Source organism: Monodon monoceros, unplaced genomic scaffold, assembly GCF_005190385.1.
Source record: "Monodon monoceros isolate NGI ecotype Baffin Bay Population unplaced genomic scaffold, NGI_Narwhal_1 Super_Scaffold_3, whole genome shotgun sequence".
Lineage (NCBI taxonomy): Eukaryota > Metazoa > Chordata > Mammalia > Artiodactyla > Monodontidae > Monodon > Monodon monoceros.
The window spans coordinates 55,850,510-55,994,432 of NW_021703780.1; the positions used below are offsets into that span (position 1 = coordinate 55,850,510).

A 143,923-nucleotide genomic window follows, 5' to 3' on the forward strand; every position below is an offset into this window, starting at 1 on the left:
TTCACAAAGGAAGTCATGATCTATGTTAATAAAGCACCTTATAACTGAATCAACAGATCAGAATTTTTTGTTTATTGTGTGTCAATGTGTGCGTGTTATAAATTGTGGTTCCAGAGTTTGTTCTCTCCACCCATCCCCTTTACATATTTATACTTTCTCAAATCTTTAAAGTGCATTGATTAAGGTAAAAATTAGAGAAAAGCATATCCATTTTTTCAAATATTCTTTGAGAATATTGAAGCTTTTTTAAATTTATTTAAAAATTTAAAATTTTTTATACAATTTTTAAAGGTTACTTTCCATTTACAGTTACTGTAAAATATTGGCTATTTTCCCCGGGTTGTACAATACATCTCTGAGCCTATCTTACACCCAATAGTTTGTACCTCCCACCTCAACACTGGTCACCACTAGTTTGTTCTCTGTGAGTTTGTTTCTTCTTTGTTGTATTCACTCATCTGTTGTATTTTTTAGATTCCACATAAGTGATATCATACAGTATTTTCCTTTCTCTGTGACTTATTTCACCTAGCATAATACCCTCCAAGTCCATCCATGTTGCTGCAAATCACATTTTTTCATGGTTGAGTAGTATTGTGTTGTACATATATACCACATCTTCTTTATCCATCTGTTGATGGACACTTAGGTTACAATCTTGGCAATTGTAAATAGTGCTGCTATGAACACTGGGGTGCATGTAACTTTTTGAAATAGTGTTTTTGGGTGTTTTTTTTTTTTTGTATATACACCCAGGAATAGAATCGCTGGGTCACATGGTAGTTCTATTTTTAGTTTTTTGCATCTTTCAGTATGTCCCAATAAGTGTTTCATGCTCCACATACCAGTGTATTTGAACTTTTAAGTGATTTTTAAAAGAGGCTTTTTTTTTCCTTTGGCCATGCGGCTTGTGGTATATTAGTTCCCCAGCCAGGGATTGAACCCAGGTCACAGCAGTGAAAGCGCCAAGTCCTAACCACTGGACCATCAGGGAACTCCCAAATAAATTAGACTTTAAAATAAGGACCATTAAAAGAGACAAAGGAGGACACTACATAATGATCAAGGGATCAATCCAAGAAGATATAACAATTTTAAGTATTTATGCACCCAACATAGGAGCACCTAAATACATAAAGCAAATATTAACTGACATAAAGGGAGAAATTGACAGTAACACAATAAAAGTAGGGAACTTTAAAACCCCACTTATAACAATGGACACGTCATCCAGACAGAAAATCAATAAGGAAACACTGGCCTTAAATGACACATTAGACCAGATGGATGTATATAGCACATTACATCCCAAAGCGACAGAATACACTTCCTTTTCAACTGCACATGGAACTTTCTCCAGGATAGATCACATGCGAGACCTCAAAACAACCCCCAGTAAATTTAAGAAAATTGAAGTCATATCAAGTACCTTTTCCAAACACAATGCTGTGAGACTACAAATGCTGTGAGATTTTGATCACTGAAGAAATCAAACAGGAGATTAAAAAATACCTAGAAACAAATGAAAATGAAAACACAACAATCCAACTCCACGGGACACAGCAAAAGCACTTCTAAACGGGAAGTTTACAGTGACACAAGTTACCAGGAAACAAGAAAAATCTCAAATGTACCACCTAACCTTACACCCAAAGGAGTGAGAAAAGGAACAAAGCTCCAAGTTTGTAAAATAAAATTTAAAAAACCATAAAGATTAGAGCAGAAATAAATAAAATAGAGATTAAAAATCAATAGAAAAGATCAATGAAACTAAGAGCTGGCTCTTTGAAAAGATAAACAAAATTTAGCCAGACTCATCAAGAAAAAGAAAAGAGAGGACCCAAACTGGTAAGATCACATATGAAAAAGGGGATGGTACCACTGACACTACAGAAACACCAATGAGCATGAGACTACCATGAACAATTATATGCTAATAAAATGGACAACCTAGAAGAAATGGAGAAATTCCTAGAAATGTACAATCTACCAAGACTGAATGAGGAAGAAATAGAACATATAATCAAATCACCAGTAATGAAATTGAATCGGTTATTAAAAAACAAAAAGACCTTTCAACAAACGAAAGTCCAGGCAGATGGCTTCACAAGTGAATTCTACCAAACATTTAGAGAACAGTTAACACCTATTCTCCAACTATTCAAAAAAGTGGCAGAGGAAATTGCAGAGTCAGGAATTATAGGGTTGGGGGAAATGGGTGCAGGGTCGTGAGGAAACTAAGGACACTAGATAACTGACGACTACAACGTTTGAGGGCATTAGACATACAGGACACGAGACATGGGCTGAAGTCACTGGAAGGAGAGGAGGATAAAGGGCAAGAGAGAAGGAGGGTACGAAGGATAAAAGGCTTGAGAGCAGTAGAAGGGGAGGAGGTTGGGCTGAGAGCTCTGGAATCTGGGGGATAGAGGTTTCATGGGGATGGAGGTCTAAAATGCACAGGATGGACATGGGAGAGCAATAAAGAAGCCTAGAAGGGGAAGAATTCCTTATAGAGATATCTAAAGGTCACAGAGGCAGAGAGACTGAGGTCACAACGAGGAATAGAGGATGGTGGACTTGAGGGATGGAGGAGGGTAATGGTAGTTGCAGCAGGTGGATTAAGGGTCACTAACTTTTTCTACTATTCACTAATTCCATGATTTGCATTCAAATCATAACCTAACTGTGAATAGTTTCTAGTTTGAGACCTTGAGGTAATAACCTTGCTTACATAAAATACTTGTGATAATCCCTTCAAATGAATACACACTAAAGGATTAGAGAAAAAAAATTGAGTGAACAATGACACAGTGTTTCTTCTTTCCTTTAGGGACACCGGATGCAAGGTGTGACCATGGAGGGCTCACATGGAAACCACCAGAATGAAATGGATTCTGCCTAGCACCTGAATGGTCCTGGAAGTGGAATCTCCCCCTGGAAGCTGCAGATAAGAACCTATGCCTCATGAGACCCTGATTTTTGACCTTGTAAGACCCTAAACAGAAAGCCCAGCCAAGACCACTGGATTTCTAACTTACGAAATGTAGAATGTTTTTTAAACTGCTAAGTGTGTGGTCATACGTTACGGCAGCGATAGAAAACTATTACACATAAGGACACATTTAGTTATAAAATAATAAACATTACAAAATATGAAATTATAAAATATTTAAACAAAATCAAGTAAAAATGCACATTAATTAACCACCCCCAGAAGCAATAAAATTTTATCTCCATGTAACATCATCAGTTCCAAATATATCCTCCTTGCTATGCAATTTCCATGTGTAACAAACTACATTTGAATTTGTATAATATCCATCCATACAAACACTAAAACATTATGTACATGGTTCAATACTGACATACATATTGTCAAATCAAACTTTCTATCAAACTGCTTTCCTTAACTAATGGTATATGAAGGTGATATTTTCTCACCAGTAGAAATGGATTTCCTGCATTCCCAAAAACACAGCATCGTATTCCATGGTAATTATGAATAATAAGCCTTTACTGAAACCCTCCCTAGTTATGCATTTACATAGACGCATCTGTTTTTGTCCTGCTATCACAGAATGTGGATCTCCGATTTCTACACATGTGGCTTATCTGGGTGGTTCTGGGACATGAAACTGTTGCACCAACGTGACTGTGCATTTCTACGTTAGGTGGACAACTGCTAAATCACCTTGCAAATGGATGAAAAGTGTAATATCCCACCTACTGCGCTTCCAGTGTTAAAGTAATTAAACAAGGAGGCCATTAGGCTGAGGTGACTCATACTTTGGTAGTCTATTTAAGCAAACAAAACTTAATTCAGAGTCAAGGCACGTTAATCTGAGAAAATAAATTAAGAACAACCAATCACACACAGCCAGCGAGGCTTTCCCAAACCGAGGTGACTGGTTAAGATACAATCAATTATTATCCTTGCTTTGATGTGGTGTCTTCTTTAGAAAAACCCCTCTCCGAGTTCCTGCAGATAAAGTGCTCCTAACCACCTTTGATTTGAGGCTGCTGGAACTGAATAGAGGTCGGCTCAAATGAACTCTTGAAAATTGGAATGTGCATAAATTAACATTTTACCACACAGGGCCGCATTTCTTTTTGAGCACTAGCACCTCGTCTGGTCCCTAAACACCTTGCTCAGGTGCAGCGTGGCCTGAGGACTCAGGGTGAAGTCTCTCCCCGCTTCTCCCTGCCCCCACTCACTCACGCCAACAACACACCAGCACAGCTGTGCCCTCACTTGACCAGACTGCACCCTTGATAGTAACACCACACTGCCTGCACCGGCAGAGTCTCCCACCACGTGCTGAGCAGTGCACAGAGGACTTCTGGCACACACCCGCCCCTCCCAGGGCCAAAACATCCTTCACCAGCCCGGGGCTCAAGATCGCCAGCCTTGAACTCCATTTTAATGGAGCCCACACACCTGAGTTCGCAGTTCAGGCAAGCTGGTACCACAATCTGTAGCACAGGCCAGTTCTCCCTCTGACCCGTGTTGTTCCCCCTGGGGTTTTTAGCCTCTTCTTTAGCCCAAACCTTCACACAGGCACACACAGGGAATGCAGGTGAAACTCATAAGGACTTGAATCTAGTACCTCTAACAATGCATATGACCCAAGAGCAGACTGGAATCAGGGATTGGCCACCCAGAATCACCCTGAGTAATACAAACGCATAAGGCACCGGCCAGTCCCACCTCTAGAGCAGCCCATCTGATGCCACAGATTCCTGTTTCATACTTCAGGCTTAACACTGTGGGAACAGCTCTGCTGCTTCAGAATTCCCACCCAAAATATAGTCCCTCTTTCAAAATCAGACTTGCAGAGCATAATAGTGAATGTCAGTTCGTTCTGTTTAAAATGACCACTTAGGGAATTCCCTGGCAGTCCAGTGGTTAGGACTCCGAGCTCTCACTGCCAGGGCCCAGGTTCAATCCTTGGTTGGGGAACTAAGATCCCACAAGCCATGTGGCCAAAAAACTCCCCCAAAACAAAAATAAATAAATAAATTAAATGTCCACTTAAGCAACCAAAAAAAAAAAGTCCTGCCATGGCTCTGCCCCATTCTTTGGTCATGCTTTTTAGAGCAGCTCAGAGACCAGAGTTCCTGAAAACTCTGCCACCTTTGTGAATGGATCTGGCATTCACAATTTTTGGTACTCAGACTCAGATAAAGGAGAGCAAAAGACTTAAAATTTGGTGGGTAGATTTTATCTTTATCATCAGTGATAATGAATGAAAAGAGAAAAAGATCATCTCCACTCCCAGAAAGGCAAGCCTGACATCTAAATCCTCCTGGGAAAGATGAACATAGAATACCCACTTCCCAGCAGATTACGACAGCCAACTCTCACAATGTGAGGATGTTAGCACAGTGTCTTGAACACAGCGCATCCCCACATACCTGTGAGCATACGGTAGGTCCTCATGAAACATTCCTTTCATGAATGAATAAATGTTGTTTCTCCATAACAGTCTTACTCAGACCCCACTGCTTTCTCTAGTCCCCGCTCAATTTGGAAGTGGTGAGCAGAGAATGTCATCTTTTCAGAAGTTGTGAGTGGTCTTCACTGGGAACAAGCTGTATTTGTGTTCAGATAGGGTGGTTGGGTGTAAGGCACTCAGGTGCTTCCTTGATTTCTCTAGATTAATGCTGGGGGAAATGAGGTCTGGGAGAAGCAACTTCAGTGGTCGCTCAAAGTGCAAATTAATGACCTTCATCCCAGACTTGGAAAGTCATAACCTCTGAGTGTGGGCCCCAGTATCTGTTTTTAATGGGATCCGTAAGTGATTCGTATAGACGTGAAATTCCGATGAGCAATGTTCCCCAAAGTCATTTTCAGCCTGACTCCCCATTGGGATCATTTGTGTATTTTCTTAGAACTACCACCCCCTGTGTCCTACCCCCATAGCTTCTGTCAATTAGTCTTTGGCAGGGCCCAGGATCTTAATGAAGTGGCCCAGGTTAAACCATGAGACTGGGTAAACACTGTGAGGCTCCCAGGTTCATTTCTGATGACCTAGCACAGGGTCTAGTCCATGGGGAAGCCTTCTCTACATAGACTTGAATGGGGGACGGTCAGTCTATCTCATGTTCCCAGGGTTGTAGTGGAATGTGTACGTGTCTCTAGGAGACAAGTACCTCCAAAGACAAGGGAGGAGAAACTCACATAAACTCCATAAAAGAACCTTGTTATGTGCACAAATTTTCCCAGGTCCCCAAAAGCAATGGAATTTTTAGTCAGAACATGCTGACCCTCAGAGGCCATGGCTCTGATTGGCTCTCACTCTGACTGCCATGGAAGGTCACTGAAGAAAAAGGAAAACCCTTAGAGGATTTAGGAGCAGGATACGAGTGGAGCAGGATAAGTACCTCTGTGACAGCAAGAGACACACACCTGGGCTTCTCAAAATAATTTCCACTGAAGAAGCTTCCTCCTTCATCTTTGGACATCACCCCTGTGCTCTCTGCTTTATTCATTCCCACCTACCTGGGTGTATGACTGCTGTCTCCTTTTCTTCACATCCCAGGGCTCTTTCCTTTGCTCAAAAAAGGTGACCAGGTTCAGCTTAGAGACAGCAAGACCTGTTTATTAAAAAAAGGAACATGACTCATCCCAGGAATTCTACACTTTCCAGTCCAGTATTGTGTTCAATAGAGAAGAGAGGACACTGTAAGTTACAGAAAAGTACTTCACCAAATGGTATTTCCTGACAGCCCCTTTAAAACACTTAGGAAGCATTTCTAATTTGCAGATCCTTAACTCTACTTCCAAGTACTACTCAATCAAAAATAAGGAATGGATAGCCGATTTTACGATGTGGGCAACAACATCTTGTTTCATTTTATAAACATCTAGAATGATAACTGATCTAGAGTGAAAGATGCAGATCAACTCAAGAAACGAGAATGACAGGTGAAACATCGTGAAGACCTTCTTTGCATCAACAAATCCCTATTTCCTTGAAATGATTTATTTGTGCTGATTATATTATAGCATTTTAGGATACTTGAACATATACTATAGGACTCTTGTGTTCTTTTCCTGAAGATACAATAAGTAATAAATAAGAGAATTACTGTGAAATGACAGTGGAATAAAAAGGAAATTTACAGAACATTTACTACCAAAAGCCTGAACAAAAATGAGAGGCTTCATTTTCCAAAGCAATCTACAAGTAAAGGGAAATGAAGTAGACAGGGGGAGCATTCGCATGAAATGCAATGCTTTATACACATCTCTCAGTAAATCCCTCCAAGACCCTATTAACGATAATTGGAAAATTATTAGCTTTCCAGTTGAATCTGGCAGACAGCCCCTGAATCAAGTGAACAAAATTAACATCAGTTTTAATGGGACAAATTGCTATCAGCTGACCAATGCACATGGGCTTCATCATCATTGCTGGGATAGTTTTGCAAAAAAGCAAACCGAAAAACATTAATCATACAAACAGGGTTAAGCAAGTTTAAAACCACATATAACTCTCATGTCCTGTACTCTTGTGTATTTTAAATAGTAAGTCTTTCCTTGAGGCAACTGGGAGCTCTGTTTCTTTATCAGAACTTTGGGTTACGCTGGGCCCTATAGCAATCAGCTTTACTGGTGCATTTTCATTATCCTTGTCTACACAGACTGATGCTGCATCCAGACAGGACATATACATTACATATTCTCCTTCTTCACTCATATCCCCGGACCCAACCTCATATTCAGCGGGCATCTTGTGTATCAACACATCCCCAAGTTGATATGACAAAAAGGGAACATTTTCAACATTTGCACATCAGTAATACGTGGTAGGAATTCTTTATGCTCTAAAGGGAGCCTGGATGGAGAAAAGGAGAGAAGGCGATAGGATGTAAGAGAGGAATATCCTAAAAATCTAACCTTGGCTATCATTAGGAAGAAAAGAAAAGTATTGAAAACAAATTTGTTAGGCAGGACCATCAGAGGCAGAGAAGTAAATGTTTGCAAGTTCTAAATACATGGGATTTCAGCAAGAAAAGGGGACACAGCCGCTGACCTGGGTCACAGATTTTACATGAGAACCTGCCATTTCTTCCTCTTCCTCCTCCACTTCTAGGTTCCTTTCTCAGGCAATATTATGTAGATATATGGCACCTGTACGTCTTTGAGGGCATCAGCACAGCGCCTTCACCTGCTACCTCCACTCTCAGAAACAGAAGGCCCCTGAAATGCAGAAAGACCACGTTCCCCTCTCCCTTAATACGTGACAGATTCAGGAAGAAATGCGCTCCTACATGGAGACCAAGGATATTCTCCTTCCCTGTTTTCATATGCCCTTCTGTCTCACAGTCAGCCACAAATGTTGCTACAGCAATGGGGTATGTGGGATGCACGGCCCTGACGCACCCACACAGACTCCATTACATTTCCTTGAACCACAGGCTGGACTCAACTCTCAGTATCTCTACTCAACACAGTTGAGAGTTCATATTTCAAAACCAATGACAAGCAAAGGGAAACTAAAAAGAAATGGCATTACCGCATTAACTGAGTGGGTTATGCTCATCCTTCACTATTTCTAAGACCTTTATTAAAGATAAATGGAAAAAACATGAACTTCTCCACGATGGAATCTCAAAGAAAGCACCTGAACCAGTAAAGGTCAGATGTTATAGGATACACGGATAGCAGATGGCTGAAGCACAAAGGACACAATATCACTGCTTGGGCATTTTGGGCAAAAATAAGGAAGTCATAACCTGAATCGATCATGAAAAATGTCAGTTTTATGCAAATTTCAATCCATATAAACCTCCCATATGCTCTAGTCCTAAAAGTTCATGTAAATAGCAAGCCTTTCTTAACAACATATAAATTGCCTCTCCTACTTTTTTTTTCAAAACTTTATGAGGGATTCAAGATTACTACGGTCATCCTGTTTATATGTGCAATTTCTCAATCCTGTTTCAAATAGAATATTTTATCCAGATGTAAAGTAATCACTACATTTTCACCTACTTCCCTAAAATCCCAACACCTAACTCCATCCCAGTGGGAATCTTGGATACCAATACTTTCCCTTGTTGATGTCTCACTAAGGGAATATTTTCAATACTTGAAAGTTATTAATTCATGGTGATAATTCTTCATGCTCTCTAGGGAGACTGGATGCAGACAGAGGAGAAAAGGCTCTGGGACAAAAGAGAGTATTTTAAAGAGCTGATCGTGACTATCAGAATAAACAAAAAACATAAGTAGTTGAAAACCACCTCACTAGGCAAGAAGTCAGTAGAGACTTAATGATTTGTATGTTCCCAATCCATGGCGTTTCAGGAGGAAAAGAGGACACAGCCTCTGACCCAGGACAGGACGTTTACCTGAGAAGCTGCCATTTTCTCCTCTTCTTCCGCCTGCTCTGGGCCGTTTTCTCATCAATATTATGTTGAGGAATCAGGTCAGCACCTTGAGAATATGCCTTCTGTGGTGTCAGCACAGCTCCTTCATCTGTTCCCACCACATCCACAGGCCAAACTTTCAAAGCCGACTTTGAAATCCTGAAAAGGCCAGTCTCTCCTGTCCTTTGTCTCAGGAGAGAGTCAGGAACAAACAGATCCTACATGGAGACCAGCTGTGAATTTGTTCTTTGTTGTCAACACATGTTGTCTCCTCATAAATGTCCCAAAATACTGCTAACACAGGGTATGTGGGCTACACTAACGTTCCCCTTCCAAATCCACGTAGAGCAGACTGTTGCCTCTTCTCAGACTAAAGCCTTGCCTCAGCTCTCACAAGAGTACCCAGAAGACCATGTGCTTAACCCTCCTTGGAATCACCTGGAGCACTTAATTAAAGCAACACTGAAGCTCCCACAGGACCAATAGACAGATTCTCTGGGGAGCACACACGTGATGCTAGTTCTTAATACTGATCATGTGATCCTAATGGGAATTCAGTTATATACTGAAAATATATATAATCCCTATATATATTTATATATTTATTTTTATTCTTGGCTGCATTGGGTCTTTGTTGCTACACACGGGCTTTCTCTAGTTGCGGTGAGCAGGGGCCACTCTTCGTTGCAGTGCACGGGCTTCTCATTGCGGTGGCTTCTCGTTGCAGAGCTCGGGCTCTAGGCGCGCAGGCTTCAGTAGTTGTGGCTCGTGGGCTCAGCAGTTGTGGCTCGCAGGCTCTAGAGTGCAGGCTCAGTAGTTGTGGCGCACGGGCTTAGTTGCTCCGCAGCATGTGGGATCTTCCCGGACCAGGGCTCAAACCGGTGTCCCCTGCATTGGCAGGCGAATTCTTAACCACTGCACCACCAGGGAAGCCCAATCCCTGTATATTTTGAATGGCCATCTCACATGCTGTTTCATTTCATGCAGCTTTTCCTACAATTCGGGGCGAGTTTATTTCTAGGAAAATGTATTATTTCAGATAGATAATTGCATAGTCAAGACTCCTCTCTAATCCCCAGATTATTTAAGAGACTTCTGCTTAACACTGCCTAGATTCTGAAGTTCCACTACAAGCATTAATAAAGTGATATTAACATAGGTATTTATATGTTAATCACACGATAATGCATTTACAGTTGTATTATGATTTATTGCTTCTTTTGGAGCATAAAATTGCCTTATATGCCACTCTCTTGTAAATGACGGTTTAATAATTATACTTAGGAATTACAGAGGAATGAATAAATTAAAAACTGACCAATGTGCAAATACAATCAATTTATATATATCTCACAAGATTAGGAAATTCCCTAATTATTATAAAAAAAAAATAAAGGGAGTTCCCTGGTGGGCTAGTGGTTAGGATTTGGAGCTTTCACTGCCACGGCCCAGATTCAACCCCTGGTCATCAGGGAACTAAGATCCCGCAAGCTGTGTGGCATGGCCAAAAAAAAAAAAAGTCTGGATTCTCTGAAGTTATGAATCAAGAGAATGAAGGAGATTAGAGTTAAGAAACAGACAGTAATCAACCAAGCAGATTTCACCATCCCCCAGCTGGGATTATTAAAAGGAGCCAGAGAAACGTGAAATAGGGAAGAGAGGGTTGCAAAGACACAAAAGAGCTCATCAAGACAGGAATGCTTTGGGTGGCTCTAGATTCAGGGCAGGGAGGAATCTAAGGGAGATGTTAGTCCTCTGGATGTGTTGAACCTGCTGCCTGTGCCTATTCAAGATGAAAACCATAGAAACATGGATCAGATCATGAGCACCTAACGTGAAACATCAGGGAATAATAACAGTCCTACAGCCAATAAGGTGGCGATTCTGTTATGAAATAAAGCATAAAAGAATCCCAAATCCTTTTTCTGGTAACAAACCTAGCATAGTTAACCACTATGATGTACTTACAAATCTAGTTAGCTGTGTTCTTCCAATAGCTTATGTATATATTTATCTGGTACCCTAACTTGCCATCATAGTTTAAGTTGGTGGTAATTTATTTTATTGAGTACTGATGAGTTTCCATTTAGGTATAAAGATTTATTTCATAGCCCAATATCAATTATGCAGAAGACTTAGAGATTAACTTAATATAGATGCTCTCATTGCAATACTACAGAAACCTGCCACATGACCAAGTTGGACTTAGTGCACGCAAGACGGGCTTAATATTAGGGCTGTTACAGAAAGACTCCTTTGCTTCTGTGCCTGAACAAAATGTAATCCCACCTAACAGGAATTGTTGAATGTCACAGTGTGCCTTAAAGTAGTTATGAATCACTAATATTAATAAAATTGTGTAGGGTAGAAAAATATCACTAATTTTACATCATATGCTTATCAATTTATTAATGCATGAGTGAAGTAAAACTATTAGCAATGAGGAGAGATTTGCCTTTTATTTTATTTTAACATACATGATAGTTATGCAAAAATGGAACCTCTCGTGTAAAGTCGGGTGCATTTTATTAAACTGGAGTCATATATTTTTGTTGATAGACTTTTTAAAACGGAGCAAATATCACAAGATACGTTTGAGCCTGACTTCTGTTCTCTGAAACTCATTATTATATATTTATGCTTCCTTAAGGCTTGACTCCTTTTCTTCAAGAGGGAAGACCATCTCATCAAAATGAACAGACCATTGACATTTGCAGTAGAAAAAATTCACTGTCTCCATTAAAGCACTTCATACACCCTGAGTTAGAGAACACATTTCTGTTCCAGCAACCACCATTTGGATACATCATTTCTGCACAGGACATAATGGTTTACGTACATTCATCTTACTCTTTATTATAAGCACGTGGTGTTACAGGCACATACCTGCAGTAATCCTGAAAATTTAGTCTCTGATTCCAGTAATTAATATGAACAATAGATTCGTTTCAATCTGTTGGAACCAATTAAAAGTATATTAAAGAGTACGTTAAAAAGTATATTAAAAGAGTATATTAAAAGATTATATTAAAAGTCAGGTTGAAGTGTTACTTGGATTCAACACCAAGAATCCCCTGTGATTTACGGCGAGCGTCATCGCGAATTACACTTAATTACATTCGAAGCATAATGGATTGATGTAGGAACTATAATCTCAATCTCTCTTTGCTAGTTCAGCTCAAGCTTCAGAATTATTTCATCTTCCTGTGTGGCTTTGGCACTGGACCGGAATGAAATCCTGAAGAATCACTTTTTCTGACATGAGCACGTACCTAAATTCCTGATAAGCTTCCTTCCATGGAGAGTCATCCTTTCAGACTGAAAGAAAAAATTGTCACCGGACTCCTTTCTGTGCCAGAATGGTGGGCTCAGTGTGGTCAAGACAGCCAGTACTTATGTTGGAAGGAGGCAGTCATAAACCTAGGTGCGGTTTTGTGATTGTGGGACCTCATCTCCCTGCAGTACGGCAAGTATGCAATGAGAGAACAGTTCTGGGGAACGGAGGGTATTTGTGAAAAACTTTACCCTCGTCGTTAATTACCAAAAACAACTACAACCTACTAGTCTAGTTATTTCCAGGGAGATTATTGAAGAGTTTTGAGAGACTCCTTTTTTTTTTTTTTTACTTTATCCCAAAAGTAAAAGTCAGAGTCTCATGTGAAGGAAGCAGGAATTACTGAGTTGACTGTGGAAACTGGAAATACACAGGAGCCTGGAAGATCTTATAGAGGCAATAAATAAGGCTCAAATCAAAAGTCTGGTGGCACATCAAGGGGAAGGAGAGCTAAACTGAAAGAGCTCCCAAATGGCCAAATGTAGATCAACTTGAACAACAAAATAAATGGTAATAAATGTACCGAATGGTAATATAAAATATTCAATAAATACATAGGATTCCATATCAACGTTAGAAAAATAAGTATAGAAATGAATGGAGAAAAGAAATATATTCCTTACCTAAAAATGATGACTAATATATGGAGTTATTCCTCTTTTATAATAGGGAAGCTTATTTTACTCCCCTTGCCCCAGCCCCACGTTGAGTATGAAAAACACTTAGTAATTTCCTGGCAAAGAGGAGAACATGGAAAAGAAAACCACAGTCACTTCACATTGGAGAAACTTGGCAAATACTTTACACAAGTGATTCACCACCTTAATGATAAATCAAGTCAATTATCAAATGATATGACATGATGAGCTATTCTGGAGAAAGGTTCCACATCTCACTTATTCTAATCATGAGGAAAACTTATCACAATCTCAACTTTAGGGATATTCTAAGCAGGACCTCATCAGTATTCCTCACACTTGCCAAGGTCATGAAAAACAAGGAAAGACTGAAAGAGTGTTAATAGAGCAGAAGAGACAGAGAACATGTGACAACTACACGTACTGTAGTGTTCTGCACTGGGTCCTGGAAGAGAAGAACGACACAGGGTCAAAACTGGTGAGATCATATATGGAATCCATAAAAACGGTACTGGGGCTTCCCTGGTGGCACAGTGGTTAAGAATCCACCTGCCAATGCAGGGGACGCGGGTTCGATCCCTGGTCTGGGAAGACCCCACATGCCGCGGAGCAACTAAGCCCGTGTGCCACAACTACTGAGCCTGAGGGCCACAACCATTGAGGCCACGTCCCACAACTACTGAAGCCCGTGCGCCTAGAGCCCATGCTCTGCAACAAGAGAAGCCACCACAATAGGAAGCCCGTGCACCGCAACGAAGAATAGCCCCCCCTTGCCGCAACTAGAGGAAGCCCATGCACAGCAACGAAGGCCCAACGCAGCCAAAAATAAATAAATAAATTAATTAATTTATATATATTAAAAAAACAGTACTGATCAACCTAGTGGCAGGGCAGGAATAAAGACGCAGACGTAGAGAACGGAATTGAGGACACAGGCAGGGGTGCGGGGCGGGAGAAGGGTAAGCTGGGACAAGTGAGAGAGTAGCACTGACATATATACACTACCAAATGTAAAATAGATAGCTAGTGGGAAGCAGCTGCATAGCACAGGGAGATCAGCTCAGTGCTTTGTGATGGCCTAGAGGGGTGGGATCGGGAGGGTGGGAGGAAGGCTCAAGACGGAGGGGATATGGGGATATATGTATACATATAGCTGATTCACTTTGTTATACAGCAGAAACTAACACAACATTGTAAAGCAATTATACTCCAATAAAGATATAAAAAAAAACTGGTGAGATGCAAATAAAATCTGGAGTACAGTAATAGTAAAGTAACTAGTTTCCTAGTTTTCACAAATGCAGCATGGTAATATACAATGGTAACTATAGAGAAAACGGAATGAAAACATATTTGAGACCTCTCTGTTATCTATGCAGCTTTTCTACAATTCTAAAATTATTTCAAAATAAAATATTTACTTAAAATTTTGTAAAAGTTTATAATTTAATTACAAATAGTTATATTAACTGATTACCTGTTTGAGTTTATTTATTTCCTTTTTTACTTTCTCTGGAAGGCACTTAAACCATTTTCTTGATTTTCAAAAATAATCAGACTCTTTATTAAACAAAATAGATTCATCTATTCTGCCTTCTATGTTGTTCCAAATGTAATGAAAAGCTCCTCTATAACTATTTTCCAGGGACTTCCCTGGTGGCGCAATGGGTAAGACTCCATGCTCCCAATTCAGGGGGGCCCAGGTTCAATCCCTGGTCAGGGAACTAGATCCCACATGCATGCCACAACCAAGAGTCCGCATGCCACAACTAAGGAGCCCACAAGCCGCAACTAAGACCCAGGCAACCAAATAAATAAATAAATACTAAAATAAAAGAAATGTATATTCCAGTTCAGGAGTCCATCTTGAAACCTCTTTCTTGTCAACAAAGGGGATAACACAGGAAAATCTTCCTTCTACAAATTATAAAAGGCCATTTTCCCATACAACAAATCTCTAATGAATTGTGGCCTCCCATGTGCTGTTTTCTTGAAATTCAGCAGAAACATCTTGTGTTCTTTGTAGTGACCCTACCGCTCATTCTTCCACTGTTTACTGAAAAGATTTCAGTAAGTTAATCTATCTCAATAAGCATGATATTTCAAAGGTCCACCATTTATGACAGCAAGACACATAAACCTAGGCTTCTCAAAATAATTTCCATTGAAGCAAAGCTTCCTAAATAACATTTTAAAGCCTAGCTTCCTCCTTCATCTTTGGACATCATACCTGTGCTCTCTGCTTTATTCATTCCCAACTACCTGGGTGTAGGAACTGCTGTCTCCTTTCCTTCACATCCCAGGGCTCTTTCCTTTGCTCAAAAAAGGTGACCAGGTTCAGCTTAGAGACAGCAAGAACTGTTTATTAAAAAAAAAGGAACATGACTCATCCCAGGAATTCTACACTTTCCAATACAGGACTGTGTTCAGTAGAGAAGAGAGGACACTATAAGTTATAGAAAATTACTTCACCAAATAGCATTTCCTGACAGCCCCTTTAAAACACATAGGAAGCATTTCTAATTTGCAGATCCTTAACTCTACTTCCAAGTACTACTCAATCAAAAATAAGGAATGGATAGCCGATTTTACGATGTGGGCAACAATATCTTACTTCATTTTATAAATATCTAAAATGATCACTGATCTAGAGTGAAAGATGCAGATCAACTCAAGAAATGAGAACAAGATGAAACATCGTGAAGATTTTCTTTGCATCAACAAATCCCTATTTCCTTGAAAAGATTTCATTTCTCATTTGTGCTGACTATATAATAGCTTTTTTTTTTTTTTTCCGGTACACGGGCCTCTCACTGTTGCGGCCTCTCCCGTTGCGGAGCACAGGCTCCAGACGCGCAGGCTCAGCGGCCATGGCCCACGGGCCCAGCCACTCCGCGGCATGTGGGATCTTCCCGGACCGGGGCACGAACCCGCGTCCCCTGCATCGGCAGGCGGACTCTCAACCACTGCGCCACCAGGGAAGCCCTATAATAGCATTTTAGGATACTTGAATGTATACTGTAGGACTCGTTTTCTTTTCCTGAAGATACAGAAAGTAATAAAGAAGAGAAAAAAAGTGACATGACTGTGGAATAAAATGGAAATTTACAGAACCGTTACTAACAAAAGCCTATATCTCCACAGAACAAAGGTGAGAGTCATCCTTTTCCAAAGCAATCTACAAGTAAAGGGAAATGAAGTAGACAGGGGGAGTTTCAGGTGAAATGTGATGGTTTATGCACATCTCTCAGTAAATCCCTGTAAGACCCTTATTAATGATAATCAGAAAATTATTAGCTTTTCAGTTGAGGAATCTGGCAGACAGCCCCTAAACCAAGTGAACAAAATTAACATCAGCTATACTGGGACAAATTTACATCAGCTGCCCCACGCATATAGAACTCATCATCATTGCCGTGATACTTTATAAAATAAAATGAATAAAATAAAATAGAATAAAATGAAAATCTAATCATGAGAAAAGTGTTAAGCAAATTTAAAGCCACATACAACTCTCATATTCTGTACTCTTGTGTATTTTAAATGGTAAGTCTTTCCTTGAGGTAATCGAGAGCTCTCTTTTTCGGAACTTTGGGTTATTCTGAACCATATAACCATCTGCTTTATTGGTGCATATTCATAACCTCTGGCTACACAGACTGATGCTGCATCCAGACAGGACCTAGACATTACATATTCTCCGTCTTCACTGATATCCCAGGACCCAACCCCATATTCAGTGGGAATCTTGTGTATAAAGACATCCCCACGTTGATTTGACAAAAAGGGAACATTTTCAACATTTGCACATCAGTAATTCATGGTAGGAATTCTTCATGCTGTAAAGGGAGCCTGGACAGAGAGAATGAAAGAAGGATCTGGGCTATAAGAGAGGAATATTCTAAAGATCTAACCTTGGCTATCATTAGGAAAATAAAGTAGCTGAAACACAAGTTTGTTAGGCAGGACCATCAGAGTTAGAGAAATAAATGTTTACAAGTTCTAAATACATGGGATTCCAGCAAGAAAAGGGGACACAGCCACTGACCTGGGTCACAATATTTACCTGAGAACCTTCCTCTTCCTCCTCCATTTCTAGATTTTTCTCAGGCGATGTTATGTAGAGAAATCACACCTGTACCTCTTTTTTTTTTTTTTTTTTTTTTTTGCGGTACGCGGGCCTCTCACTGTTGTGGCCTCTCCCGTTGGCGGAGCACAGGCTCCGGACGCGCAGGCTCAGCGGCCATGGCTCACGGGCCCAGCCGCTCCGCGGCATGTGGGATCTTCCCGGACCGGGGCACGAACCCATGTCCCCTGCATCGGCAGGCGGACTTTCAACCACTGCGCCACCAGGGAAGCCCACCTGTACCTCTTTGAGGACATCAACACAGCCCCTTCATCTGCTATCCCCACTCTCAGAGGCAGGATGACCTTGAAATGCAGAAAAGCCCACACTCTCCTATCCTTTGTCACCTGAGAGATTCAGAAAAAAATGAGTTCCTACGTGGAGACCAAAACATGCTTTTCTCCTGTCCTGTTTCCACAGTCAGCCACTAATTCTGCAGCAGCAATGGGGAACGTGGATTGCAGACACCTGACGCACCACACAGGCTCTATTACCTTTCCTTGAACTGAAGGCTCACCTCAACTCTCACACCACAAAAATATCTGAGAGCCCTCTTGCATAACCTTGGTTTCACCCTGGAATTGCCTGGAACATGTAATGAAAACAAATTTATTTGTAATCTATATAAATTATGTTGTTCACCTGAAACTATGTTGTACACCTGAATCAAATATAATATTGTAAGTCATGTACATTTCATAGTCTTAAACGTGTGCTCTCAGGCAGAATCTGTGAAGGAGGTCACAGGTAATAGTAGTAACTGAAACTCGCCACGTCATCTTTATTGTAAGTCTAGAGTGATAAGCACTTATGTAAATCTTGCCTCTCAAACTTTAATATGCATACAAAGCATTCTAGCACCCACGGAAGAAACTGATTCTGCAGGCTTGAAGTGGGGCCCGTGAATTGGCAGTTCTAACAAGCTTCTTCCTCGTGCTGGTGCTGCTCCCCAGACCCATTTTTAGTAGCACTAGAGAAAGCAGGCACACCACACCTCAGCCCCTTCCACCAACCACCTTATCTCAAGACAGCTACTGTTGGTTTCACTAAAACCCACCATCATGGTCTTAAAGGATCCCATGTTTGGCTGGCACTTTAAGGTTTACAGAAGGCTAATAAAGGCTATAACATCTGAAAAAGTCTCTATTTGGAAAACAACATGTATATAGTCATTAGTGCAATGACTACTGAGCATCTACTCTGTGTTTACAAGTAGTTTATGGTGCACCGTTTTGGAAACCTCACAGCTCTTATGGGAGTTCATCTCCACAATACCCTGGGAATTTGGCACTAAGAGGCTCATAATAACCATGAGGGTGTAGATACTGGGACTCACCATTTTGTCTCTTCTTCTGTTTCCCTATCATTGATTTTAAAAAAACTCTGCATACAATAGAAGCTACCTATAGGACTTCCCTGGTGGCGCAGTGGTTAAGAATCCACCTGCCAGTGCAGGGGGCACGGCTTTGAGCCCTGGTCCGGGAAGATCCCACATGCCGTGGAGCAACTAAGACCGTGCGCCACAACTACTGAGGCTGTGCTTTAGAGCCTGTGAGCCACAACTACTGAGCCCACATGCCACAACTACTGAAGCCCACACGCCTAGAGCCCATGCTACACAACAGTGAGAAGCCCTCACACCACAACAAAGAGTAGTCCCCACTCGCCACAACTAGAGAAAACCCCGTGCACAGCAGCGAAGACCCAACGCAGTCAAGATAAATAAATTAAATAAATAAATAAAAAAATTTTTTTTAAAAAGAAGCTACCTATAGGTGGCTGGAGGAATACAGAAAAGGAAGGGTGTCTTAGAAGTTCAGAGAGCTTTCATTGTTTTATGTATACTTTTATTTTTTTCTAATATGGTAAAGTTTTAAGTTTATAAGTAAAAGCCAATCAGTTTTCCTAACTGGCTGTATTTTTATACTTCCATCAGCAATACATGGTAATCTTAACTCCTCCCCATTCTCAGATATATGTCTACGTATAGCTGATTCACTTTGCTTTACAGTAGAAACACAACATTGTAAAGCAACTATATTCCAATAAAAATTTTTAAAAAATTCCTCCCCATTCTCAGTAAAATTTGATGTTACCAACTTTTGTTTTATTTTTGTATTTAATTTAGGCATCCAGAAATTTGACGTGCTGTCCTATTATTGTTTCCCTGGTGTCTAGCACAAATAGATAAAAAATGTGATATAGAGAATGAATATTATTCAGCCTGGAAAAAAAAAGGACATCCTTCCATTTGAGACAACATGAATGGACCTGAAAGACATTATGCTAAGTGGAATAAGCCAACACAGAAAGGAAAATACTGTATTATCTCAATTATATGTGGAATTATACTGAAGACCAACTCATAAAACAGCAGAATCTTGACTGTCTGGAACTTGCTATGGGGGAGACAGGAGATGCTGCTCAAATGGTACCAAAATTCAGTTATGCAGGATGAATGAATTCTGGAAATCTAAGTACAGCCTGGTGAAACAATTATAGGGTATATTATACTTGAGATTTGCTAGGAGAGTGTATTCAAGTGTTCTCACCAGCAAAAAATGCAAGTAAGTGAGATGACAGGTATGTTAATTAGCTTGAATGTGGTAATCATTTCACAACATACATGTTTATTTACATTTTTGAACTTGTACAAATACTGGATCTGCAGAAATGGAAAGCAGGGTGCCAGATGGCATGGCTTATGAAGTGCAGGATTTAATGAGAAATTACGACTCCAAGCAGAAATTAACACAACATTGTAAATCAACTACACTTCTATTAAAAAAAAACAAAACAGACTCGGGGAATTCCCTGGAGGTCCAGTGGGTAAGACTCTGTGCTCCCAGTGCAGGTGGCCCGGGTTTGATCCCCGCTCAGGGAACTAGATCTCACATGCATGCTGCAACTAAGAGTCCACGTGTCGCAACTATGAGCCGCAACTGAGACCCAGCACAGCCAAAATTAAAAAAAAAAAAAAAAAAAAAAAGACTCCAAAACATAGAGGTCTTTGCTCCCGCACATCTGCTTTTGGGTTTCAGCAAAATGTGACCATCTGCCGCTGAGGTGTGGGAGGAGCAGCCAGCCCAACACTGATCTCCCGTAACCTGTGCAGGGAGGGGAGGACCCAGGGTAGGACAGACCTGGACACAGCCTCCTGAGGGCGTAGATCTGGGCGGGGCTGGGGAAGGAGCCCCCTGTGTGCACTGCTCTCCCTGTCTCTGGGGTATTTCCCCTCACTGTCTTTCCTAAACCTGCCCCACAGAAACTTAACCTTCAGAGTTCATATTCTTTTAACCCATTTAGTCCCTTCCCTGCCTGTTTTAAAAAATAAAATAAAAAGCACTTTAACAGAAACACAATTTTCTGGGACAATTATACTAGAAGCTATTTTATTCTTAACAAGTTCAAAGAAATGCAAGCCATCATCATCGATAACACCATCACCTCTCCTGTCAGGTGACGGCCCCTTCAAGGGGTGACATCAGGACTCACACACAACAGAGGAAGGGAACTGGCCCAAGTGAAGCCAAAGTCCCCTACAAAGCACTCCTTTGGGTACCAGCCACACAATCCTGAATTCAAACATTTAACCATTTGTAATATCCTTTGGGTCAGGCTCTGTGAAAGAGTTCAGGTAACATCAGCCATTCACAAATACCTCCTCACATGTGGGCCTGTGCTACAGAACGTGTTTCTTCTTAGAGGGGCCATGTGATAGAATTCTGACCAATGATATGGAAAGAGAAGATCGGGGGAGCGTTATGTCTCCCAAGTCGAAAAGGAGTGGCTTCAAATCAAAACCTCTATTATGTCCTATGAGATTCACACATGCTCCTTCTTGCTGCACGGAACATGGTTCGATGCTTGATAGTTGGGCAACCACACTGGAATTATGAGAGAACAAAAATGTGCACAATGCCTGCAAGTAGACAATGCCAGAGAGTAGTGAAAAATGAAAAGGCACCTTATAAGTTTTCACAGCCATTTTATCAGCTATGAGCATCTACCTATTCCCTGTGTACATAGCACCAAATGTACATCTTCTTTTTTATACATATGCATTAGTCCATTCTTGGTATAGCTGAAAACAAACTACCAGCTACAGAAAATGACACATTATTATATTTCATTTATACCAACGTTAAATGTGAGCATAACCTGCTACCCAACTCCACTGTATCAATTACCATAACTGAAAAAAAATCCTCCTTCCACTCCAGTCAAGATAAGTACAAAGACAACGTGGGTTGTGAAAAACTTGGGAACTTCTAGTCTAGAAACTAAATAAGCTGTTTAAAAAAGAAAGGCTCAGGCTTCCCTGGTGGCGCAGTAGTTGAGAGTCCGCCTGCCAATGCAGGGGACACGGGTTCGTGCCCCGGTCCGGGAAGATCCCACGTGCCGCGGAGCGGCTGGGCCCGTGAGCCATGGCCGCTGAGCCTGCGCATCCGGAGCCTGTGCTCCGCAACGGGAGAGGCCACAGCAGTGAGAGGCCCGCGTACCACAAAAAAAAAAAGAAAGGCTCACTGCCTCTGACTGGTGAACTTCTCACACAACTAAGTGACGCCTCACGCAGAACCCAGAACTCTTTTTATTTATTTATATCTGGCTGCGTTGGGCCTTCGTTGCTGTGTGTGGGTTTTCTCTAGTTGCAGCGGGCGGGTTGCGGTGCGTGGGCTTCTCATTGCGGTGTCTTCTCTTGTTGCAGAGCACGAGCTATAGGCGTGTGGGCTTCAGTAGTTGTGGCACGTGGTCTCAGTAGTTGTGGCTCGCGGGCTCTAGAGCACAGGCTCAGTAGTTGTGGCGCATGGGCTTAGCTGCTCTGCGGTATGTGGGATCTTCCAGGACCAGGGCTCGAACCTGTGTCCCCTGCATTGGTAGGTGGATTCTTAACCACTGCGCCAGCAGGGAAGTCCCCGGAACCCAGAACTCTTGATAAGACTATCACTCTGTTAAGAGAAAGGTCCCTGCCACGTGTGGGTGGAAGGTCGCTTATTTAAAGTGGACATAATCTATGTTGCAGTTATGTTCCTGGCACCTCGTTTTCTGTGAACCACAGCACATGCCTTGCTGACCTGCCTATTGCAGTGTCCAGAAGGCTTCCTCATCTCCAACATCTAGGTTGCCGTGTGATATTTTAAAGCTATATTCACAAAGTTTGTTTCATTCAACACCCCCTCTCCGTCAAACTGCCACCAATCTAAGCCTGGGAAAACGTAATAATCTCTGTATACTAACAGCATCTAGTCTTCAGTCTTTCTGCCTAGAAATTTGTTTAAATCACAAGGACAGAATCTGATTTCCCAGATTCTCAGAAACCCAGCACATTTGCCAAGTCTCCATCTCCATCGTTTGTACATCAGAACACACCACCACTAGGTGCCTAAGACCTTGGAGTGATTAAAGGGAGCTTCCTTGCAGTTTCCTCCCTCCATTTCCAAAGAGCTCTCCATAGTTACTTTCAACAAGTCTTACGCATCTCTCTAAGAAAAACACCATCATCCTATTTTATCAGTCTTCACACATCTCCTAGCGCTAACTGCCTGAGTTAAGACTCTGGTCCATTGAAGCTGCTCCACTCTTACCACAATTAAGTGATCACAATGTTGCACGTGAACCTTAATTCGTCACTTAAATTTCTCATTGTTTTAGAAAAATACTGAAAGCACACATCAGAAACTACCAGGGCCTGCATGGATGACTGGGGGTGAGGAGAGCAATGAGAACCCTGTGTCCTTAACAAAAGGCAAAGAAGGACAATGACTGGCATTCATATGTAGCAAGGATGACAATGAGGTTACACAGAAGAACTGGAGATAATTAGGAAGTGAAACAAGTCGATTTTTCTCCTAAATTCAGAGTGTCGGTTGTGCAACCAGAGAACAGCGATCCTCTCTCCACTTGCAGAGTTTATGCAATTCTACATTTAATACATTTTCTGTCTCTTACCTCATGCTGAAGCATTACTCAATTGGAATATTTTTCTCCTAACTATACAGTATCTACTATACACCCATCACCGTCATGTGTGTTTGTTCACTCCATGTAAATGCCTAAACAACCTCATGACTTAGGAATTCTGCAGGTTTTCACCTGGTCAAATTGTCACAGTAAAGTGAATAACTTTGATAATGTCACTTGTAAGAACTGGAAGAAACAATAACTGAAGAAAAGTTGTCTTACCGTTCCTCTCTAATTAAGAAGAAAAAGGGACTTCCCTGGTGGTCCAGTGGCTAAGACTCCGTGCTCCCAACGCAGGGGGCCCAGGTTCGATCCCTGGTCAGGGAACTAGATCCCGCATGCCACAACAAAAGATCCTGCATGCCGCAACTAAGACCAAGTGCAGCCAAATAAATAATAAAAGAAATATTTAAAAAAAAGAAGAAGAAAGGAATCACAAAGAATCCCAAACAGGTCAGACAGAAAGTGAGAAATGTCCACTGCAAAAATTAAATCTCTCTTCCACCCCAGTGATCCTCTCTCGAGGCAATCAATATGAAGCATCTAAGTATCTTTCCAGTTTTCTCTGCCATAAACAAATATATATTTATTCAAGTGGGAGCTTTCTCAACATCTGTATCTGGCTTTTCTTCTTCCTCTAAATTCTACCTTGGAATTTATTTCCTAACCACCCTAGTAGATCCCGTAGTTTCTGGAAGCTACTATTGCATCTGGGTGGGTGTTTAGATTGTTTCCACTCTTCTTATATGCTATAACTTTCTTGGACATGTGTCTTTGCACTTATTTGTAACAAATCTTCCGAAGTGGAACAGCTGTGTCACATGATATGTGCATCTTTACCTTCAGTAAATGTTGCCAAAGAGCCTTCCAGAGACTTCATTGTGACACTCCCATAAAAAGATGGGAAGATGCCTTAAAAACAAAAAATGAAAACCCTGTTTACTACTAAACTTTTAATCTTGGCCAATCTGATGGGTGAAAAAATAAAATCTCATAGCTGTTTCAGTTTGGTTTCATGATCACCCTCATTACTACTCACATTGAAGACCTTTTCATATATTATGATACTTTGAAGTACCTAGTACTATTCTTAGTCCATTTAACTTTTGGAATGTTGGTCATTTTTAAAATAGATCTATAAGAGCTCTTTTTATACTACAGAATAGCTTTTGCTTATTAGGTGTATTGGAAGTACTTTTCATTACCTTCTGACTCTGTAGGCTTTGCCACACGTATATTTTAACTTCTATGAAGTCAGTTTTATTTACCTTTTTCTTTCTGTTCCTAGGTTTCCTGTTTCCTGTGAAACACCTTCACTCTAAGATAATTTTTCATATTGTCTTTGTCTCCTTCTTCAATGTCACTCCAAGAAAGAAGCAGCTGGAAGCCCGGAGGGTCTGAGTTTGTCTCTCTGCAGCTTTTCAGAGCAGCCTTCCTTGCCTTTGGAGATGCTTCTCAAACAAGAGTGGAGTCTGCAGAACACAGCCTGCCAGGAGCTTGGAGGGGCTTGGAGTCGGGGGAGTCACAAGCATGGCATCATTTGGGGAATCTGGGTGACAGTTATATGGGGAATCTGGGTGACGGTTATATGGGAAATTTTCTTACTATGCTGACTAGATTTCTGTGCATCTGAAATTATGCTGAAATAGGAAGATTTTTTAGAGGGATAAAACAGGGAGCAGCGCAGGGCCACACATCCACAAGTTGGGGTGAGAGGGTGGAGGCCCTGCATACCCTCCACATGAAAGACAAGGGTTTGAAGGTGGTTGGCCAAGGCAAGATTTCACCCACTCACTGCTGGATGTGCCCACAAGCCCTTCAGCTTCTTTCCTGCATTCTCCGGGGGAGACTCCAGCCCTGATGTCCGGAGCTTCCTCGGAGTCCGTCCTCCGGGGAGGAAATGAGCCCTAAATATGCCGTCCTGGGTTAGTCGTGATCCTGCCCTGGCTGCCATGGGTGGGGTTTGGGAAAGGGGCATTGATTACGAATAATAAAACCTTGGAACCTTACATGTCAGACCTAGGAACCAGGAGCCAAGATGAGCCAATTTAAAAGTGAAAGAAAATGGAGAATGACACCCGTTTGTCTCATATGTGACCCCAAAATAGGGCTAGGCCCCGTGACCTCACCTGCATGTGTCTAGCCATTCCAGCTACCGTCAAGATCAACTCTAGAAGAGCTGGACTAACCTTGACTAACTTTCTAGTTTTCTTTGTTTTTTTCATTTCAAGTTGAAAAAGTTAGAGATGCTTGTGATTTTTAAAATTTTGTCCTGTATTTTGAACAAATAATGCCTCCACATGGTTCAAAATTTTAAAAGCACCCCTAGCCACTTTAATGCATCCTAGTTGCTAGTTTCTTTTAGAGCTTTCCAGAGATGTTATATGCACTGAGAAGCAAATATGTTTATGCATAATTTCCCTTTTAATTCATACAAAGGGGAGCAATGTGTTCTGCGCTCTGAGTCTTTGCATGGAAACTGTATCTTGGAAACACTGGAGATCTTTCCATCAGCATGTGGAGACCTGGCTCATTCTTTTTCATGGCTGCATAGGCATTTAGGTTGCTTTCAACATCTCCCTAGTACAATCAGCACTGCAAAGAATAAGCTTGTACAGAGATCATTTTACCTGTATATGTGTATTATCTATAGGAAGGATTTAATGCATTGAAGTGGAAATGTTGGGCCAAAGAGCTTAAACATTTGTAATATTGATAGACATTAATGCTCTGCTGTCCACAGGGGCACTTGTCATTTTCTTAAGTGATGTTAATTCTACTGAAAGGAGCCAGCCTGGTGTGGCAGCAGAAGTCCCAGACCAGGGGAGAGGGGATCTGAGACGGAGCCCCAACCCTGCAGTAACGCGTTGCATGTCCCTGGGAAGGTCGGCTTTGTTTGATTCCTCGCCTGAGAAGTGAAGGGACTGAGTAAGGTGCCCAGGGACTTCCCTGGCGGTCCAGTGGTTAAGACTCTGTGCTTCCAATGCAGGGGGCGTGGGTTCGATCCCTGGTTGGGGAACTAAGATCCCACACGTCCTGTGACGCAGCTGAAACAAAAACGAGTAAGGTACCCAGGACCCGACAGTCACCTTTGCTGCCATTAGGAGAGGCAGAGGTACCCCGGTCACTTGGAATAATGAGAACCGGGTCAGCAGCTTTCTGCCATCCTCCGAATAAAAGAAACCAAGCCCTAGTGCACACAGCACTTACAAAAACCTGGGGCTGGGCTCTGTCTGCAGGGAGGCCCTGGTCCTGCTCTGGGGGCTCAGGGATGGGAGGGGGATGCTTACTTTTCTCTGTATTTCCTTTTCCATCATCAGAATTTAGCACCATGTGCATGAATTACCTATTCAAAAGTTAAATCCACTATTTAGAACAGAAACAAAGAGAAACCTTCTGGAAAGCATCCTGGCCTGGGAGGGAGGAGGTCTGGGTTTTAGCTGCTTCACTTCTCTGGGCCTCCTTCATCTCCTTTGACCAGTGAGGGGCTTGAACAAGATGAACTTTCTCTGGTTCCAAGCCAGAGTGAGTGTAAAAGCATCCAAGGGGAACAGACTTTGGGGTCAGACAGAACTGGTCCTGAGTCCTGGTTCCCTCAACAGACCTGCTGTGTGACCTTGGGCAAGTTACTCAATCTCTCTGTGCCTCCATCACCTCATCTGGAAGATGGAGATAAGAACACCCATGTCACAGGTCTGTTGGGGGAGTAGGAGGTCATGTGTCTAAAGCAGGTTCTATGGTGCCAGGCTCAGTAAAGGGTGCTGTAATCAGGTGAGGGCAATTCCAAATACTCTACAGAAAATGAGCTCTATGGGGAACCTTAGAGAGAGTGTCCATTCTGACATCCTCAGTTTACAGATGGAAAGTGGCAGTGCAGAGAGGGTGGGATATATTGGGTGTCAGCCGAGGAACCCAGCACGCCTTCCTTCTCTCTTCCTGCCCAGAACTTCTGGGCCTCAGGAGTTGTGGCTCTAACTCAGTTCCTTGTGTGATGGCGTTTTATCCATCAGCTGGTCCCAAAGAGTCATCTATTTTCACGTTCCCTGCCTGGCACAGGTGACACCAGGGTCTGGTCACAGGCCACTGGGACTCTGAGGCCCCAGTATTGCAGCTCCCAAACCACGCCACGGTCTGGGCTTCCCAAGTGATGGATCTCAGCCAACTCCTGGGATATTGGGGTCAGGGACATCCCACTTAAGACCCTCTGCTCTCTACTCACAGAGAGGACAGGCTTCAGGCCCTACCATGGGACAGGAAGTTCAAAATGCAAACTCTCCTAGAAAGATAGGCATGGACCGAATTTCACATTAACCCAGAGATGACGGGATGAAGAGAAGGGAGAAGAGAGAAAGGCAGGGAAGGGCCTGAAAACAACAGGAGGGGTGAGAGACGGGTATACATTTCAAAATGAAACTCACAGGGGACTGATTTTATAGCCAGGAATGGAATCTTCTCATTTCTGTGTCCCCAGCCCATGGCCTGGCACACGGTCAGTGCTCAACAGATGAATGAATGCACGCGTCAACGAACGGGTGAGCAGCTCAGAGAGCTGTTGTTTAACTGGGATAATGTGTGAGGAAAGGCTCTGCACCACGAATCTCTCAGTGCCGCCAGCGCCTGGCACACAGTAGGGCCTAAGTCGCTGTGTGCTTATGGCACGGGCGCGCCTCCCAGAGGTGGGGGAAAACTATGTCCTCTTCTTCCAAAGGAAGCTGGTAGTCTCTTTTGGAAGGAGAGCCTCGTCAGCATTGCTTTGGGGATTCAAACCTGCCCCCGACCGAGCTCTGTGAGCATCTCCCGGTTCTGAGGAAGAAGGGAGGCGAGGCCCTGTCTAAATCATAAAGATGTTGCATCCTGATACATTTTCCTCCCTTTCTTGTGGAGACAAGGAGGAGTTAGTAAATTCACATCCACAGATCTGCAGGAGCAAAATCTTGTCTTCTTGTATCAGAAGCTATAAGCTTATTTCTAATCTGACAAGTCCACACAAAAACTTGTACACAAATATTCTTATCAGCATTACTCACAATAGCCACAAAGTGGACACAACCCATATGTCCATCACGAGGTGAATGGCTAAACAAAATGTGGTACGTGCACACAATGGAATAATATTCAGTCATAAAAAGAAATAAAGTACTGATACATGTTACAACATGGATGCGCCTTTAAAATATTAGGCTAAATGAAAGAAGCCAGACACAAAAGGCCATATACTGTATGATTCTATGCCTATGAAATGTCCGGAATAGGCAAATCCATAGAGACAGAAAGCAGATTTGATTGCCAGGGGGCTGGGGTACCATGGCATGGAGAGTGACTGCTAATGGGTGTGGGAGTTTCTTTTTGTGGTGGTAAGATGTTCTGGAATTACACAGTGGTGATGGTTGAAAACTTTGTGAATATAGTAACAAAATACTGAATTATACACATTAAAAAAAGAAATAAGTAAAATTTTAAAACCAGAAAAAAAAAATAGTAACACTGACCTATCAGGCCATTGGCTGTTGAACCTGGACGTCAAACTGTCAGCTCCAGAGCAAACAAACTCCAACCCATCATCCAGGGTGCACACCAGAGAGACAAATACAGATACACAGTTCATTCTCGTATCAAGATACAATACCTCTAGGACTTCCCTGGTGGTGCAGTGCTTGAGAGTCCGCCTGCCGATGCAGGGGACACGGGTTCGTGCCCCGGTCCGGGAAGATCCCACGTGCCGCGGAGCGGCTGGGCCCGTGAGCCATGGCCGCTGAGCCTGCGCGTCCGGAGCCTGTGCTCCGCAAGGGGAGAGGCCACAACAGTGAGAGGCCCGCGTACCGCAAAAAAAAAAAAAAAAAGATACGATACCTCTGAAATGAGTAAAGAGACACAGTGAACACTTCCTCATCTTCTTAGGTGGAGACACGTGTCTCTCTGCGTTTTGAAAAATGACAAACCTTCCTCTTAGACAAACATCTCATTGTGTCCCGTGGTCTCCTGCAGGCACATCTGTTGAGAGTGAGAGGGTCTGGGTCAGCACCAAGCATCTTTATGTATCCAGCAGGCGTCTGGATGGGAGGCTGGGTCCCCTCAGGACAACGTCTGCTTTGAGATGGACCTCTTCTTGCCCTATTCGTGAACTGCTCAGGGAGGCCCGGCCACCAGCTCTCAGCAGCCTTCACGTCTGGCCTTGGCAGGGTGCCTGACTCACATATGTGAACACACCCTGCAGAGCCTTGAATGGTCTTCATCTTCCTCACAGGTAGAATAATGGGGTCAGATTTGATCATGGAGTTGTGAAGAGTGTTCCAGGGAGCATCACCTTCAGAGGGGTAGGAGGTGAGACTTGGGGAGTGCTATTAGACACTGGAAAACAGGCTCCTTGTCCACAGGACCTCTCCGGGGCTTTAACGTGCTGAAGGGGGAGGCAGGATGCTTATATGGATTAAGAGCTGAACCCTGGAGTCACACAGTGATTTAGGCATTCATTAGCTGTGTGACGTTGGGCAAATGACCCAACCTCTCTGATCCTTAGTTTCCTCACCTCTAAAATGAGAGTAACAAGAGTATCTCCCTTCCCAGTGAGGCTGGGACGCTTCAATGTGTCAAAGTGGGGCTAGTCAATTACCATTCTGTGACTCACAGCTTGGCCTTGGCCCCTGTGGGAGCTCAGAAAGCACAGCAAATTGTGCCCTGTTGGATATGAAGGAGGAGTTTTTCAGGGACAGGGGAAGGAGGAGGGAATCCAAGGCAAAGGGAAAAGCAGGCACAAAAGCATGGAGGCACGACTGGCTGTGGTGGCCTCGAGAACTGCTGAGATGCAGACCTGTGGGTGACTCAGGCACGGTGAGTGGGGGAGGGAAGGAGGCAGCAAGGGAGCAGCTGGAGAGGGGGCTGGGCCACAGCAAAGTCACTGGGAGTCACAGAACAGCTCTGGAGAGCATCCGGCCACTGCCACGAGTAATGGAGGAGAGCAATGAAGGTGCTATGTGCGTGGGGAGGAGGGGCCAGCTGGACACGACCCTTCTCTCCCCCAGCCTCGTGGCTAAGAAGGCCCTCCCTCCTGCAGGGGATGTGAAAGGAGACCTCCTGGGGCCGGCAGTCAGGCTCAGGAGAGCTGGGAGGGCTGTCAGACAGCCAGGGGAGCCCCGGGGAACTGGAGCAGGTGAGCATCGCACTTGAAGCTATGCACGGGGAGAGGGTGCAGGCAGCAAACAGACTGTTTTGAACTAGGAATTAGATTCACGTGGCATAAGATACAAAAAAGTCATGGGGCCAAAAGGCAGAAGAGGTAACATGAGGGGGTGGGAGCAACCTCTGGGCCAGTTTCCTTTCCTAATAAGTAAAATAAAACTAGGCCCCCAAAGTGAGGTCAAGCCTTTCTCCTTGGTACCAAGAGAATGGACAGATGCTCCTGAATTTGAAGAGCACCAGCCTGCGTGAAGTCAGGAAGGAACCACGCAGGAAGAGAGCAGTCAGGCCCCAGGTCTGGAAGCGGCGGGAGGAGTTTCAACTCCCCCTCCGGGAATTGCAGCTCACCCTGGTTGCTCTTACTCCAAAAACTTAGGAAAGGAAAAAAAGTAGGAAAGAATTAAGATTCCACACCTGGCAGTTTTAACTTACAAAAAAAGTATTTATTAATCTAATTTTCCTTCTCTTGCCATAATCCAGAAGCATGACGCTGACGGCCTGATATATCAGTGTGAAGTTGTCGAAAGCCCCACCAGTCACTGATTCCAAAATTCCATGACTGGCCTTTGTTAGGCAACAGGACTGCAGTTACAGCATGGTTTCAAGTCCATACAGGAAGCCCACCAACCCCAGGGTCTCCCACACCTGCCATGGCTCACTGGGTGGGTTGTGGAGCGTGAGAATCAACAGCACCGAGCAGACGGACCGAGAAGGCTTCGGGCAGAACACTGCTGCGGTGTACTTCCCCTGACAGAAGCCAGAGCTGTCCACCCGCAAGGCTGCTCGGTCACAGGCCTGGTTCCCTGGGAAGCATCTCTCTTTGGCTGAGGGTCAGAAGGCTGCACACCCAGATCGCCCTGAGAAGCAGTCCCCACACGCCAACCCGAGCCTGAGCCGCCATCGCTGTCTTTCCAGCGGGTCCGCCCAGCCCGCTGATGCTACTGCTGCTTGTGTGGAAGAGCCTTCCTGGGTGGTGGGAGCTCCCTGTGGATCAGGGTGAGTCCGCAGAGGATAAGGAAGACTCCTCCCCACCACAAGACCTCCTGGCACTCTCCATACAACACAAAACCCAGGAAGGCCTGCAGGACAGAGAGAGCTGTGAGGCTGGGCAGGCACGTGCCCGCAGGATGCGACCACGGTGGGTGGGCACCACCTGACTCCCTTGTGGCTGAGTGCCCTCCTAGGGTGGGAGGAAAGGTCTGGAGCTGGAAGTCTTGGGCCTGAAACCCATCTGTTACCTTCAGCGTATCTCACCTGGAGAAGTGGGGAGGGTACCTCCTCACAGCATCGAACCCAGCAAAGTGCACAAGAAAGCCCAGCAGAGGCCGGCAGCCAGGCCCAGCACACAGCTGGTCCACCAAGTCCTCCCTGCCTGGACTGCAGGGCTGAATGGCTCAGCCCCACCTGGGAGAGAAGAACCTCGACCCTCCACATCTCCTGCCTGAGTTCACAGACCCCTGAGGAGCAGCAAGCAAGTAGGCTTTTGACAGTTGGACTTCATCCCCATCTAGCTTGAGAATTCCTCCAAGTTAGAGATTAGAGGAGCAGCCACCGGGAGTCAAGACACAGCCCAACCTCTGCTTCAGTTCCTGGCCCTTCTCCTATGTAGAAGCAGGGGTTGCCCAAGGACAACCCACCCGGAACCCTCCCAGAGCCCAGGTTTGGGACAGAGAAACTGTACGCTCAGGCTACTCACCGAGCTGAGGGTATTTGAAAAAGTCACTGTGACAGATGCAATGGCTGAAGACATGGAGAAACTGAGGCCCCGGCTAAAGAACGTCCACATCAGAGAATTGGTGGTAGCCATCACAATAATGCCTAAGACGCAGAAGCCCACGTTCACCTGCAGGAGAAAGTGTCACTGCAGCCACGGCCAGCCCTGGGCAGCATGACCGGCAGACCCCCTCACAGCAGCCAGGGTCATGGTTACTGCTGGCAGCTGGGCCACCACAGCCTGGGGGTCCTCAGAGCTTTCCTGCACAGGGCTTCACTTAACCCTCAGCAGGGCGCACACCCACTTTACACCTGAAACAACCTCAGAGAAGACCCATATTTGGCCATCTTGCCAGCCATGTGACCTTGGGCCGAGGTCAAATGCGAATTCCTATCCAGTTATTTTCTATTGAACACCAGTCTCTTACTGCCCCCATAGTGACCAAGGCTTGAAGTTCAATCCCAGAGGGCCAAGTACTTATTACTCGATATGAGGGATGAGTAAATCAGGGGCAGAGTCCTCACTTCCCGGGAGCAGGTAAAGCATGTATAAGTCCTGTCTCCCCGCCATGCTGTGAAGGCTACATCCCACTCGGGCCGGTCCCATTGGGCATTCTTGAGCTTTTACTGTGTGCCAGGCCCTCTGCTAATTGTTTTAAGTACATTTGCATTTGTTCCTTAACTTCATTTTACAGATAAAAATCCTGAGGCATTAAGTAACTTGCCTAAAGTGCCACAGCTGGGGGGAGCCGCCAGGATTCAAGCCCAGGCAGCGTGGCTCCTTGCTCTGAACCAGGACACAGCCATTCCTGGGGAAACCACACCTGGGACTATTTGAATGGCGATCCCAAGCATCACTTGGAGAACTTGCAGATTTCTTTCTTTTTTAAAGGAGAGCCTTGAGAGAAGAGAGGACCTTCAAGAAGCCTCCTACACAAAGGATATGCAGACCGCTTGCTTGGTTTTGAGTTTTAAACCTGCCTGCAGACAGAGCTGCTTCCTCTGGGGGGATGGTGTCCATCTAAACCTAATACTCTCATTTCTCATTAACAGTTTCCCAGCAACTGAATATATAGTGTCTTGAGGAAGGAGTGTCTCTGCATGATTTACACAGAAGCACTGTATATGCCAGTGCCAGCCTGCTTACGTAAAGGACCTTATGAAGGTCCGCTGCACAACTGAGAAGACAAGAAAAACCTCATGGCTCACAGTCACTCATCTTACTTTGGACCACTTACTCCAAGAATTACAGCCAGCAGGATACCAACCGCAAGCATGGCAGCTCCCACTGGGTTAGCCCTAAGCAGGTTTACACCTAAAGAATCAGCCTGTCTACTGATTCTTAGGTCAGGGCCTAACCCTGGGTTGCAGATGCAATGAAACCTCTTTAACAAGCAGAAGCTGGCCTATGACTCGGGATGGAAGCGGCAAAGACGTACACCTTAGCAGACATGGGAAGGTAGTTCAGGAGTTCTCAGCATTGGGGGGAATGTCCAGAATATTTCTCTCAGTCAAAATGAGAGATAGAGGGGCTTCCCTGGGGGCGCAGTGGTTGAGAGTCCGCCTGCCAATGCAGGGGACGCGGGTTCGTGCCCCAGTCCGGGAAGATCCCACATGCCGCGGAGCGGCTGGGCCCGTGAGCCACGGCCGCTGGGCCTGCGCGTCCGCGGCCTGTGCTCCGCAACGGGAGAGGCCACAGCAGTGAGAGGCCCGCGTACCACAAAAAAAAAAAAAAGAGAGAGGGAGAGAGAGAGAGATAGAGAAGACATTTCTGGTGGTCCAGTGGCTAAAACTCTCCCAATGCAGGGGGCCTGGGTTCAATCCCTGGTCCCGGGAACTAGCTCCCACGTGCCCCAACTAAAAAGATCCCACGTACCCCAACTAAGACCCGGCATGGACAAATAAATAAATATATATATATTTAAAAAGGTAGAGAGTGGATGTAGGAGGTGTGCATCTTCCCGAAAAGCGAACTAACCCAATCGGAGAACAGATTTTAGGTGCCCCCAAATGCGGCTCCGCAACGCGTTGGCCCGGAGAGGCGGAGGGAACCCGGCGAAGGCGTCGGTGCAGGCGGCTGCGCACACACTGCCCCTCTCGGCCTGTGACATCCCACCTTGGAGCCCGCTGCGCCAGCCACGGACCCTCGGAGGAGCACACTCCGCGTTGGACTGCGGCCTCACGTGACGCGACGCTCACGTGGGTGCGGTGGCCAATAGAGGCTCCCCGAGGGCCTAGAAGGGCGGGGCCGCCGGCAGAGTCCTAGGCCTCCTTCTCCCGGCGTTGGCTCCTTTCCGCGTTAGGTTTAGCCTTTCCCTGGCGCAGTCCTGGACCGATGTCCAAGGCTGACAGTGGCGGTGGTACTGTGGTTGCTGATGTAGACTAACTCTTCGTGGCCTAGCAGTTTCAATCCTTGTCATTAGGTGTGGTCCAACATCGGGTCCCCTGGGAATCTGTTTAACTCCCAGGTCCCGCCCCACGCCCGTTGAAACAGAATCTACTTTTTAACAAGACCCCCAGGAGATCGACATGCACCTTAGAGATACTTCGGCAGAGGGCGCCAAAGACCTGCAGACTCAGCAAGAAAGTGGGCTAGGGTTAGGGCTTGTGACAATTCAAAAGGCCCTGATGGATATATGCTCATTGTAAGAAATTTAGAAAGTATATTAGAAAATTTCATCCATAATCACTCCACTCAGATAATTGGGATTAACATTACTTCCAATTTCCAATGTACTTAACTTTTAAAATGTTTTCGTTTAAGTAGTACGTTTCTTTGAAAATGAAGTGCTGTTCAAGTGTATAAAGGCTAATTACACTATCCAGGAAAGTCAGTTATTACAGTACTTTTTCTATATGTATAGTTTTATATATAGCACACGTTAAAAAATAGTGCATATACCATGTATGGGACTATTTTTCTAAACATGATTTCATAGTGCACATACTGTCCAGCAGCATTGTTTTTTTCCATTCAGTAAGTTTTCATGTTAGTCCTTACGTGCCATCCTCTCACAACGTGGCTTTGTGGCTCCAATAAAAGCATGGATAACCCTGATAACTCCTATTAAAATTTCAAACTGGCCAATTTTTGTAGTTGTGAAAAGCGAGGCTCTGAGAGGCACTGTGCCACTTTGCAAAGAGCTGTGTGAACCCCAGCGCAAAGATGATCCCATCAGAAAGCTCTTACCTTACTTGGAACCGACAGGAAATTGAGTGGTGCTGTGCTGGATCAACTGTGCCTGCTTTATAAGTTTTCTTAGAACAAGTGATGCCTCTATTAGCATTAGAGGTTGAGCATCTCAGAGCCACCTCCTCTGTAAAGCAGACTCTGCTACTCCCCTACCTTTACACCACGCCTGTGGTTGTCTGTCTGCCTCCCTGCTAGCCTGTGAGCTCCTTGAGGGCAGGGACATGTTTCTTTCTTCTCTAGGTCCCCAGTGCCCAGCACAGGGCCTTGTCCTGGTGATGATGGCTGAATTGATACCATCCTTGGACACCCAGCTAGGAAGTAATTTCTGCCTCCTGGACAAAAGCTCCCATGTGCACACGTATCACCTGCTAGCAATCTTGTTAAAATGAAGATCCTGACTCAGGTCTGGAGCTGGATTAAGATTCTGCATTTCTAACAGGCTCCCAGATGGTGCTAACGCTGCAGGCGGCAGGGGCAGTGGGGGGTGGACGGGGGACACACCACACTGAGTAGCAAGTCTGTGATTAATCGTTGCCCTTAGCACACTCACACGCCTTGCAACATACTTACCTCCCTAACTGGGCTCCGTCAGGCAGATGTTATGCATGTCTTCTCTTTGTTCTGCCACAGTGCCCAATATTGTGACCGGCTCCTGTCCTTGCTATGAAAGTTTGAGTGAACAGACTATGATTTGATTATAAAAGATAAAATTTAAAAACTTACTAACAGCACCATGGTGTTAACTAGAGCACCCTTAACTGGGAGTGTGAAGGGGAAGGAATACCTCATCCCACATTTATTTGATGGTATTTTTTAATTAATTAATTTTGTTTTTGGCTGTATTGGGTCTTCGTTGCTGCACGCAGGCTTTCTCTAGTTGCGGCAAGTGGGGGCTACTCTTCGTTGTGGTGCGCAGGCTTCTTGTTGTGGTGGCTTCTCTTGTTGCGGAACATGGGCTCTAGGCGCCCCGGCTTCAGTAGTTGCGGCTCACAGGCTCTAGAGCACAGGCTCAGTAGTTGTGGCGCACGGGCTTGGTTGCTCTGCAATATGTGGGATCTTCCAGACCAGGGCTCGAACCCGTGTCCCCTGCATTGGCAGGCGGATTCTTAACCATTGGGCCACCAGGGACGTCCCCACATTTATTTAAAAAGCAATGAAAACAGACGTCAAAGATGACTTATGGACAAAAGATGACCTATCGAGTTCTGGGAGACCCATTCAGACTCTGCCTCAAATTTAGGGCCTAAAGTCATAAATTTAAGAGGCCTTAGGGGCCAAGGAGGGAATTTAAATGTGTGAAGTTCCCCACCCCCCTCCCCATGAGACAGGAGGGATGGGTGTGGCCTGTGATGACCTAGGGAGTGAATGTCTGTCTTGTCTCTTTTATGCCCTCTCCAACCTTACCTCAGTCTCTTCCTCCCTTTACTTTGATGGCAAAATATTAGCTCTCTGCACAGACACTCAACAGAAATACAGAGGCAGAGTTTTGGAGGAAAAAGAAAGAGTAGCTTTGTTCTTTTCCAAGCAAAGAGAGAACATAGCAGGCTGGCGCCTCAAGAACTGTGCCCTCCTCTCTGGGGAATCAGGAAATGTCTTATATGTGGGGCTTGCAGTCTGGGGTAGGTGATAAGGATCAAAGTAGTGAAGGTCTTGCATTCTTCTCTCTGCTTTATTTCAAAATGGTCACAACTGGCGTCAGGCAGGGGTAATTGGGTCTGTTCATCTCTGGGTTATTGGCCCAGGACCTTTTTGCTGAAATACAGAACACTCCAAGGGGTTATTTGTTACAAGGGGGTGTAGGGGGTGTATATACCAGGGGCAGGATGTAATTCACAGAGTCAGAGAGTCTTAGAGGTTAGCTTTGTGAAGGACAAAGCTAATTACAGACACTACAGATCAGTAACAGTTAAAATAAAACTAGGATTGATTAACTCTTTCAGGCCAGTTTATGCTGCTTCTCTAGCCTGTTCATTGTTCCTTTATTTTCCTTGTTTGTCAGAAAATAAAAACCTCACTTCAACAAGACAAGGACAGAGGGGCTTCTTTACGCTTCCAACTTGTGTCCGTTCTTTGCCCAGTTAAACAAATGAGCACATACGTACTCAGGATCAGGACTGTTCCAGGCAGCAGAATTGCCAGGATGACTAAGATCCCTGCACTCCTTGGGTTCTGGCTTTTTGCAAAACTTTCAGTTCTAGTTCCCTGTCCTTAGCTGGCCTAAAGCTTTATCTCCTTTTCCTTGCTGTGAGTGACATTATGGGTTGAATTGTGCCCCCTAAAAAGATATTGAAGTCTTAATACCCAGTACTTGTGAATGTGACCTTATATGGAAACGGAGTCATTGCAAATGTAGTCAAATTAAGATGAGATCATTAGGGTGGGCCCTAATCTGACTAGTGTTCTTAGAAAAGACAGACGGGAGAATGCCACGTGACCATGGAAACAGAAATTGGAGTGATGCATCTAAAAACCAAGGAGGGCTTCCCTGGTGGCGCAGTGGTTGAGAGTCCGCCTGCCGATGCAGGGGACACGGGTTCGTGCCCCGGTCCGGGAAGATCCCACGTGCCGCGGAGCGGCTGGGCCCGTGAGCCATGGCCGCTGATCCTGCGCGTCCGGAGCCTGTGCTCCGCAACAGGAGAGGTCACAACAGTGAGAGGCCTGCGTACCGCAAAAAAAAAACAACCAACAACCAAGGAATGCCAAGGGTTGCTGGCAACACCATAAGCTAAGAGAGGCATGAAATAGATTCTCCTCTGGAGCCCTCAGCCTTGCCAACACCTTGATTTTGAACTTCTAGCCTCCAGAACTGTGTGAGAATAAATTTGTTTTAAGCCATCCAGTTTGTGGTAATTTTTTGCAGCAGCCCTGGGGAACTCATACAGGTTGTTGACGAAAAATTAATCAGTCAACCTAAGAAAAATGGAAAATTTTTTTTTTGGCTGTGCGGGATCTTAGTTCCCTGACTAGGGATTGAACCCATGTCCCCTGCAGTGGAAGCTCGGACTCCTAACCACTGGACCATCAAGGAAGTCCCCAAAATGGAAAATTTTATTCAAACCAAATTTGAGGATTATAACCCAGGAAGAGCAACTCAGAAAGCTCTGAGAACTGTTCTGCCTGTTAGAAGTCAAGGCACAGTTATACAAGTTTTTAGAGAAAGAGGGCTGTACATCAAATGACGTACTATTGATAGTTTACATAATCCAGACCTAAGCACCATGTGACCCCTTACGAGATCAAGACAGAATATTATCTTTAAGGAGTTGTGCTACTGATGGTAGGAGAATACTGCTCTTTATGGTTGAGCAGGTAGTTCTGCCAATGGGGGAGCTTTGTTCGATGCATAATGCAGATACAAGATGCAGAGTCAGGGGAGAGAGGAGGCCAAAGGGCACAGAAGATTTTTTTGTTTATATATGTATATCTTTAAAATTTTATTTATTATTTACTTTTGGCTGTGTTGGGTCTTCATTGCTGCACATGGGCTTTCTCTAGTTGTGGCGAGCAGCGGCTACTCTTTGTTGCGGTGGCTTCTCTTTGTTGAGAGCACAGACTCTAGGCACACAGGCTTCAGTAGTTGTGGCACACAGGCTCATAGTTGTGGCTCGTGGACTCGAATGCAGGCTCAGTAGTTGTGGCGCACAGGCTTAGTTGCTCCGCGGCACGTGGGATCTTCCCAGACCAGGGGTCAAACCTGTGTCCCCTGCATTGGCAGGTGGATTTTTAACCACTGTGCCACCAGGAAGTGCTATATTTTTTCTTGTCTTGCCATAAAATATGAATTTTATTTCACGAGGTGATAAGATCCAAGCCTCTTTATTACCAGCTTCACTGCACCACCTTCTCCTACCTCCAAGGCAGTCAGTGTCTCTTCTTTACCTTACGCTGAATTTCAGTTTGTTCTTCATTTCTGGCTCTTAGGGATTTACTATTACTATTCCTTGAAAGTTCAACTATGTATTAATTTTCTAAAATAGTTTTTCTTCAGTATTATTGAAGTATAATTTACAAACCATAAAAGTAACAAAAAATTTTTTTTTCATTTCCTGAATCAGTTCATTAAGAATTTGCCTTTTTTTTTTTTAATTTGGCTGCGTCGGGTCTTAGTTGCGGCACACGGGACCTTCATTGCGGCACGTGGGATCTTTCATTGTGGTGCTTGGGCTCTTCGTTGTGGCATGCAGGCTTCTCTCCAGTTGTGGCTCTTGGGGTCCAGAGCATGTGGGCTCAGTAGTTGCAGCATGTTGGCTTAGTTGCCCCTCACCATGTGGGATCTATAGCTCCCCAACCAGGGATCAAACCCATGTCCCCTACACTGGAAGACGGATTCTTAACCACTGGACCACCAGGGAAGTCCCAAAATTAACCCATTTTGAATGTAGTTTAATTTTTATTAAATTTATAGAGTTGTGCAACCATCACCACAAAACACTTTTAAAACATTTCTGCAACATCAGAAAGTTCTCTTGTGGGAATTCCCTGGCAGTCCAGTGGATAGGACTCCACGCTTTCACTGCTGAGGGCGCGGGTTCAATCCCTGATCGGGGAACTAAGATCCCACAAGCCGTGCAGCACAGCAAAAAAAGAAAAGTTTCCCTTGTGCCCATCCCCAAGCAATCAGTGACTTGCTTTCTATCACCTGGCCTTTTCTGAACATTTCACATAAATGGAATCATACAATATGTGGTCTTTTGGGTCTGGCTTCTTTCACTTAGCATGCTTTCTTCTCACCCCCCACCCCCACGGTTCCTGCATGTTGTAGGAACATGTATCAGTTTCTCTCTTTTTTTATTGCTGACTACTATATGTAAAAAGTGTTCCATGTCATTAGTCGTTAGGAAAATATAAGTGATATGCCACTTCATACCCTCCAAGACGACTACAGGAAAACCTGACGGTAACAAGTGTTGGTGAAGATATGGAAAAACTGGAACACACTGCTGTTGCGAATATAAAATAGTGCAGCCAAATGGTCTGTTTGGAAAAGTTAGACAATATGTTAAAAAGAAGATGAACACATGTTCACCAGATGACCCAGCAATTCTTTTTAACATCTTTATTGGATTATAATTGCTTTACAATGGTGTGTTAGTTTCTGCTTTATAACAAAGTGAATCAGCTATACATATACATACATCCCCATATCTCCTCCCTCTTGTGTCTCCCTCCCACCCATCCCCACCCATTTAGGTGGTCACAAAGCACCCAGCTGATCTCCCTGTGCTATGCAGCTGCTTCCTACTAGCTATCTATTTTACATTTGGTAGTGTATATATGTCCATGCCACTCCCTCACTTTGTTCCAGCTTACCCTGCCCCCTCCCCATGTCCTCAAGTCCATTCTCTTCATCTGTGTCTTTATTCCTGTCCTGCCCCTAGGTTGTTCAGAACTTTTTTTTTTTTTTAGATTCCATATATATGTATTAGCATACGGTATTTGTTTTTCTCTTTCTGACTTACTTCACTCTGTATGACAGACCCTAGGTCCATCCACCTCACTACAAATAACTCAATTTCGTTTCTTTTTATGGCTAATATTCCATTGTATATATGTACCACATCTGCTTTATCCATTCATCTGTTGATGGACACTTAGGTTGCGTTCATGTCCTGGCTATTGTAAATAGAGCTGCAATGAACATTGTGGTGCATGACTCTTTTTGAATTATGGTTTTCTCAGGGTATATGCCCAGTAGTGGGATTGCTGGGTCATATGGTAGTTCTATTTGTAGTTTTCTAAGGAACCTCCATACTGTTCTCCATAGTGGCTGTATCAATTTACATCTCCACCAGTAGTGCAAGAGTGTTCCCTTGTCTCCACACCCTCTCCAGCACTTATTGTTTGTAGATTTTTTGATGATGGCCTTTTTTTTTTTTTTTTTTTTTTTGATGAGCGCCATTCTGACTTGTGTGAGGTGATACCTCATTGTAGTTTTGATTTGCATTTCTCTAACGGTTATTGATGTTGAGCATCCTTTCATGTGTTTGTTGGCAATTTGTATATCTTCTTTGGAGAAATGTCTATTTAGGTCTTCTGCCCATTCTTGGATTGGGTTGTTTGTTTTTTTGATATTGAGCTGCATGAGCTGCTTGTAAATTTTGGAGATTAATCCTTTGTCAGTTGCTTCATTTGCATATATTTTCTCCCATTCCGAGGTTGTCTTTTGTCTTGTTTATGGTTTCCTTTGCTGTGCAAAACCTTTTAAGTTTCATTAGGTCCCATTTGTTTATTTTTGTTTTTATTTCCATTTCTCTAGGAGGTGCGTCAAAAAGGGCCATGGTGTGATGTATTTCATAGAGTGTTCTACCTATGTTTTCCTGTAAGAGTTTTACAGTGTCTGGCCTTACATTTACGTCTTGAATACATTTTGAGTTCATTTTTGTGTATGGTGTTAGGGAGTGTTCTAATTTCATTCTTTTGCATGTAGCTGTCCAGTTTCCCCAGCACCACTTACTGAAGAGACTGTCTTTTCTCCATTGTATATTCTTGCCTTTTCTTTTTTTTGCGGTACGCGGGCCTCTTACTGTTGTGGCCCCTCCCATTGTGGAGCACAGGCTCCGGACGTGCAGGCACAGCAGCCATGGCTCACGGGCCCAGCCGCTCCGCGGTATGTGGATCCTCCTGGACCGGGGCACGAACCCATGTCCTCTGCATCGGCAGGCGGACTCCCAACCACTGCACCACCAGGGAAGCCCCTATCCTTGCCTTCTTAATAAAAAATGAGGTGACCATATGTGCGTGGGCTTACCTCTGGGCTTTCTATCCTGTACCATTGATCTATATTTCTGTTTCTGTGCCATTACCATACTGTCTTCATTACTGTAGCTTTGTAGTACAGTCTGAAGTCTGGGAGCCTGATTCCTCCAGCTCTGTTTTTTTCCTCAAGATTGCTTTGGCTATTTGGGGTCTCTTGTGTTTCCATATAAATGGTGAAATTTTTCATTCTAGTTCTGTGAAAAATGCCATTGGTAGTTTGATAGGGATTTCACTGAATCCGTAGATTGCTTTGGGTACTATAGTCATTTTCACAATGTTGATTCTTCCAATCCAAGAACATGGTATATCTCTCCATCTATTTGTATCATCTTTAATTTCTTTCTTCAGTGTCTTATAATTTTCTGCATAGAGGTCTTTTATCTCCTTAGGTAGGTTGATTCCTAGGTCATTTTATTTTTGTTGCAATAGTAAATGGGAGTGTTTCCTTAATTTTTCTTTCAGATTTTTTCTACCATTAGTGTATAGGAACCCAAGAGATTTCTGTGCATTAATTTTGTATCTTGCTACTTTACCAAATTCACTGATTAGTTCTAGTAGTTTTCTGGTAGCATCTTTAGGATTCTCTATGTATAGTATCATGTCATCTGCAAACAGTGACAGCTTTACTTCTTTTCCGATTTGGATTCTTTGTATTCCTTTTTCTTGTCTGATTGCTGTGGCTAAAACTTCCAAAACTACGTTGAATAATAGTGGTGACAGTGGACAACCTTGTCTTGTTCCTGATCTTAGAGGAAATGGTTTCAGTTTTTCACCATTGAGAATGATGTTGGCTGTGGGTTTTTCATATATGGCCTTTATTATGTTGAGGTAAGTTCCCTCTATGCCTACTTCCTGTAGGGTTTTTATCATAAATGGGTGTTGAATTTTGTTGAAAGCTTTTTCTGCATCTATTGAGATGATCATATGGTTTTTCTTTCAATTTGTTAATATGGTTTATCACATTGATTGATTTGCGTATGCTGAAGAATCACTGTGTTCCTGGGATAAACCCCACTTGCTCATGGTGTATGATCCTTTTAATGTGCTGTTGGATTCTGTTTGCTAGTATTTTGTTGAGGATTTTTGCATCTATGTTCATCAGTGATATTGGCCTGTAGTTTTCTTTCTTTGTGACATCTTTGTCTGGTTTTGGTATCAGGGTGATGGTGGCCTCATAGAATGAGTTTGGAGTGTTCCTCCCTCTGCTACATTTTGGAAGAGTTTGAGAAGGATAGGTGTTATCTCTTCTCTGAATGTTTAATAGAATTTGCCTGTGAAGCCGTCTGGTCCTGGGCTTTTGTTTGTTGGAAGATTTTTAATCACAGTCTCTATTTCAGCGCTTGTGATTGGTCTGTTTATATTTTCTATTTCTTCCTGGTTCAAGTCTCGGAAGGTTGCGCTTTTCTCAGAATTTGTCCATTTCTTCCAGGTTGTCCATTTTATTGGCATAGAGTTGCTTGTAGTAATCTCTCAAGATCCTTTGTATTTCTGCAGTATCAGTTGTTACTGCTTTTTCATTTCTGATTCTAGACTTGAGTCTCCTTCCTTTTTTTCTTGATAAGTCTGGCTAATGGTTTATCAATTTTGTTTATCTTCTCAAAGAACCAGCTTTTAGTTTTATTGATCTTTGCTATTGTTTCCTTCATTTCTTTTTCATTTATTTCTGATCTGATCTTTGATTTCTTTCCTTCTGCTAACTTTGGGTTTTTTTTGTTCTTCTTTCTCTAATCGCTTTAGGTGCAAGGTTAGGTTGTTTATTTGAGATGTTTCCTGTTTCTTAAGGTAGGATTGTATTGCTATAAACTTCCCTCTTAGAACTGCTTTTGCTGCATCCCATAGGTATTGGGTCGTCGTGTCTCCATTGTCATTTGTTTCTAGGTATTTTTTAATTTCCTCTTTGCTTTCTTCAGTGATCACTTCGTTATTAAGTAGTGTATTGTTTGGCCTCCATGTGTTTGTATTTTTTACAAATCTTTTCCTGTAATTGATATCTAGTCTCATAGCGTTGTGGTCGGAAAAGATACTTGATATGATTTCAATTTTCTCAAATTTACTAAGGCTTGATTTGTGACCCAAGACATGATCTTTCCTGGAGAATGTTCCACGAGCACTTGAGAAGAAAGTGTTTATTCTATATTTTCGGATGGAATGTCCTATAAATATCAAAAAAGTCCATCTTGTTTAATGTATCATTTAAAGCTTGTGTCTCCTTATTTATTTTCTGTTTGGATGATCTGTCCATTGGTGAAAGTGGGGTGTTAAAGTTCCCTACTATGATTGTGTTACTGTCGGTTTCTCCTTTTATGGCTGTTAGCATTTGCCTTATGTATTGAGGTGCTCCTATGTTGGGTGCATATATAATTGTTATATCTTCTTCTTGGATTGATCCCTTGATCATTATGTAGTGTCCCTCTTTGTCTCTTGTAGTCGTCTTTATTTTAAAGTCTATTTTGTCTGATATAAGAATTACTACTCCAGCTTTCTTTTGATTTCCGCTTGCATAGAATATCTTTTATCATCCCCTCTCTTTCAGTTTGTATGTGTCCCTAGGTCTGAAGTGGGTCTCTTGTAGACAGTGTATATACAGGTCTTGTTTTTGTATCCATTCAGCCAGTGTATGTCTTTTGGTTGGATCATTTAATCCATTTGCATTTAAGGCAGTTATCGATATGGATGTTCCTATTACCATTTTAAAAATTGTTTTGGGTGTTATTGTAGGTCTTTCCCTTCTCTTGTGTTTCCTGCCTAGAGAAGTTCCTTTACCATTTGTTTTAAAGCTGGCTTGCTGGTGCTGAATTCTCTTAGCTTTTGCTTGTCTGTAAAGGTTTTAATTTCTCTGTCGAATCTGAATGAGATCCTTGCTGAGTAGACTAATCTTGGTTGTAGGTTTTTCCGTTTCATCACTTTAAATATGTCCTGCCACTCCCTTCTGGCTTGCAGAGTTTCTGCTGAAAGATCAGCTGTTAACCTTATGGGGATTCCCTTGTATGTTGTTTGTTGTTTTTCCCTTGTTGCTTTTAAGATTTTTTCTTTGTTTTTAATTTTTGATAGTTTGATTAATATGTGTCTTGGTGTTTCTCCTTGGATTTATCCTGTATGGGACTCTCTGCCCTTCTTGGACTTGATTGACTATTTCCTTTTCCATATTAGGGAAGTTTTCAACTATAATCTCTTCAAATAGTTTCTCAGTCCCTTTCTTTTTCTCTTCTTCTTCTGAGACCCCTATAATTCAAATGTTGGTGTGTTTAATGTTGTCCCAGAGGTCTCTGAGACTGGCCTCAATTCTTTTCGTTCTTTTTTCTTTATTCTGCTCTGTGGTAGTTATTTCCACTATTTTATCTTCCAGGTCACTCATTCGTTCTTCTGACTCAGTTATTCTGCTGTTGATTCCTTCCAGAGAATTTTTAATTTCATTTATTGTGTTGTTCATCATTTGTTTGCTCTTTAGTTCTTCCAGGTCTTTGTTAAACATTTCTTGTATTTTCTCCATTCTATTTCTAAGATTTTAGATCATCTTTACTATCATTACTCTGAATTCTTTTTCAGGTAGACTGCCTATTTCCTCTTCATTTGTTTGGTCTGGTGAGTTTTTACCTTGCTCCTTCATCTGCTGTGTTTCTCTGTCTTCTCATTTTGCTTAACTTACTGTGTTTGGGGTCTCCTTTTCACAGGCTGCAGGTTCATAGTTCCCGTTGTTTTTCATGTCTGCCCCCAGTGGCTAAGGTTGGTTCAGTGGCTTGTGTAGGCTTCTGGTGGAAGGTACTGGTGCTTGTGTTCTGGTGGATGAGGCTGGATCTTGTCTTTCTGGTGGGCAGGACTGCCTCCGGTGGTGTGTTTCGGGGTGTCTGTGACCTTATGATCTTAGGCAGCCTCTCTGCTAATGGGTGGGGTTGTGTTCCTGTCTTGCTAGTTGCTTGGCACAGGGTGTCCAGCACTGTAGCTTGCTGGTCATTGAGTGGAGCTGGGTCTTAGTGTTGAGATGGAGATCTCTGGGACAGCTTTTGCCATTTGATATCGTGTGGAGCCAGGAGGTCTCTGGTAGACTAATGTCCTGAATTCGGCTCTCCCATCTCAGAAGCATAGGCCTGACACCCGGCCAGAGCGCCAAGACCCTGTCAGCTACACAGCTCAGAAGAAAAGGGAACAAAAAAGAAAGAAAGAAAGAAAAATAAAATAAGATAAAATAAATTTATTAAAATTAAAAATTAAAAATTTTTTAAAAAGGAAAGGAAGAAAGAAGAGAGCAACCAAACCAAAAAACAAATCCACCAGTGATAACAAGCGCTAAAAACTATACTAAAAAAAAAGAAACCAGACAGATAGAACCCTAGGAAAAATGGTAAAAGCAAAGCTACACAGACAAAATCACACAAGGAAGTATACACATACACACTCACAAAAAGAGAAAAAGGAAAAAATATATATATTCACGAAGCCCAGGCCTCATTCTATGCAGATAGCTGGGGACCTTGGTTTTAGGTTCATCTCTGATGTGCATTCTCTGAAGCCGAGTCCATTTCTCAGGAGAAAGAATGGTTGTGTGAGGGAACCGTTGACCGAAACTGCCCTTCTTGGCCAGGCACGATGCAAACCACTTGCGTGAGTTGTCTCACAACACAAGGTCCCTTCCCGATAAGGAACATGGTGCTGCTGCCGAAAAGTAACGGGGAGAACTTGGGAGAGGCTGAAAGGACCCAGCAATTTTGAGGCAGGAGATAGATGGGCCCCAGGGTGAGCAGCTGGAGTTTGTCCCCTGTGGACAGATACTCCAAAACAGTAGGAGGGAGGAGAAGCTAAGCCTTGTCCAGATAAGAGACCACATTCTCCAAGTCAAGGAGACCATCCCAACTACACACACACAAACACGTGCGCACGTGCAGAGAAAGGCTCCTTGAAGGTCAAAAAGGGTGGGGGCACCACCCTATAGTATGTGATGTCAAGCTACCCATAGGCCTCTTCACTAGAATCCACCTTGGCTAAGAGATGCATGTGCACACATGGGAGTGAGGCAGGAGATAGTTGGGCTCCAGGCTGGGCATTTACAACTGGCCTCCTGTTTACATTTCCTGAGGAAGGAGGCAGGTGGGTTCTAGGCTAGGTATTTACAACCAGCCTCCTGTTTGCACTAAGAGATAGAAATAACAACAGCAACAGGGTAAATAACGGGACTTTGTCTCCTGAGGACACTTTAAGATAACAGTCACAGTGGAGAAAGAAAGAGGCTAAATAAACCTTGTCTGAGTAAAGGATCGAGAGGTCACATGTTCCCCATCCTTGGGGCAAGGGAGACACTGCACATGCGCAGAAAGGCTCCTTGGGGGTTAAAAAGGAGGGGGCGCCACCCCATAATAGGTGATGCCAAGGCCTCTGGGCTGGAATCCATCTTGGAAAAAAGTTGTGCACACATGTCAGGGAGGGTCCTAGGGGAGGTCAGGTGTGGAAAAAGAAACCAGATAATTGTCCAAAGGTAAACAAAGACCCGGAAGAACTGCCCTATATAAATGACTTAACCGCCTCTTTACTGTGCTCCTCCTCATTAGGGGGGATGCCCACACCCTTTCTCTCCGGGTGTGCATCTGTGCCTTGCTTGTCTTAACTAAACAAACTGTTTCTCTGTGTGCTCTCCCACTTGTTGTGCTGTGTCTCTAATAATAAACTTTGTACCTGTTTTTGCAGTTTTTGCCTCCTTGAGAAATGCATTTTTCAATGGAGGCAAGGGCCAGGGGAATTTAGCTTCCAGCCTCTAGCCCCTGGTAGACTAATGGCTAGGATTCCTGGTTTTCATCCAGGCTACCCAGGTCCAATTCCTGGGCAGAGAACTAAGATCTTGCTTCAAGCCACTGCCCACTGCTGCCTCTCCAAGATGGTGAAGACACTGAGATATACCAAATATGGACTCAGAACCAGGCAAAGCAAGATGACTGGCCAAGGAAAACCAGAAGAAATGCCCCATAAAAGTGATTCAAACTACCATGAGGGCACGACTCTCTCTGAGCCCACCCATGTGTCTATCCACATGTACTCTTTTTCCTCCTAATAAATGCTTTACTTGTTTCACTACTTTCTGACTCTATGTAGAAATTCATTTCTACACTGATGACAGGCCAGGGCCTTGTGACTGGTCACTGGTCCCTGGTGGTCTAATGGCTAGAATTCAGCACTCTCACTGCTGCAGCCTGACTTCAATCTCTGGCTGGGGAACTGAAATCCTGCTTCAAGACGCTACAGGCCGAGGCCACCTGATATCAATTTCACCCCTAGGTATCTACTCAAGAGATGTGAAACGTTTTCGTAGTAAGACTTACACAGGAGTATTTAGAGCACTGTTATCCATAGTAGCCCAAAATTGCCAACAGTTCAAATTGTAACTGAGCAGGGCCCTACAGGGCTTTCCTGGGACAGACCCTTCCTCCACTTCCTCTGCTTTAGCTCCTCTCTAAGCACCTAGATAATAGTATCTGATGGCACATTCCCTGAGTTGTTTTATAGATGCTAAAACCCCCACCGAATGGAAGAAGTTAATTACTTGATGACCCTGAGTGCATAGCTCCCAGACCTACTGGCACCTAAGGACTGATGGTGTTAACCCCTGTGACACTGCCTTGTTACCTCACCATCAACCAGTCAGAGAACTGGGCACGAACTTATCACAAACCCTGAGATGCCTCTCCCACATCTTGCTTTTTTTTTTTAAAGATTTATTATTTATTTTTGGCTGCACCGGGTCCTAGTTGTATCATGCGGGATCTTTTTTTGTGGCGTGTGGGCTTCTCTCTAGTGGTGGCGTGCCGGTTTTTCTCTCTCTACTTGTGGCATGCAGGCTCCAGAGCACATGGGCTCTGTAGTTTTCAGCACGCAGGCTCTAGTTGAGGTGCGTGAGCTCAGTAGTTGTGGTGCACAGGCTTAGTTGCCCCGCGGCATGTGGGATCTTAGTTCCCTGACCAGGGATCGAACCCAGGTCCCCTGCATTGTAAGGCAGATTCTTTACCACTGGACCACCAGGGAAGTACCATCTTGCCTTTAAAAATGCTTTGCTGGACTTCTCTGGTGGTGCAGTGGTTAAGAATCTGCCTGAAAATGCAGGGGACATGGGTTCGAGCCCTGGTTTGGGAAGATCCCACATGCTGCGGAGCAACTAAGCCCGTGTGCCACAACTACTGAGCCTGCGCTCTAGAGCCCACAAGCCACAACTACTGAGCCCATGAGCCACAACTACTGAAGCCCGTGCACCTAGAGCCTGTGCTCCGCAACAAGAGAAGCCACCGCGATGAGAAGCCCATGCACCACGATGAAGAGTAGCCCCCACTCGCCACAACTAGAGAAAGCCTGCACGCAGCAACGAAGACCCAACACAGCCAAAAATAAATAAATACGTAAATAAATTAATTAATTAAAAAAATGCTTTGGTGAGGGACTTCCCTGGCGGTCCAGTAGTTAGGACTTGGCTCTTTCACTGTGGTGGCCTGGGTCGGGGAACTAAGGTTCCAGATGACACACGGCACAGCCAAAACAAAACAAAAAACCCCCACAAACACAGTGTCAGTAGATTGGCTGCACGAGGGTGAATGGACCCAAGTTTGGTTTGGTAACACAATGCCCAACGAATGGTAAGTAAATAAAATGTGGCATGTCCATACAATGGAATATTACTCTCCATAAGAAAGAATGAAGTGCTGATACACAGAAGTTCCTTGAGGACAGGGTTTCTGTTTGCCTTGTTCACTGATGACCAGTGCCTGGCATATAATAGTTGCTCAATAAGCATATGGTGAATGAACAATATAAATCACCTTATTAAACAATTTATTTTTAAAAGATTTTATTACATTTTGAAAAATGGCCATATTAACAGTCATAAAAATGGCCCATGAGAACACTTCAAGTAGGAATACAAAAATAATCTATATTAACAAGTTTGCTATTCATGCACACTGCACCGTCACTAACCTCACTGTAAGTTTTGGAACCTGCATACTGCTGGAGCTTCTGATGCAAGACTCAAAGGAGATTATGGCAGTACTGAAGGAAAAAAATAATCTGGCCGACATCCACTGTAAAACTGCAGCTACGGGCTTTTATTTTAAAAAGACAAAAGGTTTTCTCAATATTTACAGCTTTGAAACAGTAACCTCTAACTGCAGGCTGCGGGCTGCCACAGGTGTGCACAGGTGCAGAGAGTTCATAAGAAACTTGAGCGTCAGCCCCCCCAACCCCCACATACACAGGTAATAGTCGTGGCTCTTAATTCAGTTCTACTAAGTGCGCAAGGAGAGGTCTTACTTCTATAAGAGGGAAAAAAGTCTCCAAACAAGGTAGGTAGTTGATCAGGATCCTTATGATTCATTCATTTCTTTTCTTTTAAAAATAAATTTTCAGCACGCAACTTTTCTGACTCCTGGTCAGTAATTTTTAAGAAAAGGAAAAGAAAAAAAATTAAGGCTCTAATTCTTGCAGGAAGAGTTATTCTTGGCATTCATTAACTTTAAATTTCAAACTACGACTAAAATTTTCCGTTTGTAAACTACTTTAACAGTAAACAAGAATCTCATGTGTATGATAACTGACTGAATTATGCTTACAATAGCAATGGCTGAATTTTTTTTTTTTAAATTCAGGAGGTTCCCTGAAGAAAGCAGTTAAGTGATTCAATAGTTAAATTAAATTTTAACTAAATCATCATTTAAAAACCAGAATGAGTTTATTCGGCACAATTTTCAGGAGTTTTACCTCAGCAAGCCTGATGTTTTCCTTCTTCAGCCGCACAACGTACTGGATCTTCTGATGTAGGTTTTGGTGACCTACCAACTTCCCATTTTCCTCGGCGAGACACTCCACCTGCTTCCTTAACATTTCCATCTCCTGCAGGTAAATCAATCCAGGGAAGGGAAAATGAGCTGCTTTTAATTTTTATTTTAAAATAACATTATTTCGTGCCTTCCAAGAGCACAGGGAGGGAGAGACAGAGCCCAGGTTCCCAGCTTTCGTGACCACACATCTTTGCGTGCACTGGAGCAACTGTAAACCACGGGATGCCCAATCGCAGCCAGGAGACTTATGCTGATCGGCTCTGTTAATAAAAACCAACACACAAATGCACCTGGCACGTTCTCTCCTTTTCTTCATACAATTCTTCCAGCTTTGATCTTAGTTGTTCCTTTTCTTGGAACGCTTTAGACTCCAATATTCTAACTCGTTCAACTTCCTCAGTCATTGTAACGTAGTCGGTCTCTTTGTTCTGAAGGGCACTCTGGAGCTGTTCTAGGCTGTAACAGTAACTATCGCGTTATGGCCTCCCAAAGGCACGTAATTATAAAACAGTACTCAAATCAGACACTTGCCACCCAAGCCCAGAATTTTTATTTGAAAGTATCACTAATATTCAGCCCTCCCCTTTCTGACAGCACAGGAGGACAGCAAGAGGTGCAGATACACTTTTTTTATGGTTGTTTTACCCAAAACTTTCATTTTGGAAAGCTCCACAAACCGTTTTTTACACAACAAAAATTTAGAATGGAAACTTTTAGATCTAGCCCTCAGAGCAAGCTGTTACTTAAGCATTATTACAGTCTGCATGGTTTATTCAGTGCCCCATATCTTAGAGTAATCATTTCTGGTTTCAAAAACTGGTTCTCAGATGGTGGGACACTAGTCATTTCTTCAAGGATGTGCTATTTAGAATTTATACACTTTATGCAACTATCAATTGAAAATAAACATTAAAAAGAAGGGTTACCCATGGATGGACCTAGAAATTGTCACACTGAGTAAAGTTAAGTCGGACAGAGAAAGACAAATATCACATGGTATCACTTATATGCAGAATCTAAAAAAAAATGATACAAATGAACTTATTTACAAAACAGAAACAGACTCATAGATTTAGATTATGAATTTATGGTTACCAGGGGGAAAGGGAGGTGGGGAGGGATAGTTAGGGAGTTTGGGATTGACATGTATACACTGCTATATTTAAAACAGTGTTGGATAACCAACAAGGACCTACTGTATAGCACAGGGAACTCTGCTCAATACTATGTAACAACCTAAATGGGAAAAGAATTTGAAAAAGAATAGATACATGTATATGTATAACTTAACCACTTTGCTGTACACCTGAAACTAAGACAACATTGTTAATCAGCTATGCTCCAATATAAAATGTTAAAAAAAAGAATAGTGTTCAAAAGGGGGAAAAAAAAAGGGTTACCAAACAATTATATAGAATTTCACAAAACTAACTGAATCCTATAAGCTTCCCAAAGAAACAAATGCTTTTTATTTATTTTACAATGCATATGGAATAGAAAGCTGATGATTTAAGTGATGTAATACACAGAATTAAAAATACCACTTAAGGCCAACAATTTCTAGGGCGGTGTTTTCAGACTACATTCTGTGGAACCTCAGGAGGACAGTGTGGGAGTGAGGGCACTGATGTTCTCCCAATTCATCTGGAGCTGTTCTGCATTTGTCTTATGTGTTTTGCTTTCGTTTCATGAAAAGGCTTTGTGGCATGGCAGACGCTGCAGCTGCCTACCCAACAGCCAATCCCTTGCTTTTTATAAAAACTCAGTTTATTCAGAGGACAAGAAAGGGAGAGGAGAAGCACACCCAGTTCCCAAAGATTAGTAAATAATAACTGGTCTGAGCTAAAACCATGGTTATCTCTACCCCACTGCCAGATACTGGTTTTCTCAGGTTGCCCTGCAGGCATGCTAATTCTGGATAAGGAGACACAATGAATCTTGAGGGTTTCTGGGAGTTTTTTTCCCTGAAAACAGAAAGTCCTTTTGAACCCACAACACTGCAAGCTGTGATCCTGCTTATGTTGTTTGGAGCTGCAGCAGCCATCTTGTAGTCAATAGGTCACAAGCAAGAGTACCAAATGCAGAAGAATGGGAAGGGTCTGGGTCAGTGATGGCATCACTGAGTCAATGCACCTCCAGACCTCTTGTTATGTGAAATTAAACATCTGCCTACACCACTGTTGGCTTGGTATTCAGTTCTTTGTAGCTTTTTAAAAGCATTGTCACATACACATGTGGATAACGCAATGTTTAAAATTGTTGCTGTAGGCTGGGACTGATAAAACCATGTGTGCCATTTTCTGGAGGTTGCTTCACTTGCCACTGTGTGGGCTCCTGTAGTCCCAGGGACACTGTAGCACTGGTTACTAGATCATGAAGTAAATTATGTATCAGCTTAGATAGCTTTTATTCTTTTTGCTAGAAGGTCTCAAATGGGTATTATCTATACTTCTACAAACTATACAGGTGGATTCTCATAGATCCTGTAAGTGATCCAGATTTCTGTCCCAGCCCTACAGCTAACTGGCAAGGAGCCAGTGCCCAAACTGCTCAAGTGCAGATGAAAGTGTTGAACAAAGTTCTGTTCCACACCTATACTCTATTAAGTATATGATTCTATGATGCAAATGACTCAATAACTGAGTAACAAATCTTTCACAAGTTGGGTGGTCTTTGTCAGCTGGTCATTAAAAGGATTTTTTTTTTTTTTTTTTTTGGCCACACCATGCAGCATGTGGGATCTTAGTTCCCTGACCAGGGATCGAACCCATGTCCCCTGCAGTGGAAGCACAGAGTCTTAACCACTGGACCACCAGGGAAGTCCCTAAAAATAATTTTTGATGACATATCACTATGTAACTTCTGGCATATTAACCTGGATAGAGTTCAAATAATTGAAGGACAACATTCTAACAAAACTCCTTCCATTGTTATTTACTTAGTATGTGAACAAGATTTCTCAGCCTTTATATCTATAAAAACAAAAAAGTAGGAACAGAATTGATAGTGAATACTGTATGATTCCAGAATTAAGTGCAACAGAATGAGCTAATTAGAGAAAAAGCATTAAGATAAAATGCATTGAGAGGTGCATTTCCAATAAAATTTTACCTGTATAATAATTATTCATAAAAATTTACCATAAATTCAGGATACTTTAATAATTGTAATGAAAACTCAATCCAGAAAAAATATAACACTTAGAGCCATATGAATATAATAAATTTTTACAAATTACTTGTAATTTGCATACATATTTTCATTGCTGGGTTATGATAGGGCAGTCAACAAAAGATTTTCCAAACAATATATTAAATTAGGATATAATTCTGCATGGGTATAGAATGGAAACTTAATTTCAAAGGAAAAAGGAACAGTGTAAAATTTTAGACTTACGAATTTCTTCAAGTATTTTTTAAATGGGTAGAAAGTACCAAATCAGTTGGATAACTTTTAAAAGAACACCACAAAAGCTTTATTTCTAAATGTCACTATTTTCAGTATGTCAAAACTTCTATCCTTTGCAATAATTTAAACTTACAATGAAAATTTTAGACATAGTCAACTCCAAAAATGTACAAGAGGGCATATGGTGTTTCAAAATTCTTCTAGGAGGTAAAACAAGTGAAAATGTTTGAGAATCGCTGTTCCTGATCAGATCTATTCTATTCAGAGAGTAAAATATCTTTCTAACGTTTTATCACTTTGTTAATACCAACCAGTTTACTTATTTTGAACTTGATAGAAAATACAGTGTATCTTGTTTATCGAAGAATGAGGCAGTTTATAAGATTACATAAATTAAAATATAAGAACTATATGAATAAAATAAAATCATGTCCATAGAAAACATATAAAGAGACACAAGGTCAAGACCAGAAGAATTCATAGTATTGATCTATGGGTCTGAGAGGGCCTCAAGGTTTTAAATTAGAGGAAACCAGAAGTGAGAAAGAAACCTGGTCGGTTATATAGTTCTCATTGTCCATGAGGAGAAAACCCATCAATTCCCCCAGGGAAGCTAAGGTTTTCCTGGCACTTATTTCTTTAAGTTTGTTTTTGGAATGGCTTCATGTGAGGAACCCCTTTAGCAAGTGCTATTTAAGAAAAGAATTTTGTAAATATCTATTATGTTCACATACTACTGCAGAAAGGAAAGAATTTACTTACCTTGTGGATATTATAAGCATTTCTTCCTTTAGAGGAATACTGGTTGGTGTTAATAAAGAAACGATCAACAAGAACTTGAATTACAAAAGAGTGTACTTACTCTGCTTTCATTTTTAGCATTTCTTCAACCAATTTATTCTATAAGAAGATTAAAGAAAGAGAAAGAAAAAATGACTTAAGTTCTTAACATTGCTAAACAAAAGACTGAAAGTAATCAGTCTGCTCTCCCTAATGGTAATAAAACCAATTAAAGCAAATTCCTTTACAATACATGCATCTCAATGTTCACAATGGCACTATTTACAACAGCCAAGACATGGAAGCAACCTAAATGTCTATGAACAGATGAATGGATAAAGAAGATGTGGTACATATGGACAATGGAGTATTACTCAGCTATAAAAAAGAATGAAATAATGCCATTTGCAGCAACATGGATGGACCTAGAGATTATCATGTTAAGTAAGTCAGAGAAACATCATATGGTATCACTTATAGGTAGAATCTAAAAATAGATACAAATGAGCTTATTTACGAAACAGAAACAGACTCACAGACATAGAAAACAAACTTACAGTTACCAAAGGGGAAAGGGGGAGAGGGATAAATTTGGAGTTTGGGATTAGCAGATACAAACTACTATACATAAAGTAGATAAACAACAAGGTCCTACTGTATAGTACAGGGAACTATATTCAATATCCTATAATAAAACATAATGGAAAAGAATATGAAAAAGAATACACATATAGGTATAACAATCATTTTGCTGTACACCAGAAACTAACACAATATTGTAAATCAACTATACCTCAATTAAAAAAAAAAAAGGGACATCCTTTTCCACAATCCCAGCTACACACACATAAAGGGGGTACCTATTTACAACCGTTCATGTATTGTGCCCTTTAAGGCCTCAAATAGGCACTCGATACTTGCTTCTAAATGGAGAATTCTGTGTGAGCAGTAGGCTTACCGTCTAGGCATGAAGACTAATTCACTCTTAATTCTCAACTATAGCTAAATACTGATGGTAAATATCAAACTTAACAGGAATACAAAAAAGACAAAATTTCAATAATAAAATGGTTTCTAAAATATATAACCATAAATGCTAACTATAAAAGCATTTTTCACACAAGAAAAAAACTACTATGTAAAAAAAATTCATACTTTAGCAAGTCTTTCTTTGATTTCTTCTTGTTCATTCTTCAGCTGCTGCGTGTCTGAATGATTCTGTTCACTGCGTTAGATTAGGAAGGGAGGATGGGAAAAGTGTCAAATATATTCAAGTATCGATTTTGTATCTATTACATGCAGCAATGCCAAGATGTGCAAAGAAGAGCTAATTCTATGGTGATTAGGTCAAGTTAGCAGAGTCAATAAGCGTGATCAACACATGAGGATGAAATAAGGTACATCCCCAGCATTCGGGATTCCTTCCATACAAAAGTGAGATGAGCAAAGCTGGGAAATCTAATTACAGGGTTTGGTTGAGAATAAAGTATTAACTTAGAGCGGTACCATCTGAAGATCATATGTGAACAAAATGGGGCTGAAAGGACAGTCCAGGTGCCTGGCATGAATGTGATTGGTTGGGTCGGGATGGTGGGGAAACACAGGACACACATGGGGGCAGTGAGGGCCCCTCACACTGGCCTGTCCCGTGGAGCCTCTGATGCCCCCTCTTTGCTTTGGATTTCAGGTCTGGGACTGCTGTAGCCCTTTTTATTTATTATTTTTGGCCACGATAGGCGGCGTGCGGAATCTTAGTTCCCCAACCAGGGATCAAACCCGTGCCCCCGGTCACCAGGGAATTCCTTGCATTGGATATCATAGTCAGCTGGAGATTTTCTGATGCCACTCGGGCTTCCCATACATGCTGACACCAAGAAGGGGATTCTCTGAGCACCGGACATAAATCCCGTCATGGAAAAGAAACACTCCTCTGTACAAAGAAAATTACATTCTGGACTATACATCAGTATCATGTGAATTTGATTAATGTGAGGCCATCTCTGTGAGCCTGACCAGGTTGGATAATAAATTGAGTTTCTGTGGGCAGCGCCTGGATCAGGAGACAACCCCCTAGGAGAACCTGCCTGAAGGCCTCTGGCTTCTCTAGAAATCTCTCTCTCACTGGTGAGTAAAGGATCATTCCTTGAAGGAAAACAGAAGCTACATTAGTTTCTTCCACTTAATGAATCTGACAGCCTAGATTAAAATGGTAGTGAGGAAAACACCCCAAAACATTAGGGCAGATGTGTTTTCTGTTGTCTAATCTGGGGGGGTGGGTAACTTTTTCTGTCAAGAACCAGACATAGGTTTTGGGAGCCATAAAGTCTCCGGCACAGCTATGCAACTGGGCTGCTGTAATGCAAAGGCAGCCACTGTGATATTTATATGAAAGAACCGCACTGCTCCAATGAAACTTCAGTTACCAAACAGGCTGACCCCTGGGCTATAATTTTCTTCTATTCTAATCTTTCATGAAGAAGGTTCTGTATGGCTCCTCACAAATGGGACATAAGGCTATGAAATAAAGTATTTTAAATTGTGGTTTTATACATGATCTGGTAACGTTCTAAGTTCCACGCTCAAACTAACTCTTGATAAAAGGTACAATGCTTTTCTTTAATATGCCTGGACATGGAGGTGGAGCATATGGAAACTAGGTGAGCAGACTGTGGACTACCTGCATCAAAATCACCCAGAAGGGGAAGTGAAATCCCTACAAGAGGATGCTTAATAAAATGAGCACCTCCTATGCTCACTAAAACTTGAAAAGAACCATTTAGGGGAATTCCCTGGCAGTCCAGTTGTTAGGACTCTGAGCTTTCACTGCCGAGCGCTCGAGTTCAGTCCTTGGTCAGGGAACTAAGATCCCCCTGCACCCCACCACCCAGCAAAGAAACATTTAGGAATAGGTTGTTAGCACTGCCACCATCACCAACCTCAAATATCCATTGTCTCACTTAGGTTTGGACAGTGCACGTCAGGGCTGCTTCTGGACAGGGATGGGGAGCGTCGGGAGTGGGAAGCGCCTGTTAAGATCTTCTGACAACAGCAGCAGAAGCAGACACCCCTAACCTGGGATGCTGAATTCACAAAGGGCTTCCATCCCCAATACAGACCCCCTTTGACAAACCTCAACTTCCTGCATAGTCTCATAGACCACCCTCATCTCCAGCCCTCACTCAGGGGTGGGATCATAAATCTACTGTGTCTACTTAACAGCCACCATTTGTTGAGTGGCTCCCCTCTCCTAAGCACTGTAACGAGCACTTTACACACGTTATCTTTGGTCTTTAAAACACCTTGTATAAGAGGTGTCATCTCCCTCACTTTATTGCTAAGGAAACTGAGGCACTAAGAGGTTTAAAGATGTGTCCAAAGTCACACAACTTTCAAGTGTCAGAGACACGATATAACCTGGGTGCGGTTGCCCTTGACAAGACGCTGTGCCGTTATCAGATACAACTAGAAGACTGAGTTGAGGCCAAAACACACACCACACACACACACACACACACACAAACATCCATATCCACACCCACACCCCCCCCCACACACACAGAGACCTAACAGAACGCCCTCCTGTACAGCTTCTCCTAGGAACGTGCCCTTCCCCAGAAGCCAAGAAGCAAAACCAAGAAAATTCTCCCTTTTTCTGCTGGCAGAACCTTGAGCCTTGTCTTGTTGACATATTTGCTCCCGCCTCACCCCTTTCAAATACAAGTAGACAGTTTGGTTCAAGTATTTCACGTGTTTGAAATTCATTTCAATAGCTCTATAGCAAAACAAAAGTTATTAACAGAGTGGGCAAGATGGTGATGACCTTATTTTCCCTCTCTGGTAAAACAACCCCCTCATCAGACCTGATTGAGAAGCAACCCCTGGAGTGGCTCCTGGATCAGCAAGAAACATCACACACGCTGTGAAACCTATGCTGACCTCATTCACTCAACTATACCCAGGCAGGCCAAGATTTAGCTCACAGACTGCTCGTGGCTTTTTCTCACCTGTTGTCCTTTTGTCTTTTAATATCATCCAGCTGACCTTGCAGGAGCCAGTTCTTCTTTCTTAACTGCTCAGCTTCCAGGCGTAGGTTTTCCATTTCACACAACTGCTCCTAATAACATCAAATCAGGTCTTTTCAGAAAACACCTTATAGTAGGCATCATTTTGCTCCCCAGGCCGTGATAAGACAGGTATTCCTCTTTTAAGCTCCCTCCACACACTGAACACTGCTCTGGGTATCACTGGAGAAAAAGTAGACTATGAGAAGCTCTCAGGGGCTCCGAATGTGATTAATTTTCATACCCCCATTGTCTTAAACATAGTCTCTTATCAATATCACATAATTTGGACTTCCCTGGCAGTCCAGCGGTTAAGACTCTGCACTTCCACTGCAGGGGGCATGGGTTCGATCCCTGGTTGGGGAACTAGGATCCCATATGCCAGGCGGCACGGCCAAAAAAACCCCCAAACAAACCTTAATTCATTAAAATTCCTTTATGAGAAAAGATGAACAAAAGCATCTACTACTTTGGTAAATGTTCTATTTGATTCTATTTATTAGATTCTAATTTTTAAAAATTGATGTGCCACAGTCTCAAAATACTTAACTGGATTCTGACTTGAAAATCATGAGCATAACCACCCAGAGGAAATAAATACTCGTCTGCAAGGAGTGAACTTTTTGATTTACTTCTGCTTATCTATTGTTTGATTTCTTTTAACCTGATCCAATTTCTTCTAAGTACCAAGATCATGCCACGTTCCTGAGATAGCAGCATACTGAGAGCCGCCCTGAATGAAAAAGCCAGGAATGATCCCCTCTATGAGAAACAAAGTTTAAGAGTGATACTGTCTTCCTACACAGTAGGCTAATTTTGTTCCTAAACAAAAACTCACTGCAGAGCCATGAGGTCACAGACTATCTTCTATGGGGCATCGCATCCTCCCTACACACCCTTCTGCGCCCACACTACACCTACCCAGGCACTTCTCCACGCACTTCCCACCCCTAACACCACCCTAAATATACTCTCCCACACACAAAAACCATACCCCCCAAGTACGGGGCGAAAAACACTAGAAGGAAGTTTAAAGAAATGGCAAACAAGAGAAACAGACAAAAGCAAATCTCTCTAACATATAAAGAATGCTTGTACCTCATTAAGAACAAGTCCAACAACAGAAAAATGGGTGAAGGATATAGTTCATAGACACAAAAAACCAAAAGATGCTCAATCTGACTCCTAATAAGAAAAATACAAATTTAAAAATACAATGAGATAACGTGCTTCAGCTATTAAACTGGCAAAAATCTAAAAGTTGGACAGCACTGTCATGAGTAGTTAGTGCAGCCTGTATGACATGACACCATAGCATGAAAACCAAATGGGGCAGGGAGACAACGCTTACGTGCCTGGTTATAGGTGTTGCTGAAAAGTTCTCAGAAGATAAATAAGAAACTAGCTACACCTGAAGCCTACAGGGACCGCAAACTAGGCAGCTTGGAGTCAGGGGTGAGAGGAAGACTTTTCTCCATCTACCCTGGAGTTCTGTCCCTTTTGAATTTTGGATCCTCAGTCACCATGAAAGATACTGCTTATTTTGAAACATTAAATTCATTGAAAAAAATTACCCAGTTACCTTTATTCTGAGGATTTCAGCATTTTTGACTTCTCTGTCTTCATTTAGCTTTGTTATAAGGTGTTGCAAAGAAATCTTGGAGGCTCTCCCATCTTCTATCTCTTGTTCTTGCGTTTCCAGGAGTTTCGCCAAATGTGTTTGAAAGTGTGGTGGTGTTTTAGGGCTCTAAAATAAAATCAAATTTCATCCAAATACCTGATTAAGTGGTTATAAAGATTTCATTGTAAATATACTTGCCAAGCACGTAGAAAATACACAGGCTACGTATATAGCTCGCTATTCTAATTCTTGTCCAAGTAAAACAAATAAAACACTGGTACCTTTTTATCAAAAAAAGCAGAAAAGCTGTTAGTGAAAATCTTTTTCTGTAAAGACAAAGCTAGTCTTAGCAATTTCCAACTTGCATCGCTCACAAAATTGCTTATTCCTCCTGAAATGCACTCTTTCTTATGAAAAGTACCTGGGGATACTTGGCAGCAGAATCCATCACATGCTCTAGTTGCCTCATTTTGAAGTTATATTCATTCTTCTTCTGTTCTACTTCCTCTTTCTTTTGGTTTAGCTGGGAAAATTGAACAGATATAAGATTACAAGTTAGAAAATAATACAGGTACATGGTCCAATTAGAACAGACAATCCTCCCAAGGCATGCAGAAATGGACTTCTTCCATTATTTTTTCAGGGCTTGATTGATAACTTGACATTTCTCTCACAAATTTATTTACACTTTAAAAGAAACTTCTTTTTTAAGCTTCACAAGTAATCAAAGGGTCATTTGAGGAAAGTTACAAAATATATTATAAAACTACACTAGCCAAAAAAGAGGACAAAAGTCAGCTATGGGACTTCCCTCGTGGCGCAGTGGTTAAGAATCCGCCTGCCAATGCAGGGTACACGGGTTCAAGTCCTGGTCCAGGAAGATCCCACGTGCCATGGAGCAACTAAGCCTGTGCACCACAACTACTGAGGCTGCACTCTAGAGCCTGCAAGCCACAACTATTGAGCCCGCATGCCCTAGAGCCCACGTGCCGCAACTACTGTGCCCATATGCTTCAACTACTGAAGCCCAAGCGCTTAGAGCCTGTGCTCCGCAACGAAGAGTAGCCCCCACTCGCCGCAACTAGAGAAGCCCATGAGCAGCAACGAAGTCCCAATGCAGCCAAAGATAAAAATTAAAATTAAAAAAAAAAACAAAGTCAGGCATAACCTTTGCCACAGTGGTTAGAACTTGCTGGCACGTGTCAAGGGCAGAGGGTGGGCAGGAGGACAGCCACCAAGTCTGAACATACAGAAGCAACCAGGTTGTTAAGAGTCGACAGCGCTGCTGCCCCACTCCCTACTCACCCTGCTAGCCCACCTTTCTGAATGTAGAGAATTAGCCGAGGCAGGGACCTCATGAGCTCAACCGCCACACAGTCCTGCTCCCCCAACCCCCAAAGCCCATCCTGAGCGACGATCACCCTGCATCTCACCTCATGCTGAAGCTCCTGGATGAGGGCGTCCTTCCTGGTCAGCTCCTCCTGGGCCGACTGCAGAAGCCCCGAGTGCTTTTTCGAGGCCTCGGTGAGCATGTTCAGCTGCTCAGTGGCGTGAGCCAGGTCCTCACAGAGCATGTCCCTCTGTTAGGGGACAATCCCCCCAGGGGAAGACTCTCTTTAATTGTGGTGCTCCAATATCGATTTGAAAATCATTACTATGTATGATTTTTAAAACGTTAAGAAAGTTTTAAGTGAGAATCTTTTTTTTTTTTTGCTTGTATGCTAATCCATTCCAAGACAAACCAAGCAGTTAATACTTAAGTCATGAGGTCCAGAGACAAATACTACAGTAAATTCATATAAGTATCCCAGTTGAGGTCTAACTGCCCTCTGCTCCCCTCTCCCCTCAACCCCAGGTAACCTCTTACAGCTGATCTCTCCTTCCTTGGGAGGACTCCAGGCATGGGTCTCTAGTTTACCTGTTCTCTCACCAATAGATTCTAGTCCATTATACACGGGAAGGTAAACAGTTGTAAGGATGAGTACCCCTCAGCTAATTGGGGAGGGGCTGGCCAGTTCACCAGACTGTGATACAGTGTCATAGGCCATCAAATTTTCAGGGGAGTAGCTTGATGGAAAGTGGCAGAGAGAATTAGAAGTCCTATAGGTTGCATACATAATTCCTATGTACACAGTGTATGTAATCTCTACCAAATTAGAGCAGAATCTATTCCCCCTAACTTTCCAAATGTGCATGTATATGTGCACAGATATATATCATAGTGTACATTACATATACATTAAACATACAGTATTATATATGTCATAGATACAATATGTGTATTGCACACATGTACCTGATAGATCACAAACATCTCCACATATACTTACTCTTTTATTATATCATTTTCATTGAGTGGGCTCTATTTCATCTTATGGATGCACCACCATTTAACCCCTTCACTAAATATTTCAGTTGATTTGAATTTTTCACTATTATATGCATCTAATTCTCATATCTAGATTATTGTTGGGTTGCTCAAAAAGCCAACCACCTCAAGTCAGTCACACCCAACTGTTCCCCTTTATGAGGATGCTCCACAAACATTCACAGGTGCCAGGCTTCCCTCCCTAGCAAAGTCTTATACTAATAATATCTTCTCCGGGAAGCTCTTTGGAATTCTCCAGGCATAACTGCTCCTCTCCCTCCCTTTTCTGTGCTCCCAAGTCATTTGTTACATCATAATACATCTACCTCTTAAGCTAGATTGCATGCCTCAAGGTAAGTAACTGTGTTTCAATCATTCTTCCATTCCCAAATGACAAACAGGTACAGGTTGTACGGCAGGTGGGTTCAATAAATATTTGTTGAATTTGTTTCACGGATAGCAAGAAAACTATTTCTAAAGCAGGTTCAGAGCAGTATACACAGTGGGTTACCATCTGTGTGAAAAAAGGAAAACTCAAGGTATATAGCATTAGCCAAAAATATCTCTGGAAGGATATACAAGAGGGAATGTATATTGCTTTATATATTTTGAATTTTGAACCACACGACAGTACTGCTTAATTTTTTAAAAGATACATTTACATCAACAACAAGATAATTAAAACTTATTTTAGCTAAAACACAAGAAGCAATTTTGTGGTTAACCAGCCCTTTCTTTGCTCCCTGCTGCTACCACTGCATCCAAGTAAATGCAGTTTCCACTCTGCTTCCTTTTCAGAAGAGGGTGAGTTACAGGAACTTAGCATGGTGTTAGCACAAATGAATGAAAATAAATCAACTAAACAAAATATAACAATCTTAGTATTATCTATCAATTGCCTAACTACCTTAGGGAAAGTGGCTCAAATTACGACTTACTCCTTTTTAAAAGTCTTCTATTTATTCATTAATAACACACAGAAACATACTGACAAGTAATAAACCAAAAAGGGTGATGATGTGTTAACATCTACCTCTATGTCCTCGGAGAGTATCCTCAGTCTAAGGGATTCTTTCAGATCCAGAATGTCCACTTCCTGTCTCTTAATCAATGCTTTGCTCTCTTCTTTGTCAACCAAAGCAGAATTATATTTGCCCTACAGAAAAGAAAATGATGATACAAGATCTGTCTGCTTTATTATCAGTTTATTTTTAGATTATAATAACTGAAGAATGAGTCTGAGTTCCAAGGTGATGACCAGATCAACACAAATAAATTCAATAACCACTTGTTGAATGAAGGAGTGGAAGAGCTAATGGATGAATGGCAAGAAGAAGTGGAAAAGTCCCACAGGTATCAGTGAAAAAACATCTGGTTTTGTCATCTTTATCAGAAATCAGTGGAGTGCAGCAAGCTCCCTTTGGAGCACAGGAGTGAGGAACATTAACAAAAAACTACCTTGACCCAAGGGACGGAGGAAGCATTCACCATTTATATGCAGGAAGAGTAAGTAGTTACTTTAGGAAATGATAAAGTCCAATAATGGGGAAACAAACTCACTTTCTAAATCACTGATGTCTGAACTTAACTAAAATGTGCTATTTTTTTTCTTGAAGCAATTAAGGAACACCACATTCCCTTAACCATCAGAGGCAACAGCCAGTCTGTTTCTGATCTGATTTGGATCAGCAATTCCCAAATGTGCACAGAGAGCACTGTTCCCAGGTCAGTGAGACCTGAGAAATGCTGCAGCCAACTCTGCCTTCCCGAGATGCACACAGCACACACGTCAGCATATTAAAGGCCCTGCGGGTTCTGCAGATACCCAAGCCTGCTGAGCTTTCACTACTACATATTTTCAAACGTGGGTGACCACAGAACCCTTTTTTCTGTGGGGCATTGGTTAACCACTTGAGTCTGTGAACTGTGCCTCGTGCTCAAATTTCATATCTTGTTGGAGACAGAACTTACATTGATGTCCTTCAGTTCTTGCCTCAGGGTGTCTATGATTTCTGTTTTCTCAGAGACTGAGGTTCTTAGCTCCTGGATCTGGCTCATGAGGTCAGCTACAACTTCCTGGCAAGGACAGAAACAATATCTTCATACCCAATGACAGCAAGGAGATCTTTCTTTAATGATAAATCATTTATCTTTCCAAATGACAATAGAAGTCAATTTTATTTTAGCAAAATACCATGTGTCGCATTACATTATTAATGTTACCAATTTATATTTTATTGGTTTTCTAATATTTTAATCATTTGCTTTGGTTTCATGAATGAATAAGAGCTAGACATATAAGGAATGTACACCTAATTTTATGTTCAGACATACATATTAATGTTTATTATTCTAGTTAAAGCCAACACCAGGGATTTGAGAATTTGTATCGTGACACTCACAATCAATGAGAAAAGGTCGCACTGACGGCATCCTAGTTAAAGGGGGCAGGGATGTGTTTTAGAAACACTGCCATCAAGAGTGATAGAACAGTTTGGGTTGAAGTTATGAGGAAAATTAACTTAAAGACTTCATTCTCTAGCAACCTTGGAAGATGAGCAAGGCCTAAGTGCATACAGAAATGCTAGCTAACCCTGGGAGCAGGAGACTGGAATGTGAAGGCAGTGTTTATAAGGAAAATGCAGGGGGCTATAGCCTCAACCTCTACCCACCTTGTCAGCATCTCTAGACTTCTCCAGAGAACTGATTACTTTTTCGGTAGCACACAAACTCTCTTCTAGTTTCTGTACTTTTGCCATCTATGGGGAAAAATCAATATTTTTAGAAAAAGAATTAAATCACAAAGTTAACCACACACATGTATTTAAAAAAGCATAAAAGGAGTTGAAATCTGCTTTTCATATTAAACAGTGTATACTAAGGAGTAATATTTGAAAATAAAAAGTTGGGTTAAACGAGAATGATTTTGTGGTCTCTATCAGGAAACCACCAACAAATTATGATTATAGCCATCTGGGAGTTAGAAAAACAAGAGTTGAAAATAATACAACCAACCAAAAATTCCATCTTTTTATTATAAATTTTCAACATCTGAAAGCTGAAACAGTTTTTATAACAAATCTCTTTGGACATCAGGAATAAAAGTTATAAACCTCAAATTTCAGAGTGAGAGTATAGCACATTTTTACCTGCTGCTCACACTTGGCCATCTCCTTCTGTTTCTCCTGACGTACAGCTTCAAGAACTTCTAAGATTTCTCTGGAAAAGAAGAACTATCTTTTACTCATGACTCATTCAATGGAAACAGGAACTGAGTCCATTCGTACAGAAGAGATTCAATGCAATGCAACTGAACTTTATTAGACACATACTTGGTGTTAGGAATTGTATTCCAGTAGGATCAGAAATTTGAACCAGTTTCTTCAACAGTTATTTAACAAAAACCCAGTTTTGTGCCAGGACAGTTTATTTTTCTCCAGAGTACTTAGGACTCTCTAACATAATATATACTATTTACTTATTACCCACCTCTCTGTGCTACAATGTGAACCTCAAAAGGACAGGGCTATTTTGTTCACTGTCTTACCTCTAAATGTCCTGGCATTTACCAGAACAGTGCCTGGCTTGCTGGATATCACTAAGCGTTTGAATGAGCGACTAAATGTTTACTGTCTTTCCCAATTAGATGGAGTCACCAGTATATAGCAGGGACTAGAAGAGAATCTGTCTCATGGTAAGAACTCTACAAGTATCTGCTGAATACACTAATACAAATTCTTCTTATTAGAGTAATAATCCTCCTGTTGGCTGGAACGAAGAGACTGAGAGAGATCACCAAGGAAAAGAATTTGGAGAGAGGAAAAGAAAGACAATGGTGTTCATATAAGGGACCAGAAGAAAAAAAAGAGCAGAGAAATCAAATAGTAGAGATAGAAATAAATCAGTCCCCACCTTTCAATAATAAATACTGTGATTTATTTACAGAAGGTCCCGAGTTCTGATCACCACCAACTGCTATTCATTTAAAAAGTACTGTAGCTAGTTATTAAATGTTTTGAAAAATTAAGTTTCTCTACATAGCCATTTATACAAAAAAATTTGATATTCCTTTTGGAATGCTTTAAAAAAAACTTAACAGGCTATTAGCAATTAAAAAAAAAAAAAGAAAACCCGCAACATAAAGAATGTGGTAGTAAATGATATTCTAGTCAACTACGGAAAAGATAAATAGCACTCACTTAGAACTGTTTTCTTTATCTTCTTCAAATTGTAATAATAATTTGTTATTGCGTTCTTTCTCTGCCTCAAAAAGCTCCATCAAATTCTAAAAGACAATGTTATATTAGATTTTAAGGTGCAGTCAACAAACACATGGAGTACCTTCTTCGTGGCAGGCACAATGGGCCAGTACAGAAGTTAGGAAGAGGTCAAACTGTCACACATCCAGAACAAGTTCATCAATAACCAATATCCTTCTTAACTTACATTCAGATCAGATTTCAGAGTCTCATTTTCTTTTTTGCAGTTTTGGAGGTTTTTTGAAAGTTGGTCAATTTCAAACTTCATTACTTCTTGTAAGTTGTCATAGGAATCCTGTAGGCAGGTTTTGCTCTCAAGAAGCTTTTCATTTTCTAATCTTTAACAGGAAAACATTTTTACAAATGTAAATATAGACATTAAATGTAGTTCTGCTAGTCAGATTTATCTGCAGTTCACTTTATCCCATCTACAGGCCATTTCCAACTTACAGAAGGCTTGACTGATGTAAAGCTCCTCACGGACTTCTGTGAAATGGTCATTATGATGTGATGCACGAATATTAGTGTGATGGGGATGGAAAAGACAGGTTGGGCATGTTAGCCCGCAGCCATTTACTTCTTCATTCTTTCTCCCATGATTTCAACCAGACATGCTTAATTGATTGGCAATTTTGGGTGATGAGACTCATTTAGGGGGTTCCAGACCTAACCCTCATGTAAACTAAAGACTGCCCATTGATTTAATTTTGCTGATAGCTGAACTCTATAGACTCAACACCTCTTCTCCCGACTCTAGGAGGGTTCTTCAAGATGGCAAATATGGCTTTGATCTGAGCAAGAGAATAAACTCCTTTAGGACAGAACTATCTTTTAAGTCACATGATTATTACTTATTGCTTTTTAGGTTTTCACCCTCTTATTCTACTTAGCAACATACTGTGACATGCCCAAACAGAGTTCATCCAAAACCTGGTAAACATGACCTCTGGACCACCCAAAACAGATGTCCCAGCTTGTACACAGAGGCCTGTGAGACCTGGATCTATCTGGCTTCACTAACTCCATGCAGAGCAGAAGGGGCAAATTACGAAGTAAGATAAATCAGTTGCTAAAGATAGATATACAGACAATACATGGTAGGGAGGGAGAACATATGATTTACGATACAAACTGTATATAGAAAGCAGGTAAAATAATTCAAGAAATACACGGCGGTTGGGTGGTTTCACTTAGAGGTCTTAACCTTTGAGAGTCATGACAGTTTAAGCAACCCAGTAAGTGATATACTCAATGTACGTCATGTTGAGTGCAAAAAAAATCACACAAAATTAGTTTACGACAGAGCCAAGATAAGATTTAGTGATTCGGATGTTAAAAACTAATACCAGGTGAAAGAAAAAACAACAGTGCACCTGTGGTGATAAACAGCCATTGACCAGCAGTCTTGGTGCTGGGGAAATGGTGCCGGGGAGTGCAGGCTGTGCTGACTTAGCACAGGCCCCTCTCTAAAGGATGGCTGCCATACAAGACTGTGGGCCCAGTGCCACCAACTTGTCGGATTTTTAAGAGGATGCTGAAATATGGATCTTTATAAGAAAGTTCTCAATTTTAAAAATTTTATGCTAAATTGTTTTCAAAAACCATACTGGGAAGGCCCAACAAAAACATGTCTATGGAGACATGCAGACCTCAAGTTTTCTTCCTCTATTTTTAATTCCTTGTTGCATATTCAAAAAACACTCAAGGCTTACAGGTTTTAGTCTTCGCAATGTCTATAAGAACTAAATTCAAGGTTGTCTATTAGCAGCTTTTCTAGAGTAAGCAGTCACACTCATATCACACTCACTGTATCACAATCAAAATGTCCATTATTAAATTATTGCCATAGACTTGGGAAATAGCATCAAAACCACAAGATGGTTTTAAGTTACGTTTTACAAAAGGTTGAAATTAGTGAGGAAAAAAACCAAACAATTTACATCTTAGATTACTTTGTTTCAAGATTACCAGCACTTGACTAACTAGCCAGCCTCTGGAGTTACTGTGGACAATGGTGGCAACTACAGATTTGGTCTACCTTGTACTGTCCCTTCTAGTAAGAGCACACCTTTCCCGCTGGAGAGGAAACAGACACATCACCTCTGTTGGGCCAACACTTGGCAAGTGATTGATCCAAAAGTAAGCAGATGACTCAAGCAAGAACAATACCAGTTTTCTCTGGGATTGATATACGGCAATGGGGAGAGAGAATTTCTTCGCAGGGATTGTTATGTCAGGAGACAGAAGATGGAGCTGTCTGAGGCAATCTGTTCCCCGTCACATAGAGCAAGGTCCTCAACAGTAGAAGAGAATAAGGGCAATACACAGAGGGAAGAAGAGCAGAGAGAAAGGGAGGGAGGGAGTGAAAGAGGAAGTGAGGGAGAGAAGCTGGGGGGGATGGGGGGATGGGGATGCACACTGACAATATTGTTTGAGATTCAATCTAGTTTGTCCGTGAAACCAAAATCACCTCTGGGGCTTCCCAATGTTGTGAGCCAATAAACTACCTTTTTTTTTTTTTTTTTAAACGGGGGCACAGTGCGGCTTGCCGGATTTTAGTTCCCTGACCAGGGATCAAACCCAGGCCCTCGGCAATGAAAGCACAGAGTCCTAACCACTGGACAGCCAGGGAATTTCCAATAAATTACCTCTTAGTTTTTTAAACTAGTTTGAGTTGGGTTTATAGCACTTGTACTTCAAGTAGTCCTGGGTTACAGGCCAATCAGGCAACTTGAAACAGTAACAGAACAACTCTACCTGACATTATCTAGTTGAAGCTGTACGTGCATGTGTCTTTCAGAAAGGCTGTTGAGTTCTTTCTCCTGACTCTCTCTGAATGAACTATATTCCAGTTTCACCGAAGACAGCTCCTTGTCTGCAGAATGAAGAACTACTCGCAGGTCATGTACCTCACTTTTCAAAACTAAAACAAACAAACAAACACATAATAACTCTTAACAGACTTTCCTTTACATGTATGTTTTACAAAGGAGGCAAATAAATTTGATAGGTACCCTTCCCACAATCAGCAAAAACAAGTTGAAGAGACCATTTTAAGTGTAAAAATTTTGAACAACTAAATGGGAGGTATCTAGGAGCACTGAGATTTCTATTTTCTTCCTCTCCCTTGCTCATGGCTTTTGGTATATTTCTACCAAAAAAAAAAAGTTAACACCTGTCCCTCACATGTAGGTCATTTGATTTTTCTACATTTCTCCTGCAGAATGTGCATCAAAACTCTTCAAATAAGAAAAAAAGACAAGAGATTTAACGTATTTTAAGTGACCTAATCTTACTTATTGAAAACCCTTGGAGATGCACCAGAACTTTCCAAAATAGGTTAAACACTCTGGTCTTCTAAGGAAACTCCAACTGGAATTAAAATTAGGTTACTTTTTAGATCAAAGAAAAGGAAACGGCTGTCTTTTTTGCCTTAGCTTTATCATAAGCTATTGCAAATACTCTGATGAAAGAAGAAACTGAAAAAACTGGGAATTAAATGATATTCCCACATCTATGAATATATACAAATATATTTTACGCTTTTTTCGTCACTAGTAAAACGTTCATCTTACGAATTCAAGACACTTCGTTTTCAAAGCAGTATTAAAACTTTAAGCAAACATTTGTATCATTTGTTTGAGAGCAGTCCTGGAAAAAATGACCCTTTATAATATATTGCTATTACTCATCTGGTCTAATTTAAAACAAACAAACAGAGACAACCAACCAAAAACACAGGGACAACATTTTATCCATATGAGTAAAAAGATACTGAGTTACAGTATTCAGATTAGGAAGCTTCCAGTGTTCAGACTCACAGTCATTCTTGGTCTGAGTGTCTTGAAGCTGCTTTTCAAGGACATTCAACTGAGAGAGATACCCTTGCTGCTGTTTGGTCCAATCAGTTCTTTCCGATGAGAAAAGCTTTGGGAAAGAGATAAATTTACTGGAAAAAAAATACTGGCAGGCTAAGACACACTCCAAATCATCACCTTGTTTCTGTTTTTAAAATCTAGTCTTAAATTCAGACTAGGTGTATGTGTCTCATTATAGTAGGTGAAGTAACAAAATAGAGAATACAACTCAAATAAACCTTGACCAAGGCTTCATAAAGTCATTTCCTTCCTGGGATGCTCTTACTTTGAGGATATGTTTCATATATTTTCTGAGGCAATGCTCACGGTCTCACCTCCTGCATTTGAGTAGAATGATGTTCCAGTTTGTCAATGTGCTGCTGAAGCTTTAGGTTTTTATGCTCTTCTTCATCCAACTTGACTTGAAGGGCACACATTTGTTCCTGCAACACAAGAACTTCAGTGGTCAAAAATTCTTTTAATGGACATCTTAAACATTCCATAATTTCTTCTGCATTAAAAATACAAAACTCAAAACCTCATATGGACAAAGGTATCAAAGGCCAGTTTGGAGCCAGAAAACCATTTCAAAAGACTACACTAATGATTTCTCATGTTTCAGAATTATACTTGTGGCCCATCAAAGTGGATAATTTCAAACACAAAGGAAAGAAGTAATAAAAATTAAAATCATAGATTAAATCGTAGAGCCATCTTGAGACTTCTAAGAAACTTTCTCAGGCCTATATGAAGTGACTTTCACCAGAAAGGCCTCCATACCTGTGGAAGGGCAAAATTTTGGAATTTGGGGTGACGTGGCTCCCTGTAAGTTTTACTAGACAGTAGATAAACTTCTTAAAAGAAAAAACAAATCACTGAATTCTGAGATAAACAAACTTCACATGTTATTTCAAATATACCAAAAGCTGTCTAAAATTTGATCACAAGATTCTTTCAACTATTTCATCTTCTTTAGCAGATACAACACTGCCCTGTAAACCAGTTCTGGAACTAGAAGCTAGTAGCAAACTGGTCTTTTTACACACGAGAGAACCGAAGCTCAAGGAAAGTGGAAACTGACTTGCTAAATACTGCAAAGCAGATTAAAAGAACAAGAGCAGGCTGATTTCTAACCCAGGCATTTTTACACACTCATCCTTAAAAATATACGATTTTAATACTAAACAGGTACCTGCACCATTCTGTGCTCTTCAGAAATGGCTTCAAAAGCTTGTTCACTAATCTCAGGTGGCAAGGGCTCATTTAAGATATCTTTATCCAATCTGCTAGAATTCTGAGTGTGTGCAGAGCCAAAGCTCTCCAGTTCAGGGCTTAATTTTGGTACTGATCGAGACCAAAGTTGATAAGCCTTGGTTGGTGTCGTTATGATCTGCAGCAAAAAATTATTAGGAAAACAACATTAGCACACATGAAAATAGCATATTTATAATTGTGTGAACAGAGAGGATAAAATTAAAATTCTGTTCATCAAGAGAAAAGAAAAGGTATCCTTGGGACTTTCCTGGTGGTCCAGTGGCTAAGACTCCGTGCTCCCAATGCATGGGGCCCAGGTTCAATCCCTGGTCAGAGAACTAGATCCCACATGCCACAACTAAGAGTTCACACGCCACAACTAAAGATCCCACATGCTGCAGCTAAGACCTGGAGCAGCCAAATAAGCAAATATTTAAGAAAAAAAAAGAAAAGAAAAGGTATCCTTGAGAGGCTGCATAGAAATGCCCTTGTGGAAACAAACCTATCAGTTCAAAGCAGTCTCAAGCAAAAATTGCTGTAAGATTTTTAAAAATGAAACTTGATAAGTCGACTCTAAACTGTATACAAAAAAAAAAAAAAGTGCAAGAAGAGACAAAAAGACAACAAATTAGGAAGTGTATGGTCACTAAAACAATGCATTATTAGCATATGTATAATCAAACAGAACACTGGAAGAAAATAAAAAGTCCAGAATTAGAATAATTTATATGTGGAAAGTCCAAATTAATGAGAAAAACATGGTCTATTTTATTTTATTATTTTTAAAAATATCTTAATTGGAGTATAATTGCTTTACAATGGTGTGTTAGTTTCTGCTTTATAACAAAGTGAATCAGCTGTACATATACATATGTCCCCTATCTCCTCCTCTTGCGTCTCCCTCCCTCCCACCCTCCCTATCCCACCCCTCTAGGTGGTCACAAAGCACCAAGCTGATCTCCCTGTGCTATGCGGCTGCTTCCCACTAGCTATCTATTTTACATTTGGTAGCATATGTAAGTACACGCCACTCTCTCATTTCGTCCCAGCTTACCCTCCCCACTCCCCGTGTCCTCAAGTCCATTCTCTACGTCTGCGTCTTTATTCCTGTCCTGCCCCTCCCTAGGTTCTTCAGAACCATTTTTTTTTTAGATTCCATATATAAAACATGGTCTATTTTTTTAAAAAGGTAAACCTGCATGTCATGCCATTTAAAAATAAAATAGCAGACACATTAAAAATCTCAATGTAAAAAGAAAATTATAAAAGTAGTAAAAGAGGCATCCGTGCCCAAGGCTCTGCGGGTCTGTGGCCGCAGAACAGGGCGGCCGAGTCCGAGGGGCGGGGCGGCTACCGCCACGGCTGGGAGTCAGGACATGTTCGATGCCATCGTGATGGCGGATGAGAGGTTTCACAGGGAAGGGTATCAGGAAGGCTATGAATAAGGAAGTAGTTTGGGTATGACTGAAGGAAGACAGTATAACACGTTACATGGAGCTAAAATCAGATCTGAGATCAGGTGCTACCAAGGTTTTGCTTTTGCTTGGAGATGTCTCCTGCACGGTTCCGCCATTGAGAAAGACAGCAAAAAGATGAAGGTCTTAGAATCACTGATTGGAATGATTCAGAAACTCCCTTATGATGACCCTACTTATGATAAACTTCACGAAGACTTAGACAAAATTAGAGGGAAATTTAAGCAGCCTTGTTCATTACTAAACGTTCAGCCCGACTTTAAAATTAGTGCAGAATGTTCTGGACTTTCATTTTGAGGATGACAGAGGAACAAACACAAAACATCAAGGAACAGATGTTTGTATGTTAAGTGTTTAAAAATGTGATTAAAGGCAAAACAATGATGAGGGATTCAGCGTTGCAGGGAGAGTTCCAGCTTGGCCGGTGCCTTCCCCTGAGGTCTGCCTGCATCGCCTCAGTGCCCCCCACGGGGCCCCTCCACACAAGCCCGTCCTTTGTTGGGCCCTGTCTGCTCTGCAGTCTGAACGCGGCCCTGGCAGAGCCCTCGCGGGGCTGCTCTTCTCTGGTCCAGGGTCCAGGCCGCTGGCTCACGGGTTCTCGCCACCTGGCAGGCCTGGCTGGATCTAGATTCGGGTTGGCTCTGGATAGGATAAACCTCCCCTTTATCCCCCAGGCTTTGGTCAGCGCTCAGAGGGACAGTTTTAAAAAAAGTGAGAGCCACAGGGTTGACACGAAGCAGGTTAATGGGAAGGAGTGATGGGTACTGTGACATTTATTTACCCTTGAGATGTGCCAGTGCTGTGACCTGCTTCTCCTGTTTTATTTAATCCCTTCAGGAGCCCATGAGGTGGGCATTATTCCCATTTTATAGATGAGGAAACCAAGGCCCAACAGACTGCCTGGTCCAAGGGCAGCAGGCGGTAGAGTTGGGACTCCAACCCCGTCACCCAGCTCTCTCCCCCGTCTCCTGGTGCCCGCTCTGGACCGTGCAGTCGCACCCACAGGCTCAGGGTCCTTGCCCGCAGGTCCCCGCTGTGCCCTGGGGAGCCCTGGAGCATCCCCTGTGGCCATGGACGTGGGTGTCTGGCTGAGAGGAGGAGAGGCCAGCCCTGTCCTCAGGGAGCCGGGACATGCTCTTCCTGTGTCCCCTGGTGGGTGGGACTCTGCAGCATCAAAAATGGTCACCGTTCTATGTGCGGAAACTTTGGGGCCTTACTGCAGCCTTCCTTTTATTGCGAGTTCTTCTGTCTTCTGCCCAGACTTAAAAGGCATCGTCTGTATGCGGTGAGGTCCAGGCAGGCCAGTCCCCCCTGAGATGCGTGGCTCCCGGGCATTTCTCTGCACATGACGGCCCGTGTCCAGGCCCCTCGGGCACCCCGGCCTGAGGCCTCTCCCCACCCGCTTCTGGCCCAGGGAGCAGATCTGGAAGCCATGAGTGAGATTAGCACAGGGGTAGCCGTGAATCCGCTCCAGATTTTAAAATCATTCCAGAGCATATGGGTAAATTGTGCTCCCCTGGAAGCTGCTGGGGGGAGTCCCTGCGGGGCCTGGGACGCTGGCCCTCACCGTGTGCCAAGGAGGGAGAAACAGCTTCTAGATGTTGGAAAACAAGACTCCGGCTTTATCCTGCTCGGCTGTCTTACATGTGTCTCGCTGTTTGTTCCTGGCCTGCAGCCCCACCTCAGTTCTGCAGAGGCCGGGGCTGGGCGCACGGCCTCAGATGTGCCGTAGTCACAGACACCAGCAGCGCTTATCTCTGGCTGGTGGAATGGAGGGGCTTTTGTTGTCGTTTTCCTGGGTGGATTTTTGTGTTTCCTAAACTATCTGTTTGCATAATGTATTATTTTTATAATTAGAGAAAAAAATAAACAGCATATTTTAAAGCAAAAAAATAAGATAAAATAAAATAAAAGGAGTAAAAGAAAGTAGAATATACTGATGCTCTTGAGATTGTCTAGGCCTTTAAAAATGTATTTAAAAAGTCACAAAGGGGGAATTCCCTGGCAGGCAAGTGGTCAGGACTTGGCACTTTCACTGCTGGGGCCCGGGTTCGATCTCTGGTCAGGGAACTAAGATTCAGCAAGCCACTCGGCACGGCCAAAAAAAGAAAGTCGCAAAGATAAAAGATCAATAAACCTGGCTATATCAAAATTTTAAAACTTCTGTATAACAAAAGTATCACATACAAAGATGAAAGACAAGGAACATGATGGCAGAATATACTGGCAGTACACATAACAAACAAAAGATTAACACATAAAACGCCTACAAATCACAAGATAAATAGCTAGTAGGAAAGTAGGCACTTTTTCATAGGTCAAACATCTTTTCCTGTGTTCCAACCAATGGCAATGAACATAGGAAAAGATGTGGTCTGACCTCACTAGAAATGAGGGAAAGTAGAATTAAAACCATTTTCACCCATCAGACTGTCGAACAATGCCAGTTCTGGGGCCAGTGCTATGGAAGGAGTGCTCCCAGGCTTCCTGGGAAGGAATGTGGTGCAGCCACTTGGAGGGCACTTCAGCAGGATGCTGAAATGTCCTAAAACTACCACTTCTCCTTCATAAAACCCGCCCCGGAGAATGCTTGCACTGGAAACCACCTAAATAAGCCACGGAATTATTCCAAAGCACAGAAGCCTGGGTTTAAAATGAGGTAGAGTTCTAAGTACTAGTTCATGTGGAAAGACCCAAGGCATATTCCTGAGTTAACAAAAGCCCATTGCAGAATAACATATGTAGGATGATTCCATTTATTTTTAAAAACAAAGTACGACAAAAGAAAAAAAAAACTCTATGAAATAACTCCACATATCTTCTCAGACTATGTATATTTACTGTACAAAATTGCTAAGAAAAAGGATTCCCAAATTGATGATAAATTACCCCTGGGGATGGGGATGGGGGATGAAGGACCAGATTAGACCCAGATTGGCAGTGGTACTCAAAAGGAACTTTAACCAAAACTTGTATACATATGTATACTTCCTTTAAACAAGGATAATGTATCCATAAAGTTCTCACATAATTAAAAATGAACAACAACAACAAGACCTGAATTGCTATGCCACTCTTGGCAAAACTTTTAATCCCCTTCATCCTGTTTGCTCAGCTATAAAAAGAAGTAGACTAGAATGCCACAGTGCTTCAAGCTCTATAATTCTATTGCTAAGGGGCTACAAACTCAAATTATGAAACATTTGGTGATATTCTGCAAGTATTTTAAAATAATTTCCTGCACAGATTTTAAAGGCTGCCTTTTTAAATGAGCAACCTTAAAAATTCTACCTTTATAAGAAAAAATAGTATTTTTCTTGTATTTACTTGAAAATAGTATTTTCAAGTTAAATAATAGTATTTAACTTGATATATATCAAGTTAAATCATGATATATCCATACAGTATATTCTTGTGCAGCTGCCAAAACAAAACAAAAAACAAACAAAACAAAAAGGAGAGAGGGACTTCCCTGGTGGTGCAGTGGTTAAGAATCTGGCTGGCAATGCAGGGGACACGGGTTCAAGCCCTGGTCCGGGAAGATTCCACATGCCGTGGAGCAACTAAGTCTGTGTGCCAGAACTATTGAGCCCGCGTGCTGCAACTACTGAAGCCCACGCACCTAGAGCCCACGCTCCACAACAAGAGAAGCCACCACAATGAGAAGCCCGCGCACTGCAACAAAGAGTAGCCCCGGCTCACCCCAATTAGAGAAAGCCCGTGAGCAGCAACAAAGACCCAACACAGCCAAAAAATAAATAAATGAGAAGAAAGTTTGTTTTTCTCCCTTTAGACATGGGACAAACTCTAAAATATCATTATGTTTAAACAAAAACTTGAGGTGTAGAATGATCTGTATGTGTATGCTACTGTTTGTGAAAAATAAAAAAAATATATGAAAAAGAAAGAAAAAACAAAAAAACTTCGTGACATTGTCTGCCTCCAAGGAGGGTCTTGGTTGGCTGAAAGGACAGCAGACAGAATGAGACTTGTCATTTTGTACCTTTAAAAATTCCAGTCATGGGACTTCCCTGGTGGTGCAGCGGTTAAGACTCTACGCTCCCAATGCAGGGGGCCTGGGTTCGATCCCTGGCCAGGGAATTAGATCCCACATCCATGCCGCAACTAAAAGTTTGCATGCCACAATTAAGGAGCCCATGTACTGCATCTAAGGAGCCGGCAAGCCGCAACTAAGGAGCTTGCCTGCTGCAACTAAGACCCAGTGCAACCAAATAAATAATATAAAAGAAAAAAATTCCCGGCTTCCCTGGTGGCGCAGTGGTTGAGAGTCTGCCTGCCGATGCAGGGGACACGGGTTCGTGCCCTGGTCCGGGAAGATCCCACATGCCGCAGAGCAGCTAGGCCCGTGAGCCATGGCTTCTGAGCCTGTGTGTCCAGAGCCTGTGCTCCGCAACGGGAGAGGCCACAACAATGAGAGGCCCGCGTACCGCAAAGAAAAAAAAAAATTCCAGTCATGTGATTACCTATTCAAACAAATAAAATTACTTTGAAAAGCAGTATCCTATTAAGTGATACAAAAAGCATCACTGATAAAGATAACCATTAGAGATAAACACCTATTATTTTTAAGATGTATAAGGAAAGGGGTTTTTTTAGCCTTCAGAGAATTTGGTCCAAAAGTTAAAATAACCAGGATGAGCAGCATCAGCTTCTTGACCTTTGCCTTCCTTATGTATTCCCCTTCCCTCTCCTCATTCTCAGATGTTCACAGTTTTCTTCTTTCATGAGGGCTATGGTTATTTAGGGGAACAATCCCTTCTATTATCCCCCATGTTACCCTTGATCCTTTAGTGGTCTTTATCTTTAGGATTTCTATTCTTCCACTGCAAGCTTTGAGCACACAACACATTACAGCAACAATTGCCATATACTGAGAGCCATCAGGTGCCAGGCACTTTATTATCTCATTTAATGCTCGAAAAACCCTGTTATTAAGTTGGCCTCGTCTCCAATTCAGAGGTAATAAAATGAGGCTCAGAAGTTAGGAAACCCTGCCTAAGGTTACTGACAGATTAGAATTTGAACCCAGGTCTGATTCCAAATGCTGTATTCTTCCCTACATGACCCTGCCACTGGGGGTATACATCAGAACCCTAGGACTAGTATTACCCTGGGGTTAACTGTTGGCAAGGGATTCTATCTGTATCTGGAGATAATCTGTGCAGACTCTCCATTATTAACAAAATGAGACACCACTGATTTAAGGTTGAAGTATTGCTTCAGATTACCTACCTTAAGTGTTTCAGCATGAATTTTATTCAGCTGAGAAACTTCTTGCCGCTTGCAGGTTTTTGTTGCTTCCAAAAGGTTTTCAAGATTAAGGTTCGCTTTTTGCAAAGACTGAAGCTCTGATTCTAATTCCAGCTGCCTTTTCCTAATACATATTATAATATTGAGTGTTTCAGGTAATAAGTAATGTCATACATTTGTAGAGTACTTTACAGTTTATATTCTCACAAAACTTTATAGTTATCTCTTTAAATCAGAGATATTTTCAGATTATTACTGGGATTTTCCAATTGGGTAAAATACAGCTCAGAGATTGATGACTGTTTAAGGTATTCAACAAGCAAATGGTAGCGCTCCAATTCAAAAGCCCAAACAATCCACAATGATTCCATATGTAATATGTTATTTTTAAAACAAACATTTCTATATATTTTAGAATAGGATTAATCTTAGTTATAATATGAATGTGGTTTATCTTTGTTTTCTTTTACAAAGAATATCAAGTGAGAATATTAACAGGAAAAATTTAATAAAAAATAAATAACTGCATAGAACTTGAATGTCAAAAAAAAAAGAATATCAACAAACCTGTAATTTCTAAAAATCCTGATCTAATTCGTAACAGTGGTGATTTAAATTTGCTGGCCAGATAAAGAATTTACAAGTAACTTTAACAGATACTCATCTCAATGGGTATATCCCTTAAAACATCTGTATCATCTAGTTCATTGAATATATTATTAAAGACTAGAAGTTTATGTCAACTGTACCTCAATTTTTAAAAATGAGTAAAGAAAAAGAGCTAGATGCAAGCCCTTTTCCTTCATGTCAAAACAAGTTAGCAGCTACATTAGAATATTTAAGGTAAATGCTCAATTAAATCATCAATGCTAAACACCAAAACAAACCAACACTAAAAGATCAGAAATAGTAAGCATGAATGTGTATTTATACTTTACCTAGTTAGTTCTTTGAATTCTTCATATTCTTGCTTTGAATTATTCAGCTCTGTCTGAACTTGCAGGAGTTGTGCTTTTAACTTCTCAGTGTTTGCTAACGAACATGGCTCTTTCGGAGCTTTAGGAGAGAATCTTTGCTGACCTGATAAGGAAACAACCTGGTCTTTGAAAGAGAAAAATAACAGAATACATATTCTAAGTTCTCTGCCAGGTATCAATTTTGAAGTACAAGGAGGAAAGAGAAATCATTGGAAAGTGGACCCTAAAATACAAGAGCCTGTAACTCAAGAGGAGACGTAAGACACAACCCAGTACATCGAAGAGTATCAGAAGTTGTTTCTGAGAAGCTGTGAAGCCACAGGATGATGGGGCATATTTAAGCCAACACCTTTTCCATTAAGTGAAAAGAGCAAACAATGACTGAAGTATAACACCCACACTGCTGGACAGAGAAACATCACCAATTGAATCTTGCAGGAATTAGTGCCAATGGTCAATGAATTTTTAGCAAAAGAAACAAATAGCAATGGCAGCCAACTGAAAGAACTTGGTAGCATCTACCAGGTAGAATATATTAATTTTCAGGGATTGCTTAGAAGGCTGAATTTGTTGGAAAGAGTGCCACTGAGTTTCAGTATGGGAAATAACATGTAAAAATGTTTAGAGAGGGACTTCCCTGGTGGTCCAGTGGTAAAGAATCAGCTTTCCAATGCAGGCGACGTGGGTTCGATCCCTGTCCGGGCAACTAAGATCTCACATGCCGTGGAGCAATTAAGCCCGTGCACTACAACTATTGAGCTCGTGCACCTCAATGAGAGCCTGCCTGCCGCAAACTACAGAGGAGCCCACGTGCCACAACTACAGGACCCACGAGCCCTGGAGTCTGTGCACCACAACTAGAGAGAGAAAACCTGCATGCCACAACTAGAGAGAAGACCATGTGCCACAGCTAGACAGAAACCCGAGCAGACTGCACACTGTAATGAAAAGATCCTGCATGCTTCAACAGAGATGCCTCAACAAAGAGCCCATGTGCCGCAAGTAAGACCCGACGCAGCCAAAAAAAAAATGAGGAAAATAAATTAAAAAAATAAATATGTTTAAAAAAAAGAAGAAAGATTGAAGTAAATACCCAAACTGCTTATTAAAAAAGAAATTGTTTAGAGAATGATGTATGTTTAGAAGATGGTGAGGTCCAGAAATTACCATTAGTATCTTTCAAAGATAGTTAAGTTAAGGTACTACTAAGGGGAAAATGGCCAACAAAATACAGAGCATTGTAGGAAAAAATAGTTAATATAGAAAACCTGATTTTAACTTTGCATCTAAAATTGTGGTCTCTCTACAACCCACATTCTGTGAATTTTATTCTTTTGTTAATTCATAACAGAATGGAAGAAGGCTTGGAAAAGGAAATTTTAAAAGTATTTTTTTCCTTTATCATTGCAGTATAAAAAGATTAGAACGATCTCAATTTCAACCTAAAGAGAAACAAAGGCTGAAACAGAGTGTGATAAAAGACCATGAAGATATTCACTCTAAGAATGGAGCAAACATAGACTTTGTTACCAAATCCCAGAGCATTAACACCAATAGCTGTCAAGCGTGTAAATCACATCAGTAACTAAACCACTTTTCAGAGAGTAACAGTAAACTTACAGAACTAATGTAGAGCAGAACGTACACTGGCAAGCATGACCCGCAACCATGACATCAGGACCAATCACCGTGCTGGCTGGACCGTGAGTCTGATCACTCTGACATCTCTCACACTGTACAGATGTTCGTCAGGTGAATAAATATCTCAACTCTACACTCATTCATGTTGTCATTAGTTAAGTACTTTTCATTTCAAATACTTAAAATAGGAAAATTCCATTTAATAAAAGTGTAAAGTAATATCTGAATCAATCTTTTATCTGTAAGACAGAGATATTCTGAGTATTCCTTTGCTAATGGGTATCTATTAGCCTCCATAAAGAATAAGTATGTATATAAGAAATTTGTACACCAGGTCTAGAGGCTAAAATGAAAACCCTCAATGCAAGGCAATATCGATGCCCTTTTAAACAGTCCCCTTGCCCCTAGAAGGCATGTTTACAACTATCACGTCTTACTTTTGTCATTTTTCTCTGTGCCAGATACTTCAAAGAAAGCTTTTTCCAGGATTGCGATGGTCTGGGCATCCATTTCGTGGGCTCTTTTCACAGGCTGTGACAATCTCAGTCTTCTGTTCTCCTCCCTGAGGGAATGATTTTCCATAGCATATTTTGCAACTCTGGGGTGGTGCTCTACCTGTCACATGGAAGAATTAGAGACCTACGTATTTACAAACATGACCTTAGTGAACAAGTCTTTCCGAAAGCCAACAGCAAACACTGTGGACACCGCAGGCACTGCGGGGGTGGGGAGCACCTCAGCTTTTACCATCAGACTGAATACGTGCATATCCTACAACTCTGAACTCTACATTCGGGTCTGGTAACTCGAAACTTCCCTGTCTACCCCTGAAACGTTCACCCAGGCACCTGCGGTGATAAGCACAGGGTGCACATTGTGGCAGGCTCTTCCTGCAAAGTAGACGGCTTGAATTAACACACTGAAAAGAATTAGGAAACTCTCTACTGACCAGGGTGGAATGCCCCCCAAAGACACATTAAATGAAAAGGGCAAGGTACAGAAAAGTGTGTATGCTGTCTTCTGTGCACAAAAGGAATAGAAGTAAAAACATCTATCAATATTAGTTGGAAAATGCAGAAAAACTCTCAAAAGATATCCCCTCTGGTAAGAGATTATCCTGTTTTTTAATTATGTGCCTGTGTCAACTATCCAGATTCTCAGGGAAAAGGAAAAACAACAACACTTCAAAGGGCTCAGCTGTGAAGAGACTACCGGCTCCGATAACCCCACTGGGTTATCGCTGCCCACTGGGAGGAAGTGTGCTTGGCCTGCTGGGGCTAACTGCCAGGGCAGTGACACCACCACCACATCCTCCCTTCTCCCTTCAGGTTTTACTAGTTTAGAAAATTGTGTGTGTGTGTGGGCACATTATGCAATCATACTGTCAGTTGAATTCATTTAAAACACTTTCTCGGGCTTCCCTGGTGGCGCAGTGGTTGAGAGTCCACCTGCCGATGCAGGGGACACAGATTCGTGCCCCTGTCCGGGAAGATTCCACATGCCGCGGAACGGCTGGGCCCGTGAGCCATGGCCGCTGAGCCTGCGCGTCCGGAGCCTGTGCTCCACAGTGGGAGAGGCCACAGCAGTGAGAGGCCCGCGTACCGCAAAAAAACAAAACAAAAAAAAAAACAAACCACTTTCTCTTGTATTAAATTACAAAAATTTACTGACCAACTTGGTGACTGATTCATATTTGCCTTGAACTTCTTTTAGTTTTACAGTTACTGCGAATGTCATGTACTCACTTGTTCTCGCAGAGTTTGAATCTCATCCCTCAATTCCGACAGCAAAAGATCCTGTTCCTCGGGCAGAAAACTTCCCCGGGATTCCTTGTGGAGCTTCTCCAGGCGCATTATTTGATCCTCTCGGAATTTCACGATCATTTTATTAGATTGAATAAATTTTTCTTTTTTGAGGGTGAGGTCTTCCAATTGGCTAACTTTTTCTACCAAAGACTTAAGAAATTCATAATTTGGTTAAACATAAAAAATAACTGGGCTTCCCTAAATTTTCACAAAACAAGCAATAAACACTAACTTCACATTTAATCTCAAAGGCAAAATTAGGTTTTTCAGTCTTCGTTGTATTTACTTGTGCCATTTATTTCACTCGGAAAAGCTCCTCATAGTGAAAGCCTAAAATATCTTGAATCCCCTTTTACTAATTCAGTTTCCTACCTTCTTTTCCTGTTCAGATTTCTTAAAAAATAACATTGCCTCTCGGAAATACTTCATGTAGTCAGTCTCGTCTTTGCCTGTAACGGGTCCAGTAAGAAAGAAAAGGAAAGAGGAAAAATGTTTTATCTCCCAAATTTTAAGAACAAGAAATGAGCTAAAATAGCCTTTGATTGACTGCTCTCAATTCGTCTTAAAGAATCAGACTCTCATCACCAGATCATGAATTTCAAATTAACCCAGTCTACAAATTACCTATTCTTTGAAGAAAAGTAAGTCTCTCATATCCAATTTAGTAAACATATGAAGATTACATATGACAGCATCTTGGAAGTGGATCTAAATGAAATTTACTAGTATCTCCTTTTAGCACTTATTAGGGATAAATTATTCAAAATTATTTCTACTCCCCCTTCCCACCACATCTCACAGAAATCAGTACCTGTGGTAACTGTGTCTGGTTACAAAGTACCATGTTCCTATGTAGGTGAAATAAACAGGAACAGACACTTGTGGGAAATCTGGGTAGCCTTACTGTGTTGTTCCTGTCACTGGAGGGCTCTCATACTAATACCCACACCTGGATTTCCTCAGGTTAGAGGACACCGCGCTCGTCGTACCTCCGGTCCGAAAGCTTTCTGGTACTATCTGCCCTGCAGTAAGCTGGGCCAGCTGCTCTCTGAGCCTCTTCACTTCAGCTTGGAGCTGGGTCACATTTCCTTGCGTGTCTTCATTTACCACTGCCTGTTCAAGAATTTTTTTAAAAAGCATTAAAAGAATGTTGAGTCATACAGTCTCGTGTTTATATTTGTTTGTATGATTTGGAGTGACGAAGACCAAACAAAACTGCACTTGCATCTCACAAACAGTCCAAAGGGCTCCAAAATCAGTGTGCTGGAGTGTGGAGGGAGCTTCCTTCCCCTCTGCCTTCACACCAAGAGCCAGAGACTCTTTCCCCTCCCCCCCTCAAGCCCCCACTTAGGTCTCCGCTGTTGACTAGCCCTGGGCCCTGCTGGGCTGGGTCACCTCTGGGATCAACGTATATTCATCTAACACTGGCCTCTTCCTGAGATAACCCCACCCCATGAAGAGCAAACACCTCCATGAGTGTCACCTCCCCCTGTCTTCGCTCACTAAAGAGGTGTAAGGAACTGCAGAGCTGACCTGAGCTCCACTGGCTTGGAAGAAACCACCCTCTCCAGAAAAATCCAACCCTGTATTTCCTAACAGTCTCCTGGAAGGGAGAGTTGGTTTGACAACTCCATTTCTGTTTTATTATCAAACTAAATGCTGTTTTAAAGAAATGTCTTATTTGAGACGACTTCTAAGAAGTTCATAAAGTCTCACAAAACCTAGAGGGTGATAACAAGAGTCAAGAGCTGAGAACCAACCAAATCAAACACCCAATACTCCAGAGTGAGGGAGAAACCTCTGACAGCCCCAAGGTCCCCATGTTCCTGTCTGTAGCTGGGTCTGCCCACTGGGAAGGACTGTTTACCCTTAAACAAATTCCAGACATCCGAGCCACTTTCCCTTGGTAGGCTGCAGCAGAGGACTCACCATTGGCAGGGACTAGTATAAGGCTCCTGGTTTTGTTATTTCATGTGTTAAGAAGCCATTTCTAGTTATTTCTGATTCTTATGGACAGCCTCATTAAAAGGCATTCCTATACACTGTGACATCACTGTCATATCGGTGACATCATAATTCTAATTATCCCTGCAGTTCTCCACTCTCCAAAATCTTCTAGTAAGTCCCAAGAGGTAGGGTCAGGAAGCTCTAATGATTTTCCTCCTCATATTACAAATATCCCACAGGGGGTTCATACTCCAATAAAATGAATGAATAACCAGACCTATACTCTTCTGCCTCACCCAAGGGAAGAGGCAACATGGACCTCTTTGCTTTTACCATGATAAGATCACCAGGGAGTCTATTTTGGGAGGTAACAATGACCCCTTTCTCCTTTGAAAGAGAGAAGAAATTAATTTGCCAATTTATGCCCTCTGATTCTTTTGTCTAGAACCAAAGAGCCCTCCAACCTCTCCAAAGCAAGTGGGGAACTCCTTGGTCTTTTGACAGTCTGCACCAGGGGTTGGCGAAGTGCTGCTTGAACATAGCCATGCCCATATGTTTACATATCATCTACAGCTGCTTTCTCACTACAAAGGCAGAGCTGAGTAGTTGGGACAGAGACCATATGGTCCAAGAAGCCGAAATTATTTACCTCTTGGGCCCTTTACAGGAAGTTTTCTGACCACTGGTGTACACAAGTATCAAGGAAACTTCTTGTATATAAAGAAAAATGAGGAATCCTTAGAGTTACAGACAACTTGAAAGACAAAGTTGGTCAATAGCATCCAATTACGTTCATAGCGGATCCTCCTGCTCCCAGCACCCAGCTCCGATAGCGTGGTTTAGGTAAATAAATTTAGTCTCCAGCCCAATTACAAAAGAAAAACTTTGCCTTCCCTTCAGAAAAAGCTAGCCAAACAATAATGACAAGACCTATTCTAGCCTCAAATTACATGAGCGATATAGAAGGCTCGGAAAGATAAAATAGAAACTCTGCTTACAGTTAGGCTTTCGCAACAGAGAAATACAATAACTAAAAGCTAATGTTAATATGAGGGCAATCACAAAAGTGAGATACTGCAAGCTTAAACATTCTTCTAATTTACTTAAGCATACTCAGTATTTTACCTTATTTTTAATCAGCTTGGCTCTTTGGGCAAAATTAAGCGTTGACAGGGTTTCCCCAAAACACCTAGATCCAGGATGAACATTTGCAATTATGGCTGTTTTGGCATTACCTCCAAGGGAATCCTGTTTAATGATATGAATGGTACACATTTCCAGGCGAGAAACCACAAGATGTTTTTTAAGCAAAGAAAATGTATATTATTAGCACCAAGGCTGAGAGATTATCCGACTACCAACCATAGCGAGCATAACCAAAACAGGGGCCCAGGAACCCAATGATCTACTTTACCCGGAGTAAGAAGGTAAGTTTGGAGTCTCTGTAGCAAACGTGTCTCTGTTTTCCATTACCCACATCGACAAGCGCAGTAATCACCTGGCCCAGGCAGCTCAACGATCGGTTTATGTTACCTGCTTCCTAGGGCGTTGGGGAAAAAGAACAAAAAATTGAGGTGCACTGATGTCTTTTTAGTATTTTGAATTAAAATATACCTAGCAGGGTGGCAATTTTGAATGGAAAGGCAAGACAGGGACAATATTAGTTAAGGTAACTAACTTCTCAGCAAAAAGATGTCCTCAACTGTCCACTAACCTTTTCCTATCCAAAGCGCACACTGCAATTTTAGTACTATTCAAATACAAACACAAAAATCACGTGAAGGAAAAAAATATCAGTGTCACCTCCTAATTGTAATAGTTTTAAACTGACCTATAGGTAGGGATAAAATCTAGAAGAGAACAGAGGAAAAAAAGTTGCAGTGCATTAATAGGCATATTTTTCAATCCTTTTATGTTAAAATGTTTGCTACATTATAAGGGTATGGTAACTAATAACCCACTCCCATGTCCCACAAAGCCACCAATGAACATATTACAAGAGAACATTCAGTCTAATTCTACAATGTAATGTATAATAAAACCCCTTTAAAAGACTGGTTTCAGGAGAAAAGAAAAATGTTTGGGTTAAACGTGTTACACTGGATTTTTACCGTAGGGAGCATATTTCGATAACTGGGTCTGCAGAAGTGGGAGAATAGAAAAAAAGAGAGGAGGAATAGAAATTATTAAGCAAGATGTGATGAATTCGGAGTTGCCACTATGTGTTACCATTCAGAAAGGTGATTTAGGGTCACAGTTGACAGCCCTGTCTGTGGATCTGGATTACCATTTGAATCTCAGCGACTCTTAGCCATGTGCCCCTGGAAAATTTCCTCCAGTTTCTTCAAAATAGAAAGGACAATAGGATCACTTCCCAGAGTTGTTGGGACGGTTAAATAGCTAATATATATAAAGCATTTAGAATGGGCCCAGCATATGTCCTATTTTGAACTTATGCTATTTTTCTTTGCTTCATTCCCCATAGAAACACAAATGTGAGACAGACTGAAACTGCCTGAGAGCTCAAGCGGCTCAAACCCTCACTTTTAAGGCAAACAAGACCCTCTCCTCCACCATTTCTGACTCTTCCCCCCCCCCACCCTTATATATTCTAAACTGTAGAATCCACACACATTTTATTTATTTATTTTTTTTGTCCGCAGGGCATGTGGGATCTTAGTTCCCTGACCAAGGATTGAACCTGTGTCCCTCGCATTGGAAGAGCGAAATCCTAACCACTGGACCGCCACACACATTTTATTGACAGTACATATTACCATACATATAAACATTAGCAATACATATTAGCAAGAACTTCTGGTAATACCTTAGCCTAGAACGAGGTCCTTAACCCTTAACTCAAGAACTACTTTGCCATGCTTCCCCCAAGCAGACCATGTCACACCCTTCTTCCTCTGACCCCTGCTACCACTCATAATATCACCCCTTTTGGCATGAATTCAAATATCTTGCTACTGACACTTGTCATATCCCATGTATGTTTACTGTCCCTACCCCACAACAAAAATTTCTATACCTTTTGGATGAAAGCAATTTCTTAACCCTTTGTAGCCCTCAAAACACTTAGCTTGGTATTGACTTCTAGTAATAATTCAGTCAAGAATTGAAGACCATAATTCCATTCTTACCTTCAATCTCATCCCTTCTGCATGGGTATCTTTTTGCCTTTCAGATCCTGCTAAATCCACCAGATTGAGAAGGGAGGTCCGTATGTTCACAGTTTCATGGCTTTTCTCCAACGACTCTATTGTAATTGTAAAGACCGCATGAGACCTAGAGGATTCTCTATTCATTGATGTTGATGCCACACGTCTGTTTCTCCACCCTCCAGACAACACCTAGGCAAAAGGAAAATACGTTATCACGACTTCCAAGTGGTCACAACAGCCACAAACATCAGTAGGAAATTTGCAAAGAGTGGTGAGAGACTATCTAATGAGGAATACACTCAAATTATTTTCCTTTCCCTTTCCTTTTTTGATTCTTCTCCATGTCATGAAAGAAAACAAGCAGGAAATCAGAAGGCATAGGATCTACAATGGGTTTTGCCATTTCTCTATTTGTATTAACTCAATGCAAATCGCAAAATCTCTCTGAACCCTCTTCTTTACCAAGACTATGAAAAAGTTAGATAAAATAAATCTTAAAATTACCTTCAAGCCCAAAGTTTTATTAGCTCTTTTGGTCTACAAAGTATTTGTTTTCCCTCCCTATTCCCTGTGGCAAGCAGATACATGAAGGTTCAGACTGCAGACTCTAGAATAGGATGAACATGAGTTCAACTCTTGGCTCCACTATCTACCAGTTGTGTGGTCTGGGGGCCAGCTGACCTTTTCAAGGCTCAGTCCCATATTTGTATAATGGGAATATGGGTACCTACCTCACAGGGCAGAACATCTCAAACTGTAATATGAATGCTAATCAGCTAGGATCTGGTTAAAATTCAGATTCTGACTCAGCAGACATGAGGTAGAGACTGAGATCCTGCATTTCTAACAACCTCCTATGTGACACCCATAGTCTGAGAACTACATTCTTGAGTGACACGGTCATAATATGTATTGGATCAAATGAAGAAATTAGTAGCTTATCTCAAAAAGTAGATAAAAAATTAAATGAAATAACGTATACAAAAGAAGTTAGCACAGGGCTTAGCACATACACTCAATAAATGGAGCTGTTATAACCCTCTCTATTAACCAGCCATAGCATAAAAATGAAATTGTTTATATCTTTATTTTTTTGGTTAGTAGTTCATGCTTCCTTTTCACAACACTACATACTGTATATTAAATAGTAGATAATGATACATTCATACAGCTGCAAAGAGAAAGAGAGAGAGGTCCTCAAACATGGGACAAATTTCAAAATACTATTAGCTTAAAAAAGCAAGTGCAGGGCTTCCCTGGTGGTGCCGTGGTTAAGAATCCGCCTGCCAATGATGGGGACACGGATTCGAACCCTGGTCCGGGAAGATCCCACATGCCGCGGAGCAACTAAGCATGTGTGCCGCAACTACTGAGCCTGCACTCTAGAGCCCGCGAGCCACAACTATTGAGCCCATGTGCAACAACTACTGAAGCCCACATGCCTAAAGCCCGTGATCCGCAACAAGAGAAGCCACTGCAATGAGGAGGCTGTGCACCTCAACGAAGAGTAGCCCCTACTCGCCTCAACTAGAGAAAGCCCATGCACAGCAACGAAGACCCAACACAGCCAAAAATAAATAAATAAATTTATAAAAATAAAATATTTTTAAAAAGCAAGTGTAAAATATGCTATCATTTGTGCAATATAAGGTGAAAAAGCAAATACAAGTCTGCTTATTTAAATACTTATGCAAAGGCCAAATACAAACAAAAATCAAAAACAAAACACAAAACTATTTGGTGAATACTCATGGATTGGAAGACTCAATATTGTTAAGATATTAATTCTCCCCAAATTGATCGACAGATTCAACCCAATCCCACTCAAAAATCCCAGCAGTCTTTTCTGTAGAAACTAACAAACTAAATCTGAGTATATGAAAATGCAAAGGACTAAAAAATAACCAAACTAATTGTTAAGAAATTAGAGAACTTACTCTACCTGATCTCAAGACGTACTTCTCAGCAATAACAATACAGGCCTAACTCATTTTACTGTGCTTTGCAGATATTATGTTTTTTACAAATTGAAGGTTTGTGGCAACCCTGTGTCAAGCAAGGCTGACTCTCTTGTTAGGGGCTAACGTAGCTGGTGACTAAGTTGAAGCCAATGCTCATTTACCATTCTAAAATTCCTAGAGCCTTAAGAATTATGCTAAATCTACTCTGCCTATGCTCTATAACTGGAACAACAAAGATTGGATGACAGCACATCTGTTTACAACATGGTTTACTGAATATTTTAAGGTCACTGTTGAGACCTATTGCTCAGAAAACAAAATTCCTTTGAAACTAGTATTGCTCATTGACAATACACCTGGTCACCCAAGGGCTCTGGTGGAGATGTACAACAAGGTTAATGTTGTTTTCATGGCTGCTAATACAACATCCATTCTGCAGCCCATGGATCAAGGAGTCATTTTGGCTTTCAAATCTTATCGAAGAAATATACTTCATAAGACTAAAGCTGCCATGGATAGTGATTCCTCTCATGGATCTGAGGAAAGTCAACTAAAACTTCCTAGAAAGGATTCACCACTCTAGATGCCATAAAGAACATTCACGACTCGTGGCAAGAGGACAAAATATCAACATTAACAGGACTTTGGAAGAAGCTGATTCCAACCCTCATGGGTGATTTTGAGGGATCCAAGACTTCAGTGGAGGAAATAACACAGATGTGGTAGGAATAGCAAGAGAAGTAGAATTAGAAGTGGAGCCTGAAGATGTGACTGAACTGCTGCAATCTCCTGATAAAACAGATGAGAGGTTGCTTCTTATGGATGAGCAAAGAGAGTGGTTTCTTGAAATGGAATCTACTCCTGGTGAAGATGCTGTGAAGATTGTTGAAAAGACAACAAAGGATTTAGAATATTATATAAACGTAGTTGATAAAGCGGGGCAAGGTTTGAGAGGACTGACTCCAATTTTGAAAGAAGTTCCACTATGGGTAAAATGGTACCAAACAGCTGCAGAGAAATCATTCATGACAGTAAGAGTCCCCTGATGCACCAAGCTTCATTGTTGTCTTATTTTAAGAAATTGCAACAACCATTCCAACCTTCAGCAACCACCATCCCTATCAGTCAGCAGCCATCACCACTGAGGAAAGACCTTCCAGCAGCAAAAAGATTATGATTCACTGAAGGCTCAGAGAATGGTTAGCAGTTTTTAACAATAAAATATTTTTAAATTAAGGTATATACATTGTTTTTTTAGATATAATGCTATTGCACACTTAATAAACTATAGGAGAGTGCTTTTATATGCACTGAGAAACCAAAACATTCATGTGACTCACTTTATTGCAATATTTGCTTTATTGTGGTGGTGGGGGACCAAACCTATGATATCCTCAGGTTTGCCTAATATCGAGCAACAATATCAATATTAAGACAGTTGTGTATTGGTAACTGATTCAGACACACAGGTCAATGAAACAGAATACAGTCAGATATAAACCCATACACGTACGGTCAATTGATTTTCTTTAAAGGTGCAAAGGCAACCAAATGAGAAAACTTTTTTAAACAAATGGTGCTGCATACGGGATCAAAACCAAAAAGGCAACCCAAGAGTGAACTCTGATGTCAACTATGGGCTTTGGGTGATTACGATATGTCAATGTAAGTTCATCAATTGAACCACTTTAGTGGGGAATGTTTAAAATGGGGAAGGCTACCCATTTGGGGGAGCACGGGATATATGAGAAATCACTATACAGTCCCCTCACTTTTGCTGTTAACCTAAAATTGCTCATCTTAAAAAGAAGCAAGAGGGACTTCCCTGGTGGTCCAGTGGTGAAGACTCCACACTCCCAATGCATGGGGCCCAGGTTCGATTCCTGGTTGGGGAACTAGATCCCACATGCTGCAGCTAAGGGTTCACATGCCCCAACTAAAGATCCTGCATACTGCAACTAAGACCCAACGGAGCCAAATAAATAAATAAATATTTTTAAAAAAGAAAGGAAGAAAGGGGAAAGAGCATTGAATAAAACAGAACACAAAACACTAAGAAAGATGGTAGAAACCAGTCCAACAATATCAACAATCATACTTATGTAAAGTTAGGTAAGATGCTGTCCAAAAAAAAATTTTTTTTTAAAGCAAGATATAACTATGTGGTTTTTCTTGTAGAAAAACTTAAAACATTAAAACACAGAGGACTGATGGGAAAACATATACCGGGCAAATAACTAATCAAAAGAATGCTGAATGGTATGTCAGTATCAGACAAAATAAATTTTTAAGGCAAAATATGTTAATAGAAAACTGTGTTAATAATAGAAAACTAGGGACTTCTCTGGTGGTGCAGTGGATAAGAATCCGCCTGCTGACTTCCCCGGTGGTGCAGTGGTTGGGGGTCCGCCTGCCGATGCGGGGGACGCAGGTTCGTGCCCCGGTCCGGGAGGATCCCGCATGCCGCAGAGCGGCTGGGCCCATGAGCCATGGCCGCTGAGCCTGCGCGTCCGGAGCCTGTGCTCCGCAGCGGGAGAGGCCACAGCAGTGAGAGGTCTGCGTACCGTAAAAAAAAAAAAAAAAAAAAAAAGAATCTGCCTGCCAATGCAGGGGACACGGGTTCAAGCCCTGGTCCGGGAAGATCACACATGCCATGGAAAAACTAAGCCCATGTGCCACAACTACTGAGCCTGCGCTCTAGAGCCTCCATGCCACAACTACTGAGCCCGTGCGCCTTGAGCCCATGCTCCACAACAAGCGAAGCCACTGCAACGAGAAGCCTGCGCACCACAACGAAGAGTAGCTTCTGTTCTCCACAACTAGAGAAAGCCCGCACAAAGCAATAAAGACCCAACGCAGCCAAAAATAAAAATTAAAAAAATAATAGAAAACTGTGTTAATATAAATACAAAACTACGAATTCAAATCAAAGGAAGATATATTAATTCTACTACTTGCATATGCCCCTAATAAAAGTCTATCTCTATATGTATACATATATATTTACGTATATAGACAAAAGTCAAGACAAAACCAACACTTTAGTTGGAGATTAATATATCTCAAGTATTGACAGATTATACAGACAAAAAAATATTAGTAAAAATATAAAAACCTATACCCAAGGATGTACATTCTTCTCAAGCACACCCTTATAAAAGGTGGCCATTGTATTAATCTATAAATAATTTCTCAATAAATCTCAAAGACTAGGAATCACACAAGACCACATTCTCTGATCCCAATGCAATTAACTATCAACATGAAAAATAAATTTAAATTTCCCATAAATTGGGGAATTTAAAATCACATTTCTAAGTAAATCATGGGTCAAAAAAGAAATTATAATGGAGTAATACTTAGATCTATATGACAGTTAAGATATTAAAACTTGTGTAAACTTTAAGTAATATTAAGTAAATTTATAGCATTAAATACAAAAGAAAGGTCACAATGAGCTAAGCATCGAGCTTAAGAAGTCGGAAGGAAAGTAGGATAAACCCAAAGAAAGTAAAAATAAAACATTAAAGAGTAAGGCCATATAAACCATCACAACTATTCAAAAAGAGAACAAAATTGTAGTTACAGCAAAGATTTTTAAAATGAGAATACTAGGAACAGTTTTATGCCAATATATTTGAAAACTTAGAGGAAACTAAAATTTTTCTAGGAACACACAACCTATCAAGACTTCTGACCCCAAATGCCTGCATAGGTCTATTAAAGAATTTTTATTTGTTGTTGAAAATCTTCTTACCAAATAAATAAATAAATAAACAAATAATCAATCTAACTAAACACAAGGCCCAGATGTTTTGGGGATGAGTGCTACATGCTTTTTAAGAACAGGTCATTCTAATCACACATATTTCCAGAAAACACATAAAGGTGGTAATAAAGCAAGACAAGGAAAGTAGGAAAAAGGAAAAATACGTTTATCTCAATCTTAAGCCCTGATGAAAAATGATAAACAAAACACTGACAAACCTAATCCAATATTTTATCATGTTAACATGTTAAATGAGAAAAACCACGTGATCATCGCAGTAGAGGTAGAAAGAGCATCTGACAAAATTTAACACACATCCTTGATTTTATAAGATAGTTAACAGGGTGGCTGATTATAAAAGCATTCTATTAAAAACTCTGCATTTATATACATAACAGACAACATGTAATTTTTTTTTTTTTTTTTTTTTGGCAGTACTGCTGCGGCCTCTCCCGCCGCGGAGCACAGGCCCAGCAGCCATGGCCCACGGGCCCAGCTGCTCCGCGGCATGTGGGATCCTCCCGGACCGGGGCACAAACCCGCGTCCCTTACATCGGCAGGCGGACTCTCAACCACTGGGCCACCAGGGAAGCCCGACAACATGTAATTTTAAAAAGAAGTTATCCCCCACCAGAGCAATAAAAAATATAAGGTATATTAGAATAAAGGTAACAAAAAAAAGGTAAGACTTTTATGGTGAAAATCATTGTAATGTAAGACATTAAAGACCCAATTAAATGAAGAGACATACCATGTTCATGTATGAACTCTATTGTAAAGATGTCAATCCCTCCAAACTGGTCTCTAACTGCAATGCAATTCTAATCAAAATCTCAACATTATTTTTTGAATATGCATATATACATACACCGGATCACAAGTAAAACCTATCTCTTACTATGAGAGTCACAGTTTAAGATGTTTGAAAAAGATTTGCTGAAGATGGAAGAATAAATTAATGAACCCTGATATATATATATATTTATTTATAAATATTCATATAATGGATTACACAGCAGTGAAAAAAAGGCAACACAGATGAATTTCATACACTGTTGACTTTAAAAAAGTTATAGAAGGCAATATACATACCTCTTTTTAAAACTCAAAAACAGGCAATACTAACATTTTAAGAAATACATACATATGTGATTTAAAAGTAGAAGAAAATGATAATGACATTCAGCACAGTGCTTATGTTTAGGGAGGAACCAGGGATATGAGATAGAAAGAAGCAGACAGGTAGAATGATAATATTGGTGATATTTAAATTGTCTAATGGGGTCCTGCAAGTTCATTTTAACATTATGCTTAGTAAGTTATATGCATCAAATATTACATACAAAAAAATTGTTTAAAATCAACTGGCCAGGTTAGAATCCAGCGGAAGAAAGAGAAAATATGAACAGACCCAATCACAAGCAATGAAATTGAAACTGTGATTAAAAATCTTCCAACAAACAAAAGTCCAGGACCAGATGGCTTCACAGGCAAATTCTATCAAACATTTAGAGAAGAGCTAACACCCAGCCTTCTCAAACTCTTCCAAAAAATTGCAGAGGAAGGAACAAACTCATTCTATGAGGCCACCATCACCCTGAAACCAAAAGCAGACAAAGATACTACAAAAAAAGAAAATTACAGACCAATATCACTGATGAATATAGATGCAAAAATCCTCAACAAAATACTAGCAAACAGAATCCAACAACACATTAAAAGAATCATACACCATGATCAAGTGGGATTCATCCCAGAGATGCAAAGATTCTTCAATATATGCAAATCAATCAATGTGATACACCGTATTAACAAACTGAAGAATAAAAACCATATGATCATCTCAATAGATGCAGAAAAAGCTTTCAACAAAATTCAACACCCATTTATGATAAAAACCCTCCAGAAAGTAGGCATAGAGGGAGCTTACCTCAACATAATAAAGGCCATATATGACAAACCCACAGCAAACATCATTCTCAATGGTGAAAAACTGAAAGCATTTCCTCTAAGATCAAGAACATGACAAGGATGTCCACTCTCACCACTATTATTCAACATAGTTTTGGAAGTCCTAGCCATGGCAATCAGAGAAGAAAAAGAAATAAAAGGAATACAAATTGGAAAAGAAGTGAAACTGTCACTGCTTGTAGATGACATGATACTATACATAGAGAATCCTAAAGATGCCACCAGAAAACTAATAGAGCTAATCAATGAATTTGGTAAAGTTGCAGGATACAAAATTAATGCATGGAAATCTCTTGCATTCCTATACACTAATGATGAAAAATCTGAAAGAGAAATTAAGGAAACACTTCCATTTACCTTGGAACAAAAAGAATAAAATACCTAGGAATAAACCTACCTAGGGAGACAAAAGACCTGTATGCAGAAAACTATAACACACTGATGAAAGAAATTAAAGATGATACAAACAGATGGAGAGATATGCCATGTTTTTGGATTGGAAGAATCAATACTGTGAAAATGACTATACTGCCCAAAGCAATCTACAGATTGAATGAAATCCCTACCAAATTACCAATGGTATTTTTTACAGAACTAGAACAAAAAATCTTAAAATTTGTACGGAGACACAAAAGACCCCGAAGAGCCAAAGCAGCCTTGAGGGAAAAAATTGGAGCTGGAGGAATAAGACTCCCTGACTTCAGATTATACTACAAAGCTAATCAAGACAATATGGTATTGGCACAAAAACAGAAATATAGATAAATGGAACAAGACAGAAAGCCCAGAGATAAACCCACACACCTATGGTCAACTAATCTATGACAAAAGAGGCAATGGAGAAAAGACAGTCTCTTCAATAAGTGGTGCTGGGAAAACTGGACAGCTACATGTAAAAGAATGAAATTAGAACACTCCCTAATACCATACATAAAAATAAACTCAAAATGGATTAGAGACCTAAATGTAAGACTGGACACTATAAAACTCTTAGAGGAAAATATAGGAAGAACGCTCTTTGACATAAATCACAGCAAGATCTTTTTTGATCCACCTCCTAGAGTAATGGAAATAAAAACAAAAATAAACAAATGGGACCTAATGAAACTTAAAAGCTTTTGCAAAGCAAAGGAAACTACAAGTAAGACGAAAAGAGAACCCTCAGAAAGGGAGAAAATATTTGCAAACAAATCAATGGACAAAGGATTAAGCTCCAAAATATATAAACAGCTCATGCAGCTCAATATTTAAAAAACAAACAACTCAATCCAAAAATGGGCAGAAGACCTAAATAGACATTTCTCCAAAGAAGACATACAGATGGCCAAGAAGTACATGAGAAGCTGCTCAACATCACTAATTATTAGAGAAATGCAAAACAAAACTATAATGAGTTATCACCTCATACCAGTTAGAATGGGCATCATCAGAAAATCTACAAACAACAAATGCTGGAGAGGGTGTGGAGAAAAGGGAGCCCTCTTGCACTGTTGGTGGGAATGTAAATTGATACAGCCACTATGGAGAACAGTATGGAGGTTCCTTAAAAAACTAAAAATAGAATTACCATATGACCCAGCAATCCCACTACTGGGCATATACCCAGAGAAAACCATAATTCAAAAAGACACATGCACCCCAATGTTCATTGCAGCACTATCTACAATAGCCAGGTCATGGAAGCAACCTAAATGCCCATCGACAGACAAATAGATAAAAAAGATGTGGCACATGTATACAATGGAATATTACTCAGTCATAAAAAGGAATGAAATTGGGTCATTTGTAGAGATGTGGATCGATCTAGAGACTGTCATACAGAGTGAAGTCAGAAAGAGAAAAACATATTACATATTAATGCATATATGTGGAACCTAGAAAAATGGTACAGATGAATCAGTTTGCAAGGCAGAAATAGAGACACAAATGTAGAGAACAAACGTATGGACACCAAGGTGGGGGAAGTGGCGGGGTGTGTGTGTGTGTGGTGGTGTGACAAACTGGGAGATTGGGATTGACATATATACACTAATATGTATAAAATGGATAACTAATAAGAACCTGCTGTATAAAAAAAATAAATTTAAAAAAATTCAAAAAAAAAACATGAATAGAATATTTTGCAAATTCCTGTCAAAAGGTTTCTTTGTTCTGAGCTGAATGGCCAAAAGAGGTTGCCTTTTGACACCTAACAAGTAATAAACAAGGGTAGAAAATAGAGAGCAGAGCCAGCTGGTTTGAAGGGCAGAGATCCCAGGAGCTCTTCAAAAGGGCAACTCCAGGCTTCCCTGGTGGCGCAGTGGTTAAGAATCTGCCTGCCAATGCAGGGGACACAGGTTCGAGCCCTGGTCCAGGAAGATCCCACATGCTGTGGAGCAGCTAAGCCCCTGTGCCACAGCTACTGAGCCCGTGTGCCACAACTACTGAGCCAGCATGCCACAACTACTGAGCCAGCATGCCACAACTACTGAAGCCCGTGTGCCTAGAGCCCATGCTCCGCAACGAGAAGCCACCGCAATGAGAAGCCCGCGCACCGCAACAAAGAGTAGCCCCACTCGCCACAACTAGAGAAAGCCCGTGCGCAGCAACGAAGACCCAATACAGCCAAAATAAAATAAATAAAATAAATAAATAAATAATAATAAAATAAAACTGTAACTCTATATCCTTTAAAAAAAAAACCCAAAAAACAAAAGGGCAGCTCCCAGGAGGAACAACTAAAGGGATACGGTCACTAACAAACGGTCCCCCAGTGACATGTAAGGTGGTTTTTAGGAGTCTATGACCGGAATGAACAACACCAAAATAACACAAAATCAGGGGTCAAACTTCTATTTTAACTAAGGGGAAATTTATAAAACAGTGTCATATCCTTCTTTCATTTCTTCTCATGAACATTCTGGTTATGGCTTCACAAAACATTTTTAGTAACTCAACTCTTTCTCTTTTTTTGAGATCAAGGTGCTCGTCACAGCATGCTATGTTGCCTACGAATCAAATTGCTCAAGGCAGGGTACCTGATAGGCTTCAGCAGCTGAGGTCACCACCTGCTCCACAGCACCAACAACGAAGACTCCCTTCTTAATATGCTCCCTTAAGTACAGTCCAGCCGATGCAGAGTCCAGGAGGTCATAGATCTGCTCGTTGTAGATTTCAATAAAGGAACACTTACAAAGAAAACTCTTTCCAGCTCCAGCCTGTAAAAGAGAAGCCTGGTGTAGCTATATTCTTTTCATGAGTTCATCCTTACCTTTCATGAGCATTCATCTTTCACTCACTTCACAACATATAAAATTCCTACAACATTATCCTTTACACAATACAGGACACTTAAAAGTCAGTTTTAAAATACAGATTACTAGTTTCAGCACATCAGTACGCTTTAAAGCGGCATCGAACTGTGGTCCCAGGAGCCCTAAAGTTCCCAACAGTGCCTCAGAACAAAGACAGGGAGGTGGCACTTGAGCATTCCAAACAGGCAATTCCATTTTTTGTTTAATTGAGGTATAACTGATATACAGCATTATACTAGTTTCAGGCATATAACATAATGATTTGATATTTGTATATACTGCAAAATGATCACAATAAGTCTAGTTAACATCCATCGCCATACATAGTTACATAATTTTTTTCCCTTGTGATGAAAATAGCAATTCCATTTTCACCTGTCTTATATATGAACCAAGTGTTATATTCCTCAAACGACTGAAAACAATGTATTTTAAAAGTCTCTCTTTAAAAAAATAAACAAATAAAAGTTTTCTTTAAAAAGCCTCGCTATAGGATTTTTAACCACAGAAATGCACGTCACTAAACTTACTTCACTGGCCCATAATATGTGTGTCTAACTGCAATGGTCAGGCATAGTTTCTGCAAAGGAGTAAGGGGTAAACCAATGCTATATATCAGACTCCTTGGCACATAGGTAATAGAACATAAAACACTAATGGCTCTTAAGCCTGGAATTCCCTAAGCTAAAGACGCACAACCAACAGAATGACCCAATCTGGGAGCCAATGGAAAATGGAAGGCCACATTGCTAGGATGATGGAGCCACACCACGTGTGAAGCAAGGAGAGCATAGTCAGGTGGTAGCAGGTGCTGCAAAGGAGGTACAGATGGGCCCATTACTAGTGGCTGTCATGAAGATGTAGGGACAGCTGCAGTCAACTGTGAGCCTAGGCGCAGGTAGGTGATGGAGCTTAATGAATTTGTTTTCCTCAGTTAAGATTTTCTTTACACTTTCTGTCTTGTAAAATCTGACAGCCTAAGAAGCACTACATTCTTCTTTCTTTCAATGTGGGTTCATGGATGATGCATGTTTTATAGACTAAAAACTTTTAGAAAATAATAAACTCAGAATCCTTAATTTAATCTTAAGAATTGAAAGATTTTTTTTATGACTCTAGCCTATCCACACTGTAGACTACCAATGATGCCCCTCCATGTATCATGAGCTAATTATTAGTAGTTAGCTACTCAAAACTAGGTATTTCATAGAATCGCTTTATTTTTACAATAAGTTTTACCTTCTCTTTTTCACGTTCAATTAAGGAAAATAAATATTCAAAACTTCGTGGAATTACTCCTCTCAGGTTATGAGAAAAATTATCAGATTCAGATGGTCCTAAAGAAAAATGTAAAAAAAAAATATATAGCTGTTCATTTTTATTCTGTTAACAGGAGTCTTTCAAAACAGCAACACTGAAAGGTAATTCATATAGAAAAGACAAACCGTATAATCAGTTTCTTTCAGGCCCCAAACAAGATAAATCGTGGTCTGTAACAGATGGCATAATAGAACCTGCCTATCAATGGGACTGAAGAGAAGGGCCCACAATAGCCACTAAGCAATTTTTAAAAGTAGTTGTTGTTTGATAAATTAAAAAATCCATTTCAGTCCCAAGCTTGAAATTTTTCCTTCTGCAGGCACCAAAATTAGCAGAAATAACAAATAACTGTACTTTACTGTTGCATAAGACATTCTGTCTCCTAAGCTGATCTTTATACACTGGCTGTGGGACCACAGGCTAATTACTTAAATCTCTTGGAGTTTTCAACTATAAAATGGAAAGAATAATGGTAATAACTATCTCACAGTTAATAAAAATTAGCATTAGCTAGTATTTTGTTAATTGGGCAATAAAAGCCAAGCTGGTAAGAAAGATACTATAGGAATTCTTCACAAGATTTCTGTACAGACAGAAAACTGAAGAGCAATCCAATCTCTATTTTGTTAACGTTGGGGAAAAGGGGAGATGTGACTGGATATGTAAACAGCAGGATTTCTTGGATACTAATTCAAGCTATAGCTATATTTGTCAGAAAAAAAACTATAAAGCTAGAAAAGATCCAAAAGTTACTATATGTATTTAGTTAAACATGCCTTAGAGGGACTTCCCTGGTGGTGCAGTGGTTAAGAATCCACATGCCAATGCAGGGGACACGGGCGCAAGCCCTGGTCCGGGAAGATCCCACATGCCAAGAAGCAACTAAGCCCGTGTGCCACAACTACTGAAGCCCATGTGCATAGAGCCCATGCTCCACAACAAGAGAAGCCACCGAAATGAGAAGCCAGTGCACTGCAATGAAGAGTTGCACCCTGCTCACCGCAACTAGAGAAAGCCCACACACAGCAATGAAGACCCAACACAGCCAAAAATCAATCAATAAGTAAATTTATTTAAAATATATATATATGCCTTAGAGACCAAAGGAACTAACAAAATGCTGGTGTATGCCAGAAAGTTACAGAAAATAAATTTAAAAATATTATCGTCATCTTGGTGCGCTATACCTTAAAAAAAAAAAGAATAAAAAATATATAAAACAGGGCAGAGAAATGCAAGTAAATGAACACAGAGGACAGATAATATTAGAATATTATCTACAGACAGAAAATTCCACGGCATGTGGGATCTTCCCAGACTGGGGCACGAACCCGTGTCCCCTGCATCGGCAGGCGGACTCTCAACCACTGCGCCACCAGGGAAGCCCAAGATAATTTTTAAATAAGAAAAAAGCTTGAGGGACTTCCCTGGTGTTGCAGTGGTTAAGAATCCACCTGCCAATGCAGGGGACACGGGTTCAAGCCCTGGTCTGGGAGGATTCCATATAACGCAGAGCAACTAAGCCCATGCGCCACAACTACTGAGCCTGTGTTCTAGAGCCCGTAAGCCACAACTATTGAGCCCACATGCCACAACTGCTGAAGTCCGTGCACCTAGAGCCCGTGCTCCACAGCAAGAAAAGCCAGAGCAATGAGAGGCCCGCGCACCACAACGAAGAGCAGCCCCCGCTCACTGCAACTAGAGAAAGCTTGCCCACAGCAAAGAAGACCCAATGCAGCCAAATATAAATAAATAAATAAATAAATTTATTTTAAAAAAAGAGATAAAAGCTTGAATGGGCATTTTACAGAGAGGCTATTCAAATGTCCAATAAATGTATAAAAGGTGCTTAGTAGTCAATGGACATCAAACAAGTGCAAATAAAAACACGAGATAGTACTATACATACTCCAGAACAACTAAAATTTTTAAAACGGACAATACCAAGTGTGGACATGGACGTGGAGCACTGGGAAATTCCACATCTACGCATCTCCATCATGACCTTTTTACTAAAGCTGAACATACATATACTATAACCCAGCAAGTCCATGCCCAGAAGTTTAAAGTTCAATAGATATGCACTATAAAAGACCCATACAAGAAAAAAATGTCCATAACAGTACTATTCATGTGCTCTAAAACTGTCTAGCAACAGCAGAATAGAAAATGTGGAACTCCTTTAAGATGGCAGTGTGGGAAGACGCAGAGTCAGCGTCTCCCCACAACTAGGGCACCTGCCAGCGCTGGTGGGGGGCTCTGACCCCAAAGAGACGGGAGGAATCCCAGAGTGAACCGGTAGGATGTAGGGGGACCAAGGGGGGAGGAGAAATGGAGGCCAGACAGGATCGACTCCCCTGAGGCTAGGGAGATCAGGAGAGGGAGGTGGGAGGGACTCTCCAGGAAGAGTGGGAGAGGAGCAGAGGGTGATCGCCTGGCCCACTGGTGTCGGGGAGGCTCCTGAGCTCCCAAGCAAGTTCCCCCCCACAAAGCCCCATCCAGGCCACATGGGTTCTGGGGGCACAGGAGGGCAGCTGGGGAGATCAGGAGTGGCAGGTGGGAGGGGCCACCGAGGAGGAGGGGGAGAGAAGCAGAGGGTGTTTTCCCCACCCACTCGGGCCCAGGGAGCCTACTGAGCTCCCAGACCAGTTTCCTGTCCTCCAAGGCCCACCCCGCATTGGTCCTGGGGGTATAGGAGGGAGGACAGGGAGATCAGGATTGGCAGGTAGGAGGGGCCCTCCCAGACCCCAGACCGGAGGAGCAGGAGAGGAGAGGAGGGCGTTTGCCCCACCCACTCAAGCCCAGGAAGCCTGCTGAGCTCCCAGGTGAGGTCCCCCACCCTCTGAGACCAGGGGTGGGGGGCATGCCTGGGCCCCTTCTGTTCCTTGAGCCTAAGCCCCACCCCCCCACAGCCCTCAGGGCCTTTTCCAGCCCTGTGGGTGCTGAGCATTGGCCCCACCCACCGCCCAAACCTCACCCTTGCTTAGGCCCTGCTCTCCATAGCAAAGGCCTTCCCCCCGCTCCTTTATTTTTTCTTTTTTCTTCTCCCTCCTCCTTTTTTTTACTATTGTTGTACTGACGTACCTTCCAGTTGTTGATTCATCTATATTTTAATTTTACATTCTTTCTAATATATCTATTAGTTTCCTAGTCTAATTTTATTTTTTACTTTGTTATTGTTCTCTTTTCTTTGCCACCCCACACAGCTTGTGGGATCTTGATTTGTGAGCACAGGGTTGGGCGGAAGCTCCTGTGGTGGGAGCTCCGAATCTGAACCACTGGACTAATAGAGAACCTCAGACCCCAGGGAATATTCATCAGAGTGAGGTCTCACAGAGTTCCTCACCTCAGCACCAAGACCCAGCTCTACCCAAGAGCCTACAAACTCCAGTGTTGGAAGCCTCAGGCCAAACAACCAGTAAAACTGGAACACAATCCCACTCATTAAAAAAAAAAGAGAGACAGCAAAAAAATATGTCACAGATGAAGGAGGAAGGTAAAAAAACCCTACAAGACCAAATAAATGAAGAGGAAATAGGCAATCTACCTGAAAAAGAATTCAGAGTTATGATAGTAAAGATGATCCAGAATCTCAGATATAGAATGGAAGCACGGATTGAGAAAATACAAGAAATGTTTAACAAAGATCTAGAAGAACTAAAGAACAAACAAACAGAGATGAACAACACAATAAATGAAATGAAAAATACACTAGAAGGAATCAGTAACAGAATAACTGAGGCAAAAGAAGGAATAAGTGAGCTGGAAGACAAAATGGTGGAAATAACTGCCGAGGAGCAGAAAAAAGAAAAAAGAATGAAAAGAACTGAAGACAATCTCAGAGACGTCTGGGATAACACTAAATGCACCAACATTCGAATTATAGGGGTCCCAGAAAAAGAAGAGAAAAAGAAAGGGTCTGAGAAAATACTTGAAGAGATAATGGAAAACTTCCCTAACATGAGAAAGGAAAGAGTCACCCAAGTCCAGGAAGCACAGTGAGTCCATACAGGATAAACCCTAGGAAAAACACACCAAAACACATATTAATCAAACTAACAAAAACTAAGTTCAAAGAAAAAATATTAAAAGCAGCAAGGGAAAAACAAAAAATAACATGCAAAGGAATCCCCATAAGGTTATCAGCTGATTTTTCAGCAGAAACTCTGCAGGCCAGAAGGGAGTGGCAGGATATACTTAAAGTGATGAAAGAGAAAAACCTACAACCAAGATTACTCTACCCAGCAAGGACCTCATTCAGATTCGATGGAGAAGTCAAAAGCATTTCAGACAAACAAAAACTAAGAGAATTCAGCACCACCAAACCAGTTTTACAACAAATGCTAAAGAAACTTCTCTAAGTGGGAAACACAAGAGAAGAAAAAGACACACAAAAACAAACCCAACTAACACACCATTGTAGAGCAATTATACTCCAGTAAAGATGTTAAAAACAAACAAACAAACCCAAAACAATTAAGAAAATGGTAATAGAAACATACCTATGGATAATAACCTTGAATGTAAATGGATTAAATGCCCCAACCAAAAGACACAGACTGGCTGAATGGATACAAAAACAAGACCCACATATATATGCTGTCTACAAGAGACCCACTTCAGACCTAGGGACACATACAGCCTGAAAGTGAAGGGATGGAAAAAGATATTCCATGCAAATGGAAATCAAAAGAAAGTTGGAGTGCAATACTCATATCAGATAAAATAGAGTTTAAAATAAAGACTGTTACAAGAGATAAGGAGGGACACTACATAATGATCAAAGGATCAATCCAAGAAGAAGATATAACAATTAAAAATGTTTATGCACCCAGCAGAGGAGCACCTCAATACATAAGGCAAATGCTAACAACCATGAAAGGAGAAATTGACAGTAACACAATAATAGTAGGAGACTTTCTAACACCTCACTTACACCAATGGACAGATCATCCAAACAGAAAATAAATAAGGAAACACAAGCTTTAGATTACACAATAGACTAGATAGATCTAATTGATATTTATAGAACATTCCACCCAAAAGTGGCAGAATACATTTTCTTCTCAGGTATACGTGGAACATTCTCCAGGACAGATCACATCTTGGGTCACAAATCAAGCCTCGAAAAATTTAAGAAAATTGAAATCATATCAAGCATCTTTTCTGACCACAATGCTCTGAGACTGGAAATCAATTATAGGAAAAAAAGTGTAAAAAACACTGGAGGCTAAACACTGTGCTACTAAATAACCAAGAGATCACTGAAGAAATCAAAGAAGAAATTAAAAAATACATAGAGACAAATGACAATGAAAACACGATGACCCAAAACCTATGGGTTGCAGCAAAAGCAGTTCTAAGATGGAAGTTTACAGCAATTCAATCTCACCTCAAGAAACAAGAAAAATCTCAAATAAACAATATAACCCTACACTTAAAACAACTAGAGAAAGAAGAACAAAGAAAACCCAAAGTCAATAGAAGGAAAGAAATCATAAAGATCAGAGCAGAAATAAATGAAATCGAAATGAAGAAAACAATAGCAAAAATCAATAAAACTAAAAGCTGATTCTTTGAGAAGATAAACAAAATTGATAAATCCTTAGTCAGACTCATCAAGAAAAAAAGGGAGGGCTTCCCTGGTGGCGCAGTGGTTGAGAGTCTGCCTGCTGATGCAGGGGACACGGGTTCGTGCCCCAGTCTGGGAGGATCCCACATGCTGCGGAGTGGCTGGGCCTGTGAGCCATGGCCGCTGAGCCTGCTCGTCCGGAGCCTGTGCTCCGCAGCAGGAGAGGCCAAAACAGTGAGAGGCCCGTGTACCGCAAAAAAAAAAAAAAAAGAAAGAAAGAAAAAAAGGGAGAGGACGCAAATCAATAAATTTAGAAATAAAAAGGGAGAAATCACAACTGACACTGCAGAAATACAAAGGATGATAAGAGACTACTGCAACAACCATATGCCAAAAAAATGGACAACCACAAAGAAATGGACAAATTCTTGGAAAGGTACAATTTTCTAAGACTGAACCAGGAAGAATTAGAAAATATAAGCAGTCCTATCACAAGTAATGAAATTGAAACCAGAATTTAAAATCTTCCAACAAACAAAAGTCCAGGACCAGATGGCTTCACAAGCGAATTCTATCAAACATTTAGAGAAGAGCTAACTAACACCAATCCTTCTCAAACTCTTCCAAAAAATTGCAGAGGGAGGAACACTCGCAAATTCATTCTACAAAGCCACCATCACCCTGATACCAAAACCAGAAAAAGATATCACACACACAAAAAAATTATAGACCAATATCACTGATGAACATAGATGCAAAAATCCTCAACAAAATCCTAGCAAACAGAATCCAACAGCACATTATAAGGATCATACACCATGATCAAGTGGGGTTTATCCCAGTGATGCAAGGATTCTTCAATATATGCAAATCAATCCATGTGATACACCATATTAACAAACTGAAGAATAAAAACCATATGATCATCTCAATAGATGCAGAAAAAGCTTTTGACAAAATTCAACACCCATTTATGATAAAAATTCTCCAGAAAATGGGCATAGAGGGAACTCACATCATCATAATAAAGGCCATATATGACAAACCCACAGCAAGCATCATGCTCAGTGGTGAAAAACTGGAAGCACGTGCACTAAGATCAGGAACAAGACAAGGATGTCCACTCTCACCACTATTATTCAACATGGTTTTGGAAGTCCTAGCCACAGCAATGAGAGAAGAAAAAGAAATAAAAGGAATACAAATTGGAAAAGAAGAAGTAAAACTGTCACTGTTTGCAGATGACATGATACTATAAATAGAAAATCCTAAAGATGCCACCAGAAAACTACTAGAACTAATCAATGAATTTGGTAAGGTTGCAAGATACAAAATTAATGCTCAGAAATCTCTGGCATTCCTATACACCAACAACGAAAAATCAGAAAGAGAAATTAAGGAAACACTCCCATTTAGCACTGCAACAAAAAGAATAAAATACCTAGGAATAAACCTGCCTAAGGAGGCGAAAGACTTGTACTCAGAAAACTATAAAACACTGATGAAAGAAATCAAAGATGACATAAACAGATGGAGAAATATACCATGTTCTTGGATTGGAAGAATCAATATTGTGAAAATGACTATACTATCGAAAGCAATCTACAGATTCAATGCAATCCCTATCAAATTACCAATGGCATTTTTCACAGAATTAGAACAAAAAAATCTTACAATTCGTATGGAAACACAAAAGACACCGAATAGCCAAAGCAATCTTGAGAAAGAAAAATGGAGTTGGAGGAATCAGGCTCCCTGACTTCCAACTATACCACAAAGCTACAGTAATCAAGAGAGTATGGTACTGGCACAAAAACAGAAATATAGCTCAATGGCACAGGACAGAATGCCCAGAGATAAACCCACACACATATGGGCACCTAATTTACGACAAAGGAGGCAAGAACATACAATGGAGAAAAGACGGCCTCTTCAATAAGTGATGCTGGGAAAACTGGACAGCTACGTATAAAAGAATGAAATTAGAACACTACCTAACATCATATACAAAAATAAATTCCAAATGGATTAAAAACTTAAACGTAAGACCAGACACTATAAAACTTTTAGAGGAAAACATAGGAAAAACACACCTTGACATAAACCACAGCAAGGTCTTTTTTGATCCACCTCCAAGAGTAACAGAAATAAAAACAAAAATAAACAAATGGGACTTAATTAAACTTAAAAGCTTTTGCACAGCAAAGGAAACTATAAAGAAGACAAAAAGACAACCCTCAGAATGGGAGATAATATTTGCAAATGAAACAACAGACAAAGGATTAATCTCCAAAATATACAAACAGCTCATGAAACTCAATACGAAAAAAACAAACAATCCAGTTAAAAAATGGGCAGAAGACGTAAATAGACATTTCACCAAGGAAGACATACAGATGGCCAAGAGGCACATGAAAAGATACTCAACATCACTAATTATTAGAAAAATGTAAATCAAAACTACAATGAGGTATCACTTCATGCCGGTCAGAATGGCCATTATCAAAAAAGCTGGAAACAATAATTGCTGGAAAGGGTGTGGAGAAAAGGGAACCCTCCTACACTGTTGGTGGGAACGTAAAGTGATACAACCACTATGGAAAACAGTACGGAGGTTCCTCAAAAAACTAAGAATAGAATTACCATATGACCCAACAATCCTACTACTGGGCATATACCCTGAGAAAACCATAATTTAAAAAGAGACATGCACCACAATGTTCATTGCAGCACTATTTACAATAGCCAGGACATGGAACCAACCTAAATGTCCAAAGACAGATGAATAGATAAAGAAGATGTGGCACATATATACAATGGAATATTAGTCAGCCTTAAAAACAAACGAAAATGAGTTATTTGTAGTGAGGTGGATGGACCTAGAGTCTGTCACACAGAGTGAAGTAAGTCAGAAAGAGAAAAACAAATACCATATGCTAACGAATATATATGGAATCTAAAAAAAAAAAAAAGGTACTGATGAACCTAGTTGCAGGGCAGGAATAAAGAGATAGACATAGAGAATGGACTTGATGACATGTGGTGGGAGGGTGAAGTTGGGCAAAGTGAGAGTAGCGTCAACATGTATACACTACCGAATGTAAAATAGTTGGCTGGTGGGAAGCAGCAGCATAGCATAGGGAGATCGGCTTGGTGCTTTGCGATGACCTAGAGGGGTGGGATAGGGACAATGGGAGGGAGGTTCAAGAGGGAGGAGATATGGGGATATATGTATGCATATGGCTGATTCGCTTTGCCGTGCAACAGAAACTAACACAGTATTGTGAAGCAATTATCTCCAATAAAGATCTATTAAAAAAATAATAGAAAATGTGTTATATTCATACAATAATCTATTATACAGTAATGGAAATAAACTACTACTACATGCCATAACATTAGTGAATTTGACAAACCTCAGGCTGAGAGAAAGAAGCCATACATAAAAGAGTAAATACAGTAAAATTTCATTTGTAGAAGTGCAAAAACAAGCGAAACTAGTGATGACAGAAGTCAGAGTAATACATATGTCAGGGGACAGCAGTGGGAGTAGTTACTGACTAGGAATCTTGGTCTGGGTAGTGGTTATACAGGTACATAATATATAAAAATTCATTAAACCCACTTCAAAAATTGTTGATTGAGCACATACTCTGTGCTAAGCATTGAGCTGGGAATATAGGTAAAAACACAGACTTTGCTATAATGGAAGTCGCAATCTGACAGAAGCTTGGGAAATAACCCTAATTTTATGAGGTCAACATCATATACCAGAAAGTATTCCTTTCCAAAAAATATACTAAGTTCTGTCATCACAAAAAGAGTAGACTAAGCCAGTAAATGTTAATCTCTAATTTACTTACCCATCATAGTAAATGTTTTCCCTGAACCAGTCTGTCCACTGTAAAAAAGAATGTTTCATATATTATTTTCACACATGAAATTTAGAAGACTACCCTATTTTAATATGGTCTACTAGTATATAAATTTTCCCCACAAAGAACTAATTGTCTTTCTTTTTTAAAATTATATCAGGTAAAAAGTGAATGATACATGTTCTTTCTCTACTATTCTACCACTAAGACTTAACCACTCTTAACTGTCTAATAAATGCTTCTGGATTATACAGACATGGCCATCAGAGTTTTCATTTAATTTTTATTTACAAAACTGGAATGATGCTATTCATACTTCTCTGCAACCTGTTTTTTTCCCTTTATTTTTATCTCACACATCTTTCTATGCTGGTAAATAGAGATCTGCCTCTTTATTTTTAATGGCTACATAGTATTCCATGAATGTATCATAATTTATTTAATCAGAACCAGCTAGACATTTTTTTCCAATTTTTGCTATTCTAAATAATGCACCAATTCTCTTCCTAAATTCTGCCTTTAAAAGATACTAAGATGTCTTCATTTAAAAATAAAGCAATTAAAAACATCCTTATGCTATAGGCTTGATTTTTTTTTTTTTTTGTATAGTGTCATATCTCCTCAGGTACACCAAGAAATAGGAGAAACAAAAAACTAAAGTTAAAATTTAGGGACTTCCCTGGTGGTCCAGTGGGTAAGACTCCATGCACCCAATGCAGGGGGCCCAGGTTTGATCCCTGGTCAGGGAACTAGATCCTGCATGCATTCCACAACTAAGAGTCCACATGCCGCAACTAAAGATCCCACGTGCTGCAACTAAGACCTGGTGCAGCCAAAATAAATATAAATAAATATTAAAAGAATAAAAACAAAATAAAAATTTATGTTGAAGGTAGATGTCAGTTAGGATGTTAAATGTGTTTACATTGGACTCATGGCACAAATATAAAGTTTTGAGTTTACTTTTTGGTTCAATGCCCCAAGAGCTAGAAAACAGTATAATCTAGTTGGTTACCTCTTTCTTTCGGAAGTAGGGGAAAAAAAGTTCTTCAGTTAACTCAGAATAAGAAATGGATACTGTTGAGCGTCCTACTTGAAAGTGAAGGGGACACTATTAACAATAACTCTAGAATTAAGACTGTCTAAGGTAAACCAGAAGGTATGCTCAACCAAGCAATAAATCAATGCTCACTTCTCTCCATATGTTTCTCATTTCTGCCCTTGACTACCAAAAGCAATTTTCAAATTAAATATTATAATTAGTACGCTTAAGGATCTTCAAAGAAAACAGTTCTGAAGATATATAATCTCTGGTAATTGTGGCTCTTATTTCAAATTGATTTTTGAACTCTACCACTCAAAATATTCTGTGGAAAAAAAAATCTTTTTTTTTCTTGAGAAGACATGAGAAAATGGTTATCTGCTTCATGGGTCAAGAGAGAATATTTAGTTCTGCTGAACACAACTGAAAAGTAAGCATGAGAGGCAAAGGCAAATTTTCAAGGAAGAATTTGTGCACAAGATGAACCCAAGCTTTAAACTTATTTTTTATTTTCTTGTATTTTGAGCCAATTACAGATGAACCAAGGGCACACACACACAAGAAAGCATCAGCTGCTCAGAATTAATTACATAATTCACTACATCCTATTAAAAACCTCCGGTTCTAAATAAAATTAGGAAGTCTATTGCTAGAAGAAAAGGAAAAAATAATTGTACTACAAATTATATTCCTATTGATGAAATAAATCTGAAATGATTCACCTTGTAAAAAAAACTGACCTTCTAGAACTGCCAAGGTTGTCAGCTTACATTCCAACATTAAACCTAGAGCAGTATTTTAAGGATGCCAGCATTTAGAAATTCAGAATCATCATGTACTTTTTTTTTTTTTTTTTTTTTTGGCTGCGCTGTGAGCCTTGCAGAATCTCAGTTCCCTGACCAGGGATTGAACCCAGGCCCTCGGCAGTGAAAGCACCAAGTCCTAACCACTGGACCACCAGGGAATTCCCATCATCATGCACTTTCAATATATATTTGGAAGACAGATTGACAGTTTCTTATACTATATGACCCAGCAATGTATTCCTACATATGTACTCAAGTGATTTGAAAACTTATGTTCACACAAAACCCAATATTTGAATGTTTGTAGCAACTTTATTCATAATTGCTAAAAACTGGAAGCAACCAAGATATCCTTTAACAGGGGAGTGAATAAAAAAACGGTGGTAAATCCACACAGTAAAATACTACTCGGCAAAAAAAAAAAAGGAAAGAAAGAAAAAGCAAAAGCTGCTGATGCATGCAACAACATAGACAAATCCTAAATGAAAAAAGCCAGAACCAAAAGGCTACATATTGTATGATTCCAATCATATGACACTCTGGGAAAGGCAAAGCTATAGGAGTGGAAAATTTGTTAGTGTATCCAGAGGTTGCGGGTGGCGGGGGGCGGGGGCGGGGGGCGGGTAAGTGGCTGACTATGAATGGGACAAACAGGAGGAACTTTGAAGGTGGAGAAACTGTTCTCTTCAATAGGTGTGCTAAATGCTTGGGTCTCTGCATTTGTCAAAACACTATGCAACTGTACATCACAAAGGGTGAACTTTAAAGTATGCAAACTAAATAAACAAACAAAACACATCAACTAGGATGTCAGAGACCCCAGGATGGAATGTATCTAATTGAATTACAAGTTCATGACATACTGCACTGAAAGGTGTAGGTGGAAAAGGGGCTGGCCTAAGTAAGTTTACAAAATGAGGTTCTGACTAGAAATTGTAGGACTTAAGGAAAAAAAAAAGGATCTGTACATAAACACTGCATGCAGTAAATTTGTTCTTCACAGGGATACAGGCTAACAATTCTGAAACTGCTTTACATGTGTACTGGGGATGAACAAATAAATAAACGGATGGTAGCAGTGGGAGCCCGGGTTTCTCACTGTCAGCAAGGGAAGTTACAGATAAACAAGAAAGGAAGGCTAGAATGAACCCATGTGGATTCTAAACCCTTGGATTAGAGTCAGAGACATCAGTATGAACTCAAGTTTACCTTACCGTATATAGAAATGTATAGAAACAGAAACAATTATAGATATGTCTGTATACATGACTTACTATACATACATATATTACCTAGCTCTGTCTGCTGAAAAGGCCTAGAAGCAATGACACTCCAGTAGCAACAAACACACCGAGTGCCCTTAGTTTCTAAACACCATTCTCCAACAAAAGGAACCAGGGCTCCTTGCCAAAATGGCTGATTCTAGGTCTCAGACAGGGAAAATATAAGATGAGCCAGGAGCGTACTGTAGCATCATAAAGGAAGTGCTCAAAAAACAAAAGGATGTGACATGTCAAAGGGACACAGAAACCAACCTCAAAAAGCTCCCAATGGCCAAGCTAGAACAATGTAAGCAACAAGATAAACATAATGTAGCATTAGATTATAACCCAAAGTATGAAATAAATATATGTAAGTCCATACCATACAAATGAATTAATTAATTAATGGGGGCAAAAAGACAAATCTTCCTTACAGAAGAATCCCAGATAACATGTAGATCCTCTCCAGGAGGTAGTTTAATCCCTGCCCCCTTGCTTACACAGGTGGGGCCAATCAGATCACATGAATCCTTAAAATTAAAGAACATGCCCACCTCGGTCAGAGAGCAACATGACTAAGGAAGAGCAAGAGTTGCATGTCATTGGCTTGGAAGATGGAGAAAGGGGGCTGTAAGCCAAATAATGTAGATGGCCTCTAGAAGTCGGAAAACAGATTCTCCTCTAGAGCTTTCAGAAAGGAACACAGCCCTGCTGACACCTTTATTTTAGCTCAGAGACCAGCGTCAAACTCCTGACTTACAGAACTGTAAGACAATAAATTTGTGTTGTTTCAAGCCACTAAGTATGTGGTCATTTGTTACAGAAGCCATAGGAAACAAATAGAAGCACTTACTATTGTACCCTTGTATAAGGAAACAGTGAACAACTTACTATGCAAAGATGGTACCATTATAGCCACTCATGCAAGACTCCACAATGCCTTTGGCCACAGTTGAGAACACAGACTCCTATAAGTGTTAAGCACCAAATATGTTAACATTTCACAAAAATGAAAACATTTTTCCTAAACTACATTCTAAAATATAATAAAATTTGTGTGCAAATTTTCATTTGCAATAACATGAAAATTATATCTACTATAGGAAAAAGGCTAAAATAGCTAAGATGATAAAACTGTAAACATAATTATGTCCATTAATCTCCTATGCAATTATAGATTTAAACCTCACATCTAGAGTTTATATAGAATTTTGCATACTGCACGCAATATTATACTGGTATTAGCATAAAATACATAGCCCTATATGTTCTTCAGTACTTTTCCCACAAGCTTATACTAAATAATCAGTACCTGATTTTTATTTTCATTTTTATATATAAATAGATGCAGCCTTATCAACAATGCAAGAATTCGTAGATCTGCATTGTCTAGTATAGTAGCCATGCACCACATATGGCTACAGAGCACCTGAAATGTGGCTAGTCCAACTTGAGATGTGTTGTAAGTATAAAACATACACCAGTTTTGGAAGACTGAACATGAAAAAAAAAAAAGAATGGAAAAATATCTCATTAATAACTTGCTTTATGTTCCTTACATGTTGAAATGGTATTTTAGATATACTGGGTTAAATAAGATACAGAAGTAAAACTAATTTTACCTGTTTCTTTTTTACTTTTTAAAAATGTGGCTACTAGGGAAATCCCTAGTGGTCCAGTGGTTAGGACTCTGCGCTCTCACTGCTGAGGGCCCGGGGTCAATCCCTGTTTGGGGAACTAAGATCCTGCAAGCAGCACAGCACGACCAAAGATGTGGCTACTAGAAAATGTTAAATTATATATATGCCTCACTTTCTATTTCCATTGTCCAGCCATGCCCTAGATGAAAAAAGATCCAAAGACCTACATGTCTCACCAAAAACATCCATGTGTATGAGGGAATAATCAAGATGTGTGATGTCCAATGCAGCAGCCATTAGCCATATGCGGCTATTACTTAAATTAATTAAAATTAAATAAAAATTAAAAGTCAGGTCCTCAGATGCACTAGTCATATTTCAAGTGCTCAACAGCCACATGTGGCTAGGGCATCTGAGAAATTAATCTGAAAAGGTGAATTTGAAATTTTAATTAATCTTAATTAATTTAAACTTAAATAGCCATGTGTATCTAGAGGCTAATGTAATGGACAGCACATTTACAGAACATTTCCATCACTGCAGAAAGTTCTATTGAATAGTGCTAGCTAGATTTTAACTAAATTGCCCTTAATTAGAAAAAGTTATTGACACCATAGCAATCTTGTTTTTTTTGGCCATGCCTTGTGGCATGTGGAATCTTAGTTCCCCAACCAGGGATCAAACCCGTGCCCCCCTGCATTGGAAGCGCGGAGTCTTAACCACTGGACCGCCAAGGGAGTTCCAACACCACAGTAATCTTAAATCAATCACTCTCTGCTATGGATTGAATGTCTCCCCAAAATTCATATGTTGAAACACTAATCCCCAATGTGATGGTATTTGGAGATGGGGCCTTTGGGAGGTAATTAGTCATGAGAGTGGAGCCCTCAGGATAGCAGTACAGGCACACCTCAGAGATATTGTGGGTTCGTTTCCAGATGAGCTCAATAAAGTGAATATAGCAATAAAGCAAGTCACATGAATTTTTTGGTTTCTCAGTGCATATAAAAGTTATATTTGTACTATACTGTAGTCTAGTAAGTGTGCAATAGCATTATTTCCAAGAATACAATGTACATGTCTTAATTTAAAAATACTTTATTGCTAAAAAATGCCAAAACAATTACAATAGTAACATCAAAGATTACTGATCACAGATCACCATAATAATAACAAAAAAGAACAAAATATTTCAAGAAATATTGACCAAAATGTGACTCAGAGACATGAAGTGAACAGTGTTGTTGGAAAAATGATGGTAATGGAGTTGTTCAATGCAGAGCTGCCACAAACCTTCAACTGTAAATAAACACAGTATCTAAAAAGTGCAATAAAGTGAGGTATGCCTGTAGTGCCCTTATAAGAAGAGACACAGAGAATTCTCTCTCTCCACCGTGTGAGGACACAGTGGAAGACAGCTGTCTACAAGCCAGGAAGTGAGTCCTCACCAGACGCTGGATCTCTTGCACTTGATCTTGGATTCCCAACCTCCAGAAATGTGAGAAATAAATGTTTGTTGTTTAAACCACCCAGTCTATGATATTTGTGTAATGGCAGCCATAACTAAGACACTCTTCTTGGGCTTCCCTGGTGGTGCAGTGGTTGAGAGTCCACCTGCTAATGCAGGGGACACGGGTTTGTGTCCAGGTCCAGGAAGATCCCACATGCCGCAGAGCGGCTGGGCCCGTTAGCCATGGCCGCTGAGCCTGCGCATCCGGAGCCTGTGCTCCGCAACGGGAGAGGCCACAACAGTGAGAGGCCCGCGTACCGCAAAAAAAAAAAAAAAAGACATTCTTCTTAAACTAGGCAGTTCAACTTTACTTATCAATCATCCAAGTGGTTCTGAAAAGTACACCTTCACCAACCTCCATCACAGGTTGGAGAGGGAAAATAAAGCAGGCTTGTTATTCTAGTACAAAGTCTGATGAAGGAAGAAAAATATTTAATAATATTAAATTTTAAATATTTATGGAATGTTTGAGCTTCCTTATCTGAGATCTGTCAAACTAAAGAGACCAGAAGTGAAATCCTCCCAAATAATAGAATCTTATATGTTCCAAATGAAAAGTTTAGTTCCCAAAATCATCATTACCTGAGTGGTGTCCATTTCTGCCACATGATCAAATATGAAGGTTTTGGGCTCAGGGTTGGAGTGCAGCCGGACAGTCATAGAGGACAGCACAGATAGGCATAAGTTTTGCTCTCCATCAGCTGATCCAGAACCCTCTGTAGGTGGGCGAATTCGCACAAAAACTTTGATAGCATCGCCTTCATTACTAAAGACAAAAAAATATAGCAGCTAAGTTTACTGGAGAAAAAGGATCTAAGCCTCATATTGCCTCTAGTGTTTCTATTCTGAGTTCCCCCAATAAAGTACGAGATCTACCCATTTACGTTTACCTTTTATCAAGAGTCTCCCATAACCCACACCCTTTACTGATTTGCTTCACATCAGCCAACTTCAAAAGCCTTTACTTGAAATCATCTGAAAGGCAGCTCTAAGCTCTGCTTGTCTCTGACTTCCTTTTTAATAGCAATAATAAAGTAAGTCATCCCAAGGGAGAATTATGTTACTGATTCCATCTTTTAGCCTGGAAGGTGAGGGGACAGGGGCTGGGGAGGAGATGTGATTTTTCCATATTTCCAGGTAGCCGAGGACAAAGCTTAATGCTGAAACAAGGAACCCTCACTTACTATGCTAAATGGTTGCTTTAGGAATACTACATCCCTAATTCTTTTGGTCTCATCAATAAGATTTTTTCCTTACCTTGGTTGGTTAGACTGACAATTTGTCACACTGCGTAACTCAGCTAGAAAAAGAGATAAGAAGTCATTAAAGGTTTTTAAAAGTAAAACATGAAAACCCGATTCTTCTAGCCTATTCTTCAGTTGCTGACACTCCTCAGTCTTCCAGCTCCCTGGCCTGGGCGTGACAGGGGACAAGCCTAGATCTTCCACTCCATTCTAACTGTAAGCAGATAGGTTAGGGGGTCCCTGGAGAAAGAGAACCAGGAATGGCTTTCTTGACATAAGAGAACCCATTTTGGTCTAAGCCATTTTGTGGTCTAAGCCTGGCGCAATGCTTGCCCTCAAACAGGTCTCAATAATTAATGACCTTAAGGGAGGAAATGTAGAAACAAGGAGGAGCAGTCGAGAAACCACAGTGCAGCCTTGGGGCAGCGTCCAGGTTCCTCAAGGGATATACATAATAACATACCTTTGAGTTCTGCAGGAACTAAGGCCCATAGTCAGGTGGAGGATGGAATTACGATGGTGACCCTCCAGACTTCAGTCGACTAAGGCTTGGACTCTTGTCGACCTTTGCCCCAACTCTATGCTAAATTTCCTCAGTTCAATCAAGTCCCTCTATGAATATGTATGTACGCTGAGCTTAAGACTTCCTCAGTTTTGCTGTTTAGGGAGAGACTGCTTTGGGAAGATCCAGGTATTCTCCTCTTGCTGTAAGTAATAAATTCTAGAGGATGGGGAGACCAGTACCCAGAGTTGCTACAACATATTATCTAAGATGTCAAGTTTCTAACAAAAAAATTACAAGGAATTCAGAGAAACAAGAAAGTATGATCCATAAACCAGAAAAAAAGCAGGCATCAGAAACTGCCTGTGACAGCGCCTACATGCTGGGTTTGTCAGGAAAAGACCCCAAAGTAGCCATTATAAACATGTACAGAACCAAAGGAAATCAAAATTAAGAATTAAAGGAAGGTATGAGGACAATGTCCACACCAAATAGAGAATAGCAATAAAGAAAAATTATAAAAAAGAAACAAATGGAAACTCTGGAGTTGAAAAGTATATCAAGTGAAATAAAAATTCCCTTGAATGGCTCAAAGTAGACTTGAACTGGCAGAAAAAAAGAACAAGCAAGCTCTAAGATAGATCAATAGAGATTATAAAAGTCAAAGAACAGAGAGAAAAAAGGATGAAGAAAAGTGAAGTGAGACTCAGAGAAATGTGGGACGTCATTAAGCATACCAACATACATAAATGGGGAGTATCAGGAGAAGGAACAGAAGAGAAAGAAAGAGAAAGAACAGAAAAAATTCAAAGAAATAATGGCCAAAAACTTCCCAAATTCATTAAAAAGCAATCTACACATCCAGGAAGTTCAACAAATTCCAAAAAGGATAAACACACGCAGATCCACAGATCCATCATAGTAAAAATGCTGAGAGTCATTACTTATGAGAGAACCCCAATCAGATTAACAGCTGACTCTCAGCAGAAACAACAGAGGCCAGAGGAATTAGAGAGTTTGTTGTTAGAAGGCCCACCTTACAAGAAATAATAAAGGAAGTTCTTCAGCCTGAAAGTAGTGACCACAGACAGTAAAATTCAAATCTACATGAAAAAAATCAAAGAGCACCAGGTAACAGTGATTATGTAATTATAAAAAACAATAGAAATGCCTATTTTCTCCTCCCCTTACTTGAATTACAAAACAATTGTATAAAATAATATGTATATAATGTATTGTTGGGCCTACAACATATAGAAACATATGTATATTTGCCAATAATAGCACAAGGAAGGTGTGTAGGAACAAAGCTGTAACAGCCTAAGGAAATGACTAAAGATGGTAAAGTAATGTATTGTTGGGTTTTTAACAATAGATGTAACTTGTTTAATAATAATACCAAAGAAGGGGGTGAAAGGGAATAAAGCTACATAGCCCCTGCTCGCTGCAACTAGAGAAAGCCAGCGCACAGCAACGAAGACCCAACGCAGCCAAAAATAAAAGCTGACACTGTTAAGATGTATATGTTAAACCCTAGAGCAATCATTAAAAAAAAAAACTTCAAAAAAAGAAAGCAGGGAGCTCCCTGGTGGTCCAGTGGTTAGGACTCCACACTTCCACTGCTGGAAGCACGAGTTCGATCCCTGGTCGGGGAACTAATATCCTGCATGTGGCGTGGCCCCCCTCCAAAAAAAAAGAGCAGTAACAAAATGGAAATAGAGTCACAGATGTAGAAAACAAATTATTTATGGCTACCAGGGCATAACAAGTGGGGAGGGATAAATTGGGAGATTAGGATTGACATATACACACTACTATATATAAAATAAATAACTAATAAGGACCTACTATATAGCACAGGGAACTCTACTCAATACTCTGTAATGGCCTACATGGGAAAAGAATTTTAAAAAGAGTGGATATATGCATTATATATATGTATAACTGATTCACTTTGCTGTACACCTGAAACTAACACAACATTGTAAATCAACTATAATCCAATAAAATTTTTTTTAAAAAGCAGTAAAGGTGGAACAGAGAAACATAAAAAACATGTGACACATAGAAAATGAAAAGTAAAATGGCAGATGTGAATACAACCAAATCAATAACAACATGTGAATGGATTAAACAACCCAATCAAGGGGCAGAGATTGTCAGACTAAGATGAAAAAACATGCTCCAACTATATACTATCTAAAGGAAACACACTTTAGATTCAAACATATAAACATATGGAAAGTAAAGGATGAAAAAAGATTATCTCATGCAAACAGCAATCACAAGAAAGCAGGAGTGGCTATATAGGTTTCAGACAGACTTTAAAACAAAGTTACCAGAGATAAAGAAGAACATTTTTTATAATGATAAAAGGGTCAAACGACCAGGAAGATAACACAGATATAAACATATACTTAGGGACTTCCCTCGTGGTGCAGTGTTAAGAATCCACCTGCCAATGCAGGGGACACGGGTTCGAGCCCTGGTCCGGGAAGATCCCACATGCTGCAGAGCAACTAAGCCCGTGCGCCACAACTACTGAGCCTGCGCTCTAGAGCCCGCGAGCCACAACTACTGAAGCCCACGCACCTAGAGCCCATTGTCCACAACAAGAGAAGCCATCGCAATGAGAAGCCCGCGCACTGCAATGAAGAGTAGGCCCCGCTCGGCTCAACTAGAGAAAGCCCGCATGCAGCAACGAAGACCCAACGCAGCCAAAGATAAAATTAATTACTTAAAAAAAAATAACAAACATATATTCACCTAGTAACAAAGCACCAAAATACATGACAAGAAATGAAGGGAGAAATAGACAATTCAATAAGAGCTAGCATATGACCCTGCAATCCCACTCCTGGGCACATATCCAGAGAAAAACATGGTCCGAAAGGATACATGCACCCCAGTGTTCATTGCAGTACTGCTTACAATAGCAAAGACATGGAAGCAACTAGATGGATAAAGAAGATGTGGTACATATATACAATGGAATATTAGCCATTAAAAAGAATGAAATAATGCCATTTGCAGCAACATGGATGGACCTAGAGATTGTCATACTGAGTGAAGTTAAGTCAGACAGAGAAGGGGAATGATATCACTTATAAGCAGAATCTAAAAAGAAATGATACAAATGAACTCATTTACAAAATAGAAACAGACTCACAAACTTAGAGAACGAATTTATGGTTACCAGGAGGGAAGGGTGGGGCAAAGGGATAGTTAGGGAGTTTGGGATTGACATGTACACACTACTATATTTTAAATGGATAACCAACAAGGACCTACTGTATAGCACAGGGAACCCTGTTCAATGTTATGTGGCAGCCTGGATGGGAGGGGAGTTTGGGGGAGAACGGATACATGCATATATATGGCTGAGTCACTTTGCCCTGCACCTGAAACTATCACAACATTGTTAATTGGCTATACTCCAATATAAAATTAAAAGTTAAAAAAAAAAAAGAAGAATTTAGAGCGGGCAGATGACACAATCAGAAAATAAATAAATATATATATATATGTAACTGAATCACTTTGCTGTACACCTGAAACATTGTAAGTCAACTATACTTCAATAAAAATAAACAAACAAACCTTAGATGCTTACTCTGCAGTCCAGATAGCTATGGATCATCTAGCCAAATATGATTAAGTTCAGAAAGGGACTCTTAAACTCAGTCAATTTCATGAGGGTTATTTCACATTCTCATTTCTCTGATTTCAGTCAGCAACCCATGGTGCCAGTGTTGTCACAAGAAATAACCTTCATGAGCACAAAAGTAAGAGCTGCAGGGAGCACTGCATGGGCTCTCTCCTTCCCTGTGTTCCCACTTCATGTTCCCGGTCTCTAAGCCTGCTGGGAATGCACTTACCTGGGATGTCATCAACCTCAACTTTGCTAACAAACTTAAAGGAGCAGGAGAGTTCCCCATGGAAATCGCCACCATCATAAAGGGGAGCTGTGAATACCCTTGCTCCCATCACTTTTTAGAAAAAAATATTTATTTATTTATTTATTTTGGGCTGTGTTGGGTCTTCGTTCCAGTGTGTGGGCTTCTCATTGCGGTGGCTTCTCTTGTTGCGGAGCATGGGCTCTAGGCATGAGGGCTTCAGTAGTTGTGGCACATGGGCTCAGTAGCTGTGGTTCGCCGGCTCCAGTGAGCAGCCTCAGTAGTTGTGGTGCACGGGCTTAGTTGCTCTGCAGCATGTGGGATCTTTCCGGACCAGGGATCGAACCCGTGTCCCCTGCATTGGCAGGCGGATTCTTAACCACTGTGCCACCAGGGAAGCTCTCCCATCACTTCTTGATGTGTACAGACAGGACAGAGTCCTTTAACACAGTCACATACATATGTCACTTTCCATTAAATAAACAGATGCTCTAATATCACAAACATCAATTCTCTTACTTGAGTCCAGATTTACTGAACACTGTGATTGTGCAGAAAGCGCGATCAACATTTTGCTCCAATAACGTACCAATTTGTGTGCCAATATTCCCTGAATACTGAAAATGGGGGAGGAAAAGGAACATTTTAGATGGAAAAAGAGAGCATAATGAGGTGTTAATGGTATAATGGACCTAAAAGGTGAGTAAAACAACAAACGTATCAGGAAAGAATTGCAATTGACAGCTAAAAGCATTAACGTTATCGAAAGGTTCAAACACCAAAAATTCACCATTTGTTCAATCTTCTAACATAGGCATCGCCTCGTTACCGTTCATACCACTCACAAAGATCCATCGAATCAGCTCAAAATCAGCTTTAAAAAACCAAGACTCCTTAAAGGGTTAGGCGATGTAAGAGGCACGTATACAGGTGCAGCAAAGGACCAAGAAATTAGTAAAGTTGAACAGTTTATCAAAAGCAAAATGACAGGCTCCCTTCCATGAGAAAAAGGAAGAAATTGAAGGGGTCTCCTGGAGAAGAAAAAAAGGACTGTGAGAATATAAAGACACTACTGAATTCTGTGCTTTAAAAGTCCCTTACCTAAGGAGAGTCCACAGCGGACCCTCCAAAAGAGAGAGACATGCTTGGAACAAGAATAAGTTCTTCCCTTCAGGAAAGTCAGTATTGTGGAAATACGCAGAAGGTAGTGAGAGCTGGGGCCGACCCTCAGGCGAAGATACCTAGAGAGGCAGCCCGGGTCCGGACTCGGGAAGAGGCCAGCGACGAAACGGCAGGACCGAGAACAGGAGGGAAGAACCAGCAGGTCGCTTAGGAGCCAAGCGCCTGGATGAGGGCTCGGTTCCGGTTCTCTGCTCAGCCCCAGAGCTTAGAATTGCGCCAGGCTCGTAGCGTGCGCCCAACACATAGACGGAAGGGAAGAGAGCTGTTCCATTAGTGTATTATCTTGGAGAGACAGAGGGAGATTTCAAATATCCCCCGCCGCTCAGTCCGCTCCTGCCCTTCCCACCCAGCAGGAAAGCTCGTATTTGGGGGCGGAGACGGGGGTCACGAAGCCTGGGCTTCTCACTTACTTTTGCAGCCAGACGCCATGGTGCCCTCACCCCTCGATCCCGAGACCGACTGAGCGACCGCCCTCACTTCCAGCCCAGCCGCGCACGGAGATTCCGCCCACTCAAGATGGCCGCGAATTTAAATTTGGCGCTCAGGTCGGACGTTGACGCCAGCACGGAGGCTGCCATGTTGCCAGGCCCTCTGTGTCAGGGGCGGGGCCGACGTGACGTCACGAGTAAGCGCCGTCGCCTCTGTACAGTCTACAGGCGGCTGTGGGGTCCTGTTTTTCCCTAGCGCGGCTATGAGCAAGCGGAACCAGGTGTCGTACGTGCGGCCAGCCGAGCCGGCGTTCCTGGCCCGCTTCAAGGAACGGATCGGCTACGAGGAAGGGCCCACGGTAGAAACCAAGGTGAGCCCGGGCCAGTCCCGTTACCGCAGAAATGCGGCCCGCTCCGCCAATTTCAGCTTCTGGCTTGACTTGGAGGCTAGATACTGATGGGTCCCTCCTCGCACCCGCGCCCGGCCCCTAGTCCGAGTGTCCTCAGACCCCAGGCTGGTCATCTTCAAACAAACTACTGTCTCTTTCGCCCAGGAAGCTATTTGTCGTTTTCACAGTGCTGCTGTGTTTTTGAAAATGACTTCACGCAGGTAAAGCGCCTCGTCCTTGGTAGACAGTTAAGAAAGATCATTTTCGTCTCTCTTCGTTTTCACTTGCTTATCGCATAACCTGTAGTTAGCAGTGTGGGTGGTAGCGTCGTCCCATTTTCCAGGTAAAGAAACTAAGGCCACTCGATCAAATGACCTGATATCCTAAGCCTTGAGTCTGGAACATCCTTAACGAATGCCCTAGATCTACTTCTGTGCTTATTGTCACCAAAAAAAAAAACAAAAAACAAACGGAAAGCAAAAACCTTTTATATCTTGGCTTTCAATAGAAGAAGAGGAGCTTCAGGAAGGAGCCACACCTGGATAGTTTAGAAATGGGGATCGGTGGGAGGCAACTTCTAAGCTCCCCCAGGCTCCTTCCCGAACTGATTCACATCAAAATCTGCCCTACCTTTTTTAATAGAAAGAGACTATTATGCTTAGGGCATGTGTGGAGAAATAGAGAATTTATTTAGCACTTTGTGTCTAGCACTTGCACAAAGACCCACCCCTCAAGTCACTTAGTAGAAGGACACAAGATTGACTTAAGTGCAGTTAATCCAGTGAGTATGTGCTAAATCCAGGCCCTGGGCCAGGCTCCGAAAGGACAAAGAGATGGATCTCCAAAATGCCCTGTTCTTTAACACCTTCCTGCCTGCCTCATCTCAGCCTTCACAGGTCACCACCTCAGTGAAGCCTTTTGAACCTCCCCCAGACAGTAACTCCTCCTCTGTTCTTCTCTTCGCTCTATCCGCATCTTATCTGCAATACTCATCATTATGCATGGCAACTACTTACTCTCTTGGGTATCTCCACCACTAAATCGAACACTCTAAGTATCTTAATCCCTCTATATTTTCCTAGTACAGTGCCTGTGGCACCAAGTAGTGGGTGACAAGTTACATTGGTTAGATGACTGTGGTTATCGTCAGGCAAGGCTTCATGGAGGAAGGGACATTTAGATTGAATCTTGAGCATGGGTAAGTCAGCAGGTAGAGATGGAAGGAACAGCATGGGTAAAGGTGTAGAGACAGTGAGTCACGGACTGACTGTGTTTAGAAGTGATTGAGGGACTGATAGAGGTGAGGCCATATGGACTATTCAGTAGGCAACAAGGAGCATGTTTGGATAGAGATAACATGATCAGGGAGTGACTGGTCCCCAGGACCAAAAACAGTGACTATGGCAAAGAGGATGAAGTTTGAGAAAAGGGACATGGTTACAGCAATGAGGAGAATATGGACCTAATTTTATAGTTTGCTTCAGGTCCTAGTGATGATCATGTGTGTGCCTAGTTAACACCTTGAAGATTGCAGCTTAGAATGCTATCTTAGGAGAACTCGGGGCGGGAGGGGGGAACTTTCCAAATAATATCAGTCATTTGGGCTAACACATTTGATCAACAGACTTTTCCATAGACAGATGTCCCAGGTTCCTGTGTTTGCGAAACCAACTTCATTCTTAATCATTTTGGCAGTATAATCATTCTAGGAATCTGTTAACAAAAAGAAAAGAGTTTCATGGGAAATCACTATATAATTATAGTTTATAGTTTAAGATTACAGCTGTGGTCGGACAGCTGCAGGGCTTTGTTGCCCTGTTTGGGAGACAAGGAAGGCTCTGTGAGAGGTGGACTGACATCTATTTGAATAATGTGTGGTGGGTGTGCATGCCTTTCAACCTAGCATTTCCATTCGAGGAATTTATCTATGTGTAAGTTTGCAAAGGTGAACAAAAACATGTGCAAAAATTTTATTACAGTAGAAAAAAACTAGAAACAACCAAAATTTTTACTTACAAAGAATTGGTCAAATAAACCATGAGATAACCATATGTATAAATACTGGGCTGTGATTTTTAAAAATAGATGATGTCATATGTATCTCAAGGCATTGTGCAAAGATGTTTTTGAGTAAAAAACTTGGGTGAGTGGGGCTTATATGATGTCTGACATTTTAAAAAATCTCAGTCAACTAGCCAAATATTACCATTTGTTGCACCTGTAGAGTCAGTGCATGGTTTCTGTTATTTTCTGTACTTTTTTATGTTTGGTAAATTTCATAATTTAAAAAGAAAAAAGGAAGCAAGTCATATAGTAGTATGTTCCGTGTCTTGTTTGTATACAAAATGTTTTCTGTACCTCCGTATTTTTATACCCTTAGAATAACACTTAGGATACCCACCAAACAAGCTACTGGAAGGGGGTAAAGATAAGCAGAAGTAGGTGAAGAAGGACCTTTTACTTGCCGTTTTCTGTACTTTGGTGGTGTTTATTTTTTGTCACACTTTGAGAAGAGGTGTACATGAAAAGGGTTGATGAAGAGCAGAGAGAACTGCTGTAGTCAGCACTACCCTGAGTAGGCTGAATGCTGGCAGAACATGAAGCAGAGGGCCCCTGACATCAGGAACTGCAAGCTGGGGTCCTGCTGAAATGGAAACCAGCTCCCTTGGACAGGCACCCCAGGATAACTGGCAGGTGGACCTCTTCCCTACTCTGGTGAGGTTAGATTTTTAAGAGTTACTTGAAAATTCATTGCCAAACACATTTAGTCAATAATGTTACCCTTCTCATTCTAGTAATTACAGTTTCTCACAGAGACAGGGGTTGTATTTAGTTCAAGGTCAGCAACTTAAATGTTATGTTTGTGTTTTTTCCTAGAGAATCCAGCTTCAGCTCCCAGGTGAAGATGGTGATCACAGTGACAAAGAAGATGAACAGCCCCAAGTGGTGGTTTTAAAAAAGGGAGACCTATCAGTTGAAGAAGTCATGAAAATTAAAACAGAAATAAAGGCTGCCAAAGCAGGTATGTCTGAAAGTAAGCTGGTTTTTCTACCAACTTAACGAGTTAGGTATGAAATCATTTTATACAATGGTATGGTATGTTTGAAGGAGACAGTCCTAGGTTCAAACTTTGGCTTTAACACTTACCAGATGTGTTACCTTGAACAAGTTATTTCACCTCTCAGCCTCAGTTACCTCATCAGTAAAATGGGGACAAGTTGTGCCCACTTTATTGGGCTGTTATAAGGATTAAGTGCAAATTTAAGTAAAAACATCCTGTTTTTTAAAAAAATACCTGGTTAGGTTTACAAACTAGTCAACAGAGGTGTATTTAATTAGTGCCTGGTGTATGGTATGCTATATAGTATTTTTTTCATTATTTGTAGTATTTATTACATTGATTTAGGAGGAAATGCCGGAGTTCCAAACAATCACTTTTCGAGATACTTAAAAAATATAGTCTGATTGTAATGAATTGGGGACTGGCAATATTACACTATACTTCGTTCGGTACATGAGTTTTTGTTTTTTGTTTTTTGCGGTACGCGGGCCTCTCACTGTTGTGGCCTCTCCCGTTGCGGAGCACAGGCTCCGGATGCGCAGGCTCAGCGGCCATGGCTCACGGGCCCAGCTGCTCCGCGGCATGTGGGATCTTCCCGGACCAGGGCACGAACCCGTGTCCCCTGCATTGGCAGGCGGACTTTCAACCACTGTGCCCTGAACATGAGTTTTTATTAAGTGACTGCATGTCTTGTGGCTATATAGCTAGAGGCAGTGGAAAAGACCAGACTGAATTGACTCAAGGACGTCCATAAATACCGTATGAGATTTTCTTGCCATTTGACACTCCAATAAAGTAAAAAAAATGAGAGAAAGAAAGTTTTTTAACTTTGTTTTTTGCTGCAGATGAAGAACCAGCTTCAGCTGATGGAAGAATTATGTATCGAAAACCAGTCAAGCGTTCCTCAGATGAAAAATATTCCGGTTTAAGAGCAAGCTCAAAAAAGAAGAAGACAAATGAAGAAGATGAAATAAATAAGCAGGATTCAGTTAAAAAAAACTCACAAAAGCAAATCAAAAATAGTAGCCTCCTTTCTTTTGACAATGAAGATGAAAATGAATAAGTGTAAATAAATATTTTGGACTTAGTCTTCTTTAAGAACATACGGAGTATTTTTTTAAATAACATCTTTTTTTCCTATTATAATACAAGTTTAGGGACTTCCCTGGTTGTCCAGTGGTTAAGACCTCATGCTTCCACTGCAGGGGGCACAGGTTCAATCCCTGGTTGGGGAACTAAGATTCCATATGCTGCACAGTGTGGCCAAAAAATAAAAATAAAACATTAAAAGGAAAAAAAAAGATAATACACGTTCACTGGAGAAAATTTAGAAAATACAGAAAACATTCAGTAAGATAAAACATATCTATCCATCAATACCCTTTTGACCTGAACTGCTAACTCTCTAGACATTAACTACCACTAACATTTTGTTATTTCCTGTGTGTGTGTGTATGTAAATTATACTTTTCTAAACAAAATTGTGATTGTATTCTGTATGTTCTCAGTCCTGCTTCTCACTTGACGTTGTATCATGAGCATTTTTCTAGGTCAGTAAAATTTGAAATCCTGACATTAATAGCTACAGAGAATGTTGTAATTAAACAGATCCTGTATTTTGTCTTCCTCTTCAGCAGAACCTCACTTTGGATGAGGGAAATGATCATGTACCTAGTTACCAATACTTCCCCAGCTTCTGCTAAGGGTAGCCATGTGACAGCTCTGGTAAGTTAAGAGATACAAGTGGATCTTGAACAAGTAATAATACAGGTGACCATGATACAAGTTAGGATCTACTGAATCACATGGTGACTATTATTGATTACATGGTTAAAAAAAAAAGATAAAAGTGGAAGTGTGCTTACTAGGTTTTTTGATACAAAAGGACAGATTTGGCAAGCATGAACCTTTGTCTTCTCTCCATCCTGCCTGGAGCACAAACATGAAACCAAGAAGTACCAGAGCCATTTTGGGGCATGAAGAAGACAGCCACTTGTTCTGGGTGGTACAGTGGAAAGACTCGAGGAGCTTGGATCGTGATGGCATGCCTGGAGGAGCTGCTGTACTAGCCTTGGACTTCCTGATACATGAGGATAAACACCATCTTAGTTAAGCCTCTGTCAGGTTTCTGTTACATGCAGCCTAATGATACAGTGGTAGAATGTGTGTGCACAGAAACCTCCAAGTGTATTTCTGATGATTTCCTTAGAATGAGTTGCTGGAAGCAGAATTACTAGATCAAAGTATTTGAATATTTCTAAAGCTTTTCATGCTTTCTTTCAAATTGCTTTCTAGGTGGTTTTTACCATTTTATTCATACCATTTACGATAGCCCACATCACCTCATCCATGATGCATTCAATTTGATGCTTTGAAAATGGTGTTTAATAGTTATATTTAACTGGCATTTTTTTTTGATTGACCAGGGAAGCTAAACTGTTTTTCATGTTACCTAATAATTCTCCTCATTACTGCAAGTCAACCAAAACTGGAGACTTGTCAAGATCCCAGTCTTCACCAGCCAGAAATTAGGAATTTCAGATTCCATGTTATGAATTTGGTGCCACATCTATCTTTCAGCCATTTTAAGACCTAGTGTAAAGAATCCTCAAAAGTGATTCATGTGAGTGGGCTAGTGAGTCCTGAAATAGGCTCTCTAAATTATACAAACTAGTCCCGAAGCCATTCCTAGTACTATCTTTAATGTATACTCACGTAACAAGCCAGGGTTTTTTCTAATCTGTATCACTGCTATATCTATTCTTGTACCAACACCCCACTGCTTTAATTACTGTAAATCTTAGTATGTCTTATCATTTACAGGTGGAAGTCTTGAGGGCAGGGACTTTGTCTTACCTCTGTATCCTCTGTACCCAGAACAGTACCTAACATATTAAGAGCAGAATAAATATAGTTAGAATAAATGAGTGTTGTTGTTTTTTTTTTAACAGGCTGGTGGTTATCAAAGTGTGGATCCTTGACAAGCAGCATCAGCACCCCTGGAAACCTAAAGATGCAAATTTGCAGGCCTTGCCTGAGAATCAGAAATTTCGGGTGTAGGGCCCAGCATTCTCTGTAACAAGTCCGCCAGGTGGTTCTGATGCACACTCAAATTTGAGAAATACTGATAAAGCCTATTATAAGGGAGATCAAACAAAAAATTTAAACAAGTAACATGAAAGACTATTTAAAAGATCTTAAATCTTGAAACTTATCATATTGATGAAGTCTTTACCGTAGGTGATATTTCTAACAATGTTAAGTGTAAGTGTTACCAGCCAGGAAGCATATCTCATGATGAAAGCCCAAGACCAAGGTAGGGTGGCAGGTGACATCTGCTAAGCAGCCTTAAGAAAATTGCTTCACCTCTGTAAACTGCTTTCTAAGAACAGTGGGTCCTGTTAATTGCAGAGAAAGGTGAATGAGTTTGGGGCCAGAGAAGAGAGGCTAGTCCTTTTCCCTCACGAACTATCCCCTTGCTTCTCAGAAATGGACCATAGGAGCAGGGCTAGACAAATAGGCCAGTAATGTAATCCCAGGGCTGAGGCAGGAATAGTAAAAGGACAAGCCTGGAACATCTTGTGCCCAAAAGTAAGGCGGTCCTCAAAGAATAATGGGGGCATGTCAAAAGGACACACCTGGAGGAGAAGGGATAGGTCTTCCTTGCAGTAGAATCCCAATTAATAAATGTAGGAGGAATGATGGAAATAGAAAAATCACCATTTGGGGGACTTCCCTGGTGGCGCAGTGGTTAAGAATCCGCCTGCCAATTCAGGGGACACGGGTTCAAGCCCTGGTCCAGGAGATCCCACATGCCGCGGAGCAACTAAGCCAGTGTGCCACAACTACTGAGCCTGCGCTCTAGAGCCCTCGAGCCACAACTACTGAAGCCCACACGCCTAGAGCCCGTGCTCCGCAACAATAGAAGCCACTGCAATGAGAAGCCTGTGTGCAGGAACAAAGACCCAATGCAGCCAAAAATCAAAATAAAATAAATAAATTTTTTTAAAAAAGAAAAAGAAAATCACCATTTGGAAAATTCCACAATAATAAGTTGCAGTGGTCTGAATGGCAGCCTCCTAAGAGATAGGTCCTAATCCCTGGAACCTGTGAATGTTACCTTATGTGGTAAACTTTGCAGGTGTGATTAAATTAAGGCTCTCAGAGAATCCTGGATAATCTGGAGAGGCTCTAAAAGCCATCACACATTTCCTTGTAAGAGAAAGGCAGACAGAGATTAGACACAGACAAGACAATGTGAAGAGAGGCAGAGAATGCTCACAGCCACCAGAAGCTGGAAGAAACAAGATTCTCCCCAAAAGTCTTCAGAGGGAGTGCAGACCTGCCAACACCCTGACTTCAGCCTAATGAAACTGATTTCAAACTTCTGGCTTCTAGAACTCTGAGAGCATACATTTCTGTTCTTTTAAGCCACCAAGTTTGTGATAGTTTGTTACAGAGGCCATAGTAAACAAATACCTAAGTGGTGTTGGAAAGATTCATCAAAAGATGTCAAAATTAGTGGCCAGAAATATGCTGAAAAAATCACTATTTGCATAGTCTCAAAGTATATCTCCAGAGATTACAAAAGGAAAACAAGTCATTTACAGTGGAAAACCAGGCAGATGCCACCTTATCTAAATGATCAAAGTAACATTACCAGTAATAAGTCATACTGACATCATGACCTCCTTACATGATGCACTGAGATGGGCACGTCACTTTCCAAAAGGGCCTTCCTGATGCCCTTTTCAAGGATAGGGCTCAAGTGCAGTACTAAAGAGGCCCAAGTCCTACAAGCTGACAAAGGCACAGGAATGTCAATACAGGCTCCAGGGCTTCTCTGTCAGTGTCACTGCAAAGATGCCCATTTATACTTTCTTCTGAAGAAATCCTTTATTCTGAGCTTATAGGTTTCTTATCTCTGGTTTTTATTTTATGAAATAATGGTTATAACAAATAGCAGGTTAATCTAATGTGCTTACTTGTCAAAATAAAAGGTCATCAAATCTATATCAGCGTCCAAAAAATATTTTGAAGTTTATTGCCTAGGAAAGCCAAATATCAAGGCCAGCACTGTCTGATAGAATATTCCACAATATGATTCACTTTGTTATACAGCAGAAACTAACACAACAATGTAAAGCAATTATACTCCAATAAGGATGTTAAAAAGAAAAGAATATTCCACAATAATGGAAATGTTTTACAGCTTTGCTGCCCCTAGCCACATGTGGTCATTGAGCACTGGAAATGTGGCTAGAGTGAGTGAGAAACTGAACTTTTCCTTCTGTTAATTTTAACTAGCTTAAATAGCCACATGTAGGAAATTCCCTGGCGGTCCAGTGGTTAGGACTCAGCGCTTCCACTGACAAGGGCCAGGTTCAATCCCTGGTCAGGGAACTAAGATCCCACAAGCCACACGGTGCAGCTAAAAGAAAAAAAGAGAACAAAATAGCCACATGTAATGAGTGGCCACTCCATTGGACAGTGTAGTTTTAGGTATTATTGGAGTAAACAGGATTTTTTCTTTCACTCATTAGGAGTCCTGCAACTCCTGAGGAAGTCTCTGGCACTTTCTAAGGGTCAAAGGTATTTTCACATTTGACACAAAACAGTGCAAAATGCAATCAAATCTGATTGCATGGCTCAAGATAACCAGGGCAATGCAGTCAAATCAGGAAGCAAGACACATGTCTTCTGAGTTTTCAAGCTCCCAGTTCTGTGGCTCTTTTCCCAGTCCTGGGCCCTGTCTCTCCAGAGGTTCTTGCTTTCTGAGCCTCACATTGCTATGGAAACAGTTTTGACTGACATCTACTCTCCCCAACCTATTGCTTCTCCCAAGTTATGCATGAAGTCTTTCAGACAGGAGAAAGGCTAGACGGAAGGCGTCTGTCCAGGCCTGAGGTTAGGAATCCTCCATTGCCCCACAATCATTCTAGGCTAATGGCAGCCCCAAGCTTAACATGATTTAGGCATATGTGGTCCCAGAAGCGGGGACAGAAGGGACCATTGAGTTATCATCATTGATTTGAACGTTTCCTTAGAGACTGGCAACAGCTAGCACAGTACTAGTCCCAGGAGCTGCTGGGGGAGAGCTGACCAAGTTCCTCAGCTGCAGGATGGGACCCCGAACTTTGTATTCTTGTAGCTGTTTCCCCAAATTCTCCCAAGTCTAGCCATAACTTCTCTTGCTCCTCATCCCATCACAGCCTCCATTCTCTCCAAAGTCTGGATGCTCTGAATCTGCAGTGTGGGGTCCTAGAACACAAACCATCTGTCCTGCCTTGACACTCGCAGTCCTTCCCAGCCTTCTCCTCCCTACGCCAATCCAGCTGTGCACCACTACACTTTTCCCCTCCTGCCCTGGGCGCCTGAGGAGATGGTAGCACAGAGTCAGTTTTCCCATTGCCCTTGCCTCTCCCTGAGCCAACAAGTCAAGCTGTGTCTCTGGTACAACTGCGGCAGTATTGTCTACCTCCCAGAGAAGGTTCTCTGTAAACTTGTGGGCAATGGAAGCTGGACACCCAATTAAAGATGGGGAAACATCCTGAACAGATACCTCACCAAAGAAATATACAAATGGCAAATATGCATAGAAAAGATGCCCCACCTCATATGTCATCAGGGAAACACAAATTAAAACAACAATAAGCTACCACTACACACGTATTAAAATGGCTAAAATCCAGAGCACTGACAACAGCAAATATTAACAAGAATGTGGAGCAACAGGAACTCTCATTCATTGCTGGTGGGAGTGCAAAATGGTCACCACTTTGGAAGGCAGTTTGGCGCTTCCTTAAAAAACTAAACGTGATCCAGCAATTGCGCCCCTTGGTATGTACCCAAAGAACTTGTAAACTTAGGTCCACACAAAAACCTGAACACAGATGTTTATTGCAGCTACATCCATAATTGCCAAAGTCTGGAAACAACCAAAGTATCCTTCAGTAGGTGAATGGATAAATAAACTGCGGTACAACAAGACAATGGAATGTTATTTAGCGCTAAAAAGAAATGAGCTATCGGGCTTCCCTGGTGGTGAAGTGGTTAAGAATCTGCCTGTTAATGCAGAGGACACGGGTTCAAGCCCTGGTCGGGGAAGATCCCATGTGCCACGGAGCGGCTGAGCCCGTGTGCCACAACTACCGAGCCTGCGAGCCACAACTACTGAAGCCCGTGCACCTGGCGCCCGTGCTCCGCTAAGAAAGAAGCCCGCAATGAAAGCCCGCATGCAGCAACGAAAACCCAACGCAGCCATACATTAATTAATTAAAAATATTTTTTAAAAAAAGAAATGAGCTATCAAGCCATGAAAAGACATGGAGAAAATTAAATGCATATTACTAAGTGAAAAAAAAACAATTCAAAAAGGCTGCATAGGGCTTCCCTGGTGGCGCTGTGGTTGAGAGTCCGCCTGCCAATGCAGGGGACACGGGTTTGTGCCCCAGTCCGGGAAGATCCCACATGCTGCGGAGCGGCTGGGCCCGTGAGCCATGGCCGCTGAGCCTGTGCGTCCGGAGCCTGTGCTCCGCAACGGGAGAGGCCACAACAGTAAGAGGCCCGCGTACCGCAAAAAAAAAAAAAAAAGGCTGCATAGGGGCTTCCCTGGTGGCACAGTGGATAAGAATCCACCTGCCAATGCAGGGGACACGGGTTTGATCCCTAGTCCAGGAAGACCCCACATGCCGCGGAGCAACTAAGCCCATGTGCCACAACTACTGAGCCTGTGCTCTAGAGCCCGTAAGCCATAACTACTGAAGCCCACACGCCTACAGCCCATTCTCCACAACAAGAGAAGCCACTGCAATGAGAAGCCCATGCACCGCAACGAAGAGTAGCCCCCGCTCGCTGCAACTAGAGAAAGCCTGCGTGCAGCAATGAAGACACAACACAGCCAAAAAATAAAGAAATTTTTTTTAAAAAGGCTGCATACTGTACAATTCCAACTACATGACATTCTGGAAAAGGCAAAACTTTGGAGACAATAAAAAGATAAGTAGTTGTCAGGGGTTGGGAAGAGGTGGGGATGAATAGGTGGAGCACAGAGGATTTTTAGGGCAGTGAAACTATTCTGCATGATACTATAATGATGGAAACATGTCATTATACATTTATCCAAACCCATAGGATGCATGACTCTTAAGAGAACCCTAATGTGTTGGAGAAAAGGGAACCCTCCTACAGTGTTGGTGGGAATGTAAATTAGTGCAGCCATGATGGAGAACAGTATGGCAGTTTCTCAAAAAACTAAAAATAGAGTTGCCATGTGATACAGCAATCCCATTCCAGAGAAAACGATAATTCAAAAAGATACATGCACCCCTCTGTTTATAGAAAAACTGTTTATAATAGCCAGGACATGGAAAAAACCTAAATGTCCAATGACAGATGAATGAATAAAGAAGATGTGGTATTTAACACAGATGTAGAGAACAAACATATGGACACCAAGTGGGGAAAGTGGCGGGAGGAGGTGGTGTTGGTGGGATGAATTGGGAGATTGGGATTGACATATATACACTAATATGTATAAAACATTAATAAGAACCTGCTGTATAAAAATAAATAAAAAGATATGGTATTTACACACAGTGGAATATTACTCAGCCATTAAAAAAGAAATAATGCCATTTGCAGCTACATGGATGGACCTAGAGATTATCACAGTAAGTGAAGTAAGTTAGAAAGAGAAAGACAAATACCATATGATATCACTTATACGTGATATCTAAAATATGACACAAATGAACTTATCTATGAACCAGAAACACTCATAGACATAGAGAACAGACTTGTGGTTGCCAGGGGTGTGTGCAGCAGAGGGATGGATTGGGAGTTTGGGACTAGCAGATGCAAACTATTACATATAGAATGCATAAATGACAAGGTCCTACTGTGTAGCACAGGGAACTATATTCAATATCCTGTGATAAGCCATAATGGAAAAGAATATATATATGTATATATATATACATATATACACACATATATATGTGCACATACATATATATACACACATATCTGAATTACCTTGCTGTACACCAGAAACTAACACAACATTGTAAATCAACTATACTTCAATTAAAAAAAAAAAAAAAAGAGTTAACCCTAACTTGAACTATGAATTTTCAGTTCATAGTGTGTAGGTTCATGGACTGTAACAAATGTATCACCCTGGTGCAGGACATTGATAATGGGGAGATTGTACATATGTGGGAGCTCCATGTACTTTCCATTCAATCTTGCTGTGAACCTAAAACTGTTCTTTTTTTATTTTTATTTTTTAAATTTTTGCCTGCAGTTGGATCTCAGTTGCTGTGTGCGGGCTTTCTCTAGTTGCGGCGAGCAGGGGCTACTCTTCGTGCGGTGCACGGGCTTCTCGTTGCGGTGGCTTTTCTTGCTGCGGAGCATGGGCTCTAGGCACACGGGCTTCAGTAGTCGTGGTGCGTGGGCTCAGTAGTTGTGGCTCACGGGCTCTAGAGCGCAGGCTCAGTAGTTGTGGTGCATGGGCTTAGTTGCTCTGCGGCATGTGGGATCTTCCCAGACCAGGGCTCGAACCCGTGTCCCCTGCATTGGCAGGTGTATTCTTAACCACTGCGCCACCAGGGAAGTCCCCTAAAACTATTCTTTAAAAGTCTATTTTAGAAAAAGGAGGGAAACACGTTTCCTTGTTTATAATCATCTATCTCTGGAAGGAAAACAAAAAACTGATAATATTTTTTATCTGGGGTGGCTGCCAAGAAGGCTTTTCACTGTTTAACTTTTGTGCTTTTAGAATTTTAAACCATAAGCTTCTATTATCTAGTCAAAAAAAATGAAATTTTTAAAATAAAATTAAAGATCATACCTTCTGAAAATCCTAAGGCAATAATTTTAAATGATGAAAAAGCTTTATATACAAACATGTTTCACTGCTGAGTTAATAATTTTACTAGCTAACGTGAGCACATACCATGTGTCAGGCATTGCATTAAGTGGACTAGCTGATTTATAAGAAAAAATTGGCATTAATTTAAACAACAAACAGAAGGGAAACAGTAAATTATGAGCAGGTCAATAAGCAACCATTAAAACGAGGTTTATAGAAAGTCTGTAATAGTATGGCTAAATCCTTATGTTAAATCAAATGGCAAGATGTAATATAATAATCATAGTTACTTTTTTTTTTTTTTTTTTTTGGCCACACAGCTTGTGGGATCCTAGTTCCCTGAACAGGGATTGAACCTGGGCCCACTGCAGTGGAAGCGCGGAGACCTAAACACTGGACCTCTAGGGAATTCCCCATAGTTACTTTTTTTTTTTAATGGAAGAAAGAAAAGCTAAGCAGAGAAGAAAGGCTAGAATAAATATATTAAAGTAAGTACTTCAGCATATGTACTTGGTGAAAGTATGTAACTTTAATTTTTTCCACTCTTATTTTATAAATGTATTTCAATGAGCACACATTAAGTTGAAAAAAATACCTCCTCCTCTGTTTTTCACAATTTGGGCATCTCACACAATGGAAAGGCTCAGTGAGGAAAATTACCTGTGAGTTTGGTACTATAAAAACCAGGATCTAGACTGAGATTCAACTCTGACATTAGCTGTTTGACTTTGGGAAGTCAAGTTTCTCTTTCTTTATCCCTGACTCTGGAAATGCGGAAAATATCTCCTACTTTTCCTACAAGGGCACCTTTTAGTGTTAGATGTGCTTGTTTACCTTAAGTAGCTTATTAGCATTGCATGAAGCACCATTAAAAGTATCCTTTGAGGGCTTCCCTCGTGGCACAGTGGTTAAAAATCCACTTGCCGGGACTTCCCTGGTGGCGCAGTGGTTAAGAATCCACCTGCCAATGCAGGGGACACAGGTTCAAGCCCTGGTCCGGGAAGATACCACATGCCGTGGAGCAACTAACTAAGCCAGTGCACCACAACTACTGAGCCTGCGCTCTAGAGCCCGCGCGCCACAACTACTGACCCTGTGTGCTGCAACTACTGAAGCCAGAGCGCCTAGAGCCCATGCTCCACAATAGGAGAAGCCACCGCAATGAGAAGTCCTCACACTGCAATGAAGAACAGCCCCCTCTCTCCGCAACTAGAGGAAGCTCGCGTGCAGCAACAAAGACCCAATGCAGCCAAAAAAAAAAAGAAAGAAAGAAAAGAATCCACCTGCCAATGCAGGGGACACAGGTTCGAGCCCTGGTCTGGGAAGATCCCACATGCTGCGGAGCAACTAAGCCCGTGTGCCACAACTACTGAGCCTGCGCTCTAGAGCCTGTGAGCCACAACTACTGAGCCCATGTGCTACAACTACTGAAGCCCACGAGCCTAGAGCCCGTGCTCTGCAACAAAAGAAGCCATCACAATGAGAAGCCCACACACTGTCACAAAGAGCCAACACAGCCAAAAATAAATGTTCTTTTTAAAGTATCCTTTGATTTGTTTGCTTCTTTTGAGCTCTAAGAAGCCATTCTTTGTTGTGAGGCATCCCCACCCACTTATCCCCAAGACGCTATTCTCATGTAGGCCCCACCTGCTGGCGCCTAAGAACTCAACGTCTCCTACCCTCCTCTTCCCTTAAGAGGCTCCCCTTTAGTGTTGTGCTCCTAGATTTCAAAACAAATAAAGCCACGTCCTCATCAACAGGCTTATATTCTCTGTCTTATGCCCCCTCTCTATTCTCCTGTGTCTTCTCCTCATTCCACTCCACCTCAAAACACACACAAAAGTCCTGAACACGAGTTTTTACTCAGTGTTAGTGAGGCTTCCTTTTTCATGGAAACGAGAAGTCCAGAGCTTGAAGTGAAATTAGACCCAACAATGGAAGGTATCAAAATCTACATAAAACTATTCAGAGTACCCAAAATGTCCACTCAAATCCCAATCATTTCTTTTTTCTCTGATTAAATCTGAATTTTTTCAAGGAGAAACTGGTCTTAAATGTGTTCTCCTATTTAAATCTATATGTTATATTTTAAATAGCCTGTAGATTAAGTATGAAATCACAGCCCAATTACAAGGATATTCTTAAGAAAAAATACATTATGATAAACAAAAAATTGACCTTTGTTTTCAATAACCAGATTTATAAACTTTTGCAACATCTATCACTCAAAACCAATTACTGGCAGTTAGTTATTATATACCACTCATTTTATTCTCAAGACAACCCTAGTAAGTATCCTCATTATTCTTTGGGGAGGATGGGAAAAACTGAGGCTCAGGGCGGTAAGGTCAGACACCCATTAAGTGGCAGAGAAGCCATCAAACTTAAGACTATCTAGTTCTGAGTCTATCTTCTTAATTTTTAGGACACATTGCCTTGTGCTCAACATACAAAACATTCATCCCAGGCGAAGATTTGAGTCCTAATCTCTTAAGAATTTAGAAAAAAAAAGAAGTGTTTTCATATTGATACAAGTCTTTCCACCCTAGTTATATCCCGAGTTTTATTCCCCAGCATGAAGCCTCTGATGTCGAGCAAGTGCTGAGCTGTGCCTGAAGGATTTCCCACAGTTAGCACATTCATAAGCTTTCTCTCCAGTGTGAATTCTGTAATGTTCACTAAGGTGTGCTTGCTTGCGGAAGGTTTTTTTACACTCACTACACTTAAAAAGTTTCTCTCCAGTGTGAGTTCTCTCATGTTCAACAAGGGAAGAGTTCTGAATGAAGGCTTTACCACATTTGGTACATATGTAGGGCTTCTCTCCTGAGTGGATTCTCTGATGCTGCCTGAGGCACGCACTCTGATTAAAGGCTTTCCCACAGTCAATACACTTATAAGGTCTATCTCCAGAATGACTTCTCTGATGACGAGTAAGGCATATGCTCTGACTGAAGGCTTTGCCACACTCGCTGCATTTATAGGGCTTCTCTCCAGTATGAATTCTCAGGTGTTTAACAAGGGATGGACTCTGACAAAAGGCTTTGCCACATTCATTGCATTTATAGGGTTTCTCCCCAGTATGAATTCTCAGATGCTGGACGAGAACTGCTTTTGTTTGAAAGGCTTTCTCACATTCATTACATTTATAAGGTTTCTCTCCCGTATGAATCCTCAGATGTTGAGTAAGATTTGACTGTTTCCGGAAACAAGTTCCACATTCAGTACAAACATAGGGTTTCTCTCCCGTGTGAATCTTCTGATGCTGGGTAAGAGACGATCTCTGAGTAAAAAACTTTCCACATTCACTACACTTGGAAGGTTTCTTCTGTCTTTTAAGTCTCTGATGTTTCACTTGCAGTGAAATCTGGCTGGAACTCATGCTTTTTGTAACACGATGAAGGGGGTGTCTAATAGGTTCCAGTTTAAAAGAAACTGTCTCTCAGATTCAGAATACTTACAAGGTACTTTCTCAAAGATGATTATCCTTAGAGTAACACTGTTCTCCTGTGAAAGGTCTGTGTGCATATGGTGTCCTCCCAGTCATTCCTGCAGGATTTCCCCTTCTAGTCCTTATTCAGCATGCATCTTCAACTTCTCCTAATGTGAACCCCTGATGACCAGGCTCTCTGACCCTCCATGTCTTTTCAAGTCATTTAACACTGTGCCATCAGGCTTGATTTTCTTGCCTGAAAAAAACATTCACAAAGGAAAATGTCCTCCGTGCAGAAGAGAGGACCTGCATTGTGAAGTCCTGATTTTTATTCTCTTCTCAGTAATAGAGAAAGAAGATCACAATGACCTGGGGAAAAGATTAGAATAGGTGATTGGGAGAAAGAGATTAAGTAGTGACAGGTTTTGGTAAATCTATAAACTTCCCTATTGTAATTGATTCTGAAACACTCAAATACTAAAAACTGACCCAGGTAATTTAGGATCATCCAGAGTGATAAATAGCAGGAGAATGTGAAAGGGATAAGTATATTAATCTTGGGTAAGTTAAGTGTTGGGGAAAATTACCACTCACCTACCGTTTCTAGTCCTCAAAAATGGGTGAAAAGTAATTATATTTCCTTAGGTTGCCTATAATCAGTACCTTGGCAGACCAGTGATAATTGAAGAGTTCCTCTTTCAAGATTTCAAAGGTGATCCAGGCTGTAACTTTTGCTAGGTCCATCTCACCTATCCTTCCCTATTCACTCACCTTGATAGGTGTCTCTTTGGACCTCTCTTTCTCTCCAAAACATTCAGCCCCTAGGTACAACTGGGAAGGATCTAGGTTTGAAAACTAGAGTTCTGCTTAATGAAAGAAAATAAGATATCACTGTTTTGTTTACATAAAAATAAGACAGAGGTGGTCCTTAAGGAAGAAGCCCCCATTGGACAGCAATTTCACTACAGCATCATGATCCAGGACCTGGCCCTCACCCTTGAAGCCAAAAAATGCTTCAAAATCTGATGTGTACTAATCAAATTCACAAGGAGAGTGATGTAGAAAACATAAAGTCACTTCACCAGTTTACAGTGAAAATTTTATATGCTTAATGTCCAGCTGGTTAATATATTCTCTCCAATATAGAAAAACTGTATGGGAACCAAACTGTTGTCATCAGGACACTCCTTAGGAAGCACAGAACTGGAGAAAGAGTGGACTACTTAGACAATCTTAACGGCATCAAACTTTGAACCTGATGCTCTCAATAAAGGTGCACAGAATCAGAGAATGGATATTCAGGAACCACACATCAGAGCAACCTCTTCTCTGGATGGTCTGGAGACACAAACACATTCTTATTCCCTGAGGCCTCCTTCTATTTTAGTTTTCTAATTATACAAGTTACACATGGATGTATCCTCACCTTAAAATATTTAGATAATATGAAAGTATACAGGATAAGACAGTAATTTTTATAACCATCACCACCCCACTCTACCCAAATGAAACCACCCCCTTCCCAGAGATAATCTGGAGTATATTCTTTCAGTCTTTTTTCTCCATATTTTTAACACACAATAGCATTTGATTCTTTTTACATAAATAAAATCGTTGTATAGATGCTGCTATGCAATTTGATTTTTTTTCACCAAGGAATGTGTCTTTGAGATCATTTCATGTTGGTACATACAAATCTACTGGGGCTGAGAGTCAACTGGTACACACTGGAGTATCTGCACAAATGGTTTACAGTTGGAATCTCCAAAATATACAAACAGCTCATGCAGTTCTATGTCAAAAGAAACAAACAACCCAATAAAAAAATGGGCAGACATTTCTTCAAGGAAGGAATACAGATGGCCAAAAAGAACATGAAAAGATGCTCAACATCACTAATTATCAGAGAAATGCAAATCAAAACTACAATGAGGGGCTTTCCTAGTGGCGCAGTGGTTGAGAATCTGCCTGCCAATACAGGAGACACGGGTTCGAGCCTTGGTCTGGGAAGGTCCCACATGCTGCGGAGCAACTGGGCCCGTGAGCCACAACTACTGAGCCTGCGCGTCTGGAGCTTGTGCTCTGCAACAAGAGAGGCCACAACAGTGAGAGGCCCGCGCACCATGATGAGGAGTGGCCCCCGCTTGCCGCTACTAGAGAAAGCCCTCGAACAGAAATGAAGACCCAACACAGCCAAAAATAAATAAATAAATAAAAAATTTTTAAAAACTACAATGAGATATAACGTCACACAGGTCAGAATGGTCATCATCAAAAAGTCTGCAAACAATAAACGCTGGAGAGGGTGTGGAGAAAAGGGAACCGTCTACACTGTTGGTGGGAATGTAAATTGGTAAAACCACTATGGAGAACAGTATGGAGGTTCCTAAAAAAACTAAAAAGAGAACTACTATATGATCCAGCAATCCCACTCCTGAGCATATATCCGGAGAAAACCATAATTTGAAAAGATACACGCACCCCAGTGTTCATTGTAGCACTATTTACAATAGCCAGGAAGCAACCTAAATGTCCATCAACAGAGGAATGGATAAAGAAGATATGATACATATATACAATGGAATATTACTCAGCCATAAAAGAGGACAAAATAATGTCATTTGCAGCAACATGAATGGACCTAGAGATGATCATACTAAGTGAAGTCAGACAGAGAAAGACAAATATCTTATAATATCACTCATATGTGGATATAATTTTTTTAAATGATACAAATGAACGTATTTAAAAAACAGAAACAGACTTACAGATATCGAAAACAAACTTATGGTTACTGAAGGGGTAACATGGGGAGGAGGGATAAATCAGGGTGTTGGGATTTACATACACACACTACTATATATATATAAGATAGATAACCAACAAGGACCAACTGTATAGCACAGGGAACTCTACTCAA

At 41.2% G+C, this 143,923-nt stretch overlaps 3 protein-coding genes and 1 pseudogene across 4 annotated transcripts; 2 read left to right on the plus strand and 2 right to left on the minus strand.

Moving 5' to 3' along the window:
- Positions 1 to 50,147: 50,147 nt before the first annotated feature.
- KIF15 (kinesin family member 15) lies at positions 50,148 to 117,687 on the minus strand. Its single transcript, XM_029242077.1, has 33 exons — positions 117,580 to 117,687; positions 114,739 to 114,815; positions 110,726 to 110,763; positions 101,210 to 101,307; positions 99,695 to 99,874; positions 88,956 to 89,165; positions 87,221 to 87,346; positions 86,932 to 87,054; positions 84,849 to 84,972; positions 84,232 to 84,308; positions 83,800 to 84,009; positions 82,492 to 82,669; positions 80,375 to 80,516; positions 79,419 to 79,560; positions 72,629 to 72,826; positions 71,772 to 71,879; positions 71,401 to 71,506; positions 70,337 to 70,502; positions 67,767 to 67,917; positions 67,520 to 67,605; positions 66,470 to 66,539; positions 65,993 to 66,079; positions 65,292 to 65,396; positions 64,354 to 64,476; positions 62,386 to 62,532; positions 61,374 to 61,475; positions 60,914 to 61,078; positions 59,275 to 59,384; positions 56,426 to 56,495; positions 55,353 to 55,390; positions 51,373 to 51,538; positions 51,003 to 51,134; positions 50,148 to 50,670 (listed from the first exon to the last, which is right to left on the minus strand). Exons 1-33 carry the CDS (start codon positions 117,655 to 117,657, stop codon positions 50,620 to 50,622), a joined length of 3,984 nt encoding a protein of 1,327 aa, XP_029097910.1. The 5' UTR covers positions 117,658 to 117,687; the 3' UTR covers positions 50,148 to 50,619.
- LOC114907045 lies at positions 73,173 to 74,462 on the plus strand (annotated as a pseudogene).
- A 6,776-nt stretch (positions 117,688 to 124,463) lies between the features above and the next one.
- Positions 124,464 to 129,163, plus strand: KIAA1143 (KIAA1143 ortholog). 2 transcript variants are annotated; one of them, XM_029242075.1, is made up of 3 exons: positions 124,464 to 124,620; positions 127,516 to 127,660; positions 128,545 to 129,163. In XM_029242075.1, exons 1-3 carry the CDS (start codon positions 124,513 to 124,515, stop codon positions 128,760 to 128,762), a joined length of 471 nt encoding a protein of 156 aa, XP_029097908.1. In that variant the 5' UTR covers positions 124,464 to 124,512; the 3' UTR covers positions 128,763 to 129,163. The 2 variants fall into 2 exon arrangements, with proteins under 2 accessions (XP_029097908.1, XP_029097907.1); XM_029242074.1 differs by lacking the exon at positions 124,464 to 124,620 and adding an exon at positions 124,692 to 124,859.
- Positions 129,164 to 139,862: 10,699 nt separating this feature from the next.
- ZNF501 (zinc finger protein 501) lies at positions 139,863 to 141,005 on the minus strand. Its single transcript, XM_029242073.1, has one exon. It carries the CDS (start codon positions 140,950 to 140,952, stop codon positions 140,137 to 140,139), a length of 816 nt encoding a protein of 271 aa, XP_029097906.1. The 5' UTR covers positions 140,953 to 141,005; the 3' UTR covers positions 139,863 to 140,136.
- Positions 141,006 to 143,923: the final 2,918 nt, after the last annotated feature.

Bases quoted from the DNA above. Each gene is read 5' to 3' on its own strand.
- ZNF501 (XM_029242073.1), bottom strand. From the start codon at position 140,952: ATGAGTTCCAGCCAGATTTCACTGCAAGTGAAACATCAGAGACTTAAA.
- KIAA1143 (XM_029242074.1), top strand. From the start codon at position 124,707: ATGGGTCCCTCCTCGCACCCGCGCCCGGCCCCTAGTCCGAGTGTCCTC. The intron at 124,860-127,515 runs GTAAAGCGCCTC...GTTTTTTCCTAG, and splicing joins TTGAAAATGACTTCACGCAG to AGAATCCAGCTTCAGCTCCC. The intron at 127,661-128,544 runs GTATGTCTGAAA...TTTTTGCTGCAG, and splicing joins AATAAAGGCTGCCAAAGCAG to ATGAAGAACCAGCTTCAGCT.
- KIF15 (XM_029242077.1), bottom strand. From the start codon at position 117,657: ATGACTGTCCGGCTGCACTCCAACCCTGAGCCCAAAACCTTCATATTT. The intron at 110,764-114,738 runs GTAAGTTGTTCA...TCTTTTTTACAG, and splicing joins AATGGTACCATCTTTGCATA to TGGACAGACTGGTTCAGGGA. The intron at 61,079-61,373 runs GTACTTTTCATA...ATTTTATTTTAG, and splicing joins CTGCTGCCAAGTATCCCCAG to AGCCCTAAAACACCACCACA.